We start from the raw sequence: 110,279 nt of genomic DNA, 5'->3' as shown, positions 1-110,279 counted from the left end.
ATCAGGAGTCTTCCATTCCTGCTCTCCCCCTTGCCTCAGTGCCCAGGGATCAGGATAATGTTGGCTGTAATGGACAGAGAACAGATGCGCATAAAAATATGGCTCGACTTTACAGCGTATAGGTAAGTTCTCTAACCAAATCTTTACAAGTTCTGTCTTTACAGGTATCGGAGGGTTTCAGCTGTTATGCAGAATAATATTATTCCTGCTCTCCCCCTTGCCTTAGTGCCCAGGGATCAGGTGACTTCAATTCCTGCTCTCCCCCATTGCCTCAGTGCCCGGGAATCAGGACATTTCTTCACTGCATGGACAGCAATCGCCTCCTGACGTTTTGCCTGTAGCAGATGCCATGTACAGAGGTTGATGTCGAGGTTCTTCGTGAATCGACATCGGAGTCAAGCTCATTGATCTCGGATAGAGCCTTCGAGGTTGACTTCATCCTGTGAGGTCGACGTCGGGCATGGGCGCCCATTTCAGAATTGCAGTCAGAACTGTCCATCTCGATGTGGACGTTCTCGATATCGCCGCCCATTTAGAAATAGTCAAACATCGACGTCATCATCAGCTTCTGCATTTGAGGCTCAAAAAAAAACCAAAAAAAAAAAACCAAAGTCGAGCTAAGGCTCGTCAGAGGTCTGCAGAGTGTAAGAGCTATAGACATACTTGTTCTTCTTCTTCTCTTACACAGTTGAACTTCAGAGAGAGATCTCCATTGAGGGGCGAGACTGCATAGCCTTCCTATTTGAAAGGAAGCTAAGCAGCGTTGGCCCTGGCTGGGTCCTGGAAGGGTGACCCAATTATACAGTACAGACTAAAATAAACAAAAGGACTGAATGAGTCAATTGGTCTTTAAATCTGACAGGGCAGGAAATCCCTCATACTTCTTCTTTGTGTTCCACTAATCAGGAGGAAGATTTCCCGGAGCAAGATGATTCTTATCCAAACTTTTTACAAAAACTGGTTGATGCATTGAATTTTTCTCTTACTTCTCAAGGAGAGGTTTCTGAGGATAAAAGATTAGTCACTAAGTATTTTAAGTTGGTTCCCTATACCATAGATGCTTCAGGACCATCACAAATTGATATGGAATACGCCTATTCTATTCGCCCTACCCACAGGTCATTAGATGCTAAATATAAGGTTCATGAACTTTTCGGTCATGGTAAGAGTCTACTTCCCCACGCATCATTGTTGGTTAAATCTATGATGCGTAGAAATAAGTTGCAGAAAGATGTCACTAATCATCCGCCTCCTACGGATTTAAAGTTTCTGGATATATTAGCAAGAAAGAATTTTCACTCCTCTATGCTGTCTGCTCGTATTTCTCTTCATATGTTTCATCAGTTAGAATATTTATATACTGATTTGCAGGGCATGCATCTTTTTCAGTAGATTATGGCAACTTTAGAGGAGACTTCTAAGCAAATGATCAGTTTTATACTTCTGTCAGAAATGTAGTTCCTTCAGTTGCTTCAAGATGATTATCTTGGTTAAGAGCCTCAGCTTTGGGTGAGCATGTTCATGAAAAGATGGCTGATGCTCCTTTCTTATGCCGATTCCTTATTTATAGCTACAGTTAAACAGTTAATTTAAGCTCTTAAGGAAGATGGTACAACTACTACTACTACTTATAGCATTTATATAGCGCTACCAGACGCAGGCAGCACTGAACATTTGACATAGACAGATTTTCTCTGCTCAAAGAGCTTACAATCTAGGTACATCGCTTGATACCTTGGAGCAGGATAATACCAGCCTTCTAAATCCAGTTATAAAAAGTGGACTTATCTCTAGAACCAGATTTCAATAGCGTAAATCTTTTGTTCATCAACATCCTGATTATCAATTTAAATCTCAGTATCAAAGTTACAATTTTCACACTAGACCAGCTAGAGTAAGGCGTTCTCAGAAGCCTGTTCAGACACATCAGCAGCAAAAACCTTCTTTTTGACCTTTCCCAGTGTCAGAGTCCGGTGGGGGGCAGAATTCAACACTTTTTCAAGGTTTGGAGATCAATAACAACAGACAAGTGGTTTCTGGTTATTGTTCAACATGGTTATTCTTTGGTATTTTTTCAACCCCACCTCTTCAATCACATACACATCTCCATGTCTCAAGTTCCCAGACTCCACAGTTATATCAAGAACTTTGCAGGCTTCTTCATCTCAATGCTATAGAGAATGTACCTGCTCATGGCATAAATGAAGATTTATTTATTCCCTATTTTTTCTTATCCCCAAGAAGGATAGGGGTCTAAGGGCAATATTATATCTAAGACAACTCAACAACTTTCTCCCAAAATAAAGATTTTGCATGACATCTTTACCGGTAATACTTCCTTTCTAACGTTTAGGGGTAAGGTTTTCAGCCCTAGATCTACAGGATGCTTACCTACATATTCCTGTTTATCCCTCTTCACGAAGATTTCTTTGGTTTGTCTGTCAAGGGCAACATTACTAGTATAAAGGTCTACCTTTTGGTTTAACATCAGCTCCCAGGATGTTTCAAATTTTGTCATAGCTCCAATTGCTCAATTACATCGATAAGGAATCATCCTGTTTCCATAACTCGACGATTAGTTGATTGCAGCTCAGTCTCCACAGAAGAATCTTTAAGATTTACAGTCTATCTTTATACTTCTCAAAAGGTTGTGGGCTGCTAATCTATTAAAAAAAAAAAAAATCACATTCGATCCCAACACAGAGGTTGACTTTCATGGGAGCGGATCTGGTTTCTTGGAAATCTTTAGAAAAGTTACCACTCCCTCAGCTCCTGTGCTCTTACAATTAGTTAATTATCTTCAATCAGTGAAGGTCACGACTGATCGAGTTCTTCTATTTTTTTTTTGGGACATATGGCTTCGGCAGTGGCTGTTCTTTCTAGCGCGACTACACATGCGGCCTCTACAGTGGTATTTAAAGAAAAGATGGAGTCAGAATCGTCATCTTCTTGCTTCAAAGATTCTTTTATCCTACCATCTCAAACTACAGATGTTGTAGTGGACACATCAAAAAAAAAAAAAAAAAAAATTTCTTGGTGGGAGCTCCGTTCCAATCACCTTTACCAACCAAGATTCTTACCATAGATGCATCCAAAGTTGGTTGGGTGCCACATCTAGGACACTTATCAACACAAGGTCACTGGATACTTCAAGAGAGCTTCTACTCCATAAACCTCCTGGAATTGAGAGTGGTCAGATTGGCTGTTCAAACTTTTCAACATCTACTTTAATCACAAGTGATACAAGTTCGTATAGACAATCAGGTGGCTATGTTTTATATAACAAGCAAGGGCACATGGGCTGTCTTCGTCTGTGTCAAGAACCTGTCAGACTTTCGACCTTTGTTCTATCAGGTCAGGAGAATCACATCGCAGAGGTGTTAAGCAGGAAATTTCAACCACGAACGAAGACCACAATTATTCACAACCTTTTTCAGCTTTGGGGCTGGCCTCAGGTAGATCTTTTTGCGTCCCCACAGAACAGCAAATGTCACAAATATTGTTCAAGGTGACCTTCAACGAACAGGATAGCCGCAGACGCATTTACTATCCGTTGGACAAATTCTCTGTTTTACAGCTTCCCTCCAATCCTTCTCTTTTCAAAAGTGTTACAGACTATCATCCAGGACAGATCGTCTATAATTTTATTAACACCTTATTGGCCGAGGCAAACGTGGTTCCTGTACGAACGCAGTTAGCTGACTTCCAACCACAGTTTTCTTCCTGCAATGCAAGACCTCATCTTCTTCCAAATCTCAGTGACCTCCATCTTACCGCTTGGTATCTTCAAGTAACTCGCTAGGTTCTTCGGTTCTTTCTCAACCAGTTATTAATGTGTGGTTGGATTCCAGGAAGCAGTCAACTAGACTGGTTTATGCGTCTAAATGGAAAACATCAGGTTAACACAATTTCTTGCCAAATTTCTCCATTTTTGGAATTTTTCCTTTCTTTTTATCCAATTCAGGATTGGCTGCTTCTTCAGGTAAGGTCCACATTGCAGCTATCTCTGTTTTTCATGATTTGATTGATGTTTACATAGTAATGGCACATCCTATCACAAGGAGATTTTTGAAAAGTCTACTGAATCTTAAACCTCCGATTCAGTTACCCCAGTAGTATGAGAATTGAATTTGGTTTTAGAAAATCTCAAAGAACCTCCATTTAAACCACTTCAATGGGCTTCCCTCCAATGTCTTACTTGGTAAACCTTGTTTCTTATCGCTATTACTTCAGCTTGAAGAGTTGGGAAACGACATGCACTCGTATATTACACCCCATATACTCAAGTTTTACATGATAAAGCGATGCTACAACCTTATCCGAAGTTTCTACCATAAATAGTATCAAATGAATCAATCGATTATCTTACCAGTGTTTTTTCCACCTCCTCATCAATCTACTTAACACAGTAGATTGCACACATTGGACTGTACCAGAGCATTATTAATATATTTACAGCGTACATCAGGTGGTCATAGACCTTCGCAGTTATTTCTTTCTTACATTGTAAAAAATTGACAACCAATATCTAAAAGTACTCTTTCGTCATATTTTACTCAGTGTATAAATTTTTGTTATAATCAGCATGCTTCACGTCCTCATGTTACAGCTCATACGTTTTGTGTTATGGCGGCCTCAACTGCATTTTTACATAGGGCGTCTCTTCTCGACATCTGTAGGGCAGCTACATGGTCATCCCTGCATACGTCTTCAAAGCTTTACTGCCTCAATACAGCTTCACGTGCAGATTCATTGTTTGGACTGTCGGTCCTTTGGGAGGTAATGTAAACGACAACTGTCCTCCTCCTCCTACCACAGGTAACAAATTTCTTTCATCATGTTTATTGGATTATTCATGTTTTATCTATCACATGATTGTTACCTGTGTGTGCTTGGGAGTCTTCAGAGGTGTGGCTAGAAGATCCTGTCCATGGAAAAATCTTAGTTTCTGACCTGTAACGGTAGTTTTCCGTGGACAAAGGATCTTCTAGCCACACCATCCCTCCCTACCCTCCCTAGTTGTCGTAGCTATATTTATTAAACTGACTGGTCTGGGCTGTCATACGGTATTTATACTGCATATCTGGGCGGGAATGTGCTAACTTTATTGCTTTTACTTTTTAAGCATTACTATTGGATAGCCGGGTCACGCACGTCATCGTGGCGTATATTCAGAGGTGTGGCTAGAAGATCCTTTGTCCACGGAAAACTACCGTTACAGGTAAGAAACTAAGATTTTTTTTCTCTGATCTGTTTAGAATCTTGGCTGCTCTCCCTCCCCCATAGAAGTTACTGCAAAACTTCCTATATAGAGAGTTTCAAAGTCAATTTTAACCTGACTTGTACCCAAAACAGCAAGGAACATTTTATAGTACAATCCCCACTTAATCATGGTTTATTCCTTGAAAAATAAAACCATATTTAAGAAACATTTCACCTAACTCCATTAATAATTTCCAAACTAACTTTAAACCTTTTCCAGCCAACAGCATCCACCAACACCCTGGCACAACCCCCCCCCCCCCCCAGAGCCCCAGGAAAAAAACCCATTTAATATATGTTACCATATATTACAGATCTCACCTGCTCTTTCATACCACTCCTTCCCCAGGCTGTCTTACACTTGATTTTCTTTCTAGCTGTCTCCGACAGCAGTAGTGAATCAAGTACTCTTACCTGCCTTTGATGCCTTCCCTCTGCTACCTTCCGCCCTCTCTGATGCAACTTCCTGTTTTCATGAGGGTGGAAGATAGCAGAGAGAAGGTGCCAAAGGCAAATTGCTGGCAGGGTACTTGATTCATTACCACTGCTGGTGACTGATAGAAAGAGAAACAAGTGTAACAGCTGCCGCCTGTTAGCCTTCAGGTTCTGTAGGGCTATTCAGTCTTAGCAAATAATTACTGTGGTTAGAGTTTGTGGCTTGTCTCATCTACTTGAAACTTTGAAAATATATTACAATTTATGAGTAATATAAAAAAACATGTATGTGTGTGTGTGAATGTATGTATGTATATATATATATATATATATATATATATATATATATATTTATATTTATATTTATGTAGTATAAAAGGATAGATATATTAGAATAGAACAATAAGGAAAACTTAGCAGCAAGACTTATCAGTGCATGGTACAACAATAAGATAACAATATAAGTGCAACTAATAATTATCCTGAGACATATCTACCGGTGATAACCTAAGACCCATGCCAAAAGGTTCTGACTCACTTGGAACATGGCAATGCTTTTTATCTTGCTCCAACTATTTATTTATTGGGATTAATTAACTGCCTTTATGAAGAGATTCACCCAAGGCGGTGTACAGTAGGTACAGTTTAACTTCAAACTTACAAGTTTGTTAACAGCATAACAATAGTAAAATGTACAAATATAAACATAAATACAATGAAAGAGGAAACTTGAAAATAGAAAAATTGAAACCTAATAATGAGACTACCATGAAACAGGATCAAAAATATACACATTTAGCAGCACTGAAACTGAAATAACAGAGATATAATACGATGCAAGCATAATAGTGATGGAATATCTAATAAGCACACAATTAGAACATTCAAATATCATTGCTATGATTCTTTTTTTTTAGTTATCTTTATTGGCATCAGTGCAATACATGCTTACATTCTACTGTCTTGTATACAAGGCACCATTATCATAATCAACAGTTATACTCTGATCACAAAAGTATATTTCGTCCTCCATCACACATGACCGCACTGATATTTTCAATTACATCCCCTCCCCAAATTCCCCGTAACCTATACCACTCAAATGGGAACTAACACATAAGTACATAAGTACATAAGTACATAAGTACATAAGTAGTGCCATACTGGGAAAGACCAAAGGTCCATCTAGCCCAGCATCCTGTCACCGACAGTGGCCAATCCAGGTCAAGGGCACCTGGCACGCTCCCCAAACGTAAAAACATTCCAGACAAGTTATACCTAAAAATGAGGAATTTTTCCAGTCCATTTAATAGCGGTCTATGGACTTGTCCTTTAGGAATCTATCTAACCCCTTTTTAAACTCCGTCAAACTTGTCCCTGTTAAATTCCCTTCTATTTTTAAATTATAAAGAATTATGTACAAGAAGACTCCCAATAGTATAGTAATAATCTTTCTTTTTATTCAACTGTCAATACCATGACAGAGCTATGTAAGAACTTTTACATAGGAAGCAAGTTATACAGAGAACAATCTCATCAGGTACAGAGATGAAGTTGCTTGCTAACAATTTTTCTGTCTTTACTTATATACAGAATATTTTGGCTGTTCTTTACTTAAACTTTGTACTCCTTAATTGCTCACATCTGTGTCCCTTATCTTTGTCCTTGCTTTTTTTCTTCTAACCACAAGTCAGCATTTCTTTTATCAAACATTGTCTATTCCTAATCTTATATGTCAGGTGAGGCTTGTTCTTTCCTATGTTTGCACTCAGCTTTCCACTGACTAATGTGCACATTCCTTTTCAAGGTTATTGCCTTCTCAGCTTTTCTGTATTTTTCTTTCTTATTTCTACACACCCCCCATCCCTCCCAACCCCCTCCAGGTACCCCCCTACCCTTCCTCCCCCCCTCCCCCTATCTGTCTGCATAAGAAATTAGTCCCCTTCGGGAGCAGTAGAGGAAACATGTTCTTCAAATTGTTGCCATATTTGTGCATATTGCCTGTTTTCTATGTTCGGGGAATCCCTGTACATTGCGGTTTCATACTTTGCCAATTCTGATACCTTTGTCAACCAGCATCTATATGGTACTGGTTCCACACTTGTCCAGAACTGCAGTATAACCTTTTTAGCTGCCAACGTGGTCATGTACAAAAATCTCCTTTGTGGCTGGGAGAGCCCCTGCTCAATTAGGCCTTCCTGATCCCCCAGCAATAGTGTTTGGTAAGTCCACTCTACTGTGGTCTGGAGCACCTTAGCATGTAACTGAAAAATCTCATTCCACAGAGTCAATTTGGGGCATTCCAAAAATGTGTGCAGAAAAGTACCCACATTTGCTTGACATTTGGTACAGCTATCTGAATCCCACAGCTTCATTATTTTCCCTCTCTCTCTAGTGATATAGGCCCTATGCATCAATTTAAACTGGGTTTCCTGCCAATCTGCAGACTTAGCCATTTCAGCTAATGTCACAAATAGAGCATTGAATTGTGTCTGAACGTATTGTGTTCCCAATTCCTTGTTCCATTTGGAGACCACCCCTTCTTCTTTTGCCTCTGGTATGGCCATCTTCACCATCTTGTACCAAATAGATAGCATGTTTCCTTCCGGGGGCAAACTCAACATCATCTTATCCAGAGTACCATAAGTCCATTGATCTCCATATTTCCCCCACATCATCTGCCAGTAATGTCGGGCTTGCATATATTGTAACATGTGATTATTTGCGACCCCCCACCTCTCCTTCACCTGTGTGAAAGATAGGAAATTATGACCATCTGGAGATACCAAGTCCCCCCAAACATCCACTCCTTGCCCATCTCCTAAATATTGAAGGTCCCATACCCGCCTGGAAGTCTACCAAGCCCACCATCCTCAAAAATGGTGATGCCATCGGGCTTTTTGTTTGCCTGCTTCTCCACCATTTCCACGCAGAGCGGAGCGGTGCCAGAAAGCTATACTGTCTATATTCGTCTACATAACGTGGCAGCGTTAATGTGTCTAATCTTTGAGGGAACTGGGGGACAGGCAAAATTTATGCTAGCCCATTGGTGGGAGGGGTGGTGCTCCCCATACACATTTATAAATTTACTGCACTCGCCCCCGGGGATGGGCGCAGTTGCAAATAGACAGTATAGCATTGCTATGATTCTAATGCTTTTGTACAATACAGCTTAACATATAGCTGAGGGGCCAAGTGCAGTGTATAGATGGGGACAAGATACGAGGTACAGAGTCAGTTGGGATAAATAAATGGATGGCTAAACTAAAGGCAAGTTCTTTCTACAGTTAATCAAGATATAAAGAACTGCTCTAAGATACAGTGTGTGTAGGAAGCTAGTCCAGATGCAGAATGGATGTATATTCAATCACCCTATGTATTAAAGGCTTGGGAGAAGAGCCAGGCTGCTTCCTGAGGTAGAGGTAGTCTCGAGTTATATATAGCCCCTTTGGGAGTAAATTTCAGAGCGTGGGGGCTACTCCTGAGAAGGCTCACTGGCGGGTATCATATCTTACAATTTCTTTTGATGAGGAGACAGATAGTGATGATCATTGAGAGGATCTTAGTGGTCTCAAACTTGTGTAGAGGGCTACTATATTCTTTAAGTACTCTGGCCCATTTCATCTGAAGCCTAGAAAATCATAAATTTAGCCAGTGGTGTGCTGGTAAATGTTTAACAACAGGCTCTCTCCCTGGTCCACCTCTGCGCCCCCACCCCACCTCCACCCCCGTCCACCTCTGCGCCCCTCGTCCACCTCTGCGCCCCCCCCATCCACCTCTGCACCTCCCCCAAATTGCAGAGCTGGCTATAGCTGGGGAGAGAGCGTGGGGGGGGGGGGGGGGAGCAATGCATTACTCCAGAAAAAAAAAAATTAAATGATCCCAGGTTCCAATCTAATTCATGTTTAATGTGGGATAAAATGCCATAAATAAGTAAATAAATATAAACTTTTAATGTTGAGCACCTGATTTTCAAAGTGGACATATTCCAAACAATATAATGAAAATAAAATGATTTTTTCTACCTTTGTTGTCTGGTGACTTAGTTTTTCTGATCATGCTGGCCCAGTATCTGATTCTGCTGCTATCTGTCCTCTTAACTCCGTTTCCAGGGCTTCCTTTCCATTTATTTCTTTACTTTCCGCCTTTCTTCTTCATTTCTTGCCCTACATCTGTAAGTAAAAGCTGGGTCCTCTGCAGACTGGACTGTCCAGTGGATCCAGCTTCTGCCTATTTTCTTCATCCATGTGAGGGAAGGGAAGAGTGAGGAACGAGATGAGATGAGGGAAAAGGAAGAGAGGAGAAAAACTGCACATGGATGAAGAAAATAGGCAGAAGCTGGATCCACTGGACAGTCAAGTCTGCGGAGGACCCAGCTTTTACTTACAGATGTAGGACAAGAAATGAAGAAGAAAGGCAGAAAGTAAAGAAATAAATGGAAAGGAAGCCCTGGAAACGGAGTTAAGAGGACAGATAGCAGCAAAATCATCTACTATGTTACTATGATACTATGTAGAAGCTTAGTGGACATTGGGTGGCAGCACCGGTGACTGGTAGGCGGGGCTAGTGCTGGGCAGACTTCTATGGTCTGTGCCCTGAAAATGGCAGATATAAATCAAGGTCAGGTATAAATATAAAGTAGCACATATGAGTTTATCTTGCTGGGCAGACTGGATGAACCTTACAGGTCTTTTTCTGCCGTCATCTACTATGTTACTAGCAGACTCATTTTCAAAAGAGAAGGACGCCCATCTTTCAACACAAATCGGAAGATGGGCGTCCTTCTCATAGGGTCATCCAAATTGGTATAATCGAAAGCCGATTTTGGACGTCCCCAACTGCTTTCCGTTGCAGGGATAGCCAAAGTTCCTGGGGGCGTGTCGGAGGCGTAGCAAAGGCGGAACTTGGGCATGCCTAACACATGGACGTCCTCGACCCATAATGAAAAAAAAAAGGGCGTCCCTGACAAGCACTTGGACGACTTTACCTGGTCCTGTTTTTCTTACGACCAAGCCACAAAAAGGTGCCCGAACTGACCAGATGACTTGGTCACTAACCCTCTCCCATCCTCAAAAAAACATCTTTAAAAATATTTTGTGCCAGCCTCTATGCCAGCCTCAAATGTCATACTCAGGTCCATGACAGCAGTATGCAGGTCCCTGGAGCAGTTTTAGTGGGTGCAGTGCACTTCAGGCAGGCGGACTCAGGCCCATTCCTCTCCCTACCTGTTACACTTGTGGTGGTAAATGTGAGCCCTCCAAAACCCACCAGAAACCCACTGTACTCACATCTAGGTGCTCCCCTTCACCCATAAGGGCTATGGTAGTGGTGCACAGTTGTGGGGACTGGGTTTTAGGGGGTTCAGCACACAAGGTAAGGGAGCTATGTTCCTGGGAGCAATTTGTGAAGTCCACTGCAGTGCCCCCTAGGGTGCCCGGTTGGTGTCCTGGCATGTCAGGGGGACCAGTGCACTAGAAATGCTGGCTCATCCCATGACCAAAGGGCTTGCAGTTGGTCGTTTCTGAGATGGGCTAGGGTCAACCATCTCTAAGGACGACCTAAATTTCAAGATTTGGATGTCCCTGACCATATTATCGAAACAAAAAATGGATGTCCATCTTGCTTTGATTATACGGGTTTCCCTGCCCCTCCATTGGGACGTTCTGTGAGGACGTCCTCAATGAAAACTTGGGCGTCCCTTTCAATTATGCCCCTCAATGTATGCTACAGGGGAACAGTCATCAGTTTCTCTTTCTCTTGTGTTGCACTGTGTGCAGAGTCTGGCTTTTTGGGGGTTCAGTTTAATTTTTATTTCTATTTTTAGTTCATGGTTACTTATTCAGAGTAGCTATAAACTACAGGCAACCAAGTAGGGAAAGCATGCAGAGAATGGCTCATGAATTCTTTCCAACCTGCCTGCGAGTATTTGTATGTTTGTATGTGTACATGCAGGGCCGGTCTTAGCAAGTGCGGGGCCCTATACAGACCAATTTGACAGGGCCCCACCCTAGCCCTGCCCCACCCTAACTCCGCCCCACCCTAGCTCCAGAGCCGGCCACCCCTCCCTCCGAGCTCCAAGGCCCCCAGCTCCAGGGCTTGTCAATCCTACACAGTCAATGCCAACTGAAAACTATGTCTTTTTCACAAACACAGATACACCCTAATCCACTATAGAATAAGTAGTAATATTTAAACTTTCTATTTAGACAAAAATTAAACTGAACCCCCAAGATGCCAGACTCTGCATACAATACAACACCACAGAAACAGAAAATGTGCCCTAGTACTGTGCAAAATATAAAGACAACAGATGTAAATTTGAAAAAAAAACTAACAAATACCAATCACCACTTTACAAATTAACAAATAGAAATAAAACAAATATAGAAAATAAAATAATAGCATTTTATTGGACTAATACATTTAGCTTTCAGAGGCCAAAACCTCCGTCCTCAGGTCAATACAGTATAGAGCTGTTACAGTATCCAATCCTGACCTGAGGAAGGGGGCTTTGTTCTCTGAAAGTTTGTCAAAATGTATTAAAATTAGTCCAATAAAAAGATTACCTTATTTACATGTTCTATTATAAACATTTATTAGCACAGCTACAATACTATATCCTAAAGCAAAAAAATAAAAATATATATTTTATTTACAGTTTGTCGTCTCTGGTTTCTGCTTTCCTCATCTTCTTTTCACTGTCTTCCTTCCATCCAGCATCTGTCTTCGCTCTCTCTCTGCCATCCAGTGTCTGCCCTCTCTGCTGTCCCCTTTATCCAATGTCTGCCCTCTCTCCCTGCCCCTTCCGTGCACATCTGCCCTCTATCTCTGCCCCTTCCATTCACTGTCTGCCCTTTCTATCCCTTCCATCCACTGTCTGCCCTTTCTCTCTGCCCCTTCAATCCACCATTTACCCTCCCTCTCCCATCCATCCGGGTCTGCCCTCCCTCTCGCTCCCCCTTCCATCCAGGATCTGCCTCTCTCTCTGCCCCTTTTTTTCAGCCCCCAGTTCCAGCCCCACTATCCCACCAGTGCCCCGTTTCAGCCCCAGCCCTTTTCTCCCACCAGTCCCGAGCTTCAGCCCCCAGCCACTCCCCAGTTTCAACCCATCCCCAGCCCTTTTCTCTCACCAGTCCAAGCTTCAGCCCCAGCCACTTCTCCCTATCTCCTTTTCAGCCCCCAGTACCCACAGTTTCAGCCCCTGCCCCTTTTCAGCATCCAGTCCCAGTACTAGACCCCTTATCCCACCTACCCTCCTTTTCAGCCCCCAGTTCCAGCCCCCTTCATCCACATGTCTTGTATTAGAGCCCCCCCCTTTTCAGCCCCAGAACCATTCTCCCACCTGACCCACGCATGCCCCATTTTCCCACCAGCCCCATGCATGGCCCCCATTTCCCATATGGCCCCTTCTCAAACCCCAGTTCCAGCCCCCTTCCCCCAACTGAGAACCCCCATCCCACACCCTTCTCACATCTGAGTCCCCCTTACCCCCTCCCCCCAACTGAGAACCCCCATCCCACACTCTTCTCACATCTGAGTCCCCCCCCCCGACCCACCTACCAACTCTTTTCTCCTGCTGCACCCACTAACTTAAAAAAAAACTTGAGAAGCGCCGAGTAGCAGGCAGAGCCTCGCGTCTGCCCTGCTAGTAAAAATCTCCTGCACCAGGGTTGCCAGGTGGAAAATTTTTTTCCCACCCAATCCAGCCCAAAAACAGCCCAAAACCCGCCCAAACTCAAACCCCGCCCCTGACACCCCCACCCCCGCATCATCAACCCCGCCCCCGCCGTCACCGGCCCCGCCTCCCCCGTCACCGGCCCCGCCTCCCCCGTCACCGGCCCCACCCAAAACGTCACTAACCCCGCCCAAAACGTCACTAACCCCGCCCCTCGCGGCCGAAAAAACCGCCCGAAAAACCGCAGAAAAGAAGAAAAAGAAGCCCAAAAAACCGCGACCCGCCGCGGGCAAAAATTTCCCACGGCGGGTCGCGGAAAACCGCCCAATTGGGCGGGAAAACCGCCCACCTGGCAACACTGTCCTGCACGTCGTCGGGCCGGCCTTCCTGCATTAAGTCCCGCCCTCCTCTGAGGTAATAGGCTCTTCCCGTATTAAGTCCCGCCCTCCTCTGAGGTAATAGGCTATTACCTCAGAGGAGGGCGGGACTTAATGCGGGAAGAGCCTATTACCTCAAAGGAGGGCGGGACTTAATGCAGGAAGGCCGGCCCGATGACATGCAGGAGATTTTTACTAGCAGGGCAGACGCGAGGCACTGCCTGCTACTCGGCGCTTCTCAATTTTATTACATTACATTACATCGATCGTCGGGGGTGGGAGCAGCAGGCGGGGCGACTCCAGGCGTGCCGCGCGGGGCCCTATGCGGCCGCCTCGGTCGCCTCGCCCTAAGACCGGCCCTGTGTACATGTCTGTGTATTGGTGATGGGATGCTGGGCTAGATGGACAGTTGGTCTGATCCAGTATGGCTACTCTTATGTTCTTATGTTATGTTCTCCCAAGGCTTTAATACATAGGATGACTGACTATACACTCATTCTGCACCTGGACTAACTTGCTACACACACACTGTAACTTAGATCAGTTCCTTATCTCTTGTTTAACTATACAAAGAACTTGTCTTAAGTTTAGCTAATCATCAGATTATTCCAACTGACTCTGTACCACGCATCTTGTTCCCATCATTTATCTGCTCTTGGTCCCTATATGGTAAGCTGTATTGTAGAAAATCTTTAGCATCATATCTGTTAGTTGAATGTTCTAATTTATTTATTTATTTATTTAGGTGTTACATTTGTATCCCACATTTTCCCACCTATTTGCAGGCTCAATGTGGCTTACATAGTACAGTAGAGGCGATTGCCAATACTGGTATGAACAAATACAAAGTGAAGTTATGGCAAAGTAATGATCAGGTGTGATAAACACATTGGGGGTCATAAGGAGAAGAGTTAGGTTGTGTCCAGTACGAACTTTTATATTGTTGTGCTGCGGGGTTAAGGCATTTAGGTTGGATCGTTAGGGTATGCCTTTTCGAACAGGTTAGTCTTTAGGAGTTTCCAGAAGTTTAGGTGATCATATGTTGTTTTCACAGCGATTGGTAGTGCGTTCCATGGTTTATTATGCATGTTTATTAGGTGTATCATTAATATTATGCTAACTTTATATTATATTTCTGGTATTTGAATTCCTGTGGTGCTAAATGTGTATATTTTTTAATACTGTTTCACGGTAGTTCTATTATTAAGTTTCAATTTACTGTTTTCAAGTTTACCTCATTTATTGGATTTATGTTTATTCTTGGTTATTTTACTAGCATGCTGTTAACAAAATTGACGTTTTTTTAATGTTAAACTGTACCTGCGAAACACCGCCTTGGGTGAATCTTCATAAAGGCAGTTAATTAATCTCAATAAATAAATAAATAAATGTATCTGTAAGAAGTGCTCACAAGGGAATGTAACGGAAAATTTTTGCTCATGCCAATTCAGTCTTTAAAGGGAACATTGCATATGTGCTATTATTCTATAAAAGACAATCATCCACCCAGCTGTTAATATCTTTTATCTATTTGTAACATCACTTAAGTCCAACTTCTTTTTGTATTCCAACCATCTTGAAACTTTATTCTTAGAAAATATTTTTCATCATTTGTACCATATCCTTAAAACGCTTTACAACTTCACAATTTGTGTCTAACCAAAATCACAAATGAAATCAAGCACAGCCTCCAAATAATGAATTCATGGGTGGACGCATTCCAACTAAAGCTAAACGCAGAAAAAACACAGTGTCTCATCCTATCTTCACAATATAACACAAATAAACACAATACCATAAACACCCCAGATTACACCCTTCCAGTCTCTGACAGTCTGAAAATTCTGGGAGTCACAGTTGACCGAAATCTCACACTCGAAGACGATGCGAAAAACACAGCAAAGAAAATGTTCCACTCAATGTGGAAACTTAAAAGGATCAAACCTTTCTTCCCAAGAGAAATATTCCGCAGCCTGGTACAATCAATGGTGCTAAGCCACCTAGACTACTGTAATGCCATTTATGTCGGATGCAAAGAACAAATCATTAAAAAGCTTCAAACCACTCAAAACACAGCAGCCAGACTCATATTTGGGAAAGCGAAATACGAAAGCGCCAAACCCCTAAGAGAAAAACTACACTGGCTTCAATTCAAAGAACGAATTGCGTTCAAAGTCTGCACCCTGGTCCACAAAATTATACACAGGGAAGCCACGGCCTACATGTCAGACCTTATAGACCTACCTACCAGGAACGCAAAAAGATCAGCATGCACATTCCTCAATCTCCACTACCCCAACTGCAAAGGACTAAAATACAAGTCTACATACGCAACCAGTTTCTCCTACATATGCACGCAACAATGGAACGCACTACCGAAAGCCATAAAAACAACGCAGGACCTAGCCATCTTCCGAAGGCTACTGAAAACTGACCTGTTCAAGAAGGCATACCATAAACAACCATCCTAATTAATAAATAATAAGACTTATCATGAACTAGATAGAACTGATCTCCTATCACCGAACTGACTAACCTTATTGCTATTAATGAACAAACACTACCTTTAATCCTTATGTCGAAAACGATCTCTCTATAATTGATGACCTAACATACGTTACAGTCCAACCTATATGTAATACCATAATGTATTTTTCTTTGCAATGTATGTATGCACCTTAATTCAATACCATTTGTAATTCTGTTAACCGGAAATGGCAATCGCCACTACGGCAAATGTAAGCCACATTGAGCCTGCAAATTGGTGGGAAAATGTGGGGTACAAATGCTACAAATAAATAAATTGCATATTCTCCATACAGTTACATAAAGTGCAGTGCACAGACGCCACCTGGAAGAGGCGTCCCTGCACTGCACTTTATGTAACTGTATGGAGGATATGCTATGGATACAAATTGTGATGCTGTAAAGCGTTTTAAGGATATGGTACAAATGATGAAAAATATTTTCTAAGAATAAAGTTTCAAGATGGTTGGAATACAAAAAGAAGTTGGACAAGTGATGTTACAGATAGATCAAAGATATTAACAGCTGGGTGAATGATTGTCTATATACAGAGATACCTTTGCTGATTCGTTAGACCAACAAAGGAGGTGCCTTGTTATAGAATGAGGGGCATAAATTTCCTGTACTTCAGTCAGCAATGTACCTCGAAAGGTTGATATACGAATGGGTGTAGATTGTCCAAATGCATGTTCTGTTGGTTTCTTCTATTTGGTTGATTAATTCCCATGAACATAAAGGTGCTCATTTTACAAGCCAGTGGCATAACCATACCTTCAATTTTAGGGGGAGGGGGCAGTCCCTAAGCCCAAAGTGGATGGGCATGAAATTTTGCCCCTCCTACTGCTTTCCACCCCTGCAACTCCCAACTCAAACTGCTAATACCTGAGCCAGTGGAGATCCCCAAGCCTGCCACCTGAAGAGGTTCTCCTCCAGAAGCCAGAAACTCCCCAACCTGGCAGTTGACATTACTTTCCATGGGCTGCTGCTGTACCGCCCCTGCCCTTGCATGCTTAGGTTTTACGCATGTATGAAACCAAGCATGCATGAGGAGAGGATGACGCAGCAACGACCCATGGAAAGAGCCACTGACTGCAAACATTGGGGAGTTTCTGGCAAATGGAGGAGGACCTCTTCTGCTGGTGAAACTTGGGGATCCTCGCCAGCCATAACAATGGTGCTGCAATTTTGGGGTGATTAAGCCCAAAGTTGGGGAGAAAGCCAGGCTTCCCCAGGCTCCCATCCCCAAGGCTACAACACTGTTACAAGCCCTATTCATGTTTGAGATATGCATAACCCAGCTCTTAAATATTTGACTTGCATAAACCTCTAAGTCTGTATTTATAAACCTGGGATATGCACATTTCAAACCCAAGTGCATGCAGATGACAAGGGGAGAGGGCCTGGGCATGTTTTGGGTTGGATAAGGATGTGGCAAGTAAATACACATGTTTTCCTCATTTTAGAAAGGGAGTAACCCCCTAATTCTATAAAAGTTGCCGAAAATTGCATGTGTAAATGTAGGCGGGATCCTGATTTGTGTAAATAATTTAATAGGATAGAGTCAATACGTGCCAATAAGTGGCTTTTTAATGAGCAATTATTGGCACTAATTAGATTTAATTGGATGTCACATGCCTAACTTTAGGCCTGTGATAAGCACGTAAAATTTAGGTGTGGGCTAAAAAGGGGGGCGCGAAAAGGGGACAGTCATGGATGCTTCAGGGCAGAATGGGGGTGTGGCTTTGAGATATGTACATAATTACAGAATAATAGTACTCAGTGTGCAAATTTAGGTGCGGGCATTTGTACCAAGTTTTCGTTGGTGCAAATGGTGGTAGCTAAATTTACACATAACCATAATGCTTAAGCGTTATTCTCTAAACCATGCTGAACTTTAAGAGAGGCTTATAGGGAAAAATCCACAATTCCAGGAAAAACAAGTATAGAATGTTTGTACGTTTGGGAAGCTTGCCAGGTGCCCTTGGCCTGGATTGGCCGCTGTCGTGGACAGGATGCTGGGCTCGATGGACCCTTGGTCTTTTCCCAGTGTGGCATTACTTATGTACTTATGTAATAATGCTTATGTGGTTTTATAGAATAACGCGTAAGTGGTTTTTTCAGTGCAGATTTTTAGGTACCATATATAAAATCTAGCCCTAAACGTTTATGTCCACAAAGACTGATGTCATGCATTACACTTGCTACCAAGCGGAAGTAGAATAAAATAAACAACTGCTATTGAGCAGCACTCCACTGGAGGGATTAGAAAAGGTTTCCCTCTTAATCTCTAGAGGTTTTTATCCCCAACAAATGCCAAACTGGATAATACACGGTTGTTTCCAAAGTCGCAAAGATAAACAAGTATGTGCTGGCATTAACCCATTTATGTTGGCATTGTGCAAACTGCACGTGGACATACTCGTTTATTTGCTGGCTTTGAACACATTGCTATTTTCTACATTTATTTTGCTAAAATGGATGCTTATGCTGCTTTACCCAGTGCCCAAATGTCAATTTCTCCTGCAGTTTAGAAGATGCTCTACAGCGGCAGATTCTGTTCTAAAATACTTGTGAAACTTGAGATGTGCCGACCTGCATGTCTTAATTCCAGCTTCTATTACCTATCTAACATGGGGCTGCATGTTTAATATTAGTGGTGGAGCAGGGTTTGAATGAGCAGGCAGTGCCAGGACAGTGTTGTGAGCAGGGCCATCGCATTCCCTAAAGAAATTTCATCATTTGAGAAAATGTGTGTTCTGGAAATGCCAATCCCTCTTTGTTGGCTGATATTGCCTCCCCAATGCTTACACTTTTCACAGAGTTCAAGAGGCTGTGAGTACCTCTCACAAAAAGCCCTGAGGATAGTGTTAGCTTTAGAGATTCAAAGTCCTGCTATCAGCCCTCCTTGGGTGGGGCATGGGTCCAGGCAGGTATATAAAGTCCTTCACTCTGTGCCCTCCAGTATCTCAAGGACTGAGTTATAGCAAGGATGGCAATGAGGAGACTGGCAAGCCTGCAGGTACCTTTCCTGCTTCTGCTGCTGCAGCTCCACCTCACACGACTAAGCTCAGGTAAGTTAAAAGGGGAAGAAGGGAGAAATCCTGTTATAGTTCCAAGGAGCTCATACAGGCACATCTGACAAGTGAGAGAACTAATCCCATTCAATTTCTGTGTGATTTTAGGCAAATCATTTCATCTCTGTGAGCTTCAGTTCTAGTCGGGGGTTCTATCAGTGTCTCTGTGTGACCCTCTCCCCCTTCCCCCTTAGCTCAGTTCCTTCTCCTGCGCTTTAAGCCCTCTTCCAACCTCCAACCCCCCCCCCCCCCCCCCACCAATTAGCCATTAATTTTAACTGTATACGTTACTAGCCCTATAGTTCAAATAGCAAATGAGCAGAGTGATTTAAAAGGCCTTCCTTTCAGAGGCACATTCTGAAATGTAATTACGTTTTAACCTGTGACTGGGATCCTTTGGGAGTGAAAGCTGACTCAGATGATGGCTGTTGGAAACTCTAACCTGTATTTGAACACAACTTGGTTTTAACATAGGCAACTGTGACACCCTTCCTCAGCCCCTTACCGCTCTGAACCCAAATTAATAAATGACACATATTCCTTTGTAATTAAGTGGGAACCATTTGGCCGCAGCTTTATTATGAGACATGATTGTATATAATACAAGCAATCAAAAACAGGATACCCGAGCCACACTGCAAGCTTTTAGAAACTTACACATAAAGCAACCAGTCCGCCGCCATAAGCAAGACTGACCAATGTGCTATATGCTATACCCAGGACATTCCAGCCACCCAGCAAGGTGTGTCCAAATCAGGTGCAGTGAACCCATCTGTATTAAACCGCAACTTGATGAATTAACACTCCTCCTATCACTTAGGCTTGGGTATTCCCGCCCTGCCCTTATAAGCTACAACATGAGTAAAATAAAAGAGAAAATAAGTCAGGCAAGGGGGTAGGTGGGAGGGTAGGCTGCTTCCACCAGAATCCTCAGAGATAAAAAGGGCACACCTAGTAATCCCTGCGAAGAAATCTTAACCAATGTAAAATCAGGCCTAGACCTAATGGAATCATGGGCAAACAATTTCAAACTGAAACTTAACATACAGAAAACCAGATTCTTAATACTTACAAACGCTCACCAACGAATTACTTCTACTTTTATTGGTAACAAAACGTATCCACTGGAGCATAATTTGAAAATCCTGGGAATACTAATTGATCAACATCTCTCATTTGAACCACAACAGTATCCAAAATAGTGTCTAATATATTAAAATCATTATGGAAACTAAAAAGACTAAGACCTTATTTTCAAAACACAATTTTCAGCTCATTAACTCAATCCTTGGTACTATCAAAATTTGATTACTGTAATGCGGTCTATGTAGGACTTAAGACCTCACTAATCAGGAAATTACAAACTGCTCAAAACACAGCAGCTCATCTTGTACTTAAAGCTACCCGATACTCCAAATAAGACCCTGCTTCTACTCACTACACTGGCTACCTATAAGTTCACACATTACTTTCAAATTATGTGCATTCACCCACCAAATAATTTATGGTTCATCCCCATCTTCCATGCACAATCTTATAGAGCTATCAACACGCAATGCTAAAAAATCATCCAGAGACTTTCTTGTATTACACTTCCCTCAATTTAATAAAATCAAATATAAAACTATCCACAATGCTGGATTTTCATACTAAAGTACAACCAGATGGTCAAACTGAAGACTATATTACAATTGATGAAGAGTCCAGTAATAATATCCAAATTTATATGGTCACTTTGGAAATAAAATTAAAAACCTCATAGTGTGAATGTTGCATTTATAGCTTTATTAATTTCGTTATTATTTTGACAAATCCTTTTCTAAAAATTTTGGAAGAGATTTCCAAATTTCTCTAGATACTCTAACTTTTGTTCATACAACAATGCCCAACTTTGCAGCACAACAATTATTGACTAAATTTCCCGTTTCATAACAATTTCATCTTCATCTTAATGAAACATAGAAGAGGTCTAGCACTTAATTGACACCCGAAGGCAGCCAGACTCATTTCACTCAGAACGGCTTCTTCAGGGGTAGTGGATCGACATCATAATTTTCAAAGGATGATCTCATGCATTTACATCATAACCCTCAGACTTGCTGTTAGCTATAAATGTAACATTTACACCACAAGGTTTTTTAAGACCAGTGATGAAGGATACAATCCCAGCAGAAGACACCAAAATTGTAGTAAGCATTTGGGTGTTTTGAGGTCTTTTTCCTCGTGTTTTAATTTTATTTCCAAAGTGGCCATCAGGCTTATTTTTGAAAGAGAAGGGCGCCCATCTTTCGACACAAATCGCAAGATGGGCGTCCTTCTCACAGGTTACCCAAATCGGCATAATCGAAAGCCGATTTTGGGCGTCCTCAACTGCTTTCCGTCGTGGGGACAACCAAAGCTCACTGGGGTGTGTCAAAGGCATAGCGAAGGTGGGACTGAGGCGTGCCTAACACATGGGCGTCCCCGACTGATAATGGAAAAAAGAAGGGCGTCCCTGACGAACACTTGGATGACTTTACCTGGTCCTTTTTTTCTTACAACCAAGCCACAAAAATGTGCCTTAAATGACCAGATGACCACTAGAGGGAATCAAGGATGACCTCCCCTTACTCCCCCAGTGGTCACTAACCCCCTCCAACCCTCACAACATATTTAAAAAATATTTTTCCAGCCTCTATGCCAGCCTCAAATATCATACTCAGCTCCATGACAGCAGTATGCAGGTCCCTGGAGCAGTTTTAGTGGGTACTGCAGTGCACTTCAGACAGGCGGACCCAGACCCATCCCCCCCTACCTGTTACAATTGTGGTGGTAAATGTGAGCCCTTCAAAACCCACCAGAAACCCACTGTACCCACATGTAGGTGCCCCCCTTCACCCATAAGGGCTATGGTAGTGGTGTACAGTTGTGGGGAGTGGGTTTTGGGGGGCTCAGCACACAAGGTAAGGGAGCTATGCACCTGGGAGCAATTTCTAAACCAACTGCAGTGCCCCCTAGGGTGCCCGGTTGGTGTCCTGGCATGTGAGGGGGACCAGTACACTATGAATGCTGGCTCCTCCCATGACTAAAGTGCTTGGATTTGGTCCTTTCTGAGATGGGCGTCCTCGTTTTCCGTTATCGCCTAAAATCGGGGACGACCATCTCTAAGGACGACCATCTCTAAGGTCGACCTAAATTTTGCGATTTGGGCATCCCCGACCGTATTAGCGAAATGAAAGATGGACGCCCATCTTGTTTCGATAATACAGATTTCCCTGCCCCTTCGCTGGTACGTCCTGTGAGGACGTCCTCAGGAAAACTTGGGCGCCCCTTTCGATTATGCCCCTCCATATAAATTTGGATATTATTACTGGACTCTTCATCAATTGTAATATTGTTGTAACCTTTTTAGAGTTTCAGTTGGTTTTCTCTTAATTGCCAAGCTAAAGACTATCTCATATTTTGTAAACTATTGAAAACTCACTTGATAAGATCAATGTCTAACAATAGAAATAACTAACCCTCTAAGTAAACTTGTAATAACAACAACAACTCTGTCCATATTCACATTATGTCCTATGTATTACAAATATGTTATATGATCAAGATTTCACATTATGCTGTTATTAGTAATTTTATATTTATATTGGGTAGCTTTAAGTACAAGACGAGCTGCTGTGTTTTGAGCAGTTTGTAATACTTTGTTCTATGTAACTGTTTGTGCTTTTTGTTCCACGCCTCCAGAGTCTAATCATGGCTGGGCACTACTCACACAAATGCAATCCCCTCGACCCCGGTACCTTAAAAGAACCAGACAACTGGTAGCACTATTTAGACTGCAACAAAGACAAAAAGAGACCAAGGAAGCACTTCCTGGGGTTAACATAGGTTTATTTAATTATCTAGAGATTAGGATAAAAAAATAAGAAAATATTCAAGTATAGTCTAGTATAGAAAAGAGGAGAGAAAACATGAAAGGACAATGGAAATGATCAGGTCAGGCTCTACATCCCCTGGCATGGGGCAGAGTGCACTAGACACTGACCAACTTCTTATCTGGCAAAGACATAATATATAGAACTTTCTTTCCCTTACAAGACAAAAAGGGAGCACAAGGGGGAGGGGTTGTCACACCCCCTTAATTAGCATCCCATAGTCAGGCAGGATCTCCTGACAATAAAGAAATATATAGCATCTGTTTCTATTTCCTTTTGAGGATGCCTTTGGTCTGCTGTCCAAGTGTCTTGGACATATATTTTTCAAACCTTTAATTAGTATTTTCTCCTATTCTGAAAGAGGAGAAAAAGGTTAATTATTGTTTCCTTATAGAGTTGTTATAGAGGTGTTAGGTTTCTCTTGTCAATAGAACTATTGCTTTTGACTCCAGGGACCAGGGAGATAGTGTTTGAATTGTTCTAGGCAGAGAAGGAAATAAGGTGTTACCTGAGTGTGGTTGTAAAAGGGTAATTCTGTCCGGGATAGTAGCCTTACTTCATGGGAAACAATTCTGTCTCTTGGCCATATTCAAAGGGAGAGATTCTCCCCCTTCTGCAATAATGTTTTCTTATCCAGTCCTTATTACAGGATTTTCTATCTCTCTCTCTCCAGTCAACCCTGCCCCCTACACCTGGAACTTCCTTTGATCTGCATCCTAAAAGTCTCTCAAAGGCTAATACACACATTCATGTGAACAGCAAATGGACAACAAATGGCAGGAGCTCATTGTCTTTCACTTGCTTGGTCAGAGGAAGGTGGGGGGAAGAGGTGGGGGTACTTGCTTCACCTGGCCTGCTTAATATCATTGTAATTTACAGAAAAAAGAGAAATTTCCACTTCTCATCGTCTGTACATTAATTCTTAGATATTAGATACTTAGCAGCACTGAAACTGCTTGGTTCAGGCCTTCATAAGTACAATGTACACCTCCACCAACATCTCCCCCCCCCCCCCCCACTCTGGAAAAAAAAAGAAGACTGTTCCGGTCCTCAGTGTTCAGCCAGAGGAGACAAGAAAGGGTGCAGAGTTCTTCCCTTTGCTACAAGTTAACAAAAGGGGTCAATAGGGTTTGGATAGGAGGAGAGAGAGATAGAATGATACTAAAAAAGTATGCATACCTGTGTCTAAGAACCAGGAGGAGAAATTAAACACATGCAGAGGTAACCAATGTGTTAGGGTCTGTGGAGGGAGTAGCAGTATAAGAACTTCGTGGGGCATAGTTATGTGAAGTATTTGCTGACGTAAAAAGGATTTTAGGTGGAGTGCATAATTTGCGTAAACAGGGAGAGATGCAACCAAGCAAACAACAAGATAGGATCAATATAACAATAAAACATGACAGTCCAATAAAAAAAAAAAAGGTCTTATATTGGAACCTGAAGGAGAGAACCATGAAGTGAAAGTATCCCAACCGGACATGTCTAATAGACCTTTGTAATTGTATCTTTCCATTAGGAGGCCAGGCCTGGTGAGCCCAAGAACCACAAACCTAATTAGTGTCCCACTAAAAATATAGTAACATAGTAGATGACGGCATAGAAAGACCTGCTATGTGTTACTCTGTGTGCATACCTGACCTTGATTTGTATCTGCTACTTTCAGGGCACAGTCTGTAGAAGTCTGCCCAACACTAGCCCCGCCGCCCAACCTCTCTACCACCTATCTGGGGTTCATAACCTAGCGTGTGCACTAGCTACATAGACAATGCAACAGATGTGCATTCATTCTAGAATCTACAAAAAGTGTAAGGATTGTTGGAGGAGGTATAGGGCAGGCCTCCAATTATTTGATCATAGAAAGGCCAGGATTACCAGTGCGGACATAGTGTATATTAGAGGCTGCCAAGCAGGCAGTGAGGGGGTCTAGGTAACTGGAAAAGAAAGCAGAGTAATTAAGAGATGGCTGGGACTGAGCATTGTTGGTAAGCAGAAAAGGAAAAAAAGCAAAAGAGAACAAATTAAAGGAAAGATCAGAACTGAGCATGTTTATATACAGAACCACTATGACATGACAGAGTGTAAGTAGGGAAAACATCTTTAGAGAGAAAACAATTAAATTATCGGTAATGGACTAGGAGACAGGGGGATGGCCAAGTTAGAGCTAGGCACAAAGGGTGCACAGCCCACGCAATCAGAGTGATGCGGAGGACTGGTCAGGCATGGGATCTACAGGTCAATTTTTTCCAAAAGGTAGGGCAGCAAAGGGATAGCAAAGAGCAAAGGAAAGATAGCAAAAGTGAAAGGTAAATACCTGGCAGGGGTAGAGGATAATTTGCATTTTGTTTCCCACGTTAGAGGTAATTCAGTAATTTGCAGGCAAACATAACTTTCCCAGAAAACCAAAATGTAAAACCAGTGAGTGTCCAGAAATGTGAATGTAGCATGAGGGCTGTGCAAGGGAGGTCCACACAGAAATAAATAAAAACTCAGAGCAATGGGGGCATGAAAATGGAATGCAGCTACCAAAAAATAAAACGTCAACTGCTTCACAAAATACTGTAGCTTAAGAAATACAACATCAGGCAAAATAGTACTGAGAAGGGAAGGTGCAGTGGTCATTTAAATGAGTCCATTAAGTCCACAAAAAGCAAATAACATTCTGCAGCAGTAGTGTATAGATGTTCAGAGTGTGATCAGTCTGGTGCAGGCAGTGCAGCGTGGAAAGGTGGTAGCAAGCATCAGAGTTCTGCTTCTGGACAACAGAAGGTGTGGACTTGCAGACTTTCAGTGGACTCTTAGATCAAGGTTAGTTCATAGGCAGGGTCGGTGATTTCTCAGGTAGGCCTGATCCGCAAGTTGGTAGGGACAAATTGGCACCAATGGCACTTCTGGTTCTGGGTATTATTGAGAAATAAAGAGACATCATCAGTATTCTGAGAGACAGATAGAGAAAAATGGGGCAAAGATACTATCCAGGTAAAAGGTAGTATCAGATATAGGTATACTTCAGAGAGGGAGAGACCCTTACAGTGCAGAGGGCGGGAAAGGAAACTTTATAGCCTGCCTGTGTTCACTAAAACTGTTGATTAGTAGCAGAACACAAATAGTTAAGGTGTTTAGTATGGCATTCAGAAGAGAATACTCTTTTGTTAAATTTCACACACAACCAATATGTATTCAGGAGGGAAACTATTTGTACATACTGAATGTGCTACCCGCAAAATGAAAAAAAAGGATCAGAAATGGTCACTTCTACTGATTGTATCTGATGGGTCCCACAAAACACACACAAACAGACAAAAAACATAGTTTGAAGAGGCCATATATGAGTTCTGCCTTTTCGGATTCAGTAGTGTAGTGGACTTAATCTGCAAGTAAACACAGTATTATACACAATAAAATTATGTATGGTATCCAGGTGGATACCAAAACAGTTTCTTTGAGTTCATATGTGCACAAATGAATAAAAGCATAGCATAGCCATTCCAGAAATAAAAAAGGTACAATTTAAATGCTCTTAAATGCTCTTTTAGAGAATCTTTTACCTCTGCAGCTGGTAAGAGAAGCTCTTTGGAGCGCAACCAAATAAAATTAAAAGTCAGAAAATATTTCTTTATAAATTATCTGGATGGCATGTATGAATGAAATCCTGATTTCATAAAAATAAAAAAAAATAATAAAAAATCCTAAATTTGTAATTTGCAGTCTGAAAGGGAAAAAGACATTCAGAAATTAATTCACAAGGTCACATATCTCCACTGTTCTGGTTATTCCATTCTTAAGACCCTCAATTATAAATTCCTTCATATTTTCTCTGAGCAAGCAGGAAAAAACCTCATTTCTTCCAAAGTTGGCAAATGAACAGCAGTATGCAACAACCCTGTGAATCAGAAATAAGAGACAAGCTGCACAAGTCTGATGACTGAGCAACAAATTATTCAGTTGGTTCCCCTTAGTTTTTTACAAAGTACCCCTATCTGTGGTCTGAGAAGACACAACACAAAACCTGCCTGACAAGAGGTCACAATAAATATAAAACCAGCTGAAATGCAGCATTAACTTTTCTGGTTCCTAGCTCTGTTGGTATTAACACTTTGTTTTAACATTTAAGTGTCAGGACTGCTTGCTATTTGCAGAAATCTACAGATCCTAATTTGTTTTCAAGAAAAAAAACGCTTAGTGTCAATTAATGTTATCCTGTTAGTTCTAATTTTAAAACTAAAAGCTCCCTATAAAAAAGGATGGAACCACATTTGTCCTATCAATCTTGCAAAAAACAAACTTAATCATACTGGAATGTGGACCAATTAATTTCCTAATAGCTTAAATACACTCTGAAAGTAACACTTAAGAATATTTATTTTAGCAAGCCTATCATGGAACAAACTTTTATCTAGAGACCGTATACACAAAGGGCAAAGTAACATGGAATTTGTATCAGGTAAACAACAGATTTGAGCACCCTATTAAGGCACACTTGTTTAACTCTACAGGGGGGACAGAGCAGACCCTGCCCCTGTCTTCAGAGTAGAGGAAAAAGTAATTTGCTCTTGCCAGCATGGCTGAAAGAGGAGCAGAGAAATACAGTGGAAAATGCAGGGAGAGAGAGGAGAAAGGAAAAGATCATGAATAATATTAGCCCTTAAATGACTCTACAAAATTCAGTTAATGGAGAGGATGCACAAACACATAGTTTAGGATTTAAGCAGTCCAGCACTCAATCCTCAGGTAATCTTAGAAATACTGAGGAGTAGAGATATACATTTCTTTGATCCTGTCAGTGCCCTATATATTAAGCACAAGTCTTTTAGCTGTGTTATTTTTTTTTTCTAAAGTTCCACCCTCCCCTACACTTTACTTAGACCTGTCAAACAACAAGATGCCTCAAAATACATATGAGCTGCACAAAGGTAAACAGAACAAAGAGGGTTCCTTTTACTGTTTCAATTCAAAGGTGTAACCAATATTCAAACTTCACAAAACAAACTTGTTTCCTGTAGTATTTTTACATACTGATGAATATCTTCCCCTGGTGCCATCACCTTGCTAGATACATTGCTAAAATTGCGGATGTCCCTGTATCGCTGTCTCAGGGCTTCCCAAAGCTTATTATGCATGGGACCAAACTCAGCACCATCGCTATTAGTGTTCTGTAATGTCACCCCTGGAAACCCTGCCATTCTAAAAAATCTCATCGGTATTACCTCCTACCAACCTGGCTGGTAGTGCTTTCACATCGCCGACAGCTACCGTGTGGCCAGATGTGATCTGCTCAAATTTAGCTATAAATGCTGAAGCTCCTTTCTCCAGAGGAGGTAAGGACCTGCATACATTTTCTAGGTCCATAAAGGACCATGGGACATACTTTAACACAGGAGCTCCAGTTCTATCCAAATTATTAGTCCTTAGTAAAGGATTCATTGATTTCAGCGAAGCTGACTCATGTGGGTGCTTAATTACTACCATTGTTTTTCCCTGCTTGTCTGGATTTTGTTTGCCCCGGGTATTATTTGCAGGTACCTCTATCTGTGTCACTTTACTACTTCCTGGTTTCTATCGATCTGTTCTATTCCAGCATCTTCCTGTCCTTCTTCTTCTCCACTCCCATCTTCCTTATCATTTACCTTTATAATTTTTCTAATTTCATTCTCCAATCCTCCCTCTTTTATCCACTGTTATATATATATTCATCCATCATTAAAGATCTCTGTAATCCAGTAAGATTAAGGAATCCATATGCCCTAGTCCACACACTATCACCCTCATCTGTGTTAGGATATTCAATAGACACCTGCTTCACTGTTCTTTCAGGGGGAATGGGATCACATTGAGCTGACCCACTTGAAGTTGTGGGTACAGGAGCAGTGGGAGCCTGCCCTGCCTGTCCTATAGATGGCTGTGTTTCCGGCAGTGCTTTAGGCTGTGCCGGTAGTTCTTTTTCAGTTCTATCCATAGCTGGGGCTGAGGGAATGGGTGCACTATAACCAGCAGCAGTAGGCCATATGGGCGTCTGCAGCTGATCTGGATGTTTGGAATCTGTGAGCTGTGCTGCAGACCCTTCCCCTACCATACATTGCTTGGAGACTGCCGCATAGGGCAGAGGGGTTTGGACTGCCTGATCATAGCTACTGTTTGCCATATTATCCCATAGTCTCCACAAATTTAAATGTTTCTCCCTGCTATATTTTTTTGTCTTAGTACATTCTATCCACAACCTTAAAGCTTTTAAAATCTCTTTGTCAAAACTTCCTGACTGAGGCCACATGATGCTCGGATTTTTAGTTCCATTAACCCATTTCTGGTGGTACTTTAAAATTTTGTTTCTGTAGGCCGGCACTGCTGTGGAGACCTGCTCCAATGCAGTCTGCATAACTACAACTAAACAGATTCTAATCTAGCCTTAGAATGAAGAGAGAGAGAGAGAGAGAGCACAAATAAAAGAATACAAAAAACAATCCCCACAAAATGATGACGTACTTACCACGCTGTCTTCTCACCTCTCACCATTCACCTATCGCATATCCGGTTGCGCCTTGCCGGACGAATACGTTCTTTAAGGTCCAAACACTTTTCCTTTGGTCGGTCGCTTGTCGAGGCCCACTCACTGGATATTAGCCGTTGCCACACGTGCACTTGTTAGCAGACGGCCGACTCTGGTCCAGTGCCGCAGGGCGGTCGAAGTCCACTCAAGTTCAACCAGACACGGGTTCAACCGAGCAGAAACACCACTTTGTTTGTGCTTTTTGTGCCACGCCTCCAGAGTCTAATCACGGCTGGGCACTACTCACACAAATGCAATCCCCTCGACCCCGGTACCTTAAAAGAACCAGACAATTGGTAGCACTATTTAGACTGCAACAAAGACAAAAAGAGACCAAGGAAGCACTTCCTGGGGTTAACACAGGTTTATTTAATTATCTAGAGATTAGGATAAAAAAATAAGAAAATATTCAAGTATAGTCTAGTATAGAAAAGAGGAGAGAAAACATGAAAGGACAATGGAAATGATCAGGTCAGGCTCTCCATCCCCTGGCATGGGGCAGAGTGCACTAGACACTGACCAACTTCTTATCTGGCAAAGACATAATATATAGAACTTTCTTTCCCTTACAAGACAAAAAGGGAGCACAAGGGGGAGGGGTTGTCACACCCCCTTAATTAGCATCCCATAGTCAGGCAGGATCTCCTGACAATAAAGAAATATATAGCATCTGTTTCTATTTCCTTTTGAGGATGCCTTTGGTCTGCTGTCCAAGTGTCTTGGACATATATTTTTCAAACCTTTAATTAGTATTTTCTCCTATTCTGAAAGAGGAGAAAAAGGTTAATTATTGTTTCCTTATAGAGTTGTTATAGAGGTGTTAGGTTTCTCTTGTCAATAGAACTATTGCTTTTGACTCCAGGGACCAGGGAGATAGTGTTTGAATTGTTCTAGGCAGAGAAGGAAATAAGGTGTTACCTGAGTGTGGTTGTAAAAGGGTAATTCTGTCCGGGATAGTAGCCTTACTTCATGGGAAAGAATTCTGGGGCAGATGCACTAAAGCTAAATGAGCCTTTAATGACTCTCCAACGAGGAAAATTTGATCCGTTGCATGCATCAAAGGGCTTTTACCGAGGAAGCCAGCAGCTAACAAAAACGGAATGGAGATGAGCAATTAGTGTGAAAACCCCATTGAAACGACATGCACTAACCTTTTCCGATTGCCTTTACGCAGGAAAAAGGCAGGAAATCTAACGAGAGGTCTGGACCTCTCGTTAGGACAGCTCTGTGCCAGGAAAAAGTGTAAAGTTAAAAAACAAACAAACTTTGAGCCAATCCCAGCGCATTAGCAGAGCTAAAAGCGCTGTGATTGGTCCAAAGGACCTCAGAAAACTCATTAAATAAAAAAATAAAAAAAGGGTCGGGAGGGGGCAAGGGCGCTCGTCCGAGGCGTCCTGTATGGACGGCCTTGCCCCCCCCCCGCTGCTCCCCACTTTCCGCCGCTCCCCCCACCCCGAAAAAGCAAAATTCAAGCAGCCCCTGCCCCCTCCCTTCCTCACTACTCTCTCACCTCAGCTCCGCCTCCCGACATCCTCCGTCCTGTGCCCCGCCCCCTTTTGGGGTCGTCGCCGCCATTCCCCTCCTCCATCGGGCCCCCCTCCCTCTTACCGGGCCCGTGCAGCGCCTCTCTCCTCTGTCCGAAGGCGCTGCACGGGCAAGAAGACAGCTGATGCCTGCCTTCGCCCAGCTTCGATGGCGCGTCTTTCTCCTGCTATCTCCTGCTGGGCCCGCCCCTGTCTGACGTCAGTAACCTACGTAGGTTACTGACGTCAGACAGGGGCGGGCCCAGCAGGAGAAAGACGCGCCATCGAAGCTGGGCGAAGGCAGGCATCAGCTGTCTTCTTGCCCGTGCAGCGCCTTCGGACAGAGGAGAGAGGCGCTGCACGGGCCCGGTAAGAGGGAGGGGGGCCCGATGGAGGAGGGGAATGGCGGCGACGACCCCAAAAGGGGGCGGGGCACAGGACGGAGGATGTCGGGAGGCGGAGCTGAGGTGAGAGAGTAGTGAGGAAGGGAGGGGGGCAGGGGCTGCTTGAATTTTGCTTTTTCGGGGTGGGGGAGCGGCGGAAAGTGGGGAGCAGCGGGGGGGGGGGGGGAAGGCCGTCCGTACAGGACGCTCCTGATGAGCGCCTTTGCCCCCTCCCGACCCTTTTTTTTTATTTTTATTTTGATTTGGGAGCCATGTGCTTGTGATTTGACTGTGTTTTGACTGTTTTGGCATGCGCAGAGCAGCTAACATAACGCTTGGCTGCTCTGCGCATGATTTGGGGGCCGATTAACGATGTGTATTGTGATTCTTTGATACATTGTACGTTTCTATACCGATCTGAGCATGTGTGACTTTTTTTTTTGGTGCATTCTTCGTTTTTTAAAAATCGTTAGGGCCTTTAACGATTTTGATTTTTTTACGTTTGCTTGATGCATCTACTCTGTCTCTTGGCCATATTCAAAGGGAGAGATTCTCCCCCTTCTGCAATAATGTTTTCTTATCCAGTCCTTATTACAGGATTTTCTATCTCTCTCTCTCCTGTCAACCCTGCCCCCTACACCTGGAACTTCCTTTGATCTGCATCCTAAAAGTCTCTCAAAGGCTAATACACACATTCATGTGAACAGCAAATGGACAACAAATGGCAGGAGCTCATTGTCTTTCACTTGCTTGGTCAGAGGAAGGTGGGGGAAAGAGGTGGGGGGTACTTGCTCCACCTGGCCTGCTTAATATCATTGTAATTTACAGAAAAAAGAGAAATTTCCACTTCTCATCGTCTGTACATTAATTCTTAGATATTAGATACTTAGCAGCACTGAAACTGCTTGGTTCAGGCCTTCATAAGTACAATGAACACCTCCACCAACATAACCAATATGCCTTGTGAGTTCTACTTTTGCTATATTGTGAGCCACATTGAACTTGAATCCTATTTGAGATAATATGGGATATAAATGTCATAAATAAATAAATAAAGAGCCTTTTCTGCAACTTTGAAAATGCGCATTAAAGAGGTAATTTTATAAAAGCAGGCTGAGCATCATAAGGGCTGCCTAAGTCAGGTTGTAGAAAAATAAGAGAATATCCTATATAATAATTTGCACCTCCAACGTTCTATCGCTGTCTGGCTGCCTGGGTTCGTAACATCAAATGACATCAGTCAGCCTCCAGCATTCCATTCCCCCTCACTGCCCCACCCTCACGTCAAAACGTAGTGACGTCAGAGGGCAGAACATTAAGAGGGAAGGGAACGCTGGAGGCAAGCTGAACTGACGTTAGGGGATGTTACGAAAACTCACAGGCAGACAGCAATGGAACCCAGAGGTACAATTTAGACAGCAGGGTGGCGGGAAGCGGGCGAACGCATTAAGCAATGGCGTGAGACTGAGAGGCGAAGGACAGCAGCCTACAACGCTACATTCCCCCTCACTGTCCCGCACTTGCAAAAAGACGTTATGACGTCAGAGGGCGGAACAGTGAAAGGGAAGGGAAAGCTGGAGGCAATCACTGATACACACTCTCGTTCTCTCTCTCTCACTCTCACAGACACACACACACACACACACACACACACACACACACAGAGTCCGTCTGTCTGTGTGTCAGTGTGTGCCTCTCTCTCACACACTCACACAAAGTCTGTCTCTCACATACACACTCTCTTTCTTTCTCAATAACACACACACTCAGAGCCGTGCAAACCCGGTAAGCGGGGGTAAGCACTGCAGGAGGGTGCCTGCCTTCAAGGGCGCCACGCCAGCCGTGGCGCTGCCGGTCAAGTGCTGATTTTAAAAAAACCTTACTACCGCCATACCGCGTTGGCGCGTCGGCACCTATGCGCATGCACTGCTGCCTTCCCATGCACAGCGCTCAGCTCTGACTTTGGCACCGCCCAGCTCTTCCAAGCCATCGAGTAGTTATTTGGACCGCAGGAGGACCGCGTGTTGCCGTGGAGTGCTGCGAGGAGGAGAGCTTATACCTTGAGTAGGTAAGATGGACTCTTGTTGCCTTTTACTCTGCCAGGTACCAAAATTCTCTTGGCTCAAATGTTCAAGTGTACAGCGCTGAAGAAAAAACACAAAATTCAGTTTGAAGAGGAACTAAAGCTGTTAAAATGCATGCGGATTTTAAAAAATTGCAGGAAGACCTTAGGAAGGGAAGAGAAAGCCAGAGATAATCACTGGAAATCTCTCCTCTGCACATTTGAAAAAAAACAAAAAAAAAAACAATCCTTCAGCCAGGTCGAGGGAAAAAAAAACACCAAGCAGCTCCTGCCCCCGGCCTGGCCCGCCCCATGTCTTGCTATCTACATAAATATATTTGCTATCGATCGCACTTCGTCTGCAGCGAAGCACTGCAGAAAGACAAAATAAAACAGCCTTAACCCTGTTGATGAACTTCAGGTGACCATCCATGGCTTTGACACATAGGCAGCTGGGCAGTGACACGAGTGAACCTCGGCTGAACCGGGAGGGGTTAGCAAAGCACGTCCTGAGGACAGGCAGAGCTACAGGGAGCAATATCCCCCTGACCTCTTCCTCCACAAATAATCAGCCCTAAACACAGGCTTGGGGTGTATTTAGAGCTTTCTCCGGCATGCACTTCAGTTCCCTTATAGCATCCGATTTATAAGCAAGGAAAGAAAATAAAGGGGGTGGGGGGGGGGGGGGGAGAGAGAGAAGAGAGAAAGGAGATGCCACACGGGGGGGGGGGGCACCAATTGATAGTCTGCAGGGGGGCACCAGAGACCCTAGGCATGGCCCTGCACACACTCTCTCTCACTCTCTCTCTCTCACGCACTCTCTCTCTCTCTTATACTCAGTTTCTCTCTCTCTCTCACACACACACACACTCACTCTCACTCTAACACACATACACACACTCTCTCTTTCTCACACACACACTCTGTCTCTCCCACACACACACACATGCTCTGTCTCTCTCTCTCACACACTCTCTCTCTGTCTCTCTCATACACACACTCCCTGTCTTGCTCACACACGCACTCACTGTCTTGCTCACACAGGGCCGGTCTTAGCAAGTGCGGGGCCCTATGCAGACCAATTTGGTGGGGCCCCATCCTAGCCCCACCCCACCATAGCCCCGCCCCACCGTAGCCCCGCCCCCACCCTAGCTCCACCCCATTGATAAAATTATTCCATTTTTAGAACATTTTTTTATTTATGAAATTTCAAATAAAGACAAATGAAGCTAAACTTGTACAAAAAACTGATTGAAATAATAAGCACAATGCTATCATGAAACCTCCCCTCCCCAGAAATTATTCAGTTCAAGTCCACTACAATTAGTAGTTCCAATTCTCATAACAAAGGAGAATAAAGGAAAAATATTAAGAAAAGATTCAGTACTTTCAAATTCCCCTATTACTCTGTAACCCATATATGCAATAAAATAAAAATGAAATGAAAAGATATACAATAAAATCAAGTGATATGTAAAATATAATGTACAATATAAAAACATATAGACCACCAAGGTATTAAAATTGTTTTAAAATATATACCACAACTCTCTGACTCAAGAAGACTCCAACTCTGTCATCCATAATTGTCTGACAACACACAGAAAAAAAATAAGTAAAAAAAAAAAAAGTCACAATTAATACCTTATACACCAATATACCAGCCATACGGAAAATGCAGATTATCAACAATATGAAGCTAGCAAGGGATCATAATATCACAATTCTCATGTAGAGCCACAAAATACCCTTTTAGAGATAGTGTGTCATGATTTAGGCTCTACACCCTTTCCGATGTTTGGTGCCACCTTAGTAAGGCCAACACACAATCTCTCCACTGCAAAACACTATACACAAACGTGTGCAAAAACACACTCATAACCTTAACAAACCATAAACAGCACTAATTCCAAGGACAGGACGAGCTACAACCTTATGCGTGGTGTGGAAAGGCAACTGTAATTACACCGGGCTCTAAAACACCAGTGCACAACCTAGTGAAAAAAAACAAACAAAAAGGGCTGCAAACTATTCGCTAGCAGAATACTGCACCTTCCTTGATCACACCTGAAAACACATGAATGCAAAATACTGAACTGGAAAGTTACCTCAAGAAGTCAGACTCAGTATGTAGCAATACTACAAAAATTAAAACTTACATGAAAAATATCACAGATGCACATTTCCAAAAACTAACATATTCCAATTAATAAATCCTGAATAAAATAGTTTTTTCTACCTTTGTTGTCTGGTGACTTTGTTTTTCTGATCATGCTGGCTCAGTATCCGTTTGTGCTGCTATCTGTCCTCTTAACTCCGTTTCCAGGGCTTCCTTTCCATTTATTTCTTTACTTTCCGCCTTTCTTCTTCATTTCTTGCCCTACATCCGTAAGTAAAAGCTGGGTCCTCCGCAGACTTGACTGTCCAGTGGATCCAGCTTCTGCCTATTTTCTATATCCATGTGCACTTTATCTCCTCTCTTCCTTTTCCCTCACCTCATCTCCTTCCTCACTCTTCCCTCGCCTCCATCCATGTCCAGCATTTCTTCTCTCTCCTCCATCCACCCATGTCCAGCGACCCTCCTGTCCCACCTGCCATCCATCTATATCCAGCAACCCCCCCGTCCTCCCCTGCCATCCACCTATGTCCAGAGACCCCTCCCCTCCATCCACCCATGTCCAGCGACCCTCCTGTCCCACCTGCCATCCATCTATATCCAGCAACCCCCCCGTCCTCCCCTGCCATCCACCTATGTCCAGAGACCCCTCCCCTCCATCCACCCATGTCCAGCGACCCTCCGGTCCTCCCTGCCCGCCCCTGCCATCCACCTATGTCCAGAAGCCCCCCTCCCCTGCCATCCACCCATGTCCAGCGACCCTCCTGTCCCCCCTGCCATCCATGTCCAGCAACCTCCCCTGTCCCCTATGCCCTCCCCTGCCATCCACCCATGTCCAGCGACCCTCCTGTGCCCCCTGCCCTCCCCTGCCATCCACCTATGTCCAGAAACCCCCCTCCCCTGCCACCCACCCATGTCCAGCGCCCCTCCTGTCCTCCCTGCCAGCCCCTGCCATCCACCTATGTCCAGAAACCCCCTCCCCTGCCATCCACCCATGTCCAGCGACCCTCCTGTCCCCCCTGCCATCCATGTCCAGCAACCCCCCTGTCCCCTATGCCCTCCCCTGCCATCCACCCATGTCCAGTGACCCTCCTGTGCCCCCTGCCATCCCCCTATGTCCAGAAGCCCTCCTCCCCTCCATCCACCCCATGTCCAGCGACCCTCCTGCCCCCCTTGCCAACTGCCATCCACCTATGTCCAGTAACCCCCCCTGCCCTCCACCCATGTCCCGCGACGCGAGTCTCCTCGTTCCCCTGCTGCTCCCCCTCCCTCCAGCCACCTGAGACATCTCCCGTCTGACCCCCCCTCCCCGACCCGCCAAACAACCCTCTTCTTTCGCCCGCACCTCACCTGACCCGACCCAGCATTTAAAAAAAAACCTTCAAGCGGCGGTGCCGGTGCCTCGCGTCTGAGGGCAGAAAACTCGCTTCGTCGTTGGCCGGCCTTCCCTCAAGTCCCGCCCTCTGATGTAACTTCTGCAAGGGCGGGACTTGAGGGAAGGCCGGCCAACGACGAAGCGAGTTTTCTGCCCTCAGACGCGAGGCACCGGCACCGCCGCTTGAAGGTTTTTTTTTTAAATGCTGGGTCGGGTCAGGTGAGGTGCGGGCGAAAGAAGAGGGTCGTTTGGCGGGGAGGGGAGGGGGGGGTCAGATGGGAGATGTCTCAGGTGGCTGGAGGGAGGGGGAGCAGGAGGAGACTCGCGTCGTGGGACATGGGTGGAGGGCAGACGAGCGTGGTCGGCGAGGCAGAGGCGAGGCACGCCGCGCGGGGCCCCCTTAGGTGCGGGGCCCTATGCGGCCGCCTCGGTCGCCTCTGCCTAAGACCGGCCCTGTGCTCACACACGCACTCACTCTCTCTCTCACACACACACACACTTTCTCTCTCTTACACACACATTCTCTCTCTCACACACATTCTCTCTCTCACACGCACACACACACTCTCTCAAACACACACTCTCTCTCTCTCTCACAGACACACTCTCTCTCTTACTGTGTCACACTCACTGTCGTTCTGTCTCACACACACTCACTCTCTGACTCTCTCTCACTCTCTCACACTCTTTCTCTCTCTGTCTCACACTCTCTCTCTCTCTCTATCACTCTCTTTCTCACACACACACACACACACACACACACACATACACACACACTCGCACACAGGCGAATTGCAGGATATGGATGGCATGGGAGGCAAGGGCAGGGGAGAACATAGGAGAATTGGTGCACATCATGTAGAGGCCACAATCGCTGGAGATGGAGGGGAGGGAAGGAAGGGGAGGGAACGGCATAGGAGAATCGCTGCACATGGATTGCATCAGAGAGGATGAGAGCTTAGGGAAGAATTGCAGCACATAGAGGGGAAGGCAGGGCACCGAGGAGAAGCAGAGACACAATCCAACGTACTGTAGCTCACAAACAACAATCAGAGACACATTCCAATGTAGTGAACATCACATGACTAAAAAAAGAACACTAACTGCTGAGGAGCAGGCTGAAGTTAAAAGAAAAAGAGCTGAAGCACAACGAAAAAGGCGTGCAGCTCTGAATAAAGACGAAAAGGCACATGAAAGTCAAAAAGCCACTGCAAGAAAAAGGTCCAGGATACAAAAGATGACTGATGAGGAAAGTGCAAGTAACCGACAAAGAAACGCCGATTCAGAAAGGCACAGAATTGCTGAAATGACGGACGAATAGAGAAAAACACACAGAACAAGGCACACTGCTATACAACGCAAAAGATTTGAAAACGTGACAGAAGAAGAAAGAGCAACAAATAGAAAAAGGAGAACATATTTAGAACATGAAAGAATTAAATGACAGAGAAACAGAGACAAACAACGAGACAAAGATGAAAAGATTTAGGGCGGAAAAGACTTGCAGAAATGACAGACAAGCAATGAAAAACGACTACACAAAATTTCAAACGCAAAACAATTGGAAATCTGAAACAAAAGAAAAAACCCTGTGACACAGCACAAAATAAAGAAGAACGGGTACAGTGACGGCACAGTGCAGAACTCCAACCACAGGAATTGCAATAAGAGACTGTATCAAAGAGAAAGAAACAATACTATAGTTGTGGTCCAATGAACGCAGTCTGTATATTTTGCAATGCCAAACATTTTCACAATGAAACACCTTCTGACAACCCTCCCCCAACTCCCCCTTCATTATCTCCTCAGACCCTTGCTGAATTCTTTCACAACAAGGTTCAAAAGATAAACCTTGCTTTCTCTACCTCACCAGCTCTCCCTCCACTAGTCCGTTCCCCTCTCTCTCCTTCCCCTCATTCCCTTTCCTCCTTTCCTGAAGTTACTATTGAGGAAACTACACTTCTCCTTTCTTCCTCAAAATGTACCACCTGTTCCTCTGATCCCATTCCCACCCACCTTCTTAATGCCATCTCTCCTACTCTTATTCCTTTTATCTGTCACATTCTCAACCTCTCACTTTCCACTGCGACTGTCCCTGCTGCCTTTAAACATGCTGTGGTCACACCTCTCCTTAAGAAGCCTTCACTTGACCCTACTTGTCCCTCTAATTACCGACCCATCTCCCTCCTTCCTTTTCTCTCCAAATTACTTGAGCGTGCTGTTCACCGCCGCTGCCTTGATTTTCTCTCCTCACATGCTATTCTTGACCCATTACAATCTGGTTTTCGCCCTCTCCACTCAACCGAAACTGCGCTTACTAAAGTCTCCAATGACCTATTACTGGCTAAATCCAGAGGTCAATATTCCATCCTCATTCTTCTTGATCTTTCCGCTGCTTTTGACACTGTCGATCACAGCATACTTCTCGATACCCTGTCCTCACTTGGATTCCAGGGCTCTGTCCTTTCCTGGTTCTCTTCCTACCTCTCCCTCCGCACCTTTAGTGTTCACTCTGGTGGATCCTCTTCTACTTCTATCCCTCTGCCTGTCGGCGTACCTCAGGGTTCTGTTCTTGGTCCCATCCTCTTTTCTATCTACACTTCTTCCCTTGGTTCATTAATCTCATCCCATGGCTTTTCCTACCATCTCTATGCTGATGACTCCCAAATCTACCTTTCTACCCCTGATATCTCACCTTGCATCCAAACCAAAGTTTCAGCGTGCTTGTCTGACATTGCTGCCTGGATGTCTCAACGCCACCTGAAATTAAATATGACCAAAACCGAGCTTCTCATTTTCCCCCCCAAACCCACCTCCCCGCTCCCCCCGTTTTCTATTTCTGTTGATGGCTCTCTCATTCTCCCTGTCTCCTCAGCTCGAAACCTTGGGGTCATCTTTGACTCTTCTCTCTCCTTCTCTGCTCATATCCAGCAGACCGCCAAGACCTGTCGTTTCTTTCTTTACAACATCCGTAAAATCCGCCCCTTTCTTTCCGAGCACTCTACCAAAACCCTCATCCACACCCTTGTCACCTCTCGTTTAGACTACTGCAATCTGCTTCTTGCTGGCCTCCCACTTAGTCACCTCTCCCCTCTCCAGTCGGTTCAAAACTCTGCTGCCCGTCTCATCTTCCGCCAGGGTCGCTTTACTCATACTACCCCTCTCCTCAAGACCCTTCACTGGCTCCCTATCCGTTTTCGCATCCTGTTCAAACTTCTTCTACTAACCTATAAATGTATTCACTCTGCTGCTCCCCAGTATCTCTCCACACTCGTCCTTCCCTACACCCCTTCCCGTGCACTCCGCTCCATGGATAAATCCTTCTTATCTGTTCCTTTCTCCACTACTGCCAACTCCAGACCGCGCCTTCTGTCTCGCTGCACCCTACGCCTGGAATAAACTTCCTGAGCCCCTACGTCTTGCCCCATCCTTGGCCACCTTTAAATCTAGACTGAAAACCCACCTCTTTAACATTGCTTTTGACTCGTAACCACTTGTAACCACTCGCCTCCACCTACCCTCCTCTCTTCCTTCCCGTTCACATTAATTGATTTGATTTGCTTACTTTATTTATTTTTTGTCTATTAGATTGTAAGCTCTTTGAGCAGGGACTGTCTTTCTTCTATGTTTGTACAGCGCTGCGTATGCCTTGTAGCGCTATAGAAATGCTAAATAGTAGTAGTAGTAGTAGTAGTTGTAGTAAGGGCAAAGTATAACTTCCAGGAATTAGGTACAATGAATTAATACAACAGCTTCTCTCCAGGGAACATGAATATTCAAAGAATTTTGTACAAAACATTAGGTCCATTAATATAGTTCCTTAGCTTTTGCCTCCATGGGAGCTAACATTGCACCACCACCTGGATATCGCCATTATTGTTTTTGAATTAATGGTACTGTTTACCATAGAACAGCAGCACTACATCCTCAAAATGACAATCAAAGACAATTTGCTCAATTATATATTCTTGATCCTGATGAAGCAGCCGTTCAGAGACTACGAATCTCAACAAATGCACACATCAACCATACATTAATGAAACAATTAAGCGATTTTATGGCACGGGAAAATCCATTTGCAGATGCATGCAAGATGCTGTATGAAGTAGAAAATGAATGCATATGTGAAGCACAACGAAGAAGAACAGAACCACCAATAGTTTCAATGGCCATTTTTATTTATTTATTATTACATTTGTACCCCGCACTTTCCCACATACAGCAGGTTGAGTGCTGCTTACATAGTAAAAAAAGCATTACAAAGGACATGTAAGAAGAATATTGTAAACTGTGATAAACATAATGGCAACAGTGCCCAAGGGTATATGAATTGGAATGGGGGGTAGACAAGGAAAGGATAGGATAGGTAAAAGGGAAGGAGATAGAGAGGGATAAGGTATAAAAGGATGGAAAAGAGAAGATAGGAGATTGAGTATAAGGGGATTTGAGGATAAGGTCAGAGGTGCAATTGGTTTCAAAGTCAGCATCATCTTCAGAGCAGGAGTAATGTATGTGAGCTGGCAGAATTAAGTTGGTTCATTTAGGGTAAGCTTGCTTGAAAAAAATGGGACTTTAGCATTTTCCTGAATGGTTAGTAGTTGTTAATTGCTCGGATGGGTCTTGGTAGAGCATTCCAAAGTTGACTACCCAAAAAGGAGAAACTGGATGCAAAGTAGGTTTTGTATTTGATACCTTTGCAGTTGGGAAGGTGTAAATTGAGATACATTCGTGATGCATAGTGATGTGTAGTGGTGCAATTTTGTCCAGAACCATTTTGCATCTATTATCCCAATTAGTAAGGAAGAGATCAGTTAGGTTGTGTAGACCAGTTATTTTCATAGATGTGTTTCCATTGTTTTACACACTCACTCTCGCTCTGACATACATACATACACACACACACTCTGTCTCTCTCTCTCTTTCTCTCTCTCTCTCTCTCTCACACACACACACACACACACACACACACACTCTGTCTCTCTCTCCCACACACACACTCTGTCTCTCTCTCACACACTCTCTTTTTCCCTCAATGTAATAAAGTTTTCACTAAAAATATTGTTTATAAAGAAATCTTGCAAATGTGAACAAGCATTACATTTCTAATAAATTTTTTAAAATTTCTGTGTACTCTTTAGCTTTTTGGAAATATACTATAAATAAAAATTAAAACAAAACACAAAGATTAAAAAAAAAAAAAGAAAACAATCCACATGTCATACCCCTGGACCATATTACTCATTATACACCCTTCCCAATTATTCTTTATCACAGGGGCGTAGCCACGGGTGGGCCTGGGCCCATCCATTTTCATCTCAGGCCCACCCAGTAGAAAACAAAACGAGCCACTATAAGTCCCTCCTACCGTTGAAGCTTCAGCAGCGACGTTATGCTCCCAGCTGCACACGTCACGCCAGCACAGCAGACAACGAATCGGCAGCATCCGAAGATCCAGCTGGGGAGATGTCATCCATTCCTCACTGCAGCGTGGGACCAGCCAAATGCCCGCTAACAGTTCTGCACAGCGTTCCGACTCCGAGTCCCGCCCCTTAGGATACAAACTTCCTGTTTCTGTGTCAGAAACAGGACGTTTGTGTCGTAAGAGGCAGGACTCGGAGTCGGAACGCTGCGCAGAGCTGTTAGCGGGCATGTGGCTGGTCCCGCGCTGCAGTCTGAGGAATGGATGACATCTCCCCACGAATCTTCGGGTGATCCGGAGGCAAGCACCAATGAAGGTCGGGTCCAGCAGAGTTGCAGGGGAAAGGAGCTGCTGCAATGAGTGAACAGGTCATGAAGATCATAAGATTAAGAGAGCTGAAGAGAGAGAGGGGGAAGGGGGATGGCTAGATCATGTAAGGGCACCAGAGTTGGGGAATAAAGACATCGGAGGGTGGAGAGAAATAAAGAGGAGATGCTAGATTTGTGGAGGGGGGGGGGGGGAAGAAAAAGCTTATAGAGACGGAATGTTGAAGAAAGGAATGAGAGAGGATTCTAATCTACACACAGGGAGAGACTGGACAGAGAGAGGGCATGTTCGTAGGGAGGGGATAGAATTCTGGCCACAGGGAGGGGCAGGTCACAGAGAGGGGGTGCTGGGTATGAGAGAAGGAATGGAAGAGATCCTTGCCATGGGGAGGGGCAGGTCACAGAGAGGGTGTGCTGGGCATGAGGGAAGGATTGGGGGAAATCCTGGCCACACTGGATCACAGGAGAGGGGGGCAAGACGAAAGAGAGAAGTGACAAGAAGATGCTGGGAGGGGGTGAAGGGTGGGGAGAAGAGAGGGATCAGATGCTGGGCTAGAAGGATGGAGGGAGAGAGACACTGGAAAAGGTGGAACCATGTGGGAGAGGCCAAGGGGGTGGCAAGGAAATAAATGCGAGGAGGATGGTGATTACAGGGGAAAGAAATATGGTAATGGGGAATAGATTGAAGATGGAAGGGAATGGATGGCTGGGGAAGTAGAGAGATGGGGAATAGGAGAACTAGTATGTGAAAAGGAAATGGAAATCAGACAGGTATCTGAAAAGTAAAACAAAGGAAAAGGGGTTAAGATAAAATTTGGGTGGACAGAGACAAGAAAAGAAAAAAAAAAGGAAGGAAAGAGCTAAAATGGAAAGGTCAATATGTCAGAGGCAAGTGAAGTGAGGGAATGGAACAAGATAGGAGAAAAAGACAAATGGACAGCAGCTGCTTGAAGGAGAAATAGCAGAAAGATTGGAAAGTTCAAAAGAGAAACTGGATCAACATGATGGAAAAAGAAAATGACCAGACAACAAAGGTAGAAAAGGCATTTTATTTTGAATCTTAACTGAAATATGATAGCTTGAGAAATGTGCATAGCGGATGCCACTTTCCTCATGAGCTAAAGTGTTTCTGTTTCTATTTTGAGTTGGGAGGTGCTGGGGGAGAGGTGGAGAATAGGGGAGGAAGGGGGCAGGGCAGAGAGAAAATTTTGTGCCCACCCACTTTGGGCTCAGGCCTACCCAAAATTGGCTGTCTGGCTACGCCACTGCTTTATCATCACAGCACATTCTTCCTAACAGTTCCCTTAAAAACATAATCGCCATTAGATGATAACCTTGCTAGCACCCGTTTTATTGGTTTGAGAAATGGGCCTTTTTTACTAGTTTATTTATAAGAATACATATCACACCAGGCAAAGATACAAGTATATGTGGTGAACACACAAAAGTGACAGATATTTTATAAATAAACTCAAAATGATTTGCATTTCCAGATGAGGAATATATAATGTATATTGCATCATTGCATGTGTATATGGCAAATTTATAAAGGGGCATACAGGGAGAAAGGAGGGGGGAGCCTTCCTCAGAAAGGCAAGCATTTTCCCAGGGAAACTGGGTTTGGCATACATGTGAGCAAATTGCAGTCCTGCAACCACCCTCCAAGCCTCTGGTCTTAAAAAGTAAGTTAGTTGGTAGGTTTTGTATGTGATTCTGAGCAGGTGTAAATGCCGGTGGGTAAAAGTGCCGAGGTATACATGTATTTATGTTGTAAAAATTAGCTTCTATGTATACTTAATGGGACCAACAGAACCCCCCTCCCCTTTTTTTAAGATATGAAACTGTCTACATTTATAAAATTGCTGGTACTATATATTTTTAAAATATTTTTACTCAACATTTTATATTTTGCCAGATACATAAGTAACAGCTATTTTACATAAAAATTACCCCATCTGGAGATCTTTTTATTTCTACATGGTTGCATATATAGTATACACATACTTTCTCATGTACACGTACTGGCAAAATTTCAAAACCAAAGCATGTGCATAGTCCTTTTTAAAAATTACCCTACAGAATTTATATGCATATATTTACACCTGGTCTTTGGTCTAGATAACTTTTGGGGGTTAATTTGTGCATGTATTTTATAAATGTCAATACTACCCCCTTCCCAAACCTGCTCCCCAAAATATCTCCCTTTACTCTGGGTAAATGAATGCTCAACACTCTCTGAAGGCATAGCCAAGTTGTACGTGCAACTTAATTGATTGAGTCAATCAGCATCAATAATTGGCTGCTAATAACCAATTATTGGCATTAATTAGCATTAATTGGGAGTTACACGCATATTATATTTTATAACGCTGTGCACAGAACTTCTTTAGCACGTAATTTCAAGGGGGTGTGGGCAGGGGCATTTTGGGGAGCATTTCAGGGGTGCTCTCAGAATTTACACACATTGTTAAAGAATAGACTCGATTAACACCTAACTTAGGTATGTTCTGTTATTTTTCATCTGCTCATAGAACCTCAGGACACCCCATTTGTGGAAGTGTTAAAATGTATTTACATTATGGTGGAGGACCCAATACATTTGTTTGCCTAGGGCAGTGATTCTTAACCCAGTGCTTGGGACACACCTAGTCGATCAGGTTTTCCAGATACCCACAATGAATATGCATGAGATAAATTTGAATGCACTATCTTCACTGGATGCAAATCTAATCTCATACATATTCATTGTGGGTATCCTGAAAACCAGACTGGTTGGGTATGTCCCAAGGACTGGGTAGAGAACCCCCTGGCTTAGGGCCCACTAAAATGTTAATCCTGCCCTGATTGTAATCATATTCATAAGGAGAAACATCAAAGGGAGGATTACCTCACACAAACTTTCAGGCTGCCTCTACCCTCCTTCCATCTTAGACAAGCCCTTTTTCCAACCCTGGAAAACAGTGTGGGCAAGCATACGTACAAAATCCGGAGGACGGGGAGGTGATGTATTTTCAATTGAGATTTTTCTGCAGAAGCAAAGCTTTCAAAATCCCCCCACCCCACAACACCCCCTTTGTTTAGGAATCTAATTTCCTCCAAAGCTCCTGAAGGCAGAAAGCTCCACAGAATCAAAATTTCTTCTGGCCATGATGTTAGCAGAAATGTAATGCACTAGGGCAAAAGTCCTTACTAGTTTCTGCTCAGTTTTCTCGCTTGCATTTTTGTAAAATTACTTTTAGGGAATATTTCACTTCCAAAAGTCACTGTAAACTGATCACTTTGAGAAAAATTGCCCTGTTTCGAAATTGTTACTGGGGTGCAGGCTTGGTAGACTTTATTGTTTCACTTGCTTTTTTGAATCATTCGTCTGTTGGACGAGACAGCCCATGAGTATGTATATGTAATACTTTCTGGTCTATCTCCTGTGTTTTAATTCCAGCGATGCTCTGTGTTGAGATCCCGGGCAATCTGAAGCAGATTGACGTAAGCAATGGGCAGGTCTTTGGCGTGAATGATGTGGACCAAATCTTCACTTGGTACGAAAATAGCTGGATACAGATTAATGGTGCTCTGAAACATGTCACTGTGGGTCCTGCGGGCGTCTGGGGTGTCAATAAGGATAACAACATCTACCGAATGGTAGGCGGCAAATGGGCCCAGGTTATAGGTAAGTTTTCATTAGGGAAAAGGTATGCAGAAATTTGTTTTGCTTTCCCTCCCTCCCCCCCTCCCCGCCCGGTCACAGGCATTTCTTGCAGAAACCTCTCCTTGTCTGGTCTCCTATAAAGCTGCCTGTCTGCTTAGAGACAGATGGTGAACTTTTAATAGAAGCTTTGTTGACAAATCTTTTGAGACTTTGATGTTTGAAGGCCAGCAGGCACAACATAACTTCTGTGATACTTTGCATAGATAGGATAGCACTGTGCACTTTGGATGCAAATTTACCCTTACTGACTCACCCTGAATTTCATTCCCCTTTCTTTGAAGCTGTCTTGGCTAAGTTTAATTTAAAGGTATATGTTTTGTTCTCTGTTTGTTCTTCTTTTGAACCTTATAAAAGACTGACTCATTTTTCTGTGGCAAGAAGGTAGATGATTATAGGCCTTATTTTCAAAGCACTTACTTACAAAGTTACTATGGAACTTTGTGTTTGAAAGTAACCCTAGAACAGCGATGGCGAACCTTTTAGAGACAGAGTGCCCAAACAGCAACCCAAAATCGAATTATTTATCGCAAAGTGCCGGTACTCATTATGGGCGGGGTCACCACATATGACTCCACCCCTATGATAGCCACACCCCTTACACCAGCCATGGCGCATATAAACAGACATCATTGAAAATATTATACTAGTATAGGAGAAAAAAATAACATGATTTTCTTCCATTATAAATCATTTCTGTAAGCTGTTACAGCTCCAGTATACCCAGTGCAAAATAAGACAGCAGATGTAAATTCTCCAATTCGACATATTCCAAACACTAAAATGAAAATAAAATGATTTTTCCTACCTTTGTTGTCTGGTGATTTTGTTTTTCTATCTATATTGGTTCTAGTTGCTGATTCTGCTGCTCTCTATCTGTTCTCTTAACTCCGTTTCCAGGGCTTCCTTTCCATTTATTTCTTTACTTTCCTCCTTTCTTCTTCATTTCTTGCCCTCCATCCATGTCCAGCAACCATCCTCTCCCCTCCAGCCACAAATGTCCAGCAACCCTCCTCTCCCCTCTAGCCACAAATGTCCAGCCACCCTCCTCTCCCCCCTGCCCTCCCTCCCAGCACCCGGCAGCACCCAGCACCAGGCCTCCCTCCCACCCAGCACCCACCATCAGGCCTCCCTTCCACCCAGCACCCACCATCAGGCAGGCCTCCCTCCCACCCAGCACCCACCATCAGGCTTCCCTCTCACCCAGCACCAGGCCTCCCTCCCACCCAGCACCCACCATCAGGCAGGCCTCCCTCCCACCCAGCACCCACCATCAGGCTTCCCTCTCACCCAGCACCCACCATCAGGCTTCCCTCCCACCCAGGACCCACCATCAGGCCTCCCTCCCACCCAGCACCCACCATCAGGCCTCCCTTCCACCCAGCACCCACCATCAGGCAGGCCTCCCTCCCACCCAGCACCCACCATCAGGCTTCCCTCTCACCCAGCACCCACCATCAGGCCTCCCTCCCACCCAGCACCCACCATCAGGCTTCCCTCCCACTCAGCACCCACCATCAGGTCTCCCTCCCTCCCAGCACGCAGCAGCAGCAGGCCTCTCTCCCACCCAGCAGCACACAGACAGCACCAGGCCGGCATCCCGCCCTCCCTCCAACCCAACAAGCAACAGGCCGCCCGCCCGTCCGCCTGCCTGCCCTCCCTCCCTCCCAGCACCAGGAACCCCTCCTCCTAAAATTTAAAAAGCGTACCTCCTCAGAGTCGGGGTTAAGGCGGCATGCATCGATAGCGGCAGCGAAGCGCGTGTGCTTCGCTTGACGCGCCTTCGGCCTTCCCTGTCTCTCAAGCTCTGGTCCCGCCGGGACCAGAGCTTGAGAGACAGGGAAGGCCGAAGGCGCGTCGAGCGAAGCACACGCGCTTCGCTGCCGCTACCGACGCACACCGCCTTAACCCCGACTCCGAGGAGGTACGCTTTTTAAATTTTAGGAGGAGGGGGGTTCCTGGTGCTGGGAGGGAGGGAGGACGGGCGGGCGGCCTGTTGCTCGTTGAGTTGGAGGGAGGGCGGGAGGAAGGCCGAACTGGGAGGGAGAGTAGGTGGACCAGTGATGGCGACGGCGTGCGTGCCAAGGGAGAGGGCTCTGCGTGCCCTCTCTGGCACGCATGCCATAGGTTCGCCATCACTGCCCTAGAACATAAGAGTAGCCATACTCCAATGGTCTATCTAGCCAGCATCCTGTTTTCCAAACAGTGGCCAAGCCAGGTCACAAATACCTGGCAGAAACCCAAATTGTGGCAACACTCCTCCATACTACAAATCTCAGGGCAAACAATTGCTTCCCATGTCTGTCTCAATAGCAGACTGTGGACTTTTCCTCCAGGAACTTGTCCAAACCTTTTTTAAACCCAGATACACTAACCACTGTTACCACATAAGTACATAAGCATCGCCATGCTGGGACAGACCAAGGGTCCATCGAGCCCAGCACCCTGTCACCAACAGTGGCCAAAAGAACAAGCAATTTGTCCTGCCCATCCTAGAAATACTGTATTATTCCCTCATCCATTCAATAACATTCTATGGCCTTTTCCTCAAGGAAGCCTTCCAACCCTTTTTGGAAGTCCGCTAAGTTAACCGCCTTAACCACCTTTTCCAGCAGCGAATTCCAGAGTTTAACTACGTGTTGAGTGAAGAAAAATTTCCTCCAATTCGTTTTAAATTTACCACACAGCAGCTTCATCGCATGCCCCCTTGTCTTAGTATTTTTGGAAAGCGTAAACAGACGCTCCACATCGACTCGTTCCATTCCACTCATTATCTTATAGACCTCTATCATATCTCCCCTCAGCCGCCTTTTCTCCAAGCTGAAGAGCCCCAGCCTCTTCAGCCTATCCTGATAGGGAAGTCGTCCATCCCCTGTATCATCTTTGTTACCCTTCTCTGCACCTTTTCCAATTCCACTATGTCTTTTTTGAGATGTGGCGACCAGAATTGAACACAATACTCGAGGTGCAGTCGCACCATAGAGAGATACAACGGCAGAATAATATCCTTATTTTTGTTTTCCATCCCTTTCCCAATGATTCCCAACATTCTATTTGCTTTCCTAGCCGCAGCAGCACATTGAGCAGAAGTTTTCAACATATCATCAACGATGACACCTAGATCCCTTTCTCGGTCTGTGACTCCCAATGCTGAACCTTGCATGACGTAGTTATAGTTTGGGTTCCTCTTTCCCACATGCATCACTTTGCACTTGTTCACATTAAACGTCATCTGCTATTTAGATGCCCAGTCTCCCAGTCTTGTAAGGTCCTCTTGTAGTTTTTCACAATCTTCCCGCGATTTGACTACTTTGAATATGGTCATTGAGAATACTGACCATTTAACCCTACTCTCTGTTTTCTATCTTTTAACCAGTTTTTAATCCACAATAGAACACTACCTCCTATCCCATGACTCTCCAATTTCCTCTGGAGTCTTTCATGAGGCACTTTGTCAAACGCCTTCTGAAAATCCAGATACACAATATCAACCGGCTCCCCTTTATCCACATGTTTGTTCACCCCTTCAAAGAAATGTAGTAGATTGGTGAGGCAAGATTTCCCTTCACTAAATCCATGTTGACTTTGTCTCATTAATCCATGCTTTTGAATATGCTCTGTAATTTTGTTCTTAATAATAGTCTCTACCATTTTGCCCGGCACCGACGTCAGACTCACTGGTCTATAATTTCCCGGATCTCCTCTGGAACCTTTTTTAAAAATCGGCGTTACATTGGCCACCCTCCAATCTTCCAGTACCACGCTCGATTTTAAGGATAAATTACATAATTCTAACAGTAGCTCCGCAAGCTCATTTTTCAGTTCTATCAGTACTCTGGGATGAATACTTATTTATAAATGACCTAGAGCTGGGAGTAACTAGTGAGGTAATTAAATTTGCTGATGACACAAAGTTATTCAAAGTCGTTAAATCACGAGAGAATTGTGAAAAATTACAAGAGGACCTTACGAGACTGGGAGGCATATTTTCAAAGCACTTTGGGAGGCTAAGTTCCATAGGTTTCTATGGAACTTTGGGAGGCTAAGTGCTTTGAAAATGAGCTTGTGGGTGTCTAAATGGCAGATGACGTTTAATGTGAGCAAGTGCAAAGTGATGCATGTGGGAAAGAAGACCCCGAATTATAGCTACGTCATGCAAGGTTCCACGTTAGGAGTCACGGACCAAGAAAGGGATCTAGGTGTCGTCGATGATACGTTGAAACCTTCTGCTCAGTGTGCTGCTGCGGCTAAGAAAGCAAATAGAATGTTAGGTATTATTAGGAAAGGAATGGAAAACAAAAATGAGGATGTTATAATGCCTTTGTGTTGCTCCATGGTGCGACTACACCTCGAATATTGTGTTCAATTCTGGTCGCCACATCTCAAAAAAGATATAGTAGAATTAGAAAAGGTGCAGAGAAGGGTGGAGAAAATGATAAAGGGGATGGGACGACTTCCCTATGAGGAAAGGCTGAGGAGAGATATGATAGAGGTCTATAAAATAATGAGTGGAGTTGAATGGGTAGATGTGAAGCGTCTGTTCACGCTTTCCAAAAATACTAGGACTAGGAGGTATGCGATGAAGCTACAAAGTAGTAAATTTAATATGAATCGGAGAAAACTTTTCTTCACTCAATGTGTAATTAAACTCTGGAATTCGTTGCCAGAGAATGTGGTAAAGGCGGTTAGCTTAGCGGAGTTTTAAAAAGGTTTGGACGGCTTCCTAAAGGAAAAGTCTATATACCGTTATTAAATGGCCTGGGGAAAATCCACTATTTCTGGGATAAGCAGTATAAAATGTTTTGTACAGTTTTGGGATCTTACCAGGTATTTGTGACCTGGATTGGCCACTGTTGGAAACAGGATGCTGGGCTCGATGGACCTTTGGTCTTTCCCAGTATGGCAATACTTATGTACTATGCAACTTTATGTCATCGGCAAATTTGATTACCTCACTAATTACCCCCATCTCTAGGTCATTTATGAATATGTTAAAAAGCAGAGGTCCCAGCACCGATTCCCTGAGGGACCCCGCTAACTACCCTTCTCCATTGCGAATATTGACCTTTTAATCCTACTCTCCATTTCCTATCTTTCAACCAGTTTTTAATCCACATTAAGACACTACCTCTGATCCCATGTCCCTCTAATTTCCTCTGTAGTCTTTCATGAGGGACCTTATCAAACGCCTTCTGAAAATCAAGATACACAATATCAACCGCTCACCTTTGTCCACATGCTTGTTTACCCCTTCAAAGAAATGCAGCAGATTGGTGAAGCAAGACTTCCCTTCACTAAATCCACGTTGACTTCGTCCCATTAGTCTATGCTTTTGAATGTGCTGTGTAATTTTGTTTTTGATTATAGTCTCTACCATTTTGCCCGGCACCAACATCAGACTCACCGGTCTATAATTTCCCAGGTCTCCTCTTGAACCTTTTTTAAATATCGGCGTTACATTGGCCACCCTCCAATCTTCCGGTACCACGCTAGATTTTAAGGATAAATTACAAATCAATAACAGTAGCTCTGCCAGCTCATTTTTTAGTTCTATCAGTACCCTAGGGTGAATACCATCCGGTTCAGGAGATTTGCTACTCTTCAGTTTACAGAACTGCTCCATTATGTCTTCCAGATTTACAGATATTTCAATACGTTTTTCCAACTCTTCAGCTATGAATACCCTGTCCGGCACTGGTATCGCACTCAAATCTTCCTCGGTGAAGACCGAAGCAAAGAACTCATTTAGTTTTTCTGCTATTTCTTTGTCTTCCTTGATCGCCCCTTTTACACCCCGGTTCCAGCGGGCCAACCGATTCTTTTGTTGATTTCCTGCTTTTAATGTACCTAAAAAAAATTTTACTATCAGTTTTCGCCTCTAATGCTATCTTTCTTTCAAAATCCCTCTTTGCCTTTCTTATCAGCGCTTTGCATCTGACTTGACATTCCTTATGCCGCTTCTTATTTTCCTCATTTGGTTCCTTCTTCCATTTTCTGAAGGATTCCTTTTTAGCTCCAATAGCCTCCTTTACCTCACTTTTTAACCATGCCGGCTGTCGTTTGGTTTTCCTCCTGCAAAGAGTTCCAGAGCTTAACTGTTCGTTGAGTGAAAAAATATTTTCTCCTAGTTGTTTAAAAAGTATTTCCATGTATCTTCCTTGAGTGTCCCCTAGTCTTTGTACTTTTGGAACGAGTAAACTGCAAAACTTTAATCTGGCTAATTTAAGTGTGCTGGACTACAAACAGCATAAGATATGATGCCTTCTAAATACTTTTTCAGACAAACCTTTTCTATTATAACACTTAAAATATGTGTTCCTATCTTCTTTATAATACCTAAGCAAGGTTTCCTTTTTTTGTAGTGTGATATATCCTAGCTTATCACACTCTGTGACAAATAAGTTATGTCTTTGAAACTTGAACCTGTCATCTCCACTTTGTTTTCCCAGGAAATCTGAAGCAGATAGATGCAGGTGGGGATCAGTTCGTGTCTGGTATATATGCAAATGATGATATTTACTGCATGTCCAAGTCCGGGACCATCTCTGTGAAGTTCCAGAGCTCGTCGGTGCCCTGGTTGCAAATCGAAGGGAAACTGAAATACATCAGCTGTGGCTCACTAGGCTGCTGGGGTGTTAATTCCGCTGATGACATCTTCTATCGCTGGAGCACCTCACCAGATTCGTGCCAGGGCTCCCACTGGCAGCAGATAGAAGGGAAGCTGTCAATGATAGAGGCTGGGACAGAAGGCACCGTGTATGGGGTGAATGCCCAAGGCATGGTCTTCCGCAGGTGAGAAAGAAAGTTGCCCTCTGAAGTGCTGGTGTTTAACTTAAACTGGTCACTGCACTGCTCAAATCCACCCCACAATTTGCAGACACTAAGAAACTGAGTCTTTTGGTTGGGGGCCATTTCTTTATATAAAGTGGTGTTAGGCTCATTTTATTTCTGTGCCCCAGCAAATGTTTTGAATGCAAAGGTGTGGGCTTCCACTAAACTACTAGTTTCAAGGGATATACTTTTGTTCCTTTTCATTTTTTAAATGAAATGAAAGTAAACCCCCAAAATTGTTCATTTTCATTTTTAAAAATTTGGCTCCATCCTCACCCATTAAAAAAACCCACTTAGGCCCTCTCCCCAATCCCACCCCAACATCTTACCCTATCTGCAAGACCCTATGAAGATTCTTCACAGGGCAGAAGCAACCCTCTGTTACAGTTCGTTTATACACACAACTTAAAAACACAGAGACATTTACAAAAATATAGATACAATTTTTTTATTTTATCTTTATTAATTTTAAAATATATCCCAACAAAGTGATAAACCAGAAATTATGAAATATAAAACAGTGAAAAAACAAATTTTTAACAATAAAGAAAAAGTAACAAAAGATCTAAGAAAATAGAAATTAAATTAATAAAGTAAGATTACGAAAATAAATCCTAAGACTATCGAATACCCATAAAGCTCTCCCCAGCCTGTCCCAACATCGTGCGAAATGGGACTATACAATGACATCTACTTCCTCTTTACAGGGGTGTAGCCAGACCTCGCGGCGGGAGGGGGCCAGAGCCTGAGGTGGGGGGCACATATTGGTCTGCTGCCCCATCGCCGCCGCCTCATCGCTGTAATTTAATACTTTGGCTGGCGGGAGTCCCCAACCCCCGCCAGCTGAAGCCTTCATCCAGTGCCTGTCTCGGCACAACCGCGTTGCCTGCCCTGGTTGCTTTTCCCCCCAGGGCCTGCATGCTCCTTTTAGTGAAATTGAGCTATCAGGGCTGTAAGGGAGAGGACGCCATTTTGTCTCTGGCTGCACCTGGATGTAAACGGGGCTCCTCATACTGCGCCCTGGAGTGAGTCTTTCAGTTATTAACTTTGCTGGGTTACATCTCGCGGTTTTGTCCATTTCGCAGGAGATGCAGCGGCGGTTCTCTCCCCAATGGGGGATGCAGGCTCCCAGCAGTATCCTGTGGCAGCGCTGGTTTGGGCCTTGCTGATTGTTCCCACATGTGGGCCACATGTCTCTTGGTGCTAGCAGAGCTTCAACAGCCATTTTGCTAGCTTGCGGGCCAGGTATGACAGGGCGATCTGATTTCCTTGGGTGCTGAGTTTCCTCATTCAGCTCTGGGTTCTTTCCCTTGGAGGCTTGTCTGAGAAAGGGTTTTCCCCTATGGTGTGAGTGATGGGACTCTGTCTTAAAAAATAAAAAAGCAATGTCATGTCGGTTTTCATCTCACTCTTGGATCCTTGCAGTGACATGTGTGGTCAGGCTCAGTTGCATGCGCTCTGAGTGTCTTTTGGCATTTCTTTATGCATGGATCTACCCAGAGGGCAGCTTCACTTTTGTAAGCCGCCAAGGACTTTCGCCGCAGGGCACGGTATTCCTTCAAATAGGAGTTGTCTGGGTTCCTTCTCCTGCCCCTTCTCTGTGGAGACTTGGGGTGTCCTCTGCTTAAGGCACATGGCATTTTGCACGGCTCTGGAGGTCCGTGTTTTCCATGGCAGGCCCTTTTCTTTTATTTCTGCCCTGTGCAGTCATGTAAAACTACTTTTTCTGCCTTGCAGAGCTCTCTCTTGGTGCATGCTAGGTGGCCGCCTATTGCTGTCCGAGTGACAGCTCTTTTGCACCTGTCACCCTATTCCAACTGGGCTAGGATGGCTGCACTGCCTAAGGGATTTTCCTTGGGGAACAGCGGTCACCAAATGACTGCGCTGCCTATGGTGAGTTTGAACTTGCTTTCTAATTCAAGAGTGGGGTCTCTATTACTACTTCTATGGGGGCTGGAGAACAGCAGAAGGGCAGGGCACCCTTTCTTTTGGAGCCCATTTGGTGTTGTCCTTTTCACCTTGGCAGTTTTGGTTTCCCTCAGTTTTTGTTTTTTTTTATCAGAGGGCAGTGCTTAAACAAAAACAAAACAAATAAACAACCCCCACCCCCCCACCACCACCAGAGCTGTTTTGTATGGAACAGTTGGCTTCAGGTTTCAGTGGGCCATTTTATATTTGGAATTTTTTTTTTCTGAGGCTGCTACGCATTCCCATTACTTCTAGGATCCATGATACTCATAGAAGAGTAGGACCTTGGTACTGCCATGTGGGGACTTCCCCATGTGCAGTGTATAAGTTGTATTATAATGCAGAATGGCTTATTCTGAGCAGGGGCTGGCTTCCACCCTGAAGGTTTCAGGTTCATGGTTGTTTTTTGTGCATGTTTTTGGACCTGTGGCTCTCCACTCTATTTCAGTTGGAACATGTTTTCCTTCACTCTCCCCTGTTGCTTTCCCTGTCGAGCACTCCTTCAGTTTGCTGACTCAGATTGCTTCACTGTAGTTCTCCAAGTTAGCTGTTTGGCCTTCCACAACAGCTCCACTCTCTGGTATTGTACACTGACACTGTTCATGCCTATGGTATTCCAGTTCCGATCACTTCTGTCTCTATGGCATCTTTCACTGTCTTCCTTTCTTTTTGCACCTTGTCATTGTCTTAGACAGATATCTCTATTGCAGAGCTATTTCACTATAGAGGTCTAACCTAATTGTTAAAGCACATAGCTGAGCGTGAGCATAGGGATCCAAAGGTTTTCTGGGTCGTCTCCCACTGCAGCTTGGTGTGCATAGTACACAGTGGTTCTAATGGCCATGTTCTGCACCATGTCACACTGGTTTCAGCCTCTCGTGTTAGCTCTAATGCATAGCCATGCTGGCCTATTGGTGACAACAACCATAAATAATTCAAGCCTTATCATAGTAAACACAACATTTTCATAATCATCAACATAGTTCCCGTCTCACATCGTCACACATTTTGTTGTTTTCTCCCCCCTTCCCTCCATACCTTCCCCCTCCCCTTGAGCTAATCCCCTCCTTTCCCTCCTCCCCTCTCTCATCCTACCCTACCCACCTGCCCATCTTCCCCAGGCAGTATTCTGATAGTATGTTTATGTTTAACCATTGAGTACTCTACTCCGTGCTAATGGTGTTAAAGTGTCTAGGAACGGTTGCCAGCATTGGAAGAATTTGTCTCCCTTCGGAGATGCTAAATCAGGTAAGTCTTTCCGTTCCATGGCGCAAAGTGATATCATGTAGGCCCGCCACAACTGGATCGAGGGCCCCTCCTCTTTTAGCCATAACTTGAGTATGGATTTCTTCCCCATCATCACTGCTGTCTGTAAAAAGGCTCTGTGGCCTGCTTTCTTTCTTCCTCTGGTCGTATAAGTCTCAAACAACAGACCAGGGTGTCGGTTTCACAAAACACCTCACATCTTTGACACTTGTGTGCATAGTAAGGACCAAAAGGCTAATACCGGTGGACAGTGCCAAAACATGTGTCCTAGATGTGCTCCCTGCCCTGTGCATCCTGGGCAGTCATCACTTTGCCGCAGAGTTGCTTTGTAAGCTCTATGGGGTGAGACATACAGTCTCATCAAAAATTTATACTGGGTTTCTCTAATATCTGCATTCCCAAATTCTTTATAACATGTCTGTAGGCAAGACTGTATATTTACTTCCCCCATACGTAACCCCAACTCTAGTGACCATGCCTGTGCCAATTTAGTATATTGTACTGGCGCCTCTGCCTCTTTAATCTGCGCATGATAATATTTCAGGGGGACTGTCCTCTGTGCCTCTAAATCGTAGATTTCTGTCAGCTGACTGCGCACTTTGGAGGTAAGTGACAGTTGTGGGCATGAACTTATGTAATGTTTTAGCTGAGTGTATGTGAGAAAATCTTGGCACGTTAGTCCCTGGCGGCTGTGTAACTCCTCCTTAGTCCTTAGCGTACCGTCCTTCTTCAGGATTTGGAACAAAAAGAATATGCCCTTTGTTCCCCGGGTGACAAAGCTGGCTGAGGAGTCGCCCCCTGGAAACTCTTTGTTTCCTCCCAAAGGTAAGAATGGTGTCACCTTCGAGTTTAACCGGAATAGTTTGCAGATCCATTTCCATGATTTTTTCATGGGTCTAAATAGTGTCAATATATTTTTTAGTTTTGTCCCTTTTCCCAGTCCCACATGCAACCAGTAACTAAAATGTGTGGTTCCCAACAACGTGCACTCTGTTTCTGGGAAGGAGAAGTGTGATGTGCCCTTGAACCAGTCTGCTATGTGCCGCATATATCCCGCCACAGACATCCATTTCACTCTCAATACATCCAGTCCTCCCTTGTCCCTAGGTAGGTAGGTTTGTTTGAGTGACATTTGGGCCCTACGTCTGTCCCACAAGAATCTTTTGAGCATCCTGTGAAGATCTGACTCTTCTTTGTGGGTAAGGAATAATGACAACATCTGTACCATGTATGCCCACTTGGGTACTAAAATCATGTTGTATAATGCTACCCGTCCCCACAATGAGAGGGGCAGTTTTTGCCACATCAATAGGGCTGTCTTTGTGGTGTCCCACAGCAGTTGTAGGTTAAGTGAGTGTATCTGATTCAATTGGGTTGGAATATAAATTCCCAAGTATTTAATTGCTTTTGTGCCACATTGAAGCGGGAAGTGAACCTCCCACTGTGTTTTTGTTGCTGCTTTGGTTGGCAGAGCTACTGACTTTTGCTTGTTTAATTTGTATCCCGAGTAGTATCCGAATTCCTCAACTGTTTCTAACAGCCCTGTTAGGGAGCTTTGTGGATCAGTGAGTGTGAGCAGGATGTCATCCGCAAAAGCTAACACCTTAATTTCGGTCTGTGGCATTGTTACTCCGACAATCTCCTTGTTCTTGCTCACCGAGCGCAGCAGGGGTTCTAAATACAATAAAAAGAGGAGGGGCGAAAGAGGACAGCCCTGTCGCGTTCCTCTTTGTATTGGAAAGGCTACAGAGGTCATGTTATTTACTATGACGCGCGCAGTAGGTGCTGCATACAGTGTCAAGATCGCTCTTAAGTACCATCCCTCAAGCCCCACATATTTCAATCCCTCAAAAAGATAGTCCCAGCTAACCCTGTCAAACGCGTCTCCACATCTAGGCTCACCAGGAGGAGCGGGTCATCTCGCTCCTGGCTCTGCGCTAGCGCTAACAAGGCTCGCCGGACATTAAGCCCAGGATGTCTCCCTTTCACAAACCCAACTTGATGATCCCCTATCAGTGATGGCAAATGTTTTGCTAGCCTATCTGCCAGTAATCTGTCCAATATTTTGAGATCTACATTTAATAATGAGATTGGTCTGTATGATTCTAAAGTTTCTGGGGGTTTACCCGGTTTGGGTATCAGAGTTATTAGGGCTTCGTTCACTCTAGAGGGCCAAACTCCACGCACTGTGTCCTTGAAATATAGTGTAAGGGGCCCACTCACCCTGTGTCCCATGAGTTTATAATATTCCGTAGAAAATCCATCTATCCCTGGGCTTGTGCCCCCTGCAAGGGACTTAATCACCTGCTGCACTTCCTGGGCTCTTATTGGGGCGTTAAGCTGGTTTCTAATTTCTTGGGAGAGGCATGGCATTCCAGAGTCTTCTAGATAGTCCCTTGGCTCTGGTCCTACTACTTCTGAACCTGCCCCATATAACTCTGTAAAAAAATCTGTGAAGAGTTGTAAGATTTCTGTAGGTTTGTGTTTCTGCGTGCCATCTGGTGCATTTAACGTATGAATACGTTTTTTGGTCGTCCACGTTTTTACCATTTTTGCCAACAGCTTCCCATTTCTATTACCAAATTTAAAGTAATGAAATCGCTTACTGAATAATAGTTTCTTTGTACGTTCATGTATCAGCGTATTAAGACCTGCCAAATTTGCCATCATTTGCTCATAAGTGAGATTGGTTGGGTGTTGCTGGTGTCTACATTTGGCTTGTGTATATTGGCACTCTAGCTGTATAATGCCTTGTGATATTCTCTTGTTCCGGGTAGCCACATAACTAATGATCTCCCCCCTCATCACCGCCTTGTCTCCCAGAACAGTTTGGGTGTGTCCTGGTGCAGTATATTAGACTCAACATAAGTGTCCCACTTCTGCTCTAAATGAGATTTGAATTCTGGATACCCCTCCAAGTATGCCGGGAATCTCCATCGCCTATTTTGTTCGATAGGTGGCCCCATCTCCACATCTATCCAAATTAGCGTGTGGTCGGAGACGGCCATCGGTCCCACCTCCGCGGAGTGCACTGTCGAGAATAGGGGGGCTGATAGTAGAATATAGTCAATGCGGGACCAAGTCCGGTGGACTTTTGAAAGGTGGGTATAATCCCTTTGAGTGGGGTTTAACAGCCGCCAGGGGTCGACCAGGTCTAGTCCAAGCCTCTACCCTTACCCATCGCCCCCCAGGCTGTGGATGATGACCGGTCCAGCTCCGGGTTTAAGACTTGATTAAAGTCTCCCATTATTATCCATGGGGCCGCATCGTATTTTAGCCCTAATTTTTCTAATGTTGGGAAGAAGCTTGGGTCACGTTTATTGGGCCCATAGATACCACAAAGGTAGTATTCCTGACTCATGTAGTTCATGTGTATCAAAATAAATCTGCCCTCCTTATCTCTTTCCACTACATGTGACTCGCAAGGTAGACCTCTCTTTATAAGGATTGCTACTGCTCCCCTATGGCCTGCGGCCGATGAGTAGTAGCATTCTCCTACCCATTGTTGCCTCAATTTCTGATGTTCCTCGTCCGTCAACTTAGTCTCCTGAAGACATGCAATAGAGACCTGGTGGCGTTTTAAGCATCTTAATATCTTGGTCCGCTTCACCGGAGAACTTATCCCCGAAACATTCCAAGAAATCAGGCGTAGAGTAGGGGTCCTAGCCATTAGCCTTTTGTAAGTGTCCCCAGTACAATGAGCCTAGCTTAATTCTGGGCCCCAGGTCTCCCAGCCCCGACCTGGCGCCTCTTACAATGAAAATAAATCGTGTTCCCGTTCCATACCATCTACTTACAGAACTCATGTTCTTTCTACCTGGTGAAGACTGCTTGCCCCCCCAATCCCTTCTCTCCCTCCCCTCTATTCCCCTCCCCCTGCTCTTCCCCCCTTCTCTTCCTCCCTTGCCCCTTATCCCTTCTCTAACCTCCCTTATTTTCTCCCTCATGCCATAAATATCCGGCATATGGGTCTGTCTGATACACCCGGAATCCCCCCCGCCAAACTATTTCAACTTATATACACTTCTCTTTGCGCTCTCTATTTAACGCTACACATTAACATCACAAAATCAATCCCCTTATACAGTCTCTTACGGGTAGGAAGCGGTTTCTTCTATTTTCTCTGTCGTGTAGATTCCCACCCACAGGCATCTCTCGCAAACAGCTACTGGTCAGCTGTTAAACTTCCACCCGATCTTAAAGTCTCACAAGTAAGCAGTCGTCTAGCTTTTGTTATTCCGCTGTAGTTCTTGGGTTCTAGGTTTTAACCTTCTGCTGTCTCACTTCAGTCACGCTGGTGGACGCTCTATCCACGCCAAGGCTGACTCCGGAGTCTGAAACGATTTCCAGCCATTGCCGTTTGCACCCTCAGTGTGGCCGGGTATTGCAGAGTGAATCTTTGCTGCTTTTCCACCAGCTTCGCGCATACCGGCGTAAACGCCCTTCGCCTCATCGTAAGAGATGTGGAGTAGTCTTGAAATACTTTTATTAGGCCTCCTTCATACTTCGCTTCTTCTTTGTTAGCTTTGTAGAGGCAAAGTACTGCTGCCTTCTGTGAATAATCATGGAATTTTGCTATAACCACTCGAGGGCGAGTTTCGCGCTGTTGCTTCTGGCCAATCCTATGCGCTCTGTCTAAGCGGATGGCCATGCTTTCCCGGGCCTCTAGGAAGCGGGCTTGCAGCCAGGTTTCCAGGGTGGTGTTTAGTTGCCCGTCAGCCAGGGACTCTGGAAATCCTATAAATCATAGATTCTCGCGTCACGACCTATTCTCCAGGTCGTCTAATTTCGTCAGCTGTTCCAGCTTGTCTATACTTGTCCCCTGTTCCTGCTGCGTGTGTCTTCTACTTCTGATACCCGGGCTTCAAGCTCGCCAGTGCGGCGTGTGAGTTCTGAAGTCATATTTGTAAGTCCCGCTATCTGCTCCGATAGCTGGTTAAAACGTGAATCTAAAGCGTGGACTACCGCCTCCATTAACTCCATTATCAGGGTATCTGTTGGGGCGTGCACTGGAGACACGGATGGTGACACCGGCACCATCTTGCTTTCCGCGCCGCGGAGTCGCTCGTCTTTGCGTTTAGTTGTTTTCGCGCTCGCCGACATTTTCTGCTGTATCAGGAACTTGTCCATATATTCCAGCTCTGGTTATGAGCTCGTTTTTAATCAATTTGCAGAGATTAAGAGCGCTAAAATCTAGGTTTAGCAGAGGGTTCCAGAGCCGCGATGTAACTTGCGTCCACCGTCGCTAACTGCATCACGTGACACCCTCAAGCATGAAATTGTTGATCTGCCATTAGTGATCTGTAACCTGTTGTTAAAATCGTAGGTAGTACCTGAAGATGGGAGGGTGGCCAGTGTGATGCTGATTTTTAAAAAGGGTTCCAGGAGTAACCTGGGAATTTACAGACCAGTAAGCCTGACGTCAGTGCCATGAAAAATAGTGGAACTTATTATAAAGAATAAAATTAGGGAACACGTAGACAAACATGGTTTAATGGGACAGAGTCAGCTAGGGTTCAGCCAAGGGAAGTCTTGCCTCACCAATTTGCTTAATTTCTTTGAAGGCGTGAATAAACATGTGGAAAAGGTGAGCCCATTGATGTAGTGTATCTAGATTTTCAGAAAGCTTTTGATAAAGTTTCTCATGAGAGACTCCTGAGAAAATTAAATGGTTATTTCTGTCAATGGAGAAGAGTAAAATAAAGCCCACCTCTTCAATGCTGCGTTCGGCACCTAACCCTTACCGTTCAGTGAATCCAGACTGCCCCAATTTGTCTGCCCCTATCGGACCGACTGTTCACTTGTCTATTAGATTGTAAGCTCTTTGAGCAGGGACTGTCTCTCTTTGTTAAATTGTACAGCGCTGCGTAACCCTAGTAGTGCTCTAGAAATGTTAAGTAGTAGTAGTAAATAGTGGAGTGCCGCAGGGATCAATACTGGGACCGGTGCTATTTAACATATTTATAAATGATATGGAAATCAGAGCGATGACTGAGGTGATTAAATTTGCAGATGACACAAAACTATTCAAGGCTGTTAAAACACATGCAAACTGTGAAATATTGCAGGAAGATCTTAGGAAATTGGAAGACTGGACATCCAAATGGCAGATGAATTTAATGTGGACAAATGCAAAGTGATGCACATTGGAAAGAATAATCTGAATTATAGTTACCTGATACTAGGGTCCACCTTGGGGGTCAGCGCTCAAGAAAAAGATCTGGGTGTCGTTGTAGATAATATGCTGAAATCTTCTGCACAGTGTGCGGCAGTGGCCAAAAAGCAAACAGGATGCAAGGAATTGTTAGGAAAGGGATGGTGAATAAGACCGAAAATACTATAATGCCTCTGTATTGTTCCATGGTGCGACCACATCTTGAGTATTGTGTTCAGTTCTGGTCGCCGTATCTCAAAAAATATATAGCAGAATTAGAAAAGGTTCAAAGAAGAGCGACCAAAGTAATAAAGGGGATGGAACTCTTCCCAAATGAGGAAAAGCTAAAGAGGTTAGGGCTCTTCAGCTTGGAAAAGAGACGGATGAGGTGAGATATGATTGAGGCATAGGCGTAGTTTGACTGTTTCATTTGGGGGGGCAAAGAATGGGCGGAGCGTATTAGCATATCATTTGCATATATACATATGCAAATGAATATGCTAATATGGAGGAAGGAAAAAAGAGCTGTGATAGAAAAAAAATCCAGGGAAGATCAATAAAAAATAACACTATAAGCCTGTACTCTATTATGCTGCACAATGAAAACAAATTCCTTACAGGTTTGCTTGCTTTGTTTTGAGTGAATGGCGACAGCTGCGCGGGGGAGTGGAAAAAATGAGATTTACCAAATGATGTCTTCTTCCTTCTCTGGACTCAGGACGCTCAGGCTCAGTCACTTCACTTCCACTACGGACAAGGGTTGCAGCGGCGAACTAGTCAGTCAGTAAAAGCACCGACAAACAGGTAGGCTCGACTCCATCCTTCACTTCTTTGCCCTCTCAACGTCCCGCCCGCCCGAAAGGAAATGACGTCAGAGGAAGGCGGGACGGGACGCAGAGAGGGCAGAGAAGTGAAGGACGGAGTCGAGCCTGTCTGTTTGTTGGTGCTTTTACTGCGACTTCGGGTGAAAATTAAATAAAAGTCATAAGTCGTTTCATTTCGTTTGGGGGGGCACTGCCCCCCCTCGCCCCCCCCAGTCTACGCCTATGGATTGAGGTCTACAAAATCCTGAGTGGTGTAGAAGTAAATTGAGTTTTTACTCATTCCAAAAGTACAAAGACGAGGGGACAGTCAAGAAAGTTACATGGAAATACTTTTAAAACAAATAGAAGGAAATATTTTTTCACTCAACAAATAGTTAAACTCTGGAACTCATTGCTGGAAGATGTGGTAACAGTGGTTAGTGTATTTGGGTTTAAAAAGGTTTAGACAAGTTCCTGGAGGAAAAGTCCATAGTCTGCTATTGAGACAGACATGGGAAGCAACTGCTTGCCCTGGGATTGGTAGCATTGAGTGTTGCCACGATTTGGGTTTCTGCCAGGTACTTATGACCTGGCTTGACCACTGTTGGAAACAGGATACTAGGCTAGATGGACCATTGGTCTGACCTAGTATGGCTGCTCTTATGTTCTTATGATCTTGGTGCAACACACACCAGAGGATATCATTTTATAAATGAAAATGTACAAAAAGAGAGGGGCTTTATACATGTAAGTAGCTCTATTGACATGTACAAGCTGCAATATTGTTCCTTACACATTTAAACCTACGTATCTCTGGGGAACTGCTTAAGGAGCTGGCCTCCACAACTCAAAGTTTTACTGACTTAGGGTAGTCTTCAGTGCCAAAGAGGTAAACACAATTTCTCTCGCAGGCTTTCCATGCAAGGCCAGCCTAAATGAGAATGAGAAATTAGCCCATGGTTACGCATAACTTGATGCAGGTGTTAATACCAACAGGGAAATTTTCCAATATATATGTGTATTGCTGGTCTGAAATATAGAGTCCATGTAAGCCTTGCAAGTTCTCCCAACACTTAATCTGAACATACCTCTTTCAAATTAGTGCATGCTGCCAGTATATAAGTGGAGTCTTTTCTAAAACTAACCCCGCTGATCTCATCACATGGTTTCCAGTACCATCTCTATGCTGATGACACCCGGCTTTACCTCTCCACTCCCGACATCACAGTCGAAACCCAGGCCAAAGTTTCGGCCTGCCTTTCAGACATCGCTGCCTGGATGTCCAACCGGCATCTGAAACTGAACATGGCAAAGACTGAGCTCCTTGTCTTTCCACCCAAACCCTCTTCTCCTCTTCCCCCACTTTCCGTCTCTGCTGACAACGCCCTCATCCTCCCCGTCTCTTCAGCCCGCAATCTCGGAGTCATTTTCGACTCCTCCCTCTCCTTCTCTGCCCATATCCAGCAGACAGCTAAGACCTGTCGCTTCCTCCCTCTATAATATTAGCAAAATTCGCCCATTCCTCTCTGAACAGACCACCCGAACCCTCGTCCACTCGCTCGTTACCTCTCGTCTTGACTATTGCAACCTTCTCCTCGCTGGCCTCCCGCTTAGCCACCTATCCCCCCTTCAATCTGTCCAAAATTCCGCCGCACGTCTTATCTACCGCGTGAACCGATACTCTCATATCACCCCTCTCCTCAAGTTGCTTCACTGGCTCCCGATCCGCTACCGTATACAGTTCAAGCTTCTCCTATTGACCTTCAAGTGCACTCAATCTGCAGCCCCCCATTACCCCTCTACCCTCCTCTCCCCGTATGTTCCCACCCGTAACCTCCGCTCTCAGGACAAATCACTCCTATGTGTACCCTTCTCTACCACCGCTAACTCCAGACTCCGCCCCTTCTGCCTCGCATCACCTTATGCCTGGAACAGACTTCCCGAGCCCATATGCCATGCGCCCTCCCTGCCCATTTTCAAGTCCTTACTCAAAGCCCATCTCTTCTCCATTGCTTTTGGCGCCTAACCACCTTCCCCATTCATGATACCTACACTGACTAAATAGTTTGTTACCTTTAGATTGTAAGCTCTCTTGAGCAGGGACTGTACTTCCCCATGTTTAAACTTGTACAGCGCTGCGTAACCCTGGCAGCGCTATAGAAATGCTAAGTAGTAGTAGTAGTAAAACTAACCCCGCTGATATTTAGCTTTTGATGGTCAAAATATTTTTAAATGCCAGTGGCCATGGACTTTTTATATCTGAATATTCAGTGCCAGAACTTACCCAGATTCTGTGATTTCCATAAGTACAACCCAGGATAATACATAATTGGCGCGTTAGTGCATACATGTAATACTGAATAGTAACATAACAGTTGCTAATCTTGCTAACTGCCTGTCACTAATGGGTGATGCCCTCTAACACTACCTATTTTGGCAGAAGGTGCATGTTGAATTGAACCTGCTTTACACCACCTTGGGTGAATCTGTTCAAATCCTAATAAATAAATAAATTTAATTGAATTATATAGGCCAGAAGTGTGTAGTTTGCAAAAGTCGGTCAAGGGTAGTTCGAGGAGGTCAATACCTGACCCCTCACGTCTTCACACACTTTTGAGGAAAACAAATTCTGCCCAAAACCAGTTTGTATCTGTAAAATAGGGCTATACTATGTGGCAGGTATTTTACATAAGACACATCCCCATTATTTAAATAACTTCGATGCAACTATCTAATTTTGTTTCTGCACTGACCCCCTTCTGTATGCCTGCAGTGGTCTTCAGTGAATACTTGTTACTACACTCCCCCACATTCCTTTCTATTTTACGCTAACTGACTGTACAATTTATAATAGCTCCTTCACCTGTCACAGATGCAATGCATCCAGCTTTCCCATGAAGCTGTTGGTCTTCACTCCCAGTCCTCGATGGCTGCCAATAGATCAGGTTTTCAGGATATCCAAAATGAATATACATGAGAGAGATTATAAGGCATGCAAATCTCCTTTATACATGTTCATTAAAGATATTGTGAAAATCTGCTTTATTAGTGGTTCTTATTTTATTTTATTTTCATTTATTTATTTATTTTATATAATATATTAATAGTCCACACAATCTATTAATTCTAGGCGGATTACTATCCTGCTTATAATCGAAATAGAAAAACGCCTATATTGTGACACAAATCGGGAGATAGACGTTTATCTCACAAAAACAAATAAAGCGGTATAATCGAAAGCCGAATTTGGACGTTTTCAACTGCACTCCGTCGCGGATGCGGACAAAGTTGATGGGGGCGTGTCGAAGGCGTGGTGAAGGCGAAACTGGGGCGTGGTTATCGGCCGATCAGAGATGGGCGCCTTTCGCCAATAATGGAAAAAAAATATGCGTTTTTAGCGAGAATTTAGGGCACTTTTCCTGGACCCTGTTTTTCCACGAATAAGGCCCCAAAAAGTGCCCTAAATGACCAGATGACCACTGGAGGGAATCGGGGATGACCTCCCCTGACTCCCCCAGTGGTCACAAACCCCCTCCCACCACAAAATATGCCGTTTCACAACTTTTTATTTTCACCCTCAAATGTCATACCCACCTCCCTGGCAGCAGTATGCAGGTCACTGGAGCAGTTATTAGGGGGTGCAGTGGACTTCAGGCAGGTGGACCCAGGCCCATCCCCCCCCCCACCTGTTACACTTGTGCTGGTAAATGGGAGCCCTCCAAACCGCCCCCCAAACCCACTGTACCCACATGTAGGTGCCCCCCTTCACCCCTTAGGGCTATAGTAATGGTGTAGAATTGTGGGCAGTGGGTTTTGAGGGGGATTTGGGGGGCTTAACACACAAGGGAAGGGTGCTATGCACCTGGGAGCTCTTTTACCTTTTTTTTTGTTTTTGTAAAAGTGCCCCCTAGGGTGCCCGGTTGGTGTCCTGGCATGTGAGGGGGACCAGTGCACTACGAATCCTGGCCCCTCCCACGAATAAATGTCTTGGAGTTATTCGTTTTTGAGCTGGGCGCTTTCGGTTTTCATTATTGCTGAAAAACAAAAACGCCCAGCTCAAACAAAGATAAACGTCCATGTTTTTTGAAAATACGGTTCGGTCCGCCCCTTCACGGACCCGTTCTCGGAGATAAACGCCCATGGAGATAGACGTTTCCGTTCAATTATGCCCCTTAATATGTCCCTACAGAAACTTTTAAAGGTTTATGAGGTTTCCATTTTGAGGTAAAGAGGGGCATTTTCGATATGACATCTAAATCCGACTTTGGATGTTTTGCTAGAAACATCCAAAACTCAAGTAGTGAAAATGACCATTTTCAAACCAGAAAAACTATCTTTTTCTTTGAAAATGACCATTTCCTAGATTTTGTTGTGCTTAGTACGCCTGTCTTTATGGACCATAAACCCCCCCAAAAAAACATTCAAGTGAAAAACGCACAAAATCATGCCATTGGGACATAGGAAGAGCCACCTTTCCTAGTAGACTGGCCACACAGGCATCCCAGCATAGCAGTGGGGCACCTTAGGGGGCACTGCAGTGGACTTCACATAAAAGGTCCTAGGTACACATCTCACCATTACCCCCTTATATTGTATGGTGAATTCTTCAAAACCCTCAAAAAACCTACTGTACCCAACTGTACACTACTACAATAGTCCTTATGGCTGCAGGTGTCACCTATATGGATATTGTTTGAGGGGGGGAGGGCTGACACTTTCCACCACAAGTGTAATAGAGTGGATTATGAGCCTTGGTCACCTTCTCTATAGTGCACTGCATCGACCACTAGGCTATTCCAGGAACCTGCTTGCTGCTCTAATAGAATTGGCCATAATATCTGAAGCTGTCATAGAGGCTGGTATGTACTGTTTTATTTACATCGTTGTGGGGGTGGGGGGTCAATGACCTTTGAAGGAGTAAGAGGGTGTCATTCCTATATTCCTGCATTGGTCATCTAGTCATTTAGGGCACTTTTTTGTGGCTTATTCGTTAATAAAACAGGTCTAGACCAAAACGTCCAACTTATAGCTCTGGGTCTTTTTGTTTTGTTCCATTATGGCAGAAAAACGTCCAAGTGTTAGGAACGCCTAGATCCCACCCTTAACATGACCATGATTTGATGTGATTTGCACGCACTTCTGATGGACTTCATAGAAAAACATCTAAAAATTGGTTTTGACAATACCAGTTATTAGAAAAACTTCCAAATGCAGATTTATGCCACTTTTTGGATGTTTTTCTCTTTTGAAAATGAGCCCCAAAATGTTCCAAGCTTTAGGAGCAGCATAGGCAAAAGCTGTGGCTCAGGAGGTGTTGAGCCTTATAACAGAGGGAGATGGGAGGTGAAGAAGGGCTTGCTGAGAGGAACGCAGGGGTCGAGGGGAGAAGAGAGGAATGAGTAAGTTTGAGAGGTAAGCTGGAGCTGATGGGCGAAGGCCTTTATAAACCAGGAGGAGGAGTTTTTAATATGGCAGGAAGCGGGTAGCCAGTGTTCATCTTTAAGTAAAGGAGTCACTTGATCAATTTTGTGTGCATTACATAGAAGTTAAACGACAGGGAACTGTAAATGCTTCAAAGAAGAAAGAGGTAGACCGGAAAAGAGTGTGTTACAATAATCCAAATGGGTGATAACAAGAGAAAGAAGAAGAGTATAAATGGATGAAACAGGAAGATAAGACTTAATCAAAAGGATTCATTGTAAGGCAAAAAAGGAAGACTGAACTACTTTGGTAATAGGATTGTTAAATGTTATTATTCTACTTGTAGAGGACTGGGAGTAAACTAAGGCACTAAGCAGTGTAGGCAATGGCTTGGGAATGCCAGGCTGATAGGGAGTTGCTTTCTCCATTCTGGTGGTGGTTACTTCTACCAATCAACCTGTACAGCAGCATCTGATTGGACCTGTCCCTTAAATTTGCAGGTGTGGCATTTGGAACACTATAGAACTACTGGCAGCCCAAACTGAATTTGAGCAGTGTTTGAAAGACGGCTGGCCCATGGAGGAGGAGGGATGTTCCTTTCACCAGCCATTACCACTAGGGGTGACCTGAGAGGGATAACGAGCCATCTGCAGAGACTCATTGCAAGGCCTCATTTGCATAAGTATTTGCATAAATCAATATAGATCTAAAAGGCAGGAACTTGAGTGAAAAACACAGCCACTCATGCCAAGGGCTGGCTTTGACTATGGCAGTTTTTTTTTAGGTGGGGAGAGAAGAGGAGAAGAACCTTTATGCCTAGGGGTGCCAAAGAGATAATTTTGACCCTGGTCAGCAGTGCAGTCTGATCTCTCCTCCTGTAAGAGGAGGAAAATCAAGGGTGTGCAAATGGCTTCTAACCATCCTCAGCTAACACAGATCCTATTTTCTTCTCCATCCAGGGATGGAATCACTGCAAGCAACCCCATTGGGACCACCTGGAGCCTGGTAGATTCATGTGGTAACCAGTACAAGCATATATCTTATGACCTGGGATTCCTGTGGATGCTGACCACAGATGGCAGAATTCTGAAGTGCAGTGCCTGCTCAGAATGAGGTCCCTGCACCTCTCATCTCTTCTCCTTCCAAACAATTAGACATGTTAATAACTTTCTCTGCCTGTTTTTCCCCTACATTTAAAACAGAAAAGATGCTTCCATATAATCCCATCAAGCTGGGTTTGTACAATAAAATGCCCTTTTTATTTCCATGCTACTGGGTCTGCTACTGTCTCTTCATTAACCTCATTTGTATGACTCTGTCTTCTGCAGTACTGCCCCCCTGTGTAGTGGAATGGATTCCGTTGGCAATTTTTGTAACAGTTGTTATACTGTGATGGGTGTAAAGAGAGAGATTTGGGGGTCAGTCTGTGCAAGGAAATCTAGTATTTTTTTGCAGTTCAAATCCTGCTGCTGGTCCTCAGGTATCAAAATAGATTGTACACCCTCATGGGACAAGGGAAATACCTAATGTAACTCACCTTGAGCTGCTACTGAAAATGATGTGAGCTGTCTAAATATAAAATAACAAAAATGTACTAGCAGAGGGCATCATTTTCCTGTCTCCTATCTCTTATTCAATGACCATGAATTTCAATAAACGTTTCCTGATCACAGGGCCTTTTTATCTAAATGTCATGTATTCCTCTCAGTATCTGGAAGTCCCAGCCAATTATGAGGTAGGAATATTGTGCAGGATTACCACCAACTTAGGTTTTCAAGATATTCTGAATTAGCACGCCTGTCTCTGTATTTGCCAGGTGCAGCAAATCTGTTCCACATTCAGCACATCTGTTGCTCTAATGCCACATTCAACATGCGTAGCTCACTTTCATGGTGGCTTTTTTAATATTGCTTGGATCACTATTGCCTTTTAGTATATGACGTTTAAAATCACTCCACAGTCTACACATTGCCGCCTCCTCCTCAGCACTGGATACTGAGCCTCAACAAATTCTTGTTCACAGTGGGTTTGGGGAATGTCAGGATTTATTCAAAAGCAACAGAGAATTCAGAATAACTGGCAGAGTGACATCTTCTCCATCTACACATGGCATAGAGTGGGTTTTCTGATCTATCAGTAGACCTGCCAAGTCTCCTGCTTTCTGCGGGAGACTTATCTCCAATACTGCTGCTAGGGATCCAAGAGCTCCCGCTTAGCAGCCAGCCCCTCCATTGGCAGCAGAAGATGCGTTAATAAGACATCATCTCCTGCCACTGCAGGACCAGTCTTGTGACCGCAGGAGCAACTTCTTCATACAACAGCTGAGGTCTGTCAAGAGGTAGAGCCAGGAGGTGGAATGGGGTGGACCTGATGTGTAGCTAGACTGAATGGAGCAGAGCTGGTGGTACCTCTTAAAAATTGAGTTCCCTTGGTATTTCTGTGTCAGTGATAGTGGATTCTATTGAGTATTTTGGTAAATGCCTTGACCCCAATTCTGAGCACCCCATGAATCCTCCTGCTCAAGCAGTTTCTTCTAATTAGTGAGCCATTGGCACAGCAGCTGCTGCCTGTACTCATGCCCCATCATCTCAGCTTCTTCAAACTAATACTTTGCTGTTTTTCTTTAAAACACAGAAAAATAAACCAAAGCAGCAGGATCAAAAATTCATACACTAATAGAGTTTATAATGCCTGACACTTATCTTTCCCAGCTTGAAAATTTAATATACTTGCTTGTGAAAGGAGTGATTGTAAGAGACCGAGTGCTGAGTAAGGAGGCTTTTCATTTTAGACTGAAGCTTAATTTTTAGTCTAGAGGGCTAGATCTCGTATTCCAATAAAATGCTCACTTGTTACTGCCCCTTTCCATATCTTACAGTACTTACACATCTGCCCGTGCCCTGCCTCTCCCGCTGCAGTATCACGGAAGCCTGGTCCTTGTTTTATTAACTTCACAGCAAAGCACTTGGGGCTTCTATCACCAGCTCTTTTGGCAGCACCTCCCAATGTTTATTCACTTCTGTAGTTTGTTGGAATTTAACGGGTCCTCCCCTACTCCCCTGAGCACCTCCCGATGGGACATTTAGAGTCATCAAATTTATTTTGTTACATTTGTACCCCGCGCTTTCCCACTCATGGCAGGCTCAATGCGGCTTACATGGGGCAATGGAGGGTTAAGTGACTTGCCCAGAGTCAAAAGGAGCTGCCTGTGCCTGAAGTGGGAATCAAACTCAGTTCCTCAGGACCAAAGTCCACCACCCTAACCACTAGGCCTCTCCTCCACTCTAATAAGAGGACAGGCTGTGGTTCCCCTGTTTAGGGGATCAATCCTAAGAGAGGGTGTGAAATCCATCTGTTCTAATTCCTCCTCCCCTCCCTACATAATCCATTTCAATAAAGAATAATAAAATAACCAATTTGAAGACAGAGCGATATACCTGGACACTTTACACAGGTGATAAGGTGGGGAAGAGAGAGCAAAGACACTTTATACAAGAAGGTGGAGAAGAGAAAAAGGCGTGGTCACTTTATACATGTTAAAGAAATGTCTATATCTGATCTTCTGCCTCTTTCATGGTTTCTCCAGCTCCATACCTGTCAATTTTAGCTTAGCCACATCCTGGTAGATGAACTGTGGTCCTCTGGGTATGTTGCCATACATTGAGCACTTGTTCAGGTTCAGCCTTATTATTCTTTAATTTCTGCCAGATTTTTTACAGCCAGTTGGTAATAACAACTAAACATGATGGGCCTGATATTCAGCTGCTAAAAATGCCCACTTAACTCCACATAAGTGATTTCTGGCTGTGAAATCACTTTGAATATTAACTTAACTTGCAGCTGCTTATTATTCAATGGGGCAACTGTATGCCATCAGCTTACAAGAATTAATGTATATTAAAAGTCTGAATAATATTCCCCAGTAGAAAATTATTGACCTGTAAGGGTGAGATTACAGGTCCCTAGGGGTTCCACAAGTCATTGAACAAAAACTGTAATTCAGATTGCAGAAGAAAATAATTGCTTTCTGTCAGACACTAGGAGCCTCCGTCACGAAGGTTGTTTTAATGCTTGTCTTTTTACCACCACTCCAAATTATTATTATGTACCAGCCATTCACAATTTGGAGTGATAAAAAAACCAAGAAGGCCACGTATGAGAAAAGCAATTTTTATTACTTACCAAAATACAAATACGATTAATAATTTCTCATGGGAGAACAGCGCTGCTACACTTTATCCTCCTCACTCTCCACATAACCATTCTCATTATCTTTCAGTCTCGCAATTCCATTGCTATCTTTTCTCCTTTCTCCAATATATCTGAAAAAGGTTTTGTCACCTCTCTTTACATCTTTAGCCATTCTCCACAAAATCCTTCTCCAGGATTTTCCTCCGTGAATACCGAAGAGAAGAAACAATTACTTCTCTTCGGTATTCACGGAGGGAAATCTTGGACAAGGACCGCTGTCAAGACAATATCTGGGAACGGAGTGGATACTGCACTGTTTACAGAAGAAAGAGTTTATAAACAGCTGGAGAATCTGAAGGTGGACAAAGCTATGGGGCTGGATTGGATACATCCAAAGATACTGAGGGAGCTCAGGGAGGTCCTGGCGGGACCTCTTAAAAATTTATTTAATAGATCTTTAGAGATGGGAGAAGTTCTGTGAGATTGGAGACAAGCGGATGTGGCCCCTCTTCACAAAAGTGGAGACAGGGAAGAAGTTGGAAACTACAGACCGGTAAGTCTCACGTCGGTGGTAGGAAAAATAATGGAGTCACTGCTGAAAGAAAGGATAGTTAACTTTCTAGAAGCCAGTGGGTTACAGGACCCGAGGCAACATGGCTTTACCAAAGGAAAATCCTGCCAAACAAATCTCATTGACTTCTTTGATTGGGTGACCAAAGAACTGGATGAAGGACGTGCGCTAGATGTAATCTACTTGGATTTCAGCAAAGCCGTTGACACGGTCCCCCACAGAAGATTCGTGAATAAGCTGAGAGGGCTGAACTTAGGCACCCACGATCGCCTGCCTATATATGGCAGATTTCGAACAGCAATATGTATATAACTCGAAGTTTACACTTCATATAAGGGTGTGGAAAAGGTTCATAGATGATGTGTTCCTGGTATGGAAAGGGGAGAAGCAACAACTGGAGGAATTTTTCCAATATATAAATATGTATGATGACTACATCAAATTTGAATCAAATGTGGGAAGCTCGTCCATCAATTATCTGGATATAACAATAACTCAAAATCAAGGTAGATTTGATACAACCATATTTTGAATGCCAACTGACACCTATACCCTGCTCCATTATAAAAGTTTCCACCCGAGCACTACGAAAGCAGGCATCTCAACAGGGCAGTTCCTAAGAGTGAGAAAATTATGTGGCATGGAAGACAGCTTTAAAATGCATGCACGCGACATGTACAATCATTTTAGATCTAGAGGTTACCCTCCAAAGATGATCAAGAAAGCCCATAAGAGAGCATCCAGCACACATCAACAATGGTTACTGCAACCAGCAACAAAAAATAGGGGGCATCGGGAGCATTTCACGTGCATATTACCGTACTCCACCCAAGCAGGACAAATAAAAAATATTATTAAAAAACATTGGCCCATGCTGTCTTTACACAACTTTAAAGAAACTCCACAATTTGCATCTACAAGGGCAAAAAACATGGGGGAATTGTTACAGTGACACAAGACAGATCCGTTGGGCAGTAGCAAAAGTATTTTGGGTCAAGGACATAAACCCTGTACCAAGTGTGTTTACTGTAAATATATGACAAACCGATTCCATAAAACATTCTAGAACAGGGAGACCTTATTGGATTACAACCTCCACAAATTGTGAGTCATCTCAAGTGGTTTATGGAATTTTCTGCTCTTGTCAGAAATGGTACATTGGGTACATCACCCGCAAAATAAAGCAGAGAATAGCAGAGCACATTATCAATTTGAGGATAAAAAAGAAGGAAGCCCCTTTTGTGGACCACTGGACACAAATGAATCATGAACTACAGGATTTAAAATATGTAGTCCTATCTCAGGCCCATCTTCCAAATGGGGGAGACATCGCAAAACTTCTGTTACGAAAGGAGCAACAACTCATATTTCAATGGAATACGGTAATGCCTCATGGTCTAAACTGGGAAATAGAATGGATAAACGAATAAGGTAAACATTGGATGACATTAACAGTGATGTATATAAAAGCAGAGCGCACGCATCTGCGTTTGTGGTTTGAAAGTCTTGTATGGGTCGAAGCTCCATGCCAGGTATGCCGGAAATGCAGCATACTAAGTCTTGTTTAAATTAGTGCGTCAGTAAGAGAGAGCTAATTTAATTCACATAATAGGGGGGATGAGTATGAAAGGGTGCACAGCTTAATAGTTTTTCAGAACCTGGATGATTGTGATTCATATTTTAAAGACTTGTATAGTTCTTCTGAAGACGCTGAAAACAGCGAAACACAGCTTGTGTTGAAAACTAAGAGAGAATTGAAAGGAGTGGAGTCTGAGGACTGTATAAATGTGACTTCATGAATTGATAGAAGATCACATGCACTTTAGTCACATTATTCGCTGCACCGGAGGCACCAGATTACTATCTGTGGCACGGAGAAAGACAGCCATCAAAGTCTCTGCAACCCTGAGATAAGTAATATAAAAAAAATTCTTATGGTTTATAGAGCCCATAAGGGCTAGGTAACAACAATGATAGGTGGTAGGGAGGGTTGTAGTGCGATGATGTAAGGTGCATATCATTACTAAGTGCCGAAAAAGCCGATGTAATATATGAAAACTGAGCACTACATACATTTAAAAATAAATATTTTTATATGATATAATATTAAGAGCAAAATGAAAAACTCAAAAAAAGAATAAAACTCTAAGGTATCTTTGGAATGCTTGTAAGTTAAAATTTTATGTCAAGAAGTGCAGAGTGATGCATTTGGGGTGCAGAAACCCAAAAGAGAGATACGTAATAGGAGGGGAGAGATTAGTAAGCTCAACTCAGGAGAGAGACCTTGGGTTGTTGGTGTCCGAGAATCTGAAGGTGAAGAAACAATGTGACAAGGCGACGGCCATGGCCAGAAGGATGCTAGGCTACATAGAGAGGGGTATAACCAGCAGAAGAAAGGAGGTGTTGATGCCCCTCTACAAGTCGTTGGTGAGGCCCCACTTGGAGTATTGTGTTAAGTTTTGGAGGCCATATCTTGCTAAAAATGTAAAAAGACTGGAAGCGGTGCAAAGAAAAGCTACAAAAATAGTATGGGATTTGCGTTGCAAACCGTACGAGGAGAGAAAGGAGAAACAGGGGTGACATGATACAGACATTCAAATATTTGAAAGGTATTAATCCGCAAACAAACCTTTTCCGGAGACAGGAAGGTGGTAGAACTAGAGGAGAACTAGGGTGGTAGGTACGTGGAATGCCCGCCCATGGGAGGTGGTGGAGATGAAAACGGTAAAGGAATTCAAACATGCATGGGATAAACACGAATCCTGTTTAGAAGGAATGGATCTCTGGAATCTTAGCGGAGATTGGGTGACAATGCCGGTAATTGAAGAGTAAAGCCGGTGCTGGGCAGACTTCTACGGTCTGTGCCCTGATCGTGGCTGAATAGATATAGATGGGCTGGATTGTAAATTTTAAGGGGATTCGATGTTAGCTTCAGAACTTTTAGTACAAGAACAGTGCTGGGCAGATTTTTACGGTCTGTGCCCTGAGAAAAGCAGGGACAAATCAAACTTGGCTATACATATAAAGTATCACATATCATGTAAAATGAGTTTATCTTGTTGGGCAGACTGGATGGACCATTCAGGTCTTTATCTGTCGTCATTTACTATGTTACTATGTAAGAGTTCCATCCCCTTTATCACTTTGGTCGCTCTTCTTTGAACATTTTCTAATTCCGCTAAATCTTTTTTGAGATACGGTGGCCAGAACTGAAAGCAATACTCAAGGTGAGTTTGTACAATGGAGCAATGCCACCACTGCACACTGGGCTGAAGATTTCAGTGTATTGTCTACAATGACACCTAGATCTTTTTCTTGAGTGCTGACTCCTAAGGTGGTACCTAGCATCAGGTAACTATGATTCAGATTATTCTTCCCAATGCACAATTTGGATGCCCAGTCTTCTAGTTTCCTAAGGTCTTCCTGCAATTTTTCACAATCCGCATGTGTCTTGACAACTTTGAATAGTTTTGTGTCATCAGCAAATTTAATCACCTCACTAGTTGTTCTGATTTGCAGATCATTTATAAATATGTTAAATAGCACCAGTCCCAGTACAGATCCCTGAGGCACTCCACTATTTACCCTCTTCCATTGAGAAAAATGGCTATTTAACCTTACCTTCTGTTTTCTGTCCAATAACCAATTCCTAAGCCACAGAAGGGCACTGCCTCCTATTCAGGGCCGGTCTTAGAAATTGTGGGGCCCTGTGCAGACCAATTCGGTGGGCTCCCCCAGCCCTCGCCTCCCCACCTAGCCCCACCCTCCATTGACAAGATGCTTTATTAAAAAATAATTTTTTTAAATGTTTTATTTATGAAATTTCAAATAAAGACAAATCAAGCAAAACTTGTACAGAAAAACTGATTCAAATAAGCACAATGATATTATAGGAAACCTGGGATTAAGCAATGAAAATAACCAGAAAATTAGCTAACAATGCAAGCTCATTTTCCCCTTCACTCATCATCTCCTCCTTTTCACCTCTCACCTACTTATCATATTTCTATCTCTCACTTTTACATCCTCCCGAGCCCTCCCATTGTCCCCGCTTCTCTCGCTCTCTTTCCTTTCCCAGCCTATTCTTACTTTATCTTTCCCTCACTCCCTCTCCCAATCCCTTATCTACTTTTTTCTAACTCTCATTCCCTCACCAGCCACAGTTGTTTCCCTGTATCCCAACCCTTTCTGACATCTAAGCCATTTCCTCTTTCTTTTACCACCACCCAGCTTCCTATTCCTCCTCAATGTATCTGCAATTCTATGTTTTCCCTGCCATTCTATGGTCCCATTTCTTTACACTGCTTCCTAGGCCACCTGCCTCTCTGATCCTGTACACCACCTCTCCACCCATCTCTCTATACCTTCCCCCTTTGTTACTCTCACCCACTCACTACAGCCTCACCCCTCCCCCAGCCCCAGCATCAGACATTCCTATCATCTTCAAGTCAGTCCCGTTCTCCCATCTCTAGCAGCAGACTCTCTCCCACCCTATCTCCACCTTGTGACTCTTTCTCCTTCTGCCTCCCCAAATCCAGTATCCCCCTCTATCTATTCACTCCATGTCCATCCTCCCCCTTCTCAAAAATGGCCTGACATCTTTTTCCTCTCTCCCTCCCCCCAAAAATGGTCTGGCATTTTTCCCTTCTTTCCTGCCCCCAACATGGTCCACCATCCCTGCCCCTCTTTCTCCTTCCCATCCTGCACTTCTTCTGTCTCCCTCCTCTTATCGAGAATTTCCCCTCTTTCTTCCTTCCACCCCCTAAATGGTCCAAGTATTTTTCTCTCCTCTTCCTCTTCCCCCATCCTTTCATGTGGTCCAGAATCTCCCCTTCTTGATACCCCTCTGTGACCCTCCTCTCAAACCTTACTTTCGCGGTTCTTTTGTAGTTTTTGCAGGATCTTCATGTTTGAGCTCCAGAAAGTCAGTGCCAGTCCTGCCTCCCTGACGCACGCATCCTGTTATATGTGGGCAGGACCTGGCAGCTACTTTCCAGTGCTCAAACATGAGGCTCCACAGTACCTTGTGCTTCAAGCTACTGATGTTGTTGTTGCAAAAAGTACAAAAGAACCATGAAAAGAAGGTTTGAGGAGAGGGTCACAGAGGGATATCAAGAAGAGGAGATGCGGGACCAAGTGAGGGGGGGGGGGGGGGAAGGAGGAGAAGAGAAAAGATGTAAACTTTGCCTCTCAGCAAGGGGTTCAGCGGGAGATGACCCACCAAGATTTGGCAGGTCTGCAGTGCCGGGGCCGCGGTGCCCCTGGGACTACGAGGCACTGTGCAGCCACCCCTGTTGCCCCTGCCTAAAACTGGCCCTGCTCCTATCCCATGACTTTTTAATTTTCTCCTGAGGAACTTTGTCAAAAGCTTTCTGAAAATCTAGATACATTACATCAATCAGGCCACCATTATCCTCATATGTGGCCTAGTGGTTAGAGCACCAGTCTTGACATTTAGAGGTGGCTGGTTCCAATCCCACTGCTGTTCCTTTTGATCTTGAGCAAGTCACTTAACTCTCCATTGCGTCAGGTAGAAAATTAGATTGTGAGCCCTCCAGGGACAGCTAAATAATCAGTATACCTGAATGTAACTCACCTTGAGCTACTACTGAAAAAAGTGTGAGCAAAATCCAAATAAATAAATAAATGCTTATTCACGCCTTCAAAGGAATAATCAAATTAGTGAGGCAAGACTTCCCTTGGCTAACCCATGCTGACTCTGTACAATGATATTATAGGATATTATAGGAAAGCTATGTTAAGAACATAGGAATTGCCATACTGGGTCAGACCAAAGGTCCATCTAGCCCAGAATCCTGTTTTCCAAACAGTGGCCAAGCCAGGTCACAAGTACCTGGTAGAAATCCAAATCGTAGCAACACTCCATACTACAAATCCTAGGGCAAGCAGTTGCCATGTCTGTCTCAATAGCAGACTATGGACTTTTCCTCCATGTTTGCTTACAATGTTAAAATGTTCATAGATTTGCCAATACAAAAACAGTTTCTCCTTCTGACTTCTCTGGCTTTCTTTGATTGTTGACGAGCCAGAAGGGAGGGGTTGCTCTTGAGCAGGGATAGGTAGTTGACTTAATTGCTCTTTGGAATGTGGTCAGTGCTAGCACAATCTCTCAAAGATTCTGGTTTTAAACTTCCACAAGTCTTCTGCTTTTTCATAAGCTTAACTTTTCTGATAAATGCACTTAAACAGTCCCAAACATTGCTTTTCTTAGCTAGAAGTTCACTTGAATGCAGCTCAGTTAACATCCAGAATGATACAAGCAGAGTTACTTGATTCACTTTTTCTTTCTGGTTTGATTAACTTACACAAATCTGCCTCTTCACGAGCTTAACGTTTCTCATAAATGCACTTAAACAGTCCCAAACACTGATTTTCTTAGCTAAAAGTTCACTTGAATGCAGATCAGTTAACATCCAGAATGGTACAAGCTGATTTACTTGATTCACCCTTTCATTTGATTAACTTACATGAATCTGTCTCTTCTCAAGCTTAACTTTTCTGGTATGATTAAATGCAGTGCAGAATGCTCTTTTAAAGGCACGCTTGTCCTGCTGAAAATTTCTTCATCTCCTTCAATAACTATTTAGTTTTTACTTTGTTTTTTTACTTGTTTTTTTTACTGTCAAGCCTCTTAAGACTTGTTAACTGTAAAGTCTGAATATCTTGAAATATAACCTTGGCACACCAGCACACACCTGAAGTCTCTTTATTTTCAGAAGTTTCCTTTATTGAATACATATAGATAATTTACTCACAGTCAGATGTTCAAAAGTGTTGCCCCAGGGCACAGAGACTCCATAATTCTGAAAGCTGTATCAGTGGTTGGAAGTAGAAATCTGAAGAAAGACAGCTTTATTGCAGAGGTAGGAAAATAGTTGAACAGGTAGAAGTAGCTCAGAGCTGGGTGACTGGAAAGTGCAATATCTCATTAGGAAGATATATTCAAGGTTAAAAACCCAGTCCATTTCATGGAGCTTAGCAGGACAAGTGCTGTCTGAAGCAAGATGGAGAATGCCTGATGAAGAAAGAGAGAGAGAGGCCAAGAAGGGCTCACACAGGCCCGGGGGGGGGGGGGGGGGGGGGGGGGAGACCAATGGGGACAGAGCCTGCCATTAGCTAGCAAGGGTGGTCCTAGAGGACAGACCTCGATTGGAGGGAAAGGTCATACCTGGCTGACCTCTCAGGACAGAGATAGTAAGAATGCCCAGGAAATGATAGCAGGTAGACAAAGGAGCCAAGCTTGGCTGAGAAAGAGAAGAGGTCTAGGCAGCAGCACAGGCCAATAGTAACAGTTCTTATACAGGCAGGTGTGTTTGCACTACCTGTGAAACTACATTACACAGCAGTAAAAATCCTTAGAAGTGAGAATAACAGTAAAAGCATTAAACACATTTTAGGGTCACATGGAGGGGCATAATCAAACGGGGCTGGCCATCTACATATGGGTGGCCATCTCTAAGGCCGGTCCCGTAAAGCGGCATACCTGACCGCATTATTGAAACGAGATGGCCGGCCAATCTTTTGTTTCGATAATATGGTCGGGGCCAGCCAAATCTCAACATTTGGGCCAGCCTTAGAGATCGTCGGTGTTAGAGATGGCCGCCATTGGTTTTTGCAGATAATGGATACTAATGGCAGCTATCTCAAACCCGGCCAAATTCAAGGCCTTTGGTCGTGGGAGGAGCCAGTATTTATAGTGCAGTGGTCCCCCTCACATGCCAGGACACCAACCGGGCACCCTAGGGGGCACTGCAGTGGACTTCAGAAATTGCTCCCAGGTGCATAGCTCCCTTACCTTGTGTGCTGAGCCCCTCAAAACCCACTACCCACAACTGTACACCACTACCATAGCCCTTAAAGGGTAAAGGGGGGCACCTACATGTGAGTACAGTAGGTTTGTGGTGGGTTTTGGAGGGCTCCCATTTACCACCACAAGTGTAACAGGTAGGGGGGGATGGGCCTGGGTTCGCCTACCTGAAGTGCACTGCAGTACCCACTAAAAACTGCTCCAGGGACCTGCATAGTGCTGTGATGGAGCTGGGTATGACATTTGAGGCTGGCATAGAGGCTGGCACAAAAATGTTTAAAAAAATTTTTTTTGGGTGAGAGGGGGTTGGTGACCACTGGGGGAGTAAGGGGAGGTGATCCCCGATTCCCTCCAGTGGTCATCTTTTTAGTTGGGGCACTTTTTTGAGGCTTGGTCCTAAAAATAAATGGACCAAGTAAAGCCAGCCTAGTGCTCGTCAGAGCTGGCCTTCTTTTTTCCATTGTCGGCCGAAGGCGGCCATGTCTTAACCATGCCCCCATCCCGCCTTCCGTACCCTGCCGACACGCCCCCTTGAACTTTGGCCAGCCCTGCGACGGTAAGCAGTTGAAGCCAGCCAAAATCGGCTTTCGATTATACCGATTTGGCTGGCTTTAGGAGAAGGCCGGCCATCTCCCGATTTGTGTTAGAAGATGGCCGGCCTTCTCCTTTGAAAATAAGCAGGATTATAAACTAGAGCAAGGCTGTCAAAGGACAGAACAATTATTCCTTCCTAGAAACTCTGTTCATTGGGTAAATTTCTCTTATCTGTACCCGTCTCCTCCACTGCCAACTTCAGACTCCATTCCTTTTATTTTGCTGCACTATATGCCTGGAATAGACTTCCTGAGTCGGTATGTCAAGCTCCGTCTCTGGTCATATTCAAATCTAGGCTAAATTTTTGAGGCTGCTTTTAAAGCCTAACTCCTATTCACTTGTTCAGCAGCCATGTCTGTTTCAATCATTCCCACAATAAGTAGTTCCTTAATCCTTTATTTGTCCTGTTTCTCAGTCTTGAATAGATTGTAAGCTCTGTAGAGCAGGGACTATTTCATGCATGTTTAGTGTACAGCACTGTGTAGGTCTAGTAGCTCTATAGAAATGCTAAGTAGTAGTAGTAGTAATAAATGCATGTCCTGTTGGTTTCTTGTGTTCAGTTGATTTAATTCCCGTGGACCTAACGTTTAATATTAGTGGCAGAGCAGGGTATGAATAAGCTGGCAATACCAGGGCAGTGTTGTAAGTAGGGTCATCACATTCCCTAAAGTAATTTAATCTTTCAGATTTGTTGCTTGTATAAGAAGGTTTGCAAAAATGTGTGTTCAGGTAGTGAACCTGATGAGTTGATTGATTGCTTCACCACTGCTAACACATACAGTTTGTACATAGGTCAAGAGTCCTGGGGGACTGATAAAATGCCTTGTTAGCTTTAGAGGAAAAACCTTTCATCCTTTTTTTTTTTTACAATTCACAGTCCTGCTATCATAGTAACATAGTACATAGTAGATGACGGCAGAAAAAGACCTGCATGGTCCATCCAGTCTGCCCAACAAGATAAACTCATTTGTGCCACTTTTTGTGTATACCTTACCTTGATTTGTACCTGTCTTTTTCAGGGCACAGACCTTATAAGTCTGCCCAGCACTATCCCTGCCCCCCAACCACCAGCCCCGCCTCCCACCACCGGTTCTGGTACAGACCGTATAAGTCTGCCCAGCACTATCCCCGCCTCCCACTACCAGCTGTGCCACCCAATCTCGGCTCAAGCCCTCCTTGGGTGGGGCTTGAGGTATATAAAGTCCTTCTTCCCTGTGCCATCCAGCATCTGCATCTCAAGGACTGAGAGTTACAGCAATGATGGCAATGGGGAGAATGGCAGGGCTCCAGGTGTCCCTGCTGCTGCTGCTGCAGCTGCTTCTCACAGGACTGAGCTCAGGTAAGTAAAAGGGGGAAGAAGAGGAAAATCCTGTTATAGCACAGGATCTCTGATCTGGTACATCTGACAAGTGAGGATGAATTCAATTCAGGTTCCCTATGACTTTGGGCAAATCATTTAATTTCCTTTACTCTAAGCCCTCTTCTACCTCCACCCCACCCCCCCTAATTAATTGGGTGTTAATTACAACTTTGCACTTTTCCCTACCACTCCTATTGTTCAAAATGCAAATTAGCAGAGAGATTTAAAAGGTCCTCTTTGCAGAGGCACATTCAGAAATGCAATTTCTCATAACCTGTGACTAGGATCCCTTGGGAATGAAAAGCTGAGTCAGCTGATGGCTGTCAGAAATTCTGACCTGTCATTATAATAACTATTTGCCCACATCTTGGTTTATTTTGAACAGAGGCGAAATCAGAGGTGGGACACAATAAGGATATGCCCTAGCAATCCTAATGGAGCCTGCTTGGGAAAACCAAAGGGAGAGAGGTTCTTTCTATGAGAGGCACCCCTCCCCTTCTATTTTCATAGGGCTAGATATAAAATTTTTGACACTAATAGACCAATTCCACTAATGAATATTCACATTTAAGAGGAAGTTCCCACATGCCGTAATATTTTGATGTAGGCACAGGAAAAAAAGATATTAAATGCTCCCAGGTTTCAACCTAATGTTTTTTTTTAAATTATACTAAATACAGTAAGTCTAATTGTTAAGCACCTGAAAACATCTCTACATGAATTCAGGGAGTCCCTACAGCCAGCCCCTCCAAATGACACGATTTATAAGAAAGCAGTACTCTAACCCATGAAACCAAAACTTCTTCTGTATACACATCCCTATACTGCACAAGCCAGCATGCTTAAAAATATAAGAAAAGAAGATCAAATAGAAATGCTACCAACAATTAATCTTACCACAACATCACTTTATATTTGTTCTCACCAGAGTCTGCAAATGCCCTCCGGTACTACATTGAGCCTACAAATAGGTGGGAAAATTTGGGATACAAATGCAACAAATAAATAAAATAATAAATAAATTTTACAAAAGCAGGCTAGATTCCATAAAGGCTGTCTGATCAAGCTGCAGAAAAGTAGGAGATTATTTATTACTGTACATCACCTTGAGTGAATTCCTTCAAAAGGGTGGTAAATAAATCCTAATAAATAAATAATTTATAAAAATACATATAATGCCAGGCAAAGATACAAGTGAATGTGGTGAACACACAAAAGTGATAGTGATCTTAAAATTAAACTCGCACAAATGGTCTGCATTTTCAGATCATGAACATATCCATGCACTTTATATAGTGCCATTTGCATGTGTATATGGCAAATTTATAAACCAGCGCATAGGGAAGAAGGGAGAGAGCTTTCTTCAGAAAGGCAATCCTAGGGGAAGTGGATTTGTCATACAGATGAGCAAATTACCATCTGTTTTCACTCCTCCAAGCTCCAGGTCTCAGAAAGTAAGTTAGTTAGCAGGTTCTTTGTGATTCTAAGCAGCTGTAAATGCTAGAGGGTAAAAGTGCCAAGGCATACCTGTATTGCTATTATACAATTTAGCTTTTGTGTATACCCAGAACACCCTTCTCCCTTTAAAGACACTTAAATCTCTGCATTTATAAAACTGCTGGTTCCCTACATATTTTGCCAATTACACATGCATCTGGCTATTTTAGACATTTCAACCTGTGCCTAAAGTTCGAACTGCACAGTGGGCTTGGTGTCAGCCCTAGGCAGTACACTGGAGTTAGGGCTGGGGTGAGGGACTGGAATTCAAGAGAGACTTGCCTTCCTGTCACCCACCTCACTTGTGGCCTTATGAATGGTTACACCTGGGCAGCCTTTGATTGGACTGTTATGGTTTAGTTTCTGGAAGCAGAGGAGGGGTGGGGAAGATAGGCTCCTTCCAAACAATGGAGAAGACGCATGATTGTAAGTAAAAAGTAATGTTTTATTTACAATCATACGTCTTCTCCATTGTTTGGAAGGAGCCTATCTTCCCCACCCTCCTCTGTTTCCTTTTACTTTGTTTCGTTGGGATTAAGTGCATGGGGGGGGGAGGGGGCTGGAGGTCGCTGGACCTCCAGCCCCCCCTGTCGCTCGTTGGGAGGGAGGGTGGGAGGGGCTTGGCCGGTGGCCACTAGACCACCAGGGACCATTTTGGGGGGGGGGGGTTGGGGGGGCTGAAGACCCACCGGATCTCCAGCCCTCCCTGAACCTGGAGGAGTGGGATTGTCAGGAGGACTGGAAGTCCACCAGACCTCCAGCCCCCTGTTTGCAGTTTGCTTTGGGGGGAACGGGGGCCTGCCAGCATGCAACTGCATGCTGGACAGGGCTCACCATTCCTCCCCAATGATCGGCAAACCCTAACGCCAGCTCGGAGGTGGCGTAGGGTTTGTTGCGGCCAGCGACCCAAATTTTGGCGCGCTGGCCGCTGATCATTGGGGATGAATGCGCTAAGCCCTGTTTAGCATGCATTTGCATGCCACTTGCGCAAAGAGCTCTCGAACGCGTTGTTTCACGCGCTCGAGGGCTCTAATCATGGGGTGGTAGCAAACACCGGCGCTAGTACGGTGCTAACAGCCTCTAGCGCCGGCGTTTGCTTTTGAACATGAGGGTATCTGTGCGGTATTTTTTTTGGATGGTTTAGTTTCTAACTGGGCTTGTTTTGGACCTGGTAACACTAATCGGTGATCATTAATCGAACAGAGGGAACATACTGGTAAAGAATCATCAGTGAAGACAGATAGGGGGCAGGCCTACTTGAAATGCCTTAAAAGTGAGTGTCAGAATTTTGAATAGAATCAGTTGTTCAACTGGCAACCAATGAAATTTATGGAACAAAGGAGAGACATGGTCATAGCGTCAGGCACGGCAGAAGAGTCTGATAGCTGTGTTTTGAAGAGACTGCAGTTTCTTCAAATGAGTATGAGTACAGCCTAGGTAAACTGTATTACTGTAATCCAGCCTAGTGCTCAATAATGAAAGTGAGTGAAAGGTAGCCTCAAAATACTTCCTGATTCATCGTAGCTGACGAAGAACAGAGAAAACAGAAAAACTGGCCTTGCACATGGAAGAAATCTGGGGGGGGGGGGGGGGGGGGGGGGCAAATGAAAGCTGGAAATAAAGCATCTCAAGTAGGTCTGCCCCCTATCTGTCTTCACTGATGATTCTGTTCGATTAATGACCACCGATCAGTGTTACCAGGTCCAATCACACTTGTTTGCTGTTCTTCACAGTTGTATAAATGGGCCAAGGTGGACTGGAAGGCATAGCTTGAGTGTGGTGTAGATGGGTTGGGAGGAGGGTGGTAAACTGGCGATGAGTTGGGGCTAGAGAGAGAATGGTGGGATTTGCATTACTTCTTTTGTCCAGAAGTCCTCCTTGTGTGTGTCAGGGGCATAGCCAGACCTTGAGGTGGGAGGGGGCCAGAGCCCAAGGTGGGGGGGGCACAACCCCCCCGCCAGCTGAAGCACCACCACTGCAAATACCTTGGCTGGCGGGGGTCATGCAATTTCACTAAAAGGAGCATGCCCGACGTGAGCGGAATAAAGAGTAGGGCAGACAATGTGGTGGCACTTCTGCAGACCAGTGCTGAACGAATTCTTCAGCTGGTGGGGATTGGGGACCCCTGCCAGCCAACCAGGGGCCCAGAGCAAATATGGGGGGGGGGGGGGTCCAGGCATCCATGGCCCCACCTGGCTACACCACTGGTTTGTGTACCATCCGCTGGGCTGTTCACGTAAAGACAGCCTGGCCAGTTGTGTTCATAACCCACCATGCTTTATTTTCCTTTTTATGGATTTGGTAATTTGTGCTGAGTTCAGCACCTCAGTCATTTTGAAAAGTAGGTTCCTATGTTTATGCACATGTTCTGAAGGCAATTTATAAAAGCCTATTGCTGTATTTAAACCTCTGTTGTATTTGTGGAAATGCATTTTAAAATAACCCTCCCTGAGGGCTATACTGTCAGACTTCGAAGCTTGCTGGGATATTGTAAGTACATTTATAAGGGAAAACATCAGACAAAAGGATAACAAACCCATTTATCCCTCCTGGAATTTCACTTCCCTCCCCTCCTCCACCTCAGACAGGCACTTTTTTTTTCCCAATGCTATTAAAGAGTATGGTGGGCACTTAAACTCACAGAGCGTGTGGGGGAGGGGCAGATATTTTCAGTGAAGATTTTTTCCTGCAGGTAAACTGTCTACCCACAGACAAAACTTTGAAAATTGTCCCCCCCCCCCCCCCCCCCCCCCCATCCTTGTTTAGTTTCTGTACTGGCTTCTCGCTTGCATATTTTGTAAGATTATTTTTAGGAAGTATTTCACTTCCACAAGTCACTGTAAATGGATCTCTTGGAGAAAAGTTACCCTTTTTCAAAATTGTTACTGGGGTGCAGGCTTGGTAGGCTTCATTCTGTCGCCTGTCTTTTGAATCTGGCTGTTATCATTCATTTGTAGGATGGGAGAGCCCACGAGTCAGTGCCTGGGTATGCAACACTCTGGTCTAACCCATGTCTCTTTATTCCAGCAATGCTCTGTGTTCAGATCCCGGGCAATCTGAAGCAGATTGATGTTAGCAATGGACATGTATTTGGCGTGAATTATGAGGACCAGATTTACACATGGTACGAGAATAGCTGGACACAGATTAATGGTGCTCTGAAACATGTCAGTGTGGGCCCTGCTGGCATTTGGGGTGTGAATAGAGGTGACTCCATTTACCGAATGGTGGGCGGCAAGTGGGTCCAGATGCAAGGTAAGTCTTCATTAGGTAAAAGGTCTGTAGAAACCCGTATAACGTAAAAGATGAAGACTATCTTGTTTAGTTCATTTCATTTCTGCTCCATAGAGCAAGTTACAGGTCTCCCCCCCCCCCCCCCCCCCCCCCTTCTTGATGAAACCTCTGGTTATCTGGCACAGCTTGTCTGTTTAGAGCCAGCTGGTCAATTTTTAATGGAAGCTTTGTTGACAAATCTTCTAAGAGTCTGAATTGATGTTTGAAGTCCAGTACAGCACTGCACAACGTCCTTGTAACTTTGAATAGATTATAGCATTGTGTACATTCAGTTTTACCCTGATTCGCCCTTTTATTCCCTGTTCTTTGAAGCTGTCTCAGATAAGTTTAATTTAAAACTCTGTGTTTCATTCTGTTTGTTGTTCTTTTGAACCTCATAAAAGATTGACTCACTTTTCTGTAGCAAGAAGGGAGACAATTATATCCCTCTAAAGTAAACTGCAAAACTTTAATTTGGCTAATTTAAGTGTGCTGGACTACAAGCAGCATAAGATACGATACCTTCTAAGTGATACGTTTTCAGACAAGCCTTTTCTAATACTTAAAATATATGCTGTTGATGTGCTGTCCACTTTATACTACCTAATCGAGGGTGCAAGGTTTCCTTTTTTTGTGGTGTGTTTTTTTTGTTTCAATACCATATTTCTCCTCTGATCTCTGGGTTTTCCTTCATTCTGAGACAAAGAAGTGAGGTCTTTCATACATGACCCTGTCATCTCCACTTTGCTTCCCCAGGGTTGCTGAAGCAGATAGATGCAGGCGGGGATGAGTTTATCTCCGGTGCAAATTCAAATGATGATATTTTCTGCATGTCCAAGTCCGGGACCATCCCTGCAAAGGTCCAGAGCTCATCACTGCCCTGGGTGCAAATCGAAGGGAAACTGAAGTACATCAGCTGTGGCTCGCTAGGCTGCTGGGGTGTTAATTCTGGTGATGACATCTACTATCTCTGGAACAGCTCACCAGATTCCTGCCAGGGCTCCAGCTGGCAGCATGTGGAAGGGAAGCTGTCAATGATTGAGGCTGGAACAGAGGGCACCGTGTATGGGGTGAATGCCCAAGGAATGGTCTACCACAGGTGAGAAGGAAAATTGCCCTCTTGGATGCTGGTGTTTAACTTAAACTGGTCACTACACTGGCTCAAATCCACCCCCCAATTTGAAAACACTAAAGAAATGGCAGTCCTAATTTATTTATTTAATTTATTTAACAAATTTATAACCTGCTCCATCCAAAGTTTGGGGGAGGGGGTTTTACAAAAATACATTCATAACAAAAATATAAAAACAATTTGACATACAGACAATGCTCATGATTTTCATAAAGTGATGATGATCACATAACTTCATGGTATATAACATATAACAAAAAATGAGGGGCAATCTCTTTATATAAAGTGGTATTAGAATTTTATTTCTGTACTCCAACAAATTCTTAAATTCAGTCCCCTTAATCTGATGGTGTGCTAGCTTCCACTTTAAGCTATACTAGCTTCTAGGGATGTACTTTATTTTATTTATTTTTTAAATTTTAGTTATGACATTTATATCCCATATTAGCCTGAGTAGAACTCAGGTTCAATGTGGCTTATATAACAATTAGAAAAGCATGAGCATGTTCAAAATATATTAACAGAAAGTAAAATATATCATATAATGTTAGACCAGTAAAACTTCTTTCATTTCATTGTAAAATGAAATGAAAGTAAACCAAAATGTTGCTCATTTTCATTTAAAAAAATGTGACCTCATACCCACCACATAAAAAAACAAAACAACAACAACCTTCTAGGCTGGCTCCCCAGCCCCCAGATTGTACCCCCAAGCTGTTACCCCATCTGCAGGACCTTGTGAAGTCTCTTCAGGGGGCAGGAACAACCCCCTGCTATAGTTAATTTATACACACAACTTAAAAACATAAACAGACACAAAAATATAGATACAATTTTTATTTTACATATTTATTCCATCTGTCTATACAATGCAGAGCAAAACAGTATATAAAAATCCTTAAAAAAAAACCAACCGTTCAACTAAATCAGGAAAAGCCATCTTACAAAAAAAAAAATGTGTTTTAAATGTGTTGTGAAATGTCAACAGCCTTGTTCCATTCAAATCTGGCAAAACCCTATTACACATAAAAACTATCCCAACATTAGATTCTCCTATAGTATTGCCTCCTGTCACCAGTAGCCACTGGTAGTCAGTACTAGACAGGGGCGTAGCCAGACAACAAATTTTGGGTGGGCACCAAGTGTTCTCCCCCCTCCCAACCACCACCAAAAAAAATATTTCAGCTGGCAGGAAAATGCTTCTTTCCACCTTGGCTGTATGCAGCAGGCATGTGCTGAAAACTGAGCGTGTGCAGGTGCCAGTATCGTGGAGAGTAGCATTTTTGTTACCATCAGGGGGAAGTCTTCAGCTGGCTGAGCCTGAGATCCCCATCAGCTACAGCTAAATGTGTGCTACTGTTGGGTGGGCCTGAGCACTAAATGGGTGGGCCCAGGCCCACCTGTGGCTACGCCACTGGTACTAGATGCTTGACTTTAGTTCCCAAGCTTAAGTTTATGTCATCTAATTTTCAGCCAAAAACCTCAGCACTGAGGTTCGTCTGAAATTTTGCTTGAACCTAAGCTGCCCAAGGGTACTAAACTTGTTTTGTAAATATCTATCTCATTAGAATGTTTTGCTACGTAGTTTCTGTTTCTCCTGTTTTCCCACCAGGATTATACAACATTTTTCCAGCTTCCTTTGTAGGAAGTTTTTGTTTTTAGCTTTGGGATGTGCACAGCACAGGAAGAAATGAATTTCTACTATTACTACCAATGGTTATTTGTATAGTGGTGCAGTATGAAAGCACTATTGTATAGACATTTATAAAAGGCAACCTTCAAACAGCTCACATATCTATAAAGTCCACAGGCACTTTTCTGTGCACACTGTGCACCAGTTCTGAAAGGGAACGCATGCATTTTGAAACTTGCCTGGGGAAAAAGTACCCGCACACATCTGGGCCCTTTTACAAAGACGCAGGAGGGCTAATGCATTGGTAGCGCATGCCCAATTAGCACTACTGCCGGGGTAGTGTGTGCACCCAGCAGTAATTCTGGTGGGCGCCGAATCCCTCGGCAGAAAATAATTTTCTATTTTCTACTATGGGTGCAATCCCGGTGGTAACTGGCAGCGCACCCAAGTTGGCGTGCGCTGCATGGTTACTGTGTGGGTAGCACGTGACCCCTTACCACTAGGTCAGTGGGTGGCGGTAAGGGCTCAGGCTGTAAATAGGCACGCGGTAGTTTTAATATTAGCGCAGACCCATTTCCCGGCCCATTAAAAATTGCCTTTTTCCCCAGCCCGTTAAAAAATGGCCCACCTAAAAGATGTGCCCACACTACCGCAGGACACTTTTTACCACGGCTTTGTAAAAGGATCCCATATTTTTGAGCATGTGTAATTAGATAGACGAGGCCTCATGGTTCAATTGATAGCAGTAATGAGCAGTCCAAAAATGTTTATTTCACTTCCCATGTAATTTGCAGCATTGTTTGTTTTGTTTTGGGGCAATGTGAAAGAGTGCTCACTATTCAGAAAGGAAGTCCACTGTTTTGGAAAGAGTTCACACTCTTTGCAAATATTGGGGGTCATTTACAAAAACGGCGGTAAGCCCAACGTAGGCTTACCGCATGCTAAAATGGAACGTTACCACAGGACTACTACTACTTATCATTTCTATTGCGCTACTAGACGTACACAGCGCTGTACACTGGACATAAAGAGACAGTCCATGCTCGAAAGAGCTGACAAAACTAGGACAGGCAAACAGGACAAATAAGGGAGTTACAAAGGTGGGAATGATAAACGTGGGTGCTGAACAAGTGAGTAAGGGTTAGGAGTTAAAAGAGACATAAAAAAGGTGGGCTTTTAGCCTAGATTTGAAGACAGGTAGAGATGGAGCTTGACATACAGGCTCAGGAAATCTATTCCAAGCATATGGTGCAGCAAGATAAAAGGAACGGAGTCTGGAGTTAGCAGTGGAGGAGAAGGGTGCAGATAAGAGAGATTTATCTAGTGAACAAAAAGTTCCCAGGGAGGAGTGTAGGGAGAGATAAGAGTAAAGAGATACTGAGGAGCTGCAGAGTGAATGCACTTGTAAGTCAATAAGAGGAGTTTGAACTGTATACGGAAACGGATAGGGAGCCAATGAAGTGACTTGAGGAGAGGGCTAATAGGAGCATAGGGACACTGTCGGAATATAAGTTGTGCAGCTGAATTTTGAACAGATTGAAGGGGAGAGAGATGGCTTAGTGGGAGACCTGTGAGAAGCAAGTTGTAATAGTCTAATTGAGAGGTGGTAAGAGTGTGGATAAGGGTACTGGTAGTATGCTCAGAAAGGAAAGGACGAATTTTGGTGATATTATAGAGAAAGAAACCTCAATGGGTGGCAGTAAATGCTCCCTGTCGCATCACCATGCGGTGAGAGTTATTTTACCAAGTGGCCATTTTTTTTTTTGGGGGGGGGGGCATTTTACCGGCTGCAATAAAAAGGGCCCTGGCATGCAGGAAAAACAGCCCCCGCAGGGCCCTTTTTCCTGCAGCTTAGTAAAAGGATCTCAATGTTCGCTATTATCAGTAAATGGATAAACACAAAATGTCATGTTTTTCTGCTCATTTTCATTTGTTAATGTCACATTGGATATCTCGTTCACATTTTCTATGTCATTACAAATGACAGCCTACCACGAATCAGTGGTTACTTGCCTAGTGCATCCATAACCTGAGTTCAAATCCCACATTGGGATTTCTGTTAGGTAGCCAACCTCTGGCCAACTGGGTCATCCATACACTTCAAGATGGTACATGACTATTCAGTCTTAGGGATCCTTTTACAAAGCTACACTAGCAATTCCGGCCTGGCAAATGCAATGAAGCCCATGCAATCCCTATGGGCTGCGTTGCATTGGCCGCATCAGAATTGCTAGTGCAACTCTGTAAAAGGAGCCCTTATTTGTGTGGGGGGGGGGGGGGAGCCAGGTAAAGATGACTGGGGAAGGCAATGGCAAAGCACTCCACTAATAGTCTGTCAAGAATCTGTTGCGCAAGTGGTGGGCCCCATATGTCATTCACCAACTTGTAGACAACCTTTATCTATATAATTATAAAATGGGGTTTTTACTGGGGAATCGAAATCAGCCAGAGGCTCCTTTGTTGTGTGTAGGGCTTTTAGAAAATTCTCTTGTACAGTTATTATAGCCAGATTAAAACTCACGAAATCATTTGAGGATTAGATTTACTAAAAGTGCCTAACGTGTTACTAAAGTGAATGAATGTAAGCTACTTACCATAGCTACCATTTTGTGCAGTGGAACCTATTTATTAATAATAAGGGCAGTTGTACAGGGAAAGGCAAAAAAAAAAAGTAATCTCCTAGAGTTTTTGGAATTTCAACATGAAATTTTACAGCTGTATTTATTGTTACTATCTACAGCAGTGTTTCCCAAACTGTGCACTGCGGCACCCCAGTGCGCCGTGGCAAACTCACAGGGGTGCCACGGCAGACAGTTGTGTACTGACAGAGGGGCAGACAGAGCCGGCGGCAAGGCATTGTAGTGGCTACTGCGGGGGCAGGAAAGACACTTCGGCGGCACTCGCAAGACTGCCGCTGGAAGCCTTGGCAGCCATTTTGAAAGCCCGGCCAGCAGTGAGCAGTGCAGCACAGAAGAGGAAAGGGAGAGAAAGGAGTGGCAGAGGGCAGGAAAGAGTAGGATTCTTTCCTGCCCCTGCAGCGGCCACTACACCCCCAGGGTGGCCAAGAAAGATCGCGGTAGGTCTTCTTGAGGCATTACTACGGCGGCGGCTTCGGCATCCACCTTGTCATTCTTTATTGTTGGTAGCATTTTTTATTTAATCTCACATATTTTCAAACATACTGGCTTGTGCAGCATACGGATGTACACAGAGGAAGTATAATAATGGAATAACTTTTCATAGGTAGAGTAGTAATTTGTTATACATTGTAATCACTGTGTCATTTGGAGAGGCTGGTTATAGGGACACCCTAGCACTGTTATATTTGTGCAGGGAAAAAGAGACCTGTGTGGCTGGGAGGGGAGATCGGTGTGGCTGGGGGGAGGGTGCTGCAAAAAATTGCTTGCACACGAAGGGTGCCGTGAACTGAAAAAGTTTGGGAACCACTGATCTACAGTGGAATGAGAGTATCTTTAAACATTGCGAAGTTACAGACTTTTTAGCGAGACCACCCAGTGATTTTCGCGTGTTCAAAAATGTTTGCACTGTAAAACTCTAAATATATATATTTAAAAAATTGCTACAAAGTGCCTGTGAATGTTAGCACCCTGGAAAAAAAACTAACAAAATAAAAAAAGTAATACCTCAACTGCCCCAGGAGACACTATAAAGTGATCATCCTGAAATGGGCTACTATCACATGTTTTAGTTGGTGTTATAAGAAAAAAAGAACACAGAAAACAACTCTTTACAACCAGAGAGAAAAAACTGTGTTCCCAAAAAAACAACCAACCAACCACATATTAATACAGGTGAACTAACATACCAAAAGGCACTGCCCACATACAAAAATGGAAAACCAAAAACAGTTCAAAAAACTTTATCAGGCTCATTTTCGAAAGAGAAGGGCACCCATTTTTCGACACAAATCGGAAGATGGGTGTCCTTCTCACAGGGTCGTCCAAATCGGCATAATCGAAAGTTGATTTTGGACGTCCCCAACTGCTTTCCGTCGCAGGGATGGCCAAAGTTCACGGGGGCGTGTCGGAGGCATCCTCGACCCATAATGGAAAAAAAAAGGACGTCCCTGATGAGCACTTGAACGATTTTACCTGGTCCTGTTTTTTTCTTACGACCAAACCACAAAAAGGTGCCTGAACTGAGCAAATGACTAGAATCAGGGATGATCTCCCCTTACTCCCCCAGTGGTCACTAACTCCCTCCCACCCTCAAAAAAAAATCTTTAAAAATATTTTTTGCCAGCCTCTATGCCAGCCTCAAATGTCATACTCAGGTCCATGACAGCAGTATGCAGGTCCCTGGAGCAGTTTTAGTGGGTGCAGTGCACTTCAGGCAGGCGGACCCAGGCCCATCCCTCCCCCTACCTGTTATACTTGTGGTGGTAAATGTGAGCCCTCCAAAACCCACCAGAAACCCACTGTACCCACATCTAGGTGCCCCCTTCATCTGTAATGGCTATGGTAGTGATGTACAGTTGTGGGTAGTGGGGTTTTGGGGGAGGTTTGGGGGGCTGAGCACACAAGGTAAGGGAGCTATGTTCCTGGGAGCAATTTCTGAAGTCCACTGCAGTGCCCCCTAGGGTGCCTGGTTGGTGTCCTGGCATGTCAGGGGGACCAGTGCACTACAAATGCTGGCTCCTCCCATGACCAAAGGGCTTCATTTGGTTGTTTCTGAGATGGGGGTCCTTGGTTTCCATTATCGCCGAAACGACCAAGTCTATGGACCACCATCTCTAAGGACGACCTAAATTTCAAGATTTGGACTTCCCCAACCGTATTATCGAAATGAAAGATGAATGTCCATCTTTTTTCGACAATACGGGTTTCCCCGCCCCTCCATTGGGACACTTTGCGAGGATGTCCTCAATAAAACTTGGGCGTCCCTTTCGATTATGCCCCTCTATGTGCTCAAAATACTTATCTTCACAGCTGTAGGACCACTTGAATGCGCCTAAATCACCACAGGTAATTCTTTATACAGTCATCTTTCAGCTCAACACCAAAGCACACTGAATGCAAATCCTCGACAGGGAGCCCTCCCATTTCGTATTCTTCTTCAGGAGGTGAAGTTGAGCATTTTCGTGGAGAGACAACAAAATGGTGATAGTGGGTTTAAAAACGCTCACAAAAAGCGTAGCAGATGACATTATCCAATACAAAACAGCCAATCAATACAAAGCTTCCCATTCCAATGGACCATTGAGCCCAGAAGGAACCACAGTACATAATTGATAAATCCAATGTTGTTCCTTTTGGTGCAAAAGACGAGAGATATCACCTCTCTGACTGTTATCTGGAATCATGTCACTAGCACAATATTTCAGTTGATCAAACGTGTGATGAAATTCTTGGCAGTGTTTCACTAAGGCTGCCTCTGCCCTGCCAGTGGCAATAGAGTGTTTGTGCACAATTAACCTTGTCTTCATGATACGTCTAGTCTGGCCAATATATTTCAGATCACAAGGACGTTGGATCAAATAAATCACCGCTTCAGAAGTGCATGAAGTACAATGACACATCGAAATCCATTTCTTATTATTGTCATCCCCAAAAGAAGTTGCTTCAATAGTTACTGCACAGGTGACACAATTGCCACACTTATAATGATGGTTCTGCCTTTATCATGCTTTTTCCAAACTTCTGAGCCATAAAGCATATCTGAAAAATTGATATTACGAGAAAAGGACACCATACAGTGAGTTTGTTTCAAAAACTCCAAGTATGGACAAAACTTGCCAATGTTTCCAAATTATTTTAGCAACATGTGCAGAAGCATCTGTATATTTTAACACACAAGAAACTACCGCTTCTTGCATTTGATCATTTTTTCTTGAAGCAAAAGATCGCGATTGTTAAACATTGCTCTTTTAAATGCCTGACGAATGATCTTAGAAAGATAACGTCTATCTCATAGGTTCTCTGTCAGATGACCAGCTGACTCTGTATTTAATAGAGGAATCACAAATCTGACAATGTCGTAAAAATTGAGCAAAAGACAAACTGTTTTTAGTGTGAAATGGATGCATACTTACATAAGCTAGCAAAGTGTTTCTGTCTGTAGGCTTTCAATATACACTTGTTTGCAATTGGCCAGCTTTACTTTAGAACTTTCACATCCAAAAAAACAAATTTCTGTAGGAATGGTAAGAACACTGAAACTTAATTGTACGGTGACAAGTGTTCAAAGCTTTAACAAATAATTGAAGTGATGGCATATCATATAACCATATAACAAAAATGTCATCCATGAAACACCACCTACATATAATACGGTCCTCACATTGTGCCCACTGAATTTATTGTTGCACTGTCTTCCCTGGCTGGTAAATTATATATGCAACTTTCAGGCATAGCGATGGCCGCCTCATTTGACCCTTCAGTGGCTAATTTGTTTATGGCTCAATTAGAAGGGATACATATTTACACTCTGCAACAATTCCAGCATGTACTATGCTGGTGGCATTTCATAGATGACATTTTTGTCACCCCTAGAAAAAACAGGATGGCAGAGGGAAAGCATGAAAATATAGAAAACCATCCAAACTCACTTAGCACATGGAAACAAATGAGCACAAATTCTCGTAGTCTAAGTAAAAAGGTTCAAGATTTGCAAGTCCTGATGTTTGAGGAAAATTTGGATATTGTTGCTATTACAGAGACATGGTTCAGTGATTCCCGTGCGACCATACCGGGCTATAATCTTTTTAGGAAGGATATAGGAGGGCTGACGAGGTGGAGGAGTGGTGCTGTATGTGAAAAGCAATATCAGAGTGGCTGAAATGCAGGGAACCTGGGGAAAGAAAGAAGGTATATGGATCATCCTGTAAAGAGAAGATGGAACCTGCACCCACACGGGTGTTATCTATAGACCACTGGCAGAAATGGAGAAGCTGGTCAAGGATCTGATAGAAGATTTTAATAAGCTTTGCATGAAAGGGGAGGTGCTATTGTTGGGAGATTTCAACTTGCCTGATGTGGATTGAAACATCCCCTCGGCAGAATCGGAAAGAAGTAGAGAGATTGTGAATACCTGTTAAATAATGTGTACAGGAAGCCTATATGGTTCTCCAAACAGGTAGCTGAAAAAAATAAGAGCAAAAGAGGCTTTGTTTAAGAAATACAGAAGAACGCAACAAGAGCATTATGGAAAAGATTACCAGATTAATTTAAAAGAAGGGAAGAGGGAAATAATTGCTAGTGAAAGCTCAGGTGGAAGAAAAAAATGGATAAAGATGTAAAGAGAGGTAACAAGACCTTTTTCAGATAAATTGGGGAAAGGAGCTGATTCTGTTTAATATGTTTGTGAGAGACATTGCTGAACGGTTAGAAGGAAAAGTTGCCTTTTTGCGGATGCGTGGGGTAGGGGCTGGAGTGGCAGCGACCCATGAAAAGGGCCACCAACTGTGAGCATAGGGATTTCTGGCTACCAGAGGAGGGCCTCTTCCACTGGCAGGGCTTGGTGTTCTCCACCCCATTGCCCTATATGCTGCTGGAACCACTGCCAGTCTACCGAACATGATACTGCAGTTGAATTTGAGCAGTGCTTGAAACAGGGCTGCCCCATAGAGGAAGAGGAGTGCTCCTTTCACCAATCACTGCCCCCAGGGGAGGCACGAGGGGGATTAAGGGCCATCTGAAGCAGCAAGGAGGTTTTAAATGAAAGACAGTGGAAGCATGCTTGGCCCATTATCTAGCCTGAAGCCAGAGCCTGCCACAATACTGAGTCACCCAACACAATAGCAAACGCATATTAGAAATAAGGTCAGCCTATGCGTGGCTTGGCATGGACCAATAGTTTGCTTTGGTTGGATAGCAGCTACGGCTTCAGCTTTGTCACGTGATGCTGTCTCTTGTCAATTGAACCTCCTTGATCTGCAGAGACTCACTGTAGGCTTTATTTGTATAAGTCAGTAGGGTCTGAAAGACAGGACCATTTGAGAAAAACACTGCAACTCATGCAAAGAGCTGGCTCTGACTGTGGCAGTTTCTTTAGTGTGGGGAGGGTGTGCAAATGGTTCCTGAGCTAACACTGTCCTGTTTTCTTCTCCATTCAGGGATGGAATCACTGCAAGCAACCCCATTGGGACCTCCTGGATCCAGGTGGATTCATGTGGTTACAAATTCAAGCATGTATCGTATGACCTGGGATTCCTGTGGATGCTGACCACAGATGGCACTATCCTGAAGTGCAGTATCGCCTGTGCAGAGTGAGGTCTCTGCATCTATCATCTCTTCTTCCCTTTCTCTCTTTCCAAAAAATTATCCATGTTTAGTGACTCTCTCTGCCTGTATTTCCCTGCATTTAAAACAGGAAAGATGTCTCCATTTAATCCCATCAAGCAGGATTTGTACATTAAAATGCCCTTTTTATTTCCATGCTACTGGGGCTGCTGTGAAAAGACCATAGTGACCCCCTGTCTCTCCATTAGCCTCCTATGTATGACTCTGTATTCTGCAGCACTGTCCCCTGGGTAGCTGGATATACTTCAGTAATTGCAGAAGAGAGGCTTTCCATTGGTAATTTTTGTAACAATTTCCATCCTGTAACAGGAATATAAAGAGATAGATTTGGGGTCACTCTGTGCAAGAAAATCTAGCTTTCTTTGCAGTTGTAGTATAGTAGCCTAGTGGTTACAGCAGCAGGCTGACAACTAGGGAAGCCCTGTTCAAATCCTGCTGCTGGCCCTTTTGACCTTGGGCAAGTCACCTAACTCTCCATTTCCTCTGATACAAACTTATATTGTAAGCTCTCTTGGACCAGGGAAATACTTAGTGCACCTAAAGTAACCCACCTTGAGTTATACTGAAAAGAAAATTGTGAAGTCAAAATATAAAAGTGCAGAGGGCAGCATTTTCTTATGTCCTCTCCTATGTTCATTGATCATGAATTTCAATAAAAAGTTTCCTGATCAAGAAGTCTTTTTATCTAAATGTCATTGACTAGGGTTCCATATTCCTCTCAGCACCTGGAAATCCCAGCCAATTATGAGGTAGGAATATTGTGTAGGATTAGCCCCTAACCTAGGTTTTCCACAGTTGAGGCTGTACAGGGAACCTTGGTTCTTAAATGATGTGGATCACGTTACTAAAAGGAATGATTTAATATCTGTTTGTGCTCTGGATCTAATGTTAATTATGATAGATAAACTTGATAAAGAGGTTGAAGGGTTGAGAGTTGACTTCAGTGCAAAACTGGATTTGTTAAAGCAATCTATACCATTGACCCTATTTGGGCAGTAGTATAAAAAACATCAAGGGATTATTGACAAGTATAACTGTGAGATTAGAGCACAAAAGATAGCCAAACACGAAACACGAAAATTGACTACACTAAGGGATACGTATATTCATGGATGGACCGCAATAGGTGGTCCAGACGTAATCATAAGAACAAGAAAGTTACATTCTTTAATTCCTCAAGTGATTCCTTGGACAGTGGCTCTGAAGGAGGAAATAGCTCAGAAGATGAATATAAAGAAAACAGCTTATATGTGCAACATCATATGCAAGTCCTTCAATAAAATCCTTAGTGGTTAGGGTGGTGGACTTTGGTCCTGGGGAACTGAGTTCAATTCCCACTTCAGGCACAGGCAGCTCCTTGTGACTCTGGGCAAGTCACTTAACCCTCCATTGCCCCATGTAAGCCGCATTGAGTCTGCCATGAGTGGGAAAGCGCGGGGTACAAATGTAACAAAAAAATTAGACTTTCAAAGTACTTGTAACATGGAAAAGATTCTCTTGACAACGAAAAGTCATTAACTTTGTGTAAATCAAGTCTCCCAAGTCGCAAAACTTCAGTTTTGCCAAGTTAAATTTAAGTACATGAATGTCAATCCAGTGGTTTATTGTCACGTACTTGGAACATCAGACTTGGAGGCAGAGGATTTAGCCTAGCATACAATTCTCTATTCAGTTCCGGTTTTACGCGCCCATATTTTTTATGCGCCTACACTTTGGACATGCCTACACGTTGGCTTTGGATGCACCTTTAGATGCACCTACACTTTGGGTGCGCCTACTCTGATGTTAGATGCCTTCACTTTAAAACTAGGAGTTTCCCTCCTCTCTTTGCCTCAGCTACTTCTTCCTGGTATCTGGTGCGTTCCTGTTGTGATTACTCCTGTTTTACTTGGTTTTGACCCTGTTCTTGGACCTGACTTCTACTGGATTGCTGCCTGCCCTGACTCTGTGCCTGGACCTGACCTCTGCTGGTTAAATGCCTGTCTCTGTCATCTCCTGAGTCCTGTTCTCATCCCACTTCCAAGTCCTGCTGGCCACCTGATCCCAGGGGCTCAACCGCTGGGGAACAGTAGTCGCCGCGGGTGAAGCATCAGGAATTCCGACTGCTGATCTTTGGGTCAGCACAAGGGCTCACTCCATTCCTGAACATTGTGACACTTATTGGCTAACACAAGACAACAAATTCTCAAAGACCCAAGCACAGTTCTGCCGTAAAGAGGCACGAGGCTGAAATTCATTGGTGTAAGAACTGTATTTCACCTTCAACGTGTGTATAATTTTTCCTCAAAAACCCAAATACATACTCATCAAAGTAGGAGAAATAATTGACCATTGGGGAACACCATATTCAAAAGTTGGGGTTGAGACCTAGAGTATCTTCTTTCATAATTTATGGGCGCCTTAGTGGGGTTTGAGGCGCTTATAAATTAAAGGCGCCTTAAACGCTAACGTGCCTATATATCCCTTTTGGCACGTTAACATTTAAGGTGCCTTTAATTTGTAGGGGCGTCAAAACCCGATAAAACGCGCCTATACATCCCGATAGGCACATGAAGGCAGACACAAATTAAACAGAAAAGGGTAGTGAGAAATTTTGTCTTCCGCAGAACTTTACCAACAGGTTTGCAAAGCTAACAAAGAAAATCAATTACTTTTATCCCAATGAATTGAAAATCACACAGAAATAGGAATTATTGAGGTTTTCTTATCTATCACCCTATTATGAATTCAACCTGTAATGCATTATTGGGCACAGATCCATCTCTTTGCATTTTATTAATCTTTCTAGGAGTAGAGGGCTTCCTCAGTTTCATGTAAACGAGTCCAGAGGGGCAATAACGTTACTCTCTCTGATGCAAATGTAACCTCCCTACATCATAGACTTTTCAGTGTACGAATTTATACACATTTGAAGAGGTTACATGTTAATGCGCCGATACCATGTGTATAAGCCTATACTGTTTAAGATGCATTAACAGTGTAGATGTGTAAACTATTGACGCACCTTAAGTGGTGTCGGCACGTACACTGTTTAGTGTGCCTTCAATGGTTTAGGCATGTACACTATCAACGCACGTTAAATAGTACAGGCACGTTCGCTATTATTGTGCCTTTACCATGTGTAGGCGCCTACACTGTTAATACGCCTTAAATAGTTTAGGCGCCTACACAATGTAAGTGTACGCGCCTTCACCACTTAAGGCGTGTTAATAGTGTAGGAGCCTACACTATTGACGCACCTACACTGTTAACGCGCCTTAAACAGTATAGGCGCCTCTACATTTCTATGCAGGTGTCAGCTTTTAAAGGAAAGAAGAATCAGCTTGGTCTATAGACAAAGCATTCACCCCTAACAGAGACAATGAGATTGGCCCTCCATCAAAAGTAGAGGTAAAACTGGTTGATGGCTCAATCCATCTTGAAATCTCTCATCAGGAGAGGATGGAAACCTATCCATGAAGAATTTTCTAGGCTTTACTGATTTACCCTACCAAGTTTTTACCTGCAAGAATTCTATGAATGCATGGGGAAAATGCTTTGAGGAAGAATGTACACAATTTAGAATCCCTAAATTGGAACTGGAACCAGAAACATTGTATTGTCTAAAAGTACAGGCATTCTTACCCACAGCCAATAAAAGTGGGAATTTTAGTCCCATTCACTGCATTACAACTGGAACTGGTGAACGTTCAGTTGTTCTGGTTGCTGTGTTATTATTATTTCTTTCTGAAGATTACAAAGACAGGCTCCAGTGTCATGGCACCCACACAATTAATCCCTGTACAATTACTAATTTGAATATAGTATCAAAAGGAAAATAATATGGTATTTTACAGCTATGGCATTGCAGGTAAGTTTATCGCTTATCACAGTGTCAGATTACCCTTTTTTGTTTTTACGTTCTTCCTCTCCTGTTACACCCAGTATTATGAAATAATTAGGAAAATTAACAGAAGAAAAGAAACTGCTAACCGAGGTGTGCAAAAGGTGCAGGTTTCAAGCATTCTTATCCACAATTGCTCACAGGCAGATCAAGGTGCTGGTCCTTTGTAAACACAATCCAGGAATAGATTTACTATGAAAAATAAACTTGCTGCCCATAATTTGGCTCTATGATAAGAACATTTTGAAGTCTTCAAAAATATCAAACCTTCTGTACACCATTAATGTCTGACACATTACTGGAGACTAAGCGTTAACATTTAAGGCGCCTTTAAGCTGTAGGCGCGTCAAAACCCGCTAACGAGCCTATACATCCCTATAGGTGCATTAGCATATGACACTTTAGGTAATCCTTCTCAAGATCATTGGCACTTCCACTTCTTTTTTACCAGCAGCTCCAGGAACAGTGCCTCAGGGGCTCCTCCAATAGTAATGGAGGCATGTGCCCCAAGCGCCAGACCAACACGAAAAATGGATACCTGTTTTCAATTTGTCTTCAAAGGTATTAACTTTAGACCAGATTGCTGTGTTATCTTTGGGCTTGTCTTTTGTACCAACCCAATATTGTGACCCATTTGATGTTAGGATCTATTTGAATAAATTTTATCCGATATTATGTTTGTGTCAATATTCTGGTTTTTCACAAGATACTAATGTAAGTATGAATCATTCAGAGACTTTTTTGCAAAAACATCATTTACCTTCCACATGATTGCCACCGGGTCTGCCTGACCCAGTGATAGACACTTTTCAAAAATTGTTGCTGATGGATATGGCTTCTTTGGAAACCAAATTGGGGTTAGTTTGCAATAACCTTACTAAGAAACAAGGAGCAGCAGTACAGAGTTTGCAGAATGACTCCTACATAGTTGTTTTAAGGGCTGACAAAGGGGGAGGGGTTGTTGTTCAAGATTTAAGTAATTACACAATGATGAGGTATTGTCACAATTATTCATTCGGGAATTTTACATACAGTTATCTTCTGATCCAACCAAACAGCTACAAGTACAGGTGGTTGCACTGAAGGGGGCACTGGAAGTTGGGGTCATTTCTTCTAAAGAATTTAAATATTTGTATAATGAGACCCCCATGTGTTCCTTCAATATATTTTCTACCTAAAATTCATAAAGGTTTACAGCGCCCCCCCCCCCCCGGGTCGGACCATTGTGTCTGGGCAAGGATCTTTATTGAGCCCTTTTCACAATTTTTGGATTATTATTTACAACCAGCTGCCACTACTATTCCCTCATATGCTAGGGACTCTTCTGATTTATTGTTATGTTTAGAACAATTGGTATTACCCCAGTCACAGGAGATTATTTTGGTCACCTTGGATGTCACATCCTTATATACCAATGTTCCTCAGGATTCAGCTTTGGATTTAATTGAACGGACTTTGAACTCCATTTCAGGTAATTTGTTAAATGTGTTAGTACAGTTGGCTAATTTAGTTATTAAGAAGAATAACTTTTCATTCACAATATTTTTTATGGTCAGATCAAGGGGATCACCATGGGTTCACAGTTGCCCCCATGGTGGCATGTCTATACATGGCTGAATTTGAGGCCAAATTTCTATATACATATCAGCAACCTACATCTATTATTGCCTATAAATATTTTATAGATGACTAGTAAAACAGGCCCGTTTCTGACACAAATGAAATGGGCGCTAGCAAGGTTTTCCTCGGAGTGTGCATGTTTGAGAGAGTATGTGTGAGATTCACTGTGTGTGAGAGACAGAGAGTGAATGTGCGAGTGTGTGTGTGACAGAGAGAGAGTGAGATTGCTGGGTGCTAGTGTGTCTCCTCTGTCCCCCCTCCAGCCACCCAGCGATTCTCCTCTCTCCCCTGCTCCCCCTCCAGCCACCCAGTGATTCTACTTTTTCCCTTGCCCCCCTCCAGCCACCCACCGATGCTCTTCTCTCCCCTGCCCCCCTCCAGCCACTCTCCTCTGTCCCCTGCTCACCCTCCAGCCACCCAGTGAGTCTCCTCTGTTCCCTGCTCCCCCTCCAGCCACCCAGCGATTGTCCTATATCCCCTGCCCCCCTCTAGCCACCCAGCGATTCTCCTGTGTCCCCTGCCCCCCCCTCCAGCCATCCAGCGAATCTCCTCTCTCCCCTGCCCCCCAGTGATTCTCCTCTCTCCCCTGCCCCCCCTCCAGCCACCCAGCGATTCTCCTCTCCCCTGCCCCCCCTCCAGCCACCCAGTGATTGTCCTATCTCTCCTTCCACCCCCCTCCAGGAACTCCTCTACTTTAATCAGCATATATTAAATTCCTCCCCATGTGCTACAGAAAAGCACCGAGCACATCCTATATAATAAAACGCACCTCCAACGTTCTGAAGCCGTAGTTCTGGAACGTTGCAGGAATGCTTCGAGGCTTGAAGACTTCAGTTTCTCGGCTTCAGAACGTTGGAAGTGTGTTTTATTATATAGGATGTTTTCTTAATTTGGACTGGGGGGGGGGGGAGATGTAGGTCTGAATCATTTTTTAAATTATCTTAATCAATGTGATCCTAACATCAACTTTACTATACATATGAGGGGGTCTTGAGTGGAGGTTTTGGACATAGTGATAAATTGTGATCATGGGCATTTCTATACTTATGCGTATAAAAAACCCAATGATCGTAATATGATCAAGCCATAATCCTAAAAGATTGAAGGACAGCATACCTGTTGTACAATTTATGCAGTTGAAACCTTTATCTACTCAGGATGAGCAATATAAATCACAACCTTCTCGAATGTACACATGTTTTAGAGTGAGGGTTTATCTAAGTAAAACAGTTATAAGAGCTTTAAAGAGAGAGACTGGTTATTATATCTAGCCAATAGAACTGTAACTTCTAGGATGATGTGTGTTTTACTTATTATGTTCAAGCCCAAGCTATACATGGAGTGGTCTGTTCTTCATCATTGGCCCTTACTTACAATACTTAACTGATTTGAGGAGCCCCCACAATTTGCCTATACTAGAGTTCTTAATTTGGGAGAAATGTTGCATAATCGAGCATTTGAAGAAACAGTGAGTCCAGAAAGAGTAGGGCATACATGTGGTCATTGTGTTTATTGCAAGCATTCTCTTATAGTAGACAAGTTTTGGGTGCCTAAGTTGGGCAAATATTTCTTTTTGCAATATGCTACAGATTGTGACTCAGTCAGTGTTGTATATGCAATCAAATGCCCTTGCAACCTATGGTACATAGGTGAAACCATTTAGAATATTAAAGTCTGAGTGGCTCAACATTTAATTAGCATCTGATTACATAAAATAGAGGCTTCATTGGTAAAACATTGGATGGAAATGAATCATTCAGTGAGTGAGTTACAATTTATTGTGCTCTTGCAAATAACCTCTAGAATGGGTGGCAATATTGCTAAGAAATTATGTTTAAAGGAACAGAAATTCATTTTTATGTGGGACACGGTGTAGCCCAATTTGCTCAATAAAGAAGTGGCTTGGTCAGCGCTGACAGCAGGGAGAATTGGAGTCCCAATCTTAGGGTGGGAAGATCAATCTATTTAAAATCATGACTTTATGCTGTGCATGTGTTAGCGTCCACTGCATCAGGACGCCATTGCAGAGAGGTCTGAGGTTACACATCTTGCTATTGCAGATGGTATGTTTGTGTTGATTTTTGTATGTTGTAGATTAATGGTTTAGGTACTTTGCTGTTGAAGATATATATTTTTTCCTTTTAGATTTTGGTCTCCTGAGGAAGCGCACGGGAAACATGGTCCATGTTGAGACCAGGTTCACATTGTAAATTGTATAAGTTTGAAGCAATACTGTAAAAGATACTAATGGAGCTTACAGGTTCTGTTGGAAAGAAACAAGTGGCTTTTGTTGGAATGCATATTTATTAGAAAATCTCACCTGTTTGGGGCACTCAAAGCCTGAACTCCTGAATCCCAGACTTAGTCTACTATTGTTTTGATTGTAACTAACGACATACTGGAAAATCCAGTAAGAACTCTGGGCGGGAAAATGTTCTCCCTCACCCATAGGGGCGTAACCTGTCACAGATGCAAGGGGCGTAACCTGTCACAGATGCAATACATCCAGCTTTCCCATGAAACTCTTTGGTCTTCACTCCTAGTCCTCAGTGGTTGCCAATAGATCAGATTTTCAGGATATCCAAAATGAATATACGTGAAAGAGATTTGTGTATAATGGACTGTAAGGCATGCAAATCTCCCTCATGCATATTCATCAATGAGATCCTGAAAACCTGACTTATTGGTGGCTTTTGAGGACTGGGACTGAAGACCAAGATACTAAGCAGTGTAGACAGCAGCTTGGGGATGCCAAGCTGAAAGTAAGTTACTTTCTTTATCTCGGTGGTAGTTTCTTCTAACTCTCAATCTGAGCAGAAGCATTTGACTGGACCCGCCCCTTGAAGGTGCAAGAGTGGCATTTGGAACATTATAGATCCAGTACCGTAGCCAGAAATTCAATTTGGGGATTCCTGAGCCCAACATAGTAGATGACGGCAGAAAAAGACCTGCACGGTCCATCCAGTCTGCCCAACACGACAAACATATGTGTATACCTTACCTTGATTTGTACCTGCCTTATTCAGGGTACAGACCGTACAAGTCTGCCCAGCAGTACTTCCCGCCTCCCAACCACCATTCCCGCCTCCCATCACCGGCTCTGGCACAGACCATATAAGTCTGCCCTCCACTATCCTTGCCTCACAACCACCAACTCCTCTTCCTCCCACCTGCTCCGCCACCCAATTTCGGCTAAGCTTCTGAGGATCCATTCCTTCTGCACAGGATTCCTTTATGCATATCCCACGCATGTTTGAATTCCGTTACCGTTTTCATCTCCACCACCTCCCGCGGGAGGGCATTCCAAGCATCCACCACCCTCTCTGTGAAAAAATACTTCCTGACATCTTTCCTAAGATTCAATTTGGGGGTTCCTGAGCCCAACATGGGTGGGAATAAAATTTTACCTTGCCCTCAGCTCTCTGTGCCCCCCCCCCCCCCCCCGCAACCCTCAGCTCAAATTGTAAATATCTGAGCTGATTTGGATCCCTAAGCCTCGCCAGCTGAAAAAGACCTCTTTCGATGGCCAGAAACTCCTACATGCACAGTCAGCAGCACTTTCCATGGGTCACCACCATGTCCCGTCCCACTATGCATGCTATTTTTGAGCATGCGTGAAAACTAAGCATGCATGGGTATTGGGGGAGGGGGCTGGAATGGCGGCGACCCATGGAAAGGGCCATCAATTGTGAGCATAGGGGAGTTTCTGGCCACCAGAGAAGGGTCACTTCCACTGGTGGGGTTTGGGTTTCCTGCCAGCCATAGCCCCATATGTCACTGGAACCCCTGTCAGCCCACACTTGCACCTTTAAGGGGGCAGGCCCAATACAATACTGCAGTTAAATTTGAGCAGTACTTGAAAGAGGGCTTCTCCTTGGAAGAGGAAGGGTGCTTCATTCACCAGTCACTATCACTAGGGGAAGCATGAGTGGAATGAAAGGTTGTGTGCAAAGACTCATTGCAGGCCTCATTTGTATAAGTCAATAGAGGCTGAAAGGCAAGACCATGGGTGAAAAATACAGCTACTCATCCAATGAGCTGGCTCTGACTGTGACATTCTTCAGTGGGGGGGGGGGGGGGGGGGGGGGGAGAGGCAAGGAATTGAATCTACATGCCTAGGAATGCCACAGAGGTAATTTTGACCCTAATTAGCAGTAAGTCTGGTCTCCCTTCCACAAGATGGAAAACCAGGGTGAAGATGTGCAAATAGCTCTTCACATTCTCAGCTAACAAAGATCCTGTTCTTTTCCATCTAGGGAGGGAATCAGTGCAACCAAACCCACTGGGGAGCTCCTGAAGCCTGATGGATTCATGTGGTTACCTATACAAGCATGTATCTTATGATCTGGGATTCCTGTGGATGCTGACCGAAGATGGCACTATCCTGAAGTGCAGTGTCTGCTGAGAATGAGATCCCTGCACCTCTAGTTTCTTTCCAAACAATGAGATATGTTCCATGACTCTCTCTTCCTGGGTTTCCCTGTTTTAATCCCATCAAGCTGAGTTTGTAAAATAAAATGCCCTTTTTATTTCCATGCTACTGAAGCCGTTGTGTAAAGGCCATAGTCACCCCCCTGTCTCTCCATTAATTAACCCCATACACATCACTCTGTCTTCTGCAACACTGTCCCAGGCGTAACTAGATGTACCTTAGTACCAGTGCATTTTTTCTAACGAAAAAGGTGCCGGTATTCAAAGGTACTCAAAAGCCAGGCCACCCTTCGGGGGTGGGCTGATTACTGAGGGACTCGCCCCACAATAGCCAGGCCCCCTGAAACCAGTCACAGAATCTATGACAAGGCAGAATTGGTGTGTAGAGCACGAGCTCTTTCATTAAAACTTGAGGACCGTGGGTCAATTTTGGCAGACAATGGGAAAAGGTGCTGGTACTCAGTATCCCCAAGTACCCCCTCAAAAAAAGCCCTGCTTAGTACAGTATTTGCAGAAAAGGGGATTCCATTGATAATTTTTTGTAACAATTTTCATCCTGTGACAAGGGTGTAAAGAAACAGATTTGGGTCACTCTGCAAGGAAATCTAACTTTCATTCAGTTGTGGTAAAGTAGCCTAGTGGCTAGAGCAGCAGGCTGACAATCAGGGATGCCCAGTTCAAATCTTACTGCTGGTCCTTGTGCTCTTGGGTAAGTCACCTAACCTTCCATTACCTCAGGTGCAAACTCATATTGTAAGACCTCTCAGGAAAGGGAAATATCCACCTTAAGCTGTTTCTGAGAAAGGTGTGAGCTGTCTAAATATAAAATGTAAAAATGTGCCAGCAGAGGG

General features: G+C 43.8%; 2 protein-coding genes across 2 annotated transcripts; both read left to right on the top strand.

Annotated features, from left to right (window-relative positions):
* The first annotated feature begins 19,226 nt into the window (after positions 1 to 19,226).
* LOC115476965 (fish-egg lectin-like) lies at positions 19,227 to 70,824 on the top strand. The gene is made up of 4 exons (XM_030213571.1): positions 19,227 to 19,346; positions 46,448 to 46,675; positions 53,161 to 53,503; positions 70,114 to 70,824. Exons 1-4 carry the CDS (start codon positions 19,265 to 19,267, stop codon positions 70,265 to 70,267), a joined length of 807 nt encoding a protein of 268 aa, XP_030069431.1. The 5' UTR covers positions 19,227 to 19,264; the 3' UTR covers positions 70,268 to 70,824.
* A 12,700-nt stretch (positions 70,825 to 83,524) lies between these two features.
* On the top strand, positions 83,525 to 100,169 carry LOC115476964 (fish-egg lectin-like). The gene is made up of 4 exons (XM_030213570.1): positions 83,525 to 83,677; positions 88,223 to 88,450; positions 89,225 to 89,567; positions 99,308 to 100,169. The coding sequence occupies exons 1-4, from the start codon at positions 83,596 to 83,598 to the stop codon at positions 99,462 to 99,464; spliced, it is 810 nt and encodes a 269-aa protein (XP_030069430.1). The 5' UTR covers positions 83,525 to 83,595; the 3' UTR covers positions 99,465 to 100,169.
* The last annotated feature ends 10,110 nt before the right edge of the window (positions 100,170 to 110,279 follow it).

Source organism: Microcaecilia unicolor, chromosome 8 (genome assembly GCF_901765095.1).
Source record: "Microcaecilia unicolor chromosome 8, aMicUni1.1, whole genome shotgun sequence".
In the NCBI taxonomy this organism is placed as follows: Eukaryota; Metazoa; Chordata; class Amphibia; order Gymnophiona; family Siphonopidae; genus Microcaecilia; species Microcaecilia unicolor.
The sequence above is the reverse complement of the archived record's forward strand: the minus strand, read 5'-3'. Positions and strand labels throughout refer to the sequence as shown.

Excerpts from the sequence above, each read along its gene's own strand:
- LOC115476965 (XM_030213571.1), top strand. The coding sequence starts at position 19,265 with ATGGCAATGAGGAGACTGGCAAGCCTGCAGGTACCTTTCCTGCTTCTG. Across the intron at positions 19,347-46,447 it reads CCTCACACGACTAAGCTCAG|CGATGCTCTGTGTTGAGATC; the intron begins GTAAGTTAAAAG and ends TTTTAATTCCAG. Across the intron at positions 53,504-70,113 it reads CAAGGCATGGTCTTCCGCAG|GGATGGAATCACTGCAAGCA; the intron begins GTGAGAAAGAAA and ends TTCTCCATCCAG.
- LOC115476964 (XM_030213570.1), top strand. The coding sequence starts at position 83,596 with ATGATGGCAATGGGGAGAATGGCAGGGCTCCAGGTGTCCCTGCTGCTG. Across the intron at positions 83,678-88,222 it reads TCTCACAGGACTGAGCTCAG|CAATGCTCTGTGTTCAGATC; the intron begins GTAAGTAAAAGG and ends TCTTTATTCCAG. Across the intron at positions 89,568-99,307 it reads CAAGGAATGGTCTACCACAG|GGATGGAATCACTGCAAGCA; the intron begins GTGAGAAGGAAA and ends TTCTCCATTCAG.